General features: G+C 41.9%; 2 protein-coding genes across 9 annotated transcripts; one reads left to right on the top strand and one right to left on the bottom strand.

Annotated features, from left to right (window-relative positions):
* Window positions 1–37,100: 37,100 nt before the first annotated feature.
* Window positions 37,101–70,495, bottom strand: TMEM68 (transmembrane protein 68). 8 transcript variants are annotated; one of them, XM_029223122.1, is made up of 9 exons: window positions 70,378–70,492; window positions 63,668–63,712; window positions 62,656–62,858; window positions 62,465–62,564; window positions 54,235–54,402; window positions 51,361–51,554; window positions 46,248–46,308; window positions 43,583–43,722; window positions 37,101–37,927 (listed from the first exon to the last, which is right to left on the bottom strand). In XM_029223122.1, exons 3-9 carry the CDS (start codon window positions 62,707–62,709, stop codon window positions 37,823–37,825), a joined length of 822 nt encoding a protein of 273 aa, XP_029078955.1. In that variant the 5' UTR covers window positions 62,710–62,858; window positions 63,668–63,712; window positions 70,378–70,492; the 3' UTR covers window positions 37,101–37,822. The 8 variants fall into 8 exon arrangements, 7 of the variants coding, with proteins under 7 accessions (XP_029078955.1, XP_029078950.1, XP_029078953.1 ...); XM_029223117.1 differs by having other exon boundaries at window positions 62,465–62,858; window positions 70,378–70,495; XM_029223120.1 differs by lacking the exon at window positions 70,378–70,492 and adding an exon at window positions 69,823–69,954 and having other exon boundaries at window positions 62,465–62,858.
* Window positions 70,496–70,618: 123 nt separating this feature from the next.
* Window positions 70,619–108,109, top strand: TGS1 (trimethylguanosine synthase 1). Its single transcript, XM_029223032.1, has 13 exons — window positions 70,619–70,866; window positions 75,546–75,610; window positions 77,352–77,524; window positions 77,874–78,684; window positions 80,825–80,942; window positions 81,718–81,804; window positions 83,001–83,175; window positions 84,918–85,224; window positions 87,301–87,456; window positions 89,074–89,217; window positions 92,853–93,069; window positions 93,963–94,041; window positions 105,664–108,109. Exons 1-13 carry the CDS (start codon window positions 70,763–70,765, stop codon window positions 105,784–105,786), a joined length of 2,559 nt encoding a protein of 852 aa, XP_029078865.1. The 5' UTR covers window positions 70,619–70,762; the 3' UTR covers window positions 105,787–108,109.
* The last annotated feature ends 36,070 nt before the right edge of the window (window positions 108,110–144,179 follow it).

Genomic DNA, 144,179 nt, shown 5'->3' with positions numbered 1-144,179 from the left:
GTATGTTGACGTGTATTACGACTTGTATGAAGTAGGATAGAATCGGTGGCTTTGGAAGGAAGCGAGCAGCCGCGAGGGCCGGAGGCTCGCGGGTGGAAGGGAAGCTGCGCTCCTGGCCTCGGCGCAGCCGTGGGCGCACCAGCAGCACTTTGGAGCTGGACCGTCTCGGAGGCTGCAGGCCACCACTGGCCACCACCCCTCAGCGTTGTCCCCGTTCCCAGTTGTCTTCCCGCTCACCGCTCTGTGCGGGGACGCCTGGTCTGGCCTCTCCCCGGAGAGACCCTGCCCGGGGCCGTGGTCCTCACCCCCCGATCAGCACGTGGGCTGCGCAGCCGGGCTCAGCCCAGGTCCCAGCCCCGCGCCCAGTGTCTTCACTCTTCAGGCCTCAGTTTCCTCACCTGCAAACGGGCCCAACAAGGACCTCACAAGGCCGGGCTGTGTCCCAATACCTTCTCCTCACACACTGTGTATTCAGTAAACAGTCACTGGTCTTATGAGAGCATTTAATCTTTAACAGGTTTGTTTTTCCAAAGAAGAGAGGGCCGCGAGGTTTTATTATGTATTTCAAAAAGTAAATAACTTCTTAAGGCTGGTATTATTTTTCTACCAGATGGAGCAGAGGAATGTCCACTCCATATTAACTGGAGCTTTCCACTTTTCAGGAGGCACCCATCACTTAGCCTTCACGCTGCAGCCTGCAGCAGGGACCAGGGCTCTCACCCCAGTTCCGTTCTAGCTGACAGACCTTAACTGACTTATTAACTTCTCTGGGTCTCAGTTTACACCATCTTCTAAGGGAGGGATGTGAGCTAAAAACCGGCCTCTCCTGTCAGTGTAAGCACCTCTCTCTAAAGACTCGAAGGGGAAGATATGCGAGACCATCCAGCCCGGCATCCAATGGGGGCCCCAGAAATGCTGGCCAAATAAGCAAGCAATCTCAACGGCTAGGTTTAAAACCATGAGACACAGAGGCGGAATGTTTAGGCAAGATCAAGCACCGCTCCTATAGCAAGGCCAGGACTAAAATTCATGATCCAGTATTTAGTTTCATGTCTCACGCATTCTTTGCTCTCAAAGCAGCAGTCAGAAGAAACTGGAAACAGGACAATGCATCTTCTGTAGCACCAGTTGCTTAGTCATCTCTGAGCACATTTAGTTCTGTTTCCATAGCTCCTGGAGAACGTTGAGGCTGTGATCTGAAGTCCATCTTCATTCTCTCTGTCCTTTTTCTAAAACAAACGCAAAGTAACCATTTCATTGCTCTAGCACGGCTTTATCATCTGAAATAAGCCCTTGAAAACCACTTTGGTGAAGACGTGCTGCCTTTTACCTGTATTGTGTTCAGTGATTTGAAAACTCCTATGGAGACAGTTTTTGCAATATTCATGTTTTTCTTCTCTGAGCTCTAACTCATTCTCTTTCCACTCCTGGTGAATTTCCTCACTGTCTCAGGCCTACTTCTGCACGGTTCTTTTGCATTTTGTAAGCATCGCGTGTGTGTCCTAAGCTATTCTTCATGTCCCTTCTTGACCAGATGGGCTTCCATGGTTCCTTCACACCACGGCTGTAAACACTCCTAGTTTTGTTTCTGTAGTTGCGGTCTCTCTAACTCCTTTTTATGTTTAGGCAGATGTGGTTTCACTCTGTCTCCCTGAAATGGTGAATCGACTAGGATGCGATGATAGTTCCCTAAGAAGACAACTTATTTTTTCCCTGGATTAGTTTGGAAATCCGTGAACCATGTCCATGAAGCAATAAGAAGGAAATTGAATTAAACCAGTTCCACTATTAGGGCAATTTTTTCCCCTTCGTCCTGTTTATTCTCATCTCCAAAAAGCTAAAAATGAGCTATTTACCTGATAACGAAACTAAATGATTTTCCTGGTAATACTATATTCTTTTTCATTTAATCATTTTGTTTTGAATCTCAGGATCCCTCTTGAAATAAACAGGTAGCGAGGTTCAGGCTTGTACCTACTTGTCGCCACAACTGCATAACACAGTGGACGAGTGGCTCCACGCCCCACCTGCCACCTGGGCCCTCCCCCAAGACTGGATGCTATGAGTACGCCGTAGCCAGTTTTTGTGGAGCGCTGCTGGAGGCCAGCAACTTCTCTGGGAGACCATCTTGAGGGCAGTGGATGTGTCGAGTGATCCCTGGTTTTTTGAGATAAGGAAGAAACAAAAGGACTAGCCAGTTTTATTTGGGGCAAAGGCATGTAAATTGTTTGGCATATATTGAGACTGAGAGGCTGTGAGATCACCAGGCTTGGACATAAGATGTGAAGCTCAGGACAGAGAGATGGGTATATCAGATGCAGACATAGACATACCAATACATTCTTTTACAGAGTATAATGGAAACAAGAGGAGAGATGCTCAGAGAGAGGAGGGGCCTGTGAAAGCACTCTGAGGACTACTGACATTTCTTTAAGGAATGAATATTCCAGTGGAAATCAGAAAAGAACAGCATGACAGTAGAGGTAAAATCATAAGAATGCGTTATCACAGAAAAAAATGAAGAAAGTAAATCAAGACAGAGAACATTATTAAGAAGAAAATAATGCAGCAGAGAAGCACAGCAAGATAAGGACTGAAAAGTCTCCACTGGGTTTTTATTGAGATAGAATTCATATACCTTCAAATCAAAGTCTACAGTTCAGTGGTTTTGACCGTATGCAGCAGGCTGTGCAACCGTCAACACAGTCTAAGCCTAGAACATTTTCATCACCGTACCTGTTAGCAGCCAGTTCTCATTCCCTGGCAACCACTTTCTGGCTCAATGGATTTGCTTATTCTAAAGCTTTTGCATAAAGGGAATCATACAATGTGTGGCCTTGCTTGTCTGGCTCCCTTCATTTCTCATACTTTCTAGCAGGATGCATCCATCTAGCATCCATCCTTCCTTCATTCCTGTTTGTGGCTGAATCGTTGTACACCAACTGGTTTTCACAGCAACTTCGCTCCTTTGCTCTCAAAAGGGCTTGAAAACCCTTCGGCGGGGTAGAAAAAAGAGAAGTAAAGAAGTTTCTCCTCTTCCCTGGATTCTATCTCAGCAGGCTGCCATGGGAAGCTCTGCCCTCCACTGCCTTGTAAGGTGAGGCCCACAAAGCAGTGTTTATATCACCCCCCACATCGCAAGTGAGCAGACATGGAAGGCTATAAGGGAATTCAGGGACTTCTGAGGGCAGATATAATATGTACCCTTTTACTGTTTACCTTTTTTTAATATATTGTTTAGACATTATCCTGTTGATAGATTTTTAGGTTGCTTCCAATTCAGGGTTATGATGAATAAAACTGCTATTAAAATTCAGATACAAGTTTCTTCGTGGACATATGTTTTCATTTCCCTTGATAAATACCCAGCAGTAGGATTGTTGGGTCATAAATAGGAGCACATTTAATTTTGTAAGAAATTGGCACAAGGTTTCCCAAAGTAGCTGCATGACTGTATCCTCCCACAGCAAAGGTGGGGAAGTTCTAGTGGCTCCACATCTTTATCAACACTTGGTGGTGTCGTATTTTTCATTCTAGTGAAGTGGTGTCTTGTTTTGGTTTTAATTTGCATTTCTCTGATAACTAGTGATGTTGATCATCTTTTTGTATGCTTATTGGACATTTGTGGTCCTCTTCTTCTCCTTCTTCTTTTTTTTTTTTGGATCTGTTCAAGCCTTTTACCCATTTTTAAAAAGAATTGTTTATCTTCTTACTGAGTTCTGGATACAAGATATTTGTCAGATATATGTATTGTGAATATTTTCTCCCAGTCAGTGACTTGCCTTTTCGTTGTCTTCATGGTGGCCTTGAAGAGCAGAAAGTTTTAGTTTCAATAGACTCCAATTTGAACTTTTTCTTTAATGCTAGTGTTTTGTGTCTAAGAAATATTTGTCTACTCCAAGGTCATGAAGGTTTTCTCCTACTTTTTCTGCTTTTTACCTTCTACATTTAGGGTACATGTCAAATTAATTTTTTCATTTTTTTATTGAAGTGTAGCTGATTTACAATGTTGTGTTAGTTTCTGCTGTACAGCAAAGTGATTCAGATATACATATATTATTATTCTTCATATTCTATTCCATTATGGTCTACTACAGGACATTGAAAGTAGTTCCCTGTGCTATACAGCAGGACCTTGTTGTTTATCCATTCTGTATATAATAGTTTGCATCTGCTAACCCCAAACTCCCAACCCATCCCTCCCCCAGCCCCCTCCCCCTTGGCAACAAATTAATTTTTATATATAGTATGAGGTATAGGTTGCAGTGCATTTTTTTATCTAGTGAAACCGGCTCAAATTGTTGAGGAGATTATCTTTTTCCCCCACTGAATCACTCAAGCACCATTGTTGAAACTCAGCGTGAATCTGTTTCTGTACACTCTTCTACACATGTATCCAACACTTCACTGTCTTGAAGTTAAGTCTTGAAACCAGGTGGCTTAGGTCCTTCAGCTTTTTTCTCCTTTTTCAAAACTATTTTGCATTTCCATGTAGATTTTAGAATCAAACTGTGGATTTCTACCCAACCCACCCCTCCAAAGAAAGACTGCTGGATTTTTTTTTAATTGGAATTGTGTGGAATCCATGAATTGATTTGGGGAGATTCGAAGTCTTATCGATATTGAGTTTTCCAAAATATGAACATGGTATATCTCTCCACTTATGGCAACAGCCTGTTTAAATTACTCTCAGCAGTGTTTTATAATTTCAGTGTAGAGGTCTTGCACATATAATGTACATTTATTTTGAAAATGTTCACTTTTATTATAAATGATGAAAATGTAGTTTCTAAAACATTGGCAAAAACTTTTAAAGTGTTTTAAGTACAGATAACTTAGTAAGCAAAATCTTTTTAAGAATAAACAATGCCCAAATGTTAAAATGTCTAAAATGTGTTAAGTAAAGATGAGTTACAAAGTAGAGCGTGTGTGTGCTAAACATAGGTGAAAGGGGTGGAAGGAGCCAAAAATACCTAATATTCATGCAGCACCTGGATACTAAATATTCATGACACACCAAGTACCCTGGAGGTGCTAAATATTCAGGATATATTAAACATTTAAGAGGTGTATACAGAACTAAATACAAGAAGCTCAAAATATTCAGGTTACAGTACATATTCATGGGCACTCAATATTCAAGAGGCCTTAATTCACCATCCTTGGTGACATTCATTCTGGCCTCAAGAGAGACAAAACCCAAGCCTGTTCAACAAGCGAATAGCAAGCAACAGCTGTGGCCAGGTTTTACTGCACCTACATCACTCCAGTAGAGCAAGGGTGTGTCACTGGCCCAAGACATCTTCTGTCTGTGAGGCCCCCTGCTCAAACCTCAATTCTTGTCCTTGTAACCACATTGTCAGTGGGGAAGGCAGATGAGGCAGAGGGAGAGACAGGACAGGTGAACCTAACAGAGCCCAGGGTTCAGATAAGGTAGCACTTCCATCTGCCTGCACTCTCTCCAAAATGTGCTGAATACCCCATGTCTCTTTTCTTGCTTTCTTTGCCTTGTGTTTGTTAATTGATTAAGTAAACCATGTGATTTTTCTTCTTTTTTTAAGGCAGTTCTCTTAGAGCAGTTTTAGGTTCTCAGCAAAACTGAGGCAGAGGTACGGATTTCCCATATACCTGCTCCCTCCACACATGCATAGCTTCCTGCCTCCCCCCAGCCCCCCCATCAACACCTCCATCAGATGGTACGTTTGTTACAATCGATGAACAGTTGACTGACACATAATTATCACCAAGAGTCCATAGTTTACATGAGGGTTCACTCTTGGTGTTGTATATTCCATGGGTTTGGACAAATGGACAATGATATGTATTCATCATTAGGGTACCATACAGAATATTTTCACCACCCTAGAAATCTTCCGTGTACCACCAATTCATCCCTCCTCCTGCACCCACCCCTGCCTGGCAACCACTGATCTTTTTACTGTCTCTGTGGTTTTGCCTTTGCCAGAAGTGGGGCTCATACAGAATATGGCCTTTTCAGATTGGCTTCTTTCACTTAGCCTTTTATTTAATCGACTTGTCTTTATAGTTCAAGTCCATCTCTTATGGACATCATATAATTGGGTTTTTGTCATAGGTTACATTCTCCAAAAGCAGGTGCTGAACTGGAGTTTGCTGTGCAGAGTATTTACTGGAGTCAGCAACTGTGGAAGCGGGGGCGGGGAGTAAGCAGGATGGGGCCGAAGGAGAAGTCAAGCTGCACTGAAGTCTTTGCAGAGAGACTCAGCTGACCCGAGAGGGAGCTCTGGTGCAGGCGGGGCTTGTCGGAGTTGTCCCACCTTGGGCTGAAATGGTCAGGTCTTTGTGTTCTTGCCTCAGTCAGTAATTGGATGTGGACCACACTGGGAAGGGCATGGGCAACACGTCCTTCCTTGAAGAGGGTCTGGTAGAGCAGCTTTATGTCCACCATAATCTTGACTCCCATCCAGTCTGTCTTTAAGTGGAATGTTCGGTTCCTTTACATTCAATGTAATTATTAATATGGTTGGGCTTTCATCTACCATATCTTTGTTTTCTATTTTCTCATGTTTTTTATGCCTGTTTCTCTCCTCCTGCTTCCATCTCGGGTAATCAAATAACTTTAATATTCTTTAATACTTAATATTTCTTGTATTGGCTTTTTAGCTATGTTTCTTATTATTACTTTTTTAGTAGGTGCCTCTTTAACTTATTACAGACCACTGGCAGTCCTCTCCTTCCGGCCACAATGGAGTAACCTGGACTGGATTTATCATTTCGCCTGAAGCAATTAAAGACCAAGCACAGTACGTGAAATAACTTTTCGGGCATTGACACCAGCACCTGAAAAGACTTGCCTCCTATGTTGCAACCAGTTTTAGACATTTTAGTGGGAGGGAAAGTCTCTTGATTGTTAAATTTTGTCATTAATAACAACCTGTATTGACCGAGCGCTTTCACATTGTTTTTCATTACTCAATATTTATTGATTGTGCTGAGTAACTTGACTTGCGTCATTTGATCTCAGTCTCATATAAGGAAAAGCGTTTCTTCAAGCAGCGAACCAGGGGAGCACCTGGTATATTCTGGGTGTTTTACTTGGAATATCTCCATCTGATTCCTTCTAACGATCCTGTGAGGACTATATTGTTATCCACATCCACTGAATGAGGAAATGGGACTCAGAGAAGGTGGACAGCTGGACCAGTGTGACTCCGTCACTGAGAAGTGAAGCTTGGTGATCAGACTCCAGGCCCGCATCCCCCAGTAACGGCCTTCCTCTGCAGCCTTCTCCTCCCAACAGCAGGTTCCAAGGTTTAGGAGGGTTAATAACCCAACCAAAGTACCCTGGCAGCAGGTCTTTGATCCAGGTCCTTTTGTCTTCAGATGTAGATGATATACAAAGGAATGATCGTCAAATGAAACCCATTTCCATTACATACTCTCTAGTCAAAACAATTATTTTGTTATACTTAAATTCATAAAACCGTGTCCACGTCTGGGACTTGACTGAGATTTCAGAAATTCTTTCAGCTATTGCCACTGATACGTTATTAAGGCAAAATGTGTTCCAGAAGTGTTTTGTTAAACCACATTGTTAATATTGTAGATGGATTAAATGGATTCCATTTTTTTGCCTTGATTATTTGTGATCATCCTGACGGTTTAGTAATAGAGAGTCTAGTCTAGACAGCAGCTGCAAAACGCACACACACACACTCACACACACACACACGCGCGCGCGCGCACGCGGCCTGATTGAGGAAGTAGTCAGTGCTCATCAGCGTTCATCACCCACTTAGCACTGTGACGTATCCCAGGAAGGCAGGAATTATATATCCTGCTCTCTCCATATCCATTTTCCCAGAGACTTCTTACTAAACACACCAACTGAAGAAATATGACAGTAGTGTGGAAGGTCATGCTCTGTCCACTCATAGCATCAGGCTAGAAAATTCCCTGATGGCGGTAAAAGAAAAATAACTAAAGATGAGAGGTTCGTGAATTGTCTCTCTTCTGGAACATGAGTGCAGCTGTCACTTGGTGAGGAATTTGACTTCTCTGCTGCTGGGATGCTCCAAACAAAGAATGATTACTGGGTGTCACTTGGCACTAAGTTTAAAGCAGACAGTAAACCTTGATTAACCAGAGACATAAACCCATCCGAATTTTTTATAGCTTATGACTTTGGAAAGAAAAGTGTGGGTCATAAGGAAACCAGATTACTTTCAGATTTATTCAAAAATTTACTGTTCCAGTCATGCCCTGGGGTCAGTGAAGACTTGGCTATATTTCCTATGCATATTCCAGAAGAAACCATGGCAGGGGTCTGGATGTCACGATAGCCTTAGGGCATTACAATAGCTTCAACCTTCAAAGAAAGATTCCATTTTGTTCAGACGATTGCACTTATTAAGACAGAGGCTGAAACACATTTTGGCAGACATTACAACCACAAAAATAGGGTGCAGGCTAACCCATTAAGTAATGAGATGATTTCATCAAAACATCTCAGGTCCTCCACCTTCTGCCCACGATTTTCCAGTGCAGAGGAAAATAAAATGTCTACCTGGATGAAAGATTAACAGTCCTAGGTGGGTGATGGTCCTTATTTCTTGAAGACGGGGCTTCTGCTGAGGAAGGCATCCCTGTCTTCCTCCAAGTTACCACAGTGCGTGGGGCTCTGCTACTGGTTTGCAGCCAGTATTGCCGATATCGCTTCGGTAGAGCTGTATGGATTACACATCATGCCTTTACTTCTTCGTTTACAGCAAACAATGTTTGAGCAGGCTTTCTGGAGATATAGCTAAATGAGCAAAATGCAGACAAGCTCAGTCCAAATAGGGATCTAGGTTTACAGCCAGACACACTCTAATTCACTGCGATGGACAAGTACAAAGATCCATGGGTGCAGAGAGACTGTGTAGACTAATGGTGCCCTCTGGGCTGGGAAGAGGTGTGATCAGGCAAAGTTTCAGAGAGTCGTCTGGGCTGGGTCTTGAACAATGGCGAGAATTCTTTAGGCTTCTGGGAGAGCACGACCAGCCCTTACTGCGGCCCCTCCCACCAGGCAAAGCTGCCCCATCTTTGTGTTCTTCTGTTTCTTAATCCCAGGAAGATGGCAACAGGTCGTCCAGAGGCACTGTCACCCTTGATGTTCATTTTCCCGCTTCTCAGTGGAAGTGCCCTCTTGGAGCAGGAAGAAGCATGGATGTGACGACTGCAGCTGACGTCACTGAAAGATGCTGAGGGTGCCCACAGCCCCAGGAGTGCCCGCCGGCCACAGGCGAGAGCACAGCCGTTGGTGCCGGGGTCTGCCTGGTTCGGACCCCTGTACCTAAAGAGAATCCGAGAGGCTAGCAACCTTTCAGAGACCAAACAGGCCAAATAGCAACTCCTCATTTTTGCACAGGACTTGCGGTTAAGTAGACCTCACAGAATGTTAGAACGGGACCCGCCGTACAGGTCTGTAAATTTCCCAGGGTCTACTGATAAAACACACAGCCACCCCCCACAAAACTATCTTCTAGAAAACTCTGCATTTTAAGTCTTCGTGGATTTAAATATTAGTCCTTGTAATTTATTAAGACCCCTACCTTCTGGGTAGTAGGTACGGCTGGCTTTTGGGGGTCCCTAGACCCTTTGGGCCCATGCAGAGGGTTTACCTGATGGAATCTTTGGTCAATTGACATGTATGAAACAAAGTACGGGGGAACTGATGGGAGGCAGGGGAGAGGGCGGGGGTGGGACGGGGACTCGGGGACTCAGTCCTCAGGGTTCTGCACTTACTGTTCCCCCGACCTGTGATGCTCTTCCCCCAGGTCTCTTCAAGGCTGGCTCCTTCCCATCGTTGTCCTCATCTTAAACGCACCTCCTCACAAGAGCCTTCCCTGACCACCAGCACTCTCCTTATATCCAGAAGGTATGCTTTTCCCATCACCCTATTTCAACCATATTATGATTTTATTCTGATCTTGATGTTTCCGGGTTCTGTTACTTTCGGTCTGTGTCTCCCATTAGACTATGGACTCCTCGGGGCAGGCAGATTGCGTCTTCACTCCTGGACACACAGTGTCTGGCCCACAGTCGGGACCCAGTGGATGCTTGAGTCATGGCATCACTTCAAGGAAACAGGCAGAGGGCCTGGGGAGGAGGAGATTCAGGCCCCCACCAGGCCCACGGAGCTCGCCTTGAAGGTAAGGACGTTCCCCATAAATGAATTTCTACCCCAGAGCTAACTCAGTCACTCACTGCTCCTTGCTCTGAAGAAAGATTCCGTAACTAGTAACCAAGAGCAGCAAAGTGAGGCTCTGTTCTGACGGTCGGACTTTGTGAAGCGGAAGTGAAGCTGTCTTAGCTCCCATTTCACCTCTGCAGGCTGGCTGCTGCTTTGGAGGCCGAGAGTTGTATTTTTGCAGAACATTGGAAGATAACTTGAATTTGCACAGTGCAGTGTAAATATGAAATTGCTCTATACCAAATCCAAGGGATGGGAGGATTATTATAATTTAAGAACCACGATAAAGTAAAATGAACATGGCCTTCAAGGGCTGTGACAGAAGTTATTTTAGAGAGAACACCACCGGGACTGACGAAGGTTAGACATTAATTCTGTGAGAAGCACAATTTTTGAAACCCCGAAGCCAATACTTATCTATTAACACACACGTTGCCAAAGGGAATGAAATCGGAGTTAAAGGGGTTTCCCTTTAAGAAAATGCAAGTCTCATTTTACTCTGGAACATGAGAGCTTCCACAAAGTTTCTTTTTATCACTCTCCTCTTTGGTGTGAGCGCTCAGCTCCTATTCAGATAAATGAGAGTAATATACATCCGTCCAAAGGATGTATGTATCTCTGCGCATCACCATTCCAGACAACCCACTTCTAAATGGCCTCTTTTGAATGTTCACTTATGGATGAAATTTGGCATGTGCGGGAGAGGGGAGTACTGTAATATATTCAGCTGATTCTTCAGCTTGGCAGTGATGAAGTGAACTGAAACTAATTCAGGGCTCTACTTTACATTTTTGGCAAATGAGCAAATATGCAGATTCTTCCCAAACAGATGTGTCTGCCAGTTACCCCCGGCGCAGCTCCAGAAGCTGAGGTTCACTGAGCTGGTGCTCCAATTAGCGAGAACATCATAACTAGTACATAATTATTCTGGAACCTGTTGAGTTTTCATCTGCTATCGATTTCCTTTCATGTAAGCCCAGTCCAGGCTGAACTTGCCGTGAACTCTATGGTTTAAAATGGAGATCTCAGGTTGTCACAACTTTTGTGTTTGCCACGTGCTTTTGAGGTAGTGGTCAGGAAATTGTCTTTGAAATTGTCACGCTCTGTATTCCAATGGTCTCTCTGATTGATTATAAAGCTTTATTGGCAACGCAATCATGATTATTTACAGTCCTCTCCAGTAATGCCGTAGTAAATTGCTTCCAATGAAAAATGTGAATCCTGAAAGAGAAGTGATGGTAGCTTGCAGTATCCTCAGTCTATCCAGGCAGCTAGCCCGTCATTTACAGTGCATTAGGCACCAGGCTGGGGGTACAGAGGTGTTAAGATGTGGTTTCTGTGATTGTGGAACTCAGATTGGGAGAGGAAGTTGAGTAATGCAAACAAACTCATAGCCCAGTGACCCGCTATAGGCATTGGAGTGGAAGGATGGACTGGTTGTTATGAGATCACTGAAGGTTTAGCAACCGATTTTGCCTGGAGAAGTCCAGGAAGGCTTCCCAGAGGAAGGGGTATTTGAGCGGAGTCTTGAAAGGTGAAAAAAAGTTTTCCAGGAAAAAGAAGAATGGAGAGAAAGGGGAAACTCCAAGTTAAAGAGACACATGGACTCATGAAAGGGAGGGATATGTCTTAGAAATAATGAGAATTCAACGTAGTGAGGATCAGAAATTAAGGGGAAAAAGGACTAGAGCAAAGATTCCTAAACGTATTGTTTTATTGCAACCTTCGTTTCTCAGTAATTTCTTTTTGGCACACCTGAAACCAAAAGAAATTTTTAAACATTTCATTTATTAAGTAGTTGGGTTCAAATAACACTTAACATGCAACAAAGGAAACGCATACTTTTATTTCATTCTTTAATAATTGCAGTTACATATTTGAGGGATGTGCACATCAGTTGGCCACTCCCTAACTTCTCAAATCTTGGAATCAGATTGAACACAGCCCCCCCAGCTCCCTGTTTCACAATGATTTTCACGCAGTGCTTTCCTTTTCTCAGAGCTACCGCCAAAATCCCAGCTCCACAGAGATATTACTCCAATAGAATGTGTCACTGTCTAATGTTGAAACTGTAACCTATCTTTAACTAGTAGTACCTAGTTTTGAGTACCCTAAACGTGAAAATTTCAGAAATTCCTGCAACGCCTCGCCAATTTTCTTGTGGTACCCAAAGGCACCTCAGCACTCAGTTTGGGAACCACTAGGCTGGTGAAAAGGTTGAAGTCAAACCATGAAAGACCTTATATAACAGGAAACCTTTCTGAAGTACAAATGTGACACAACCATGAAAATGAAGATGTAATCAACCAACACCTTTGAACTAAATTTCTAAAGGAGATTTGAAAATAGGTAGGTGAGGCAGGCAAATAACATTTTCTATTCACATTCCTGATGCATAATGAAGTAAATAGAGATGCTTTAATTTCTCTCAATTTGAAACAGAGCAGGGCCCTATGGTCCTTCCCCTCCACCCCCCATGTCCTCAGTCTGCCTTTGTCTGTGGAAAAACCTTATATCCACACAGTGGAATATTATTCAGCCATTAAAAGGAGTGAAGGATTGGGACTTCCCTGGTGGCGCAGTGGTTAAGAATCCTCCTGCCAGTGCAGGGGGCACGGGTTCAATCCCTGGTCCGGGAAGATCCCACCTGCCGCAGAGCAACTAAGCCCATGTGCTGCAACTACTGAGCCTGCACTCTAGAGCCCGCAAGCCACAACTACTGAGCCTGCGAGCCACAACTACTGAAGCCCGCAAGCCCTAGAGCCCGTGCTCTGCAACAAGAGAAGCCACTGCAATGAGAAGCCCACGCACTGCAATGAAGAGTAGCCCCCGCCCGCCACAACTAGAGAAAGCCCGGACCCAGCAATGAAGACCCAGCGCAGGCAAAAAATAAAAAATAAAATAAAATAAAAATAAAAGGAATGAAGGATTGAGACATGGAAGAACCTTGAGAACACTGTTGCTGACTGAAAGAAGCCAAACACGAAAGCTCACATGTTGCGTGATTCTACTTTTTTTAAAATGCCCATAAGAGACACATCACACGAGTCCATAGAGACAGAAGTGGTTGCCAGGGGCCAAAGGGAGGGAGGAGTGGGGTGAGGACCAATGGGCATGGGGTTTCTTTCTAAGGTGATGAAAGTATTCCAGGATCAGATACAGTAGTGGTGATGGTTGCACAACTCTGAGAATATACTAAAAACCACTGAACTGTATACTTTTAAAAGAGTGAATTTTATGGTATGTGAATTATATCTCAAGGGGAAAAAGTCAGAGAAGGCATCACTTGTGGAGATCCATCCCTATTCCAGCCCTTCAAAATCAGGATTCCCTCCTGTCTCCACAGGGCCACGTGGGTGTGATGTTAACTATCCCTCTTGGACAGGACAGCGGCTGCCCCCAAGTTTCCTGGGGCTCGTCTCCTGGGGGCCATCAGGAGGGGCATTTTCTGAATCAGCAAACTGTGTCCCCACTACAGCGCCCTCCCCCTCCTGCCGTGTCCCGCTGCGCCTTCCTGCATCTCCTCCTGCGTGTCGTCACACTCAGCTCACCTGAGCTCCACGAGGTGAAGGAGTAGCCATACAGCCATGGAGAATCTCCTCTGTTATTTAGCCGGCAGAGTCCTGACTTTGACATTGCTCTGCAGTTATGTGCGATGTCACCCTTGCAGGAACTGGATGAAGGCGCGGGAGACCCGGCAAGGGCAAACCTGATCGGGCCAGTTTCAAAAGGCAATTCCAGGAAATGTCAAAAGAAGGAGCTTGGTATCCAGCAGAGTTTTAACAAGTCACGCTAAACCACGAGGATGGCGAAAATCCTCCAGCCATGTGCCTCCACTCCCACCTGCAGTCACTATTTACTGTCCAATAACCCGAGAATGAGGACTCTTCCTCTTACTTCCACTTACTTGTAATATTTCAGGAAAGTTCCATGATATGTTTAGGTCTTTACTGCACCATCTGGGGAGAAGAGATAACAAGGTTTTTATTGGGTAGTCTTTGTAAAGCATTTTGTTTTTTCAGCGTAGAGTAAGTATATTGAAGAAAGAAAAACTGAGTAATAACTACAAGGTCAGGGCACATGGAACCCCTCCCGCCGGTGGCGGTGACTCGTGCAGAAGCAGAATCACGAACAATCTTCACCAGCCCGCTTCCTCTCGCGCATACGCAGAAGCGCCCACGCGCTAGATTCCGGGAGGACCCTTGCACGTGGTTTGGGTACCTTTGTACTATGTCCTGTGCAAGATGATCTCCTGGGTTACTGGGGAAAAAAACACTACAACTTCATTTATTTCTTTTTATGCTTCTGTTTATTTTATTTTTTGTTAATGTTTGTTTTACCCTTAAACTTGGGTTTCCATTCCATTTCTGCCATAGAATTTTATTCAAATTTAATATATTTTTATGTTTGAAAGACTTTTTATTGATTACCCTCAAGGAATCAAAGTTACAATTTGGAGTTGGTTGTTTATTTCCTATGAATCTAAAGTTCGAAATGTTTTAAAATGTGTGGATTGAATTATCAGTCAAATGATCAGTATGACGCCCCTGAGTAGATACAGCATATGGTCAAATATATTACATGAAAAGTAAAAGAAAAATTGGAAATGTTCATCCGAACAGATTTTGCACATTTTTTTTTTCTGATGCATTCTTTTATCCTTAGGTGATGACAACGTGTTGCTAAAATGACACAGGTCACAGCATTAATTCTACCCTGACTTTTCTTTTTTATTGATGAAAATGCTGAAAATTCCTTACTCACCTAAATAAGTAGATGAGAATGAAGACATTTGGGGATACAATGTCACTCAACTGCTGAATTCTCCCCGAGTTCTATTCCCCCAAATTAGCATAGTTATGTATCCTCAAAATGTATTTTTAAATGATCTGTCAGCTGACAGCCAAGTTCTCCTTCAATTTTGTTGGAAGCCAAGAATTGGAAACCACCTGACTTAAAAAGGAATAGCTACCCACTTGCTAGAGTTGATCAGTTTCTTAGACCCACATCAATATTTCAAAGGATCCCTTTGCATGAAGGTGTTACCACTCCAGAGCAATATGCTTTAAGGGAATTTGCTGGCGGTCCAGTGGTTAGGACTCTGCGCTTTCTTGCTGAGGGCCCAGGTTCAATCCCTGGTCGGGGAACTAAGATCCCAAGAGCTGCATGGTTTGGCCAAATAAAAGAAAATGGCTCAGAGCAATATGCTGTATTAAGATTTGGGATGGGCGCGAGGTACCCCTTCCTTCTGTTAAGCAGGAAAGGGGTCAGTATGAAAGGGGTGGTGGGAAAGAAGAAGCAGAAAAACACCTGGACCACAGGGGGCTTCTCAGGCACATCAATTGTCCTGCATGTTGACACTCTTAAAGTGGATTACCTTAAAGCTCTCCATGCTCGAATAACACGGATGCCTTTTGTACTCCCTTATCTCCAATGCCCATTTCCGGGTTGTGCAGCCACTGGGTGGGGAGAAGGGAGAGGTGCTGAGCCACGAGCCTGGCACCTGATGGGAAAAGTGGCCACCAAGCAATGTCCTAAGCAAGGCAACCCAAGGACATGTAGGGCCTGGAGCGCCCAATGACCAGCGCTAAGTGGTTTGAGATTCTGCCCGTAAATAATCTGTCTCCCCACACCTTCCTAAAATCTGCCACACACAAGTGCATCACAAGAGAGGGCTTGTGGAAATCAGCCAAAGCCATAGACTTCCACTTTGGGTCAGCACAGCACAGAGAGAAGTGAGAATAGTCCAAAAGGAGAGACGGTAGAAGTTCCAGAACCACAAAGTAGGAACTTTGGGCCAGAAGAGAGCATGGGAACAAAAGTCTCCAGGAATCCAAGGAGAACTCAGGGAAGACATTGGGTTTTATCCAGGATGTGAGACAAGAGTTTGTATTCATCTTGTTTGAGCTCAGAAAACAGGACCACCTCAGCTGAAAGCTGAGTTAGGCTGAGCAAATTAACACCTGGAGCAAAGTGGCGAGAAGCCAGCCAAAGTCCTGTATCCTCTGGGTTCTCACCGGTACCTGAACCAAGCGTTTGACTGTAAGATGTGCTCAACTTCCTGCTCTGCCACTTACCCTCTGGTGACCTGGGGATGTCATCACCCTCTCTGTGGCTCTCTGTCTTTATCTGTAATAGTTATAGCGTGCTCATTCATTCCTTGTGAAGATTAAGTGACGTCGCGTCTATAGCGTATAGCTCGCAATCGCTGTTTTTATTACTATTATTACTGACCATTGGTTCTATTCCTGTATCCTCTGCTAAAATAGCTTATGTCCAAATTTTCTTTACAGACCTTCCAGAATTCACCACTCATTCAGCAAATTTTTATGAAGTATCTTTTATGTGCAGAGCACAATTGAAAACAAAAATTCAATTTGTTTATTATTGAATTTATATCTTCATTCCTAAAGAATTTAAAGAATCAAAAAATACATTGCACAATTAAAAGATTTTGCCCCAAAGATTAAAAAATCTTGGTGAAGCAAGAATTGGTGTCACATAATGAGATTAAAAACAAGAAAAGTTAACAATTGTATGTGTCATAATGGCCTGCAATTAGTTATTAAAAGTGGGCCACACACTTAATGCTGAATTGCCTAGTTACCAAAGCAAAGCCAAAAACATAAGCAGTTAGGGAATTCCCTGGTGGTCCAGTGGTTAGGACTCTGTGCTTTCACTGCGAGGGCCCGGGTTCAATCCCTGGTCGGGGAACCAAAATCCCACAAGCTGCATGGCTTGGCCAAAAAAAAAAAAAAAGAGAGCAGCTACAGCACTGACATTGCCCGTGAAATGGACTGAATGTTATGTACGTGAGAGGCTACAGCTGTCAGTAGCAGCAAGACCTAAGGAAAATGACCCCGGGTGACACTGAGCGACCTCCTATGCATTGAGGACACAGAAGACACATCCGCGACATCCTGAGGAACATTCCTACAAAAGCCACAGCAATATTGCATTTCTATCTAATGATTAAAATAAAAAAGAAGCTGAGACTTCTGAGACCCAATGGCATATAAGAGGTGGGTGAATGCTGACCAAAGAGGGGAATTACAAGTTCCAGTGGCTCCCTCTCCAGTCAGGGGCCCGTCCACACAGACGGCAGAGACCAGAGAGGGGCCGCTATACAGCCATGGTTTCTCAGAAAATTGGATTCTTTCTCTACATGACTGCTTCTTCCAAGGTCTCTGAGGGCCTAACACCACAGCACCATGTCGTATAAAGATTCTGTGGTCTGGCTTGGTCTGGGTAGATTAGAACGTGGAGAGGATGGGTCCACCCAGAGCGTAGCCCTGCTCAGTTCATTGCAGGGGTCTTTGTCGCAGGCCAGAGGTTCAGATTGCAGAAGAGCCTGGGGGCCAGGCCTCAGTGATTCTGTGCTGCTGGCCCATGGACCAGACTTTGAGAAACACAAATCTAGGTGGCATGGATGAACTATACATCCTTCAGAGATTCCCTCTTTCTGCCCGAAACGAAGCTACAAAGAGAAGTAGGTTGTGATCAAGGGTATATTTGCTAACAAGAGCTCAGGGCGCACATTCTTGCTGCAAGATTGTAAAAGAGCTATATCTTTTTAATACACTTGAATCATCTTATAAAAATTAAGAACGTAATCAGACTTATGTCAGACTAGAAGATGGGCAAGGAGGAATATTCCCCAGTTAGGGCCAACATTTCTTCAAAACAGAATTCTGTGTCTGCTTCCAGGCTGGGTGCCAAAATTCCACACTGGAGGACGTTATTAATGTCATTTTGGTCTGGAAAAAATATAAGGCACTTATAAACGTCTCACCTTTGCCATTTACATTAAAAAAAAAAACCCTCAATGAGGCACCTGTGAAATAATTAATTTTAAACAGTGTCTTAGAAAACCTCCAGGGCAGAATTGGTTGGAAAACGTACTCCTGAGCATCTAAGTGAGTCGATCCAGCTACACAGAATTGTTGACAATTAAATTTTGAGGGCATTTCCCATAAATGTTGATCTAAAAGATTTTAGAGTAGTTGGTTTTAAACCATTCTTCCTCACTACTTATAGAGCAAAACCACTCCTGAGACTACTTCTACTTGTGACTATAAACCCGTATCTTCAGCAAATAGGACCAGAGGGCTACAATCCTAATGCATCTGAAAGCAGCTCAAATCGTGAATGTACATTTTTTTATAAGGGGTGTAAAAGGAAAGCAAAATATATCCCTCTTTTAAACTATTTATACTCATCTAACTTCTCAGCAGACTGTCTTTGCTGCTGATTTTGAATCTCACAATAGTATTAATTACAAGTTATGTGTACGCGTCAGTGACCAAGATACATGGTCAGTTCACATGACTTATTCTGACTAGTTCCTGTCCAAAGTCAAAGGTAGCAGAGATTGTGAACCATCTAGTCCCTCACCTATTTCTCCATAACAGCAATCAACAGTGAAATAAGGGCTTCCCTGGTGGCGCAGTGGTTGGGAGTCCGCCTGCCGATGCAGGGGACACGGGTTCGTGCCCCGGTCCGGGAAGGTCCCGCATGCCGCGGAGCGGCTGGGCCCGTGAGCCATGGCCACTGAGCCTGCGCGTCCGGAGCCTGTGCTCCGCAACGGGAGAGGCCACAGCAGTGAGAGGCCCGCGTACCGCAAAAAAAAACAACAAAAAAAAACCCCAGTGAAATAAGTTCTCAAAGGCCACTTACTAGCCTGAGAAAAGAAACTAGCCATTGTCAGGAACCGCTGCTATCAGTAGATGGAATGTTCCAAGTGGGTCAGTAATTTGGAGGAGTAAAGACTTTTCCTGCTTAAACACGGGACAGACCAGTGCATTCTTAAGTGGAATCACCTGAAAGAGAAGGGCCAGAAAGTTGGGGTCCTGGATCCTCTCCACTGCTCCAGCCACAATAGCTCTTTTTGTTCTTGCTTTCTTTGGCTAGTCTCCCACAGATTTGTCTAGGGAAAGAAGTTGTAAAAGTTTTAAAGAAAACATAGAAGAATTCTCCTGAGTCCAACCAGAGAGGAAATTCCAACAGAGTTATTATGAATAAACAAAATAACCAGCAATTATAACAGACCTTGAGGAATTCAGGTGGCAGGAAGTATTCATCAGGTGTTTAATTAACTTTGGTGTCTAATTAACTATACAAATGAGGAAGCCTTACCAGACCAAATAAAGGAGGCGTAGGCAAAGTTCAGCGCACTTTGTGCTGTGGGTTATAGAACGAGAACAAGGAAGGCTCGCTAAGTGTCAATAAAAGTCACTCACAAAATTTATAACCAGTTATCGTTGTCCATCATTTTGCCATCAATCCGTTTCAGATGCCCAAACATAGAGCCTCTCACATGGAAATGATTATACATTGCTTGGGAGAAGTGACAGATTTAAAAAGAATCCGTGATTGGCCTCTTCCAAATTCTATTTATTAGGACAACTCAAAACCTGGTCAGTTTGGGGCTTTGATGTGTTTGTATATTTTCCAGTTAACAGAGTCCTTGTCAATCCAAAAGTGTGGAGGGGGGAGATTTACAGTTTCCCCCACCATTAAATTGATAAAGCCAATTTAATTTGTCCACAATTTGTTTAAAAGAAAGAAGAGAAACTTAGAGTAGCAGAGGCTTTGATTCAAGATCTTCAAACAGGAAGAACTCAGCAATAAAATTGGAAAGTCTTATTTCACCTCCCTCTCCTCAAGCCCTAATCTCACTGCTTACATTTACGGAACAGAGAGCTAGCTGATGGGACAAAATCGACCACTGAGGCCAAGCCAGAGGTCCCAGAGCTGGGAATAAGTAGGAAGAGGCTGACCATTCCATCTTCGACACTAGTTTCAGGGTGGAAATCAGATTTACCCTGTGCAATCATGCAGATTCACATTCCTTTTTCCAAAGAAATATTGAAGAAAAATAATCTAGTCACTTGAAATAGTTTTATATTTTTATAATAAAAGGAATCATGATAGACTAATAAAACCCTATAAGGTGTATACTATCTTACCGGTGAAAAAACTTAGGCCCCAAAAAGGATTAAAAATTGGCTTTGGGGCTTCCCTGGTGGCACAATGGTTGGGAGTCCGCCTGCCGATGCAGGGGACACGGGTTCGTGCCCCGGTCCGGGAAGATCCCACATGCCACGGAGCGGCTGGGCCCGTGAGCCATGGCCACTGAGCCTGCACGTCCGGAGCCTGTGCTCCGCAACGGGAGAGGCCACAATGGTGAGAGACCCGCGTACCGCAAAAAAAAAAAAAAAAAAAAATTGGCTTTGAATTTTAGAGTGAGGAAGTATCTTTGAAATGAGTCCGTCTTCTTAATTCAGAAATTTCATGTACAACATCACCAACAGATGATCATTTATTCTGTCTGAATACTTTCTGTGATTCAGGAAAATTCACTCCACTTTTGAAAACTGCTCATTATTAAAAAGAGCTTCCTCGTATAAAGGTAAAATCCACTTCTCCAAGAATTTCTCAGCGGATGTTAGTTCTGTGCCTTGTGTCTGCACAGAATAAATTCAGCTCTTTTGCTACAGAACCCTGAACATTTTGCAGGGGTTGGTTTCAGTTGAGGGCTTCTACCCCATTCTAATTCTGGTCGTCCTTTTACAGATATATTCCAATGCATAAGGAGCTCTCTCAAAAAGTAATGACGCCGATGGACATGTAAGTGTACGGTGATACAAAAGTGTACAGTGTGGAACTATCACATCCTTTGACTTGGACACTAACACTGATTGTCCTGAACCCTATATTTATGTTGTACCATGTTACATCCTACAATCTCTTTTTTATATGAACCATATTAGAGCTACCAACATGCAATTTATTTCTAATAGAGTTCATTACATTTATTCGATTCAACTTTCTCTTGTTTGTATTAGTGTAAATGTTAAGTGTCAAGATATTTTTAAAACATAATATTACCATCTAACACATAAGCGTGTCCTAACTACGCCATGCCTGCGGCCGTCATTTCGCCATCAATCTGAGATTTTCCTCCTTGTCAAAAATGCAGATTTCTAAGTAAGACACACTGTAGATCTTCTGAGGCTCAGAACCTACAGGGAAGCAGGGAGGGAAGAGTGCAGGACCCAGCCATGGGCAATAAAGGATGGAGCTCAAACTGTCTCCTTTTCCAGCTCTTCTGAGTAACTTCCCTAAAATCTGGAAAAGTAGAAAACGATAGCCGGAATAACCACCGTGATCATCCTCACTTTAGACCCCACCCCTTATGTTACTGGGCATCGTCAGAGAGAAACGTAGGGCTGGATCACATGCTCATTGAAAGAGCATGACGTCCGGGGCAGCCTCTGGTATTTCTTGTCTGACTCCATCACCTCCCAACTAAAATCCTGGAGGCATTGAGACTCCAGTGAATATGCTGTCAGTATTTATTTTTCTTCCTAAACTGATAAACCTAGAGAACTGGGGTGAGGGATGCTCATTGGAAAGTCCTCACAAGTTTTCCCTTCCCTCCCTGCTATTTCAAGTCCACGAGACTGAACTGGTAGCAGGATGATTCAAATTGTAAAAGTTATTGAAATGCTCTCCCACAATTTTGAGAAGGGGTGGGGCAGAGAAGATAAAAGGTGTAAATGTATTTTTTTCTCTTTCTTTTTAAATTGAAGTATAGTTGATTTACAAGATTGTGTACGTTTCAGGTGTACAGCAAAGTGATTCAGTTTTATATGCATATATAAAATATAAATGTATATTTATATACATATATATTCATATTATTTTCCATTAGAGGTTATTACAAGATATTGACGTAAATGCATTTTTACTAAGTCAACTTCTTTGCTTTTTCAGAGCCAAGGTAGGTGTCACACCAGGAAACGATGTTGCATCTTTGCACAGCAGCTAAGCATACAGCTTTGCACTCACACAGGTTGGATTCCGATTCCACCCTATCCGCTAGTTGTGCAACCTCGGGGCAAGTTACTCGTCTCTTGGCATCTCCATTTCCATATCTGAGGAGCTGGAACAACTATTATACCCACCTCAGAGAGCAATGTGAGGGCTCCATGAACTCAGGTGTCTTAAAGCACTTAGCAAAGTGTCCGGCATACAAAGTGTCCCCGCACCTTGGAAGGGGTGAAGAAGACCTCCACGGCCTGCCCTGGGGGCGCCGAGGGCACAGAATGCTCTCTGTTCAGGTGCATGGGGGCCAGGAAGCCACAACGATATGGCCCTCTGCCACCTCTCTTTCATGGCCCGATCCCCAAAAACTTCTTGTGAGAATAATGGCGACCTTGAGATCTGCAGTAAAAGAAATTCGAGAGGTTCGTGAGCTCTGTCAGCTGTGCTCCACAACACACGTGATCCACACTGCAGCCCGGTGTTTAGTGTAGCAGACACTCAAAATGTCACTAGCAAGGGGGCATAACTTCATGCTGGTCTATTAACCATGTCTTTTGTTTTCTGCATTCTGATGCTTTGGGGCCTTGCCTACCTGGACAGATGACCTCTCCCAGGGTAGCCAGTTCCTAGAGTTAACAAACCACTTGCCTGTCAGTGTGCTTGAGAAAGAGAATTTGCAGGTCTTTATCCAGCACCATGTAGCACAGACACAGGATCTGTGGACACAAATCTCTCTGTCACACGAGAGCTCTGCTGTCAAGCCAGAAAAGAGGCTTGAATGCTGCCAGGGATTTTGACCTTCAAAAAGATGTTTCAATTCTCTGACTTTCAGCTCCTTCAGCTGCAAAATAGGAATGATAATGTCTTCTCTGCAAGATTGTTGTGAAAATTAACAAAAAGGAATATAAAACACTTGGCAATACAGGTGTTTTATTGTTATTTTTATCCTAATTGTTGTTCATCTCTCTTTGCCCCATTTCCGTATCAGGAAACAACACGTGGATTATTAATTTAGCACCGATAGATACAGTGGTTAGAGCGCCCCGCACATCAGACACGGACACTCTGGTCTCTCTTGCAGATTAGCATATCGGCCTGCACACCGGACTTGCGAGTTTGGTTAGTTAAGTCAGTCTCATCTGTTCTGAAACACTAGTAAAACTGAGCTTTACATATACGTAAAATTGAGGATCGGGTGCTGGGACACCATCCTATGGTACTGCCTCTGGGGACGCATTTCCTAAGTGGTGGCCACTAGGCCACCCATCACACTGCCCTATCCTAGTCCTCCAAGTGCGGCCAAGGGTTTGAGCTAAAGCCATGTGTTCTCATCCCCCCCGAATCCTCAGAATATTGGTGATACCAGTGAAGGAAGTTAGTATAATTGCTTTTATTTTAAAATGCTTTTAAGTGTAGCATATCATTTAATTTTAATGTCAACTTTGTGGATGTAGAGAGGAGAGTGAATCAGTCTTTCTCTTATAAAAAGAAAAAACAACTTTGAAAAATTAAAAGTCTTCCCCAAATTCTGTAATTGTGATCAGGTGGGATCAGAATCTGTGTAGATCATTCCCGCCCATAACCTCTTGCAAAATACTATAGAATTACATTTATACAAGATTTAGCCAACTTTTTTAGTACTCCCTTTTTAGAGGAAACCCTCCCTTGCAATCATTTCTGATAATGCAATAAAACGATTTTACGTCACTGAGACTTCATATTGTAAAAAGAAGTGAGAACAACATATATAGTGGTAAACTGGAAAAATTTGGCTTAACCGTTGACCTTAAAAAGATGCTCTGGCAATGGCCAGGTAGTTCCTGTTGGACCAATCTTTCCACAAATAATAACTATAAACTCTGGATAAAATATAAAAACAACCAGCTGAAGACACTAGAGAACAGACAAGAGCAGGAAGATATCAGAAGGAGATTAGTGCAAGGAAGAAGGGAAAGAACAGGGTGAATTTTCTATTTTTATGGTTTTTAACCTGAGGGTATGTCCCAGTCTGTACCATGTGCCTCCACTTGAGATTTAAAAAAGTTTTTTTAAAGTCTTATTTACTTGAAGAATAAGAGAACTGAGATTGGATAGAATTAGCAGCTGGGAAATGAGGAGGAAAATCCTCAGAAACAAGAGAGCCAGAGAACTAAATTCTGTGTGTCAACAAGGCCCAGACCCTTGCCAACCTCTAAATCACACTTGCACAGCCCAACTCCAGATGGAATGAAACAGGGAAGACAGAGCTTGTGGTTTGAGTTCAGCAAGTTACCCATCTGCCTAAACAAAACACTAATGCTCTTTGCAGTAACATAGCAGAATCAAGATCTATATGGTAGATCACTCACAACATTCATGACACATTCCAAAATTATATGACATACAAAGAAACAGGAAAACGTGACCCGTACTTAAAAGAAAAGACAATCAGTAGATACTAACTCTGAGATGATCCAGAGATTGGAATGGCTTTAAAGCAGCTGTTAAGACTATGCTCTAGGATACAAAACAAAATATGCTCATAATTAATGCAAAGAGAAAAAAATCTCAGCAGAAAAATAGAAACCATAAAAAGAACCCAATTAAAATTCTATGACTGAAAAGTTTAATATTTGAAATTAAAAATTCATTGGATGAGCTTAAGAGCAGACTGGGAATGTCAGAATTTTTAAAAAAGATAAAAATAGAAATTTTCCAGTATGAAAAACAGAGGGAAAAAATGTATATTTTAAAAAGTGAACAGAACCTCAGGGAACTATGAGATCCCCAGGTGAAAGCAGGTCATCAATACTAATTATCCAACTGTCCCAAAGATTAAATTATCCCTCATTCACTTATATACAAAAACTCTGAATAACTTTATTAAATATAACACATACAACCCACAAATTTCCAATAAGACTAAGAAATTGGGTCATAATGGCAAAATGAGCTTGATAATGCAGAAGACCATGTGGAAGTTAAAGAATATATCATTTCCTGGAAATATGTGAGGCTTCGAGAACTAAAACCTCCTAAAAGCCATGGACTTAAAATTCCCCTTGATGTAAAAGAAAAATTGAATTATAAAAACAGACTTGGCCTTTTTATAGAGGCTCACATTTAAAAGTCTTGGACACCACAGTGGATTCTGGGTCCTGACCAAGGATCAGTTGCTTGAGAACCAAATCCTGCAGCCTCAGCTAGTCTGAGGAGCTAGTCTTTTCCTCTTAGGGCTCGTAAATCTCTCTACAACTCTAGGAAGGCAACTCCAGAAAAACATGCGAAATCAATCAATCAGTCCATGACATCACCACATTTGCAACTGGTATTAGCAAGTATCATCAGTTTGGTAATTATCACTATACTTCTGTGCATGTTTTTTTTCTGCTTCTTGAGGTATTTGAAGCATTGGATGGGTGAAATCCATGATTTTATTGAATGTTTAGAAGAGTATGATTAAACGTTTGCAATCAGTGCTTAAGCGTTTGGATAATTTAATTTGTTAAATGTGTAAGTTTTGATTTATTCATCGTAAGCAGCATGTAAATACTTAGAAGAATATCAATCATTTACGTTTAATGTTTGAAGGACGCTTAAATAAATCATAATATTGATAAAATGGACATTAAATAAAATATAAATAGGTGTTAGTGTTATTTACTGTTTGAAGTGCTTTTCATTCATTGAGAAGAATCCAGCCAACAATTTTTTATCAAGTTCTGTAGCAAATGTGAATAAAACCTAGAAGGAAATAGATATTTTATGCATATTTCCATAGTATTGTATTGCATACTACTCAAATTCCAACTTAAGAGATTTCTAGCTTTAGTATCGTAAGTTCCAGTTTCAACAGATCAGTTTCAATCCCGTTCTGACAAAAGAATAATACGCTGTTATCTCAACAGCAAGAAGAACAGCTCAAGGAAGAAGGTCATTTCTGCATTCCTGGCTGAGATTCATGCCCCACAAGAAACACGTGTGACGCTCTATCGCTTTACTTTTGAGTGCCGGTGTCTAAGCGTCCCTGCCAGGCCGGCAAGGGGCTCCCACACAAGGGAATGGGGAGCGACTGCTTCAAGGGGCACAGGGTTTCCCTTTGGGGTAATGAAATGTTCTCGGAACTAGATAGAGGTGATGGCTGCACAGCACTGTGAACGTACCAAAGGCCGTTTAATTGGACACTTTAAAAGAGCTTAATAGTTACATTTGTGTTATGAGAACATTCAATTAAGACAAAAGAACAGTGGAATGGGGGGAAAGGAATAAGTCACTGTTGGATGAGAAAGAGAGGTTTTGAGAGGACAAAAAGAAAAGTGATGTGGTTACAGGGATAAACTGAAGGGTCAGACCTGCTGCATGCTGTCTCACACTGAGCTGAGGGGATGTAAGAGTAACATATAACTTCAAGATCCTCCCAAATGCTTCTCAATTTAATTTTGGACACTTGGACACCACTGTGGTGTCCAAGACTTTTAAATGTGAGCCTCTATCAAAAGGCCAAGTCTGTTCTTATAATTCAATTTTTCCTTTACATCAAGGGGATTTTAAGTCCATGTCTTTTAGGAGGTTTTAGTTCTTAAAGCTTCACGTATTTCCAAGAAATGATATATTCTTCAACTTTCCCATGGTCTGCATTATCAAGCTCATTTTGCCATTATGACCCACTTTCTTAGTATTATTGGAAACTTATGGGTTGTATGCATTATATTTTAAAAAGTTATTCAGAAAATCAAAGCAGCCAGTAACTTAACGTGTATCAACCTCAAGGGTAGACTGTTAAAAAAATGTAGTCAGCAGGATGTCACCTTAGCCTTTATCAGAGGCAGGTCACTGGTTACTTCCTCAACATGGGACCGAAACCTAGTGGCATCCAAGGCTAAAGTGAAATTTTCTAGCTCAGAATTTGATCAGTGCTTCCCCTATAGAGTAATCAAAGTGACTAAACAAGAAGTATAATTTTTACCTAACAGATTGGCAAAATTTTAAGATTACTAAGAGCTGGTATTGGTAACGTGTGGAGGAACATATTCTCACGCCAAGGTCCCAGGAGTGTAAATGAGATCAGCTTCCCTAGGGGGTAATTTGGCAATATGTAATCAGATTTTTAATATGCATACCCTTTACCCAGGCATCTTACCTCTGTAAATTTATCCTAAGGAAAGAGCTAGAAAGGCATACAAAGTTATATGCAGAAATATGTTCATCATGGTGTTATTCGTAAGAGTGAAACAATGAAAAGCATGCTTTCTCAATTCTCAATAGGGAACTTGTTAAATAAATTATGGTATAGCCACTCAATGGCTGTTGCCATGGCAGATTTTAAAATAATCTTGAGGATCAATATTCTTTATGAAGGAAAATATGATATGTTACGCTTAATAAGAAAGATTACAAAACATTGTAATATAATCACATTTTTTATATGCATAGAAAAAATATGGAAAGGCACACATCAAAATGTTAATAAGATTTCTCTCTGGGTGGTGGTAATTGTCATTTTTACTTTACACCTTTTTGTATTTTCTGGATTTATTTCTGTTAATGTGCTATTTTCATTATAAGAAAAAATAAAGTTATGTTTATTTTGAGCAGCAGTCTAGTAAAGGAAAAATAAAAGTGAAAAATTTTAGAAACAAACAAGAAAAATCTCCAGGGCAAAGATACCGATTGGCTCAGCTAACATTGGAGTCCAAGCTTAACCAATGCGCTTAGGCTGCTGGGTTCCCACCCGTGAATCAGGACTCTTCTTGATTCATCCTGAGCCAGCCAGCCACCCAGTTCTTGTATAATTATGCAACTTCAGTGAGTTTATCAACACCCTGAAGGCAATTCTTAGGCCTCTAGGTTTAGACCAGGAGTTCTAATCGTGGCTACACACCGGAAACACTTAGATTAACAGGGTGGGTCTGTTGGGTGATGCACAACATCTCAGACCTTGGAATCAAACTGGACACTGCTGTCCTCATTTCCTGTTCGCAGGAAAACCACTGGGTCTTGTGTGGTATTTGCTTTCTATTTCAACCACTCTGGAAAACACCTTTGCAAAGGTATAATGCCATGGAAGGTAAGTGGTGTGATCCAATGTTGAAATTGTGAACCATTTTAAGCTAGTGATTCATGCAGTGTCTGAAAGATGTCCAGTGTCTCTGTGCCTTGAGCGTGGTACCCGTGCGTCTGCTGTAGCATCTCGGCACGTGGAGCAGTTGGCGGAGGGTGTCTGAGCTGAGGCGACTTCTTTAACTTCACCTCCACCCTCAGCCGACTCTTCCCATGACCACACTTGTCCTTGTCATAGCCTGGAATATCTTTACCTTTTACCCTCACGTTCCACTCTTTCATACCCTGATCTGCTTTTATCCATCATACACTCTGTCTCCTAATCCCTACTTTTATCCATCATACACTCTGTCTCCTAATCCCTACTTTTACTTCATGAAGCTCTCAGAGTTCTTCACTTTTCTATTTTCTACGTGTCTATCAACCTCTTTCTGCTTAAGCATTTCCCTGTTTAGCCAATCATTCCACTTCTCTGCTTAAGACCCCACCCTGCCGAACATGAAAAGCTCCATGTAACACACACTACTAGATATAAGACAGATAACAAAAAGAGGACCTGCCGTACAGCACAGAGAACTCTACTCAATATTCTGTGATAACCTCTATGAGAAAAAGAATCTGAAAAAGAATGAATATATGCATATTTATAACTGAATCACTTGGCTGTACACCTGAAACTTACACAACCTTGTAAATCAACTAGACTCCAATAAAATTAAAAAAAAAAAAAGCTCCATGTAAATTGGGATCTGTGGTCTCCAACATCATCGAGATTCTAAACCTGAAGACCCTTTACATAATCTTAGTGGCTATCCCAAAATGCTTCCAAACTTAACCCTCATTTTTGGAAAGTCCCACTACGTTGCCTTCTGTCTTGTAATTAGCAGCTTCATGAACCTTACCAAGAAAATAAGAATCATAACCCTCATGCTAGAACTCACCCAGCTTCCTACCACACTCCCACAAACATCTCCCCGTCGACCCAGGCATCTCCTCTCATGGTTAGGAGCTTCCCTTCCTCCTGTCAAGGCGAATCCCCCCATCTCTGCCCAGGTCCTCCTCCGTTTGTCCCTGCGGATACGCTCTCCCCTCTTCCCCAGCTGCACTCCGCTACTGGGGGGCGGTGGGGGGAACCACTCCCCTGCCCTCCGGCTTCTGCTGGAGTTTTAGCCAACAGGCCTGTGCAGAAGGCTGGAGACGGAGAGGAGGGGAAGGTCGGCTGATACAGCCCCCTGGGCCCCTCCAGGCTGAGCCCTGAGTTGACAGTGGCCGTCTGTGTCTCTGTCAAGCCACAGCTGTTCCTGGGCGGCCCTGGCTTAGAGCTGGGACAGGTGGTCTCTAGCCACAGGTGGTCTGTAGCCCAGGAGTGCTCTCCTGGTCTCCCTTACCCCTCCCCCTACCATGGTAACTAGGCCCGTCATTCGTCTCACTTCCATCACCACTTTTGACTGTGTCATCTGTCTCCTGTTGGGTCCCTGGTGGGATACAGATGCAACTTTTATACGTCTTTATGGCAAATCTTTCTAGAAAATGTCATTCTCTGGCTAGTGATAATGCTGATAACAAACTAAATAATAATACAGCAACAACTATGGCTTACTGAGCAGTTGTGACGCTCTCGACACCACGGCAACAGTGAGACACACGTGATCTTATTCAATCCTCACATTGAAACTGCAGCCGTCTGTTCCCAATCCCCTTTCACGGTGTAGAGAGCTGAGGTTTACAGGGGATAAGCAACCCTCCCACGGTCACACAGGGAAGGGGCAGGCCGGAACTGAGCCCAGGGCCATGAGGGACTCACCTGCACACATTCCTCACCATCAGTCCACACGGGCTGGACTTGACCTCCCCCAAGCTGGAAGAGACCAGGAGAAGGTCCCCTGTGGTTTGTGGTGTCGCGCTGATTTTCAGGTTTTAAATTTGCTTCTTGAATCCCTTGGTTTAAGAGGAATGCAAGCCAGCCGGCTCTGGAGTCGCAGCTTGCTCCTGCAGAGCTGGAGGGCAGTGGGGACGAAAGCTCTGTGGCTGTGAGCAGGGATGAGCCGAAGGACGAAGCCCATGAAATAAGTGTGCACACACTCCTCTCGCTTCTCGTTCCATCCGGAGAAGGACATTTGCACGCCACTGACGACTTACTTTTATTTTAAGCCCTGCTCTGCCCCAGCATGCAAAAAACTCACGGCACTTTCTGTGAGGTGCTTCCCTAATGAAGGGACTGAGTTCATCTCAGTTGGCAGCAGTGTCCACTTTGATTCCAAGGTTTGAGATGTTGTGCATCACCCAACAGACCCAGAAACTCCACGAGTAAGTAATTGTGTTATTTAAGAATACATTAAAATAGTTTTTTCTTTCTTTCAAATTTATGTGTAGTACCTTTTTCAAATGGCTAAATTGTTCAGGTTTGAATATATATGAAGTTGTTTAGATCTAACAATTTAGTGAGTGGAATTGTTAGGTACTACTCTTGGCCTGGGTGCCCCATACGAGATTTACTGGGACGCTAAGGATTCTGTGACCTGAGAAAGTTTGCAAACCTCAATGCTAATATGTCTTCAGCTACATCTAAAAGAAAATCCTTTTCTTTTCCAAACTCCACGTGAAAAGAATAAAGTTGGACCTGCATCTTACACCATGTGCAAAAATGGATGAACTCAAGTTGGATTAAAGACCTAAAGGTAAGAACTAAAACTATAAAACCTTTAGAAGAAAACATAGGAGAAAACTTCATTTGGACATGGATTTGGCAATGATTTCTTGGATATGACACCAAAAGTACAGGCAACAAAAGAAAAAAAGTAAATTGAACTTTTTCAAAATTAAAACTTTTGTCCATTAAAGGCCACTATCAAAAGAGTGAAAAGGCAGCCCACAGAAAGGAGAAAATATTTGCAAATCATACATCTGATAAAGGATTCATATCTAGAATGTATAAAGAACTCCTAAACCTGAACAACAAAAAAATTCAATTCAAAAATGAGCAAAGGGGCTTCCCTGGTGGCACAATGGTTGAGAGTCCGCCTGCCGATGCAGGGGACACGGGTTCGTGCCCCGGTCCGGGAAGATCCCACATGCCGCGGAGCGGCTGGGCCCGTGAGACATGGCCACTGAGCCTGCGCGTCCGGAGCCTGTGCTCCTCAACGGGAGAGGCCACAACAGTGAGAGGCCCGCGTACCGCAAAAAAAAAAAAAAAAAAAAATGAGCAAAGGACTTGGCAGATGTTTCTCCAAAGAAGACAGGCAAGAGGCCAATAAGCACATGACAAGATGCTCAGCATCACTAACCATTCAGGAAATGAAAATCAAAACCACAACGGGACACCACTTCACACCCATTAAATGCCTACTATCAAAAAACCAGACATAATTATTGGCAAGGATTTGGAAACATTGGAGCCCTTGGGCACAGCTAGTGAGAATGTAAAATGGTGCGACTGCTATGGGAAACAGTATAGCAGCTCCTCAAAAAATTAAGCCCAAAGTGGGTCACATACCAACCCCTGAACAAATTCCTGGCAAAGGGAAGGGGCTTCCCTAGACCGATCAGCAACTTTTAGGTGTCTTGTGGGGAAGGTGGTCGCCCAAACCGAAGTGTGGCCCTTTAGCAAGGAAGAAGCAGGAATGCTGTTTCAGGATGGACAGTGGACCTCCAGCGTCAAAGCCAGTGCAACGTAGAATGCTGAATGATCCATTCAAACAGGTGTCGCGGGGGATCCAGGGGCACAGTGGGGTAGTGTGGGGAGATGGTTGATTACATCAGGAGGTTAGTAGGTGGCAGCAGCAGAGACACATGAATGATGCCGAAGCAGAAGATTATGAAAAGATGCTTCTGTTTTTGTTTATGTTTGGTTAAAATGGGCAAATAGTGGCCTCCAAGTGGTAACAGGCATGACAATGCAAAGTGCATAAAGAATCTTGTCACCCACCTTTTTCATAAAAACTAACATCACCCATGTTAGTAAGAAAGAAAGATGAGAGAATGAATGCATGCTCAAACGTGACCCGAGTGGAGGAGGGAAAGGAAAGTTCTTTCAGGAGAAAATGGATGGAATGTGTCTTTTATGTAGTATTATCTTAAAAAAAAAAAATCTCTCTGGGCTTCACAACCTCCCTGTCCAGCCTATTACAGTACCTCATCACCTTGAGGCTCAAGAAACTTAATCAATACCACACTTGCCTAAATGTAACGCCAATTATTCTTTTTCAGTCTTTAACGCACACAAAATACACTGTTCTTTTCCAAAAGTTATCCCACACAGGTCTCACAAAATCCATTTAATTGTATCCTGGAACACTTAAAAGAAACCTCTTTGTAGCATTTCATGATGGTAGTACCAATCGATGAAAATGAACAATTCCTAGATTCGATCTGCAGGAAACTCAATGCGATACATTTCACAGAGAGGATTTGTTTGCTGTCTCCACTCCAGGGTTAGTGCAGTCCTGAACATTGATCTTTAGGGTATCAAGTTCTTTTGATTAATCAATAGAGCAAACTATTTTTGAACTGATTCTAATTTTCTAGCTAGTAGAACTTGGGATTTCAATAAAATGGTGAGTTTTTACAAATCGATTTTTTATATGAAGTCAGTCACATGATTTCTTTTATCCCAAGAAAATATTTTAGCCTTCTCACACACTTTGTTCATGTATTCAGCAACTGTTTACAGTGTGGTAAGTATTCTTCAAGGAACCAAGGGCACAGCTGTCAGTGCTATGACTCCGAATTTGCTGACTCTTAATATTAACAATATATGACTCCTGGTCGGGGGTGGGGCGCCGGGGGTGGCTAAAGAGCTTCAGGGTGGGAGCTGGTTACCAGAAAAACTAACTGTGTGATTAGAGGGTTAAAACTTTCAGCCCCAACCTCAACGTCCAGGGAGCAGAGACGGGTTAGAGATGTAGTTCAGCCACCACTGGTGATCACTGTGAGGTTTGCAAAGGCTTCTGGGTTGGTGAACGCTTGGACACGCTGGGCAGGCAGTGCACCCGGAGGGGGCGTGGAAGCTCTGCGCCCCGCCCCCTGTAGCTTGCCCTCTTCCATTTGGCTGTTCCTGGGTTGAATCTTTGATAATAAAATTTTTAGTACAGCATTTTCCTGAGTTCTGAGTTGTTCTATGGAATTATGCCACCTGAGGGGATGTCATGGGAACCTCCAACTCTGTAGTAGGCCAGGCGGAAGTGGGAGTGGCCTGGGGGCCCCATTGGCAGCTGGCATCTGAAGTAGGGGCAGTCTTGTGGGACCGAGCCCTTAGCCTACAGGGTCTGTGTTGACTCCAGTACTGTCAGACTTGAATGGAATTGGAGGACACCCAGCTGACGTCAGAGAACTGGCGTTGGAACTATGTCGTTTGGTGTCAGGAGAGAGCTCAGGTATTTATGTTAAGTGAAATAAGCCAGACACGAAAACACAGATATTGTGATTCCATTTATATAAGGTACTTAGAGTGGGCAAATTCATAGAAACAGGAAGTCGAATAGAGTTTCCCAGGAAATGAGGGAGAGGTGAATGGACAGTTATTGTTTAATGGGTAACAGAGTTTCTGTTTGGGATGGTGAAGAAGTTCTGGAAATGGATAGTGGTGATGGCGCCACCATACTGTGAATGTACTTAATGCCAGTGAATTGTACACTTAAAAGGGGTTAAGATTGTAAATCTTGGTATGTATATCTGCCCAATAAAAAAGTAACAAAAATATATTTTAAAAATAGTAATCATATACATAAATACAAAAACACACGCAAGTTAACCCTGTAAATGTCTATTATTTCAATGGTTCATAAAATGTCATAAACTTCAAAGGGTCTCATATTTAAATCACTTAAGAGTATGTATGCATTATCCTTTAAACAAAATATGAACCTCAGATGATAGGTTGAGTGTTTGGTGTGTGTGGGGGGGTGGAAATTGGGAAGTTTCTTCTTACAGTAGGATGCCAACTCATAAACGTAGAATAATAGAATAATAATAATAGCGTTTCACACGTTGAAACCCTCAGAGTAAGAATTTATCCCGGCAATACTCAGTTCAAAGATGCTAAAACTAGTGGGTGTAAGTTTGATGAGCAACATATATTTACATATTCTCTCCATAAACGTATTCATTACAAAGGAAATAATAACTTTACGGGGAAGAAACCTGGTGGGCGCCACTTTAACCAAGTGATCAAGTTACTATGATTACTAATGACACAAACCAACATTCTATGCCTCCTGATATGACCCACTGGAAAGAGCACAGCATCATTTATGTAGCATTTCTGGAATAATGCATAACCTGAATCAAATCATGACGGAACATCAGGGAAAAACAGATTGAAGAGGTGGCTACAGAACAGGTAGTCTGTCTTCTCCAAAAATGTCAGTATCATTAAAGACAAAGTAGGGCTGGGGAATCATCCCAGATGAAAGGTGATTAAACACGTAGGAAAACTAAATGCAGTGTGTGGTCCTGCTATGAACCGTGCATCAGGAGGAGAAATTGATGCAAAGGATATTATTGAGACAACTGGTGAAATTTGAATCCGGTCATTAGATCAGATAATACTATTATCTCAATGACAAATTTCCTGATTTTGATCATTGCTCAGTGGTTCCGTAAATGGACGGCCACGTAGGAAGGGGCATGGTATCTGCATTTACCATCAGACAATTCAGGAGAAAACTTTATAGATATATATGTGGGAAGGGAGGAAAGAGAGGACAGAGAGAAAGAGAGAGAGAGAGAGAGAGAGAGAACGTATGAAGATAATAAAACAAACGTGCCATAACAGTTGGGGAATCTGTGTGAAAGTATATGGAGTACTGTGCACAATAATTGCAACTTTTTGGTAGATTTGTAATTGTTTCAAAATGAAAGTTTTTTTGAAAGGGTATGAAAGATTTCCCATAAAAGTGGGCCAAGTCCATGCTTCTGGAGGGAGTCCCTGGCTTTCATCAGGTTCTGACTTGAGGACTCATGTTTCAAAAAGCGTGAAAAACACCCCCTCCTTGAAAACCACAATTTGAAAAGATATGCACTTCCCAGTGTTCACTATTTACAATAAGAAATGGAAGCGACCTAGGTGTCCATCAGCAGATGAATGGATAAAGAAGATGTGGTACATATACACAATGGAATATTACTCAGCCATAAAAATGGATGAAATAATGCCATTTGTGCAACATGGATGGACCTAGAGGTTACCATACTAAGTGAAGTAAGTCAGACAGAGAAAGGCAAATATCATATAATACCACTTATATGTGGAATCTAAAAAACGGATACAAATGAATTTATTTACAAAACAGAAACAGACTCACAGACGTAGAAAACAAATGTTACCAAAGGGGAAAGGTTGGGGGGGGAGGGATAAATTAGGAGGTTGGGATTAAAATATGCACACTACAATATGTAAAATAGATAATCAACAAGGACCTACTGTATAGCACAGGGAACTCTACTCAGTACTCTGTAATGACCTATATGGGAAAGGCATCTAAAAAGGAGTGGATACAGTATATGTATAACTGATTCACTTTGCTGTGCACAGAAACTAACACAACATTGTAAATCAACTATACTCCAATATAAAACAAAAAGTTTTTAAGTGTAAGACAAAGTGGTAAACTAAAAACAAAACAAAACAAAAACAAAAAAATCCCCAACACCTCCTCCTTTCTATTATTACTTATGTCTCTATATTTAGTCACATTCCCTCATTCTTCTAAATGGCATTTAAATTCAAATAGCAAAGATAGAGATCTTGCATCAAACAAGACAGAGAGCCTTCCTGTTAATCTGAGTATCAAAGAAGAAAAAAAGGTTTTAAGTAATGCAGTAAAACTTAAATACTGTAAAAAATAATGGCTTTTGCTACATTAGCAATGAATGTTTCTTTCTACAGTTTTTAAAACCCAATAGTTGCCAAAAAATATTATTCTCGTTCATAGTATGATCATTTATTTCTTCATTCCGGAAATATTTATCAATTTTAAACAAACACTGCTCACTGCTAGAGAGGGAAAAAAAATCTGCAAAATATCATTAGTTGACTCTTTTCGTTGAAGCTGGAATTAAAAGATATTTATTACATTGGAAAGTCAGGTTTATTCTTTGTGGCTGAGACTGATCAATATGACTGTAGGTGAGAAATACATAAAGAGTAAAACAAAAAAATCCGTTTAAACTAAGAAAATGTCACATATGTAATCTCACAAGAATATGAACTTCAGTTCAGCTTTTATTTTTATGCTGCTTAATTTTATATACATTACATGTATCATACATACATACTTGTTATACAAAAATTTATACAAAAATCCAAGTAATTTAATATCTTAAAAAGGGAGAGGGACATACTGCATTTGATTTCTGGTACTATCGTGTTTAAATACTTTTAAACTCAGATTTCAAGGAGACAACAAATCGAAAGCCATTAATTTTTCAGAAAGACATGTTCACATAAATTCATTATTCAAGTATATTTTTATTGAAACAATAAACCATCTGACTGGTTGCAAAGACAAGCTGAATAAGCCATGATGTTGAGCAAAAGCAGAGCTTTCTCTCTGTGCTTTCATCAGCCTAGAATCAGCTTCTAACATATGAGATGCAGGGCACAACCGTGATTTCTATCCTGACAGTATTAAATGCCATATCATAGGGCTGACAATGCACACCCTGTACGGCTTGTCTACAGAGTCTCATTAAAAATATAATACTAGAGGGGGCTTCCCTGGTGGCGCAGTGGCTGAGAGTCTGCCTGCCCATGCAGGGGACACAGGTTCGTGCCCCGATCCGGGAGGATCCCACATGCCGCGGAGTGGCTGGGCCCGTGAGCCATGGCCGCTGAGCCTGCGCGTCCGGAGCCTGTGCTCCGCAACTGGAGAGGCCACAGCGGTGAGAGGCCCGCATACCGCAAAAAAAAAGGGAAACAAAAAAAAAAAAAAAAAAAATATATATATATATATATATATATATATATAAAAATAATACTAGAAAGAATAATAACAATAATTAGAAATTTTACTTTCCCTAATTTCTTTTTTACTCAACTTGAAAAACAGTACATCATTTTCATTGTCCTTGGCAACTTGACATCATACCTGAAGGAGTAATTTAAACATCCTATGGACAAAATACATAAGCTTCTAAAAGATGTTGGTATTGTTTAATTAATTCAGTTATAATTTCGTTCTACAGTTATCAATCACAGCAAATATAAAGAATTTAAAACAATATTCCTCACCAAAGTATTAACATGTTTTTAAAAATTGAACTGTTGAGGCATAAAAACATTATGCGATTTGCCCAAGGTCATGAAAGGAATGAGGGGCAGAGGAAAGAGCATTTTTTTTTCCTAACTGAAGTGTCTGTACTAAACTCTAGGTTATGCCACCTTGCAAAACTAGCTCAGTGCAAGATATACAGAAACTAGATGCATTATTTAGGAATGTTTGTTTAACCTCCATTGCTGTTATTAATAAACTTAACTTTAAGAAGCTATGTTTATGATACATTATTAGGAAATTATAAAAAGAACCATGATCATTTTCTGAATAATTAGGCATGTAACAAGTTATTGTTTAAATCTGACACAATGGATTGCAGAAACAAAATTGACAATACAGTGTTAAACGAGTTCAGTGAAAGATGCTTATTAACATGGTGTTTTAAAAAATACTAACTATAGAACCCACAAAATTTTGAAGACAGTCCTACAGACATAAACATATTAATATAAATGTATTAAAGAGTCTTCTAGTTGATCTTTTGTTTGTTATGAAAACGTTCTAGCAAAGCACTCATAATGTTTCCGGGTATTCTTTGGTGCTTATCAATCAAAGCTTGAACAGCATCCTTCGTCTATCAAGAAAACAAAAGAAAGGCCGTTATTCTTTTAGTTCTCAATGTAGATATGTAGTTAGTAAGGATTTTAATATACTATTACTTATGAGAAGTCTTCCCTAACTTAGCACCCATCGCTACTCAGAATAAATGATCTCCTTCTCAGCATGCCCATAGCATATTTCTTTTTTTTTTTAATGTAATACTGTTTATTTAACTTCAAAACCCTTTCAGCATTCTAAACATACAAAAAAGTAACAGAACGTTGCAAACTGTGTTTAGTACAGAAGGTTCTTGAACTTTCATTGATGCAGTGGTTCTTCCCTGTGCATAGCATATTTCTTATACTTACTTTATTACACTTGAATTACAGATACTGTCTGCATGGCAACTTTCTACACCAGGTTGTAAGCTCCTTAAAATACATCTTAGCATTTCTCCAGCACTGAGCACAGCAATGCCTTGCACATAATAAACACTAAAAAGAACTGAAGGGAAAAAAATCAGAAGAAAAATGTAGTAGGAAATTTTCTGGTAGGCAAATGGAATTTTTCACTCCTTTTCACCCATTAATAAATTTTTATGTATTTGTCTTTCATGACCATACACACCAATCACATCAGGCAATGCGACAGGAAAAAGTGAGGAAAACTACGAACGAGCAGATATGCTTTAGTTCTTTACCCCAATTTCTACATAATTTAATAGGAATTTAAATTAAGTCATAGCAATGGAAAAGTCAATTAGGATATATCAAGAAATCTTCTAAAACTATTTGTTCCCATTAAATTCATGACAAATTTCAACAATTTTTAATTTATTGTTTTTAATTTATTTTATTGAAGTATAGTTGATTTACAATAACAATTTTTACTTTAAATCAGTTTGTGGCTCTCTAAAAAAGCTTTTTCTGCGTGCACATAGTACAGGTAGGCACACCCGTACACACTTCTTTTCAGATGCTAACCTTTAGTAAGCCTTCTTTTTACAAATCTTGGACCTTCATTTATTTTTAAATATAATTAAGAAACCCTAGCCCAAAGATGTATTTTAAAAATATGCCTCTCTAATGCACAAGTTTTCACATCTGTGAGATGAGAACAATTTCATACACTTACGATAAGGATTACGTGAAACTGAAGCCATGTCTTCAGGCACTGAGCACAGCGACTGACACACAGGTTGTGCTCTGTGCCATATATTTTTAAAATTTTATTCACTCACTCAGAAAATACTAGATGCTTCGGAAGCTATAACGTTAGTGAAACAAGTCTCTAATCTCAAGGAGCTCATAATAAGCATAATCAAGGACAAAGTAGTTAGAATGTAGGCTCATTTGTGAACTGTATCATCTGAGATGTGAAAAGAACACATCTGAAGTTCATCGGTGGCCGGTGACCAGGGAAGTTTCCGTGGACGGGGTACTGTTTGGTCTGGGTCTCCCCCGGCCTGTGAGATTTCAATAGCAGTGAAGAAAGCAGCAAGAGCGAAAAGACCACAAGAAAACAGTTAAGCGACGGAGAGCTGGCATTTCAGGTATGTGTTCATTTGCTGGGCAGTATAAGGCTTTACAGGTAGGTTTCAATTAAATCACGAAGGGAGTTAAATACCAAGTGAAAAAGTAGAGACTTTGTTTGGTATGAATTGATGTATCAAGGAAGAACTTCTGGGTGGAGAAATATGAGGTCTGTGCATTAAGAAAATACAGCTCTCGCAAAGATCACTAATGACCCCCTTGTGTCACTAAATCCTACGGACATTCTTTTCATCTGACGTGACCATTGATCCTGCTTCTGGAACTCACACCCCTGGAGGAAAAGCTAGGTTTTCAGGACGCTCCCTTTCAACCGCCTTTTGCAGATTTACACTCCCCAAATCAAGCACTGACTATTCCTCCAAGGCTCAGTAAGCTTTCCACAGCGTAAATTACCATCCATTTGCTGCCGACTCCCAGATTTGTATCTCCAGCCGCCCAGCCTCGGATAGGAATGTTCAATATGACTTCCCTTGAATGTTTTAAAGGCACCTCAAACTCAACATGCTTCAGCAAATGGCCATGAATCCAGCCCAGTAACCCAAACCTGGGAATCATCCTTAACAATTCCTGCTTCTCATTCATCGAGAATAAGAATCCATAGGTGGCATCCGTTAGCTCACCTCCCAGTACCACTCAAATCTACCCACTTCTCCCCACCTTCCTTCCACCTTAATAGGACATGTATATTATATATACCTGTACATATAAATAAATCTGTACTTAACGTATGTGTGGATGTGTGTATGCAGAATGCAGAGAGAGAGGCAAAGAGACAGATGGAAACAGAACAGATCTCTTTGAGACTGAGAGAACTTTAAGGCCGTATCCCAAGTGCCCACTTCAGCATGAGTACAGTGTATCTTAATTTAGATTTAGCGTCTACAAAATGAATCTTCTCCACAATCGAATGTCTGAACAGTCTAGCTCCCATTTCTTAAATGAGGTTTCATTTCTACATTAATCTAGATGTTAGTAATTTTGAATTTGCGATAATCCAGGGATCATTATGCTACAGTTTATGCTTATACTGTAAACAATGGAGATTGGAAATTCATGCAATGTATCCACAAAAGGAAAATTTCAAGTATTCTTTATTTCAAGTTTACTTTAGTTCAGCAATGACAACTTACCATCAGAAATATGGATATGGCAACTATATATTTAAGGAAATTCCCTCAAGAAATTTTACTAAACTATGCTTTCGTAGACAACTTCTGTTACTTTAAATACTGATAATAAAGTACATAAAGTAACTGGAGACAGTAACTGAGGTATTTCAATGATTCAGGAAGGCCTCTTCTTTTTACCAGTTTGAATTGGTAAATATATAAATATATATTTTAACATCTAAAATATCTAACTCTACCAGTGCCATGAATATATTTCTCACTCATGAAAAATCAAGTCCCGGGAATATATATATATTCTCCTTAACTGAGAAAAATAAGGGAACAGGATTCACTTAATTTTAGACCTGGACGAAACCTCTGAGATATCTATTTTAATCTCCCCATTCTACAGTTGAGGACTCTGAGACTCAGGGAGGAACATACCATTTACCCAACCTGACTCTGCTGCCTGGTGGGAGAGTTAGGGTTAGGACTCAGATCCCTAAACTTCCAGGCCAGTTTCTCTTCCCTCTCTCTCCACTACCTTGTATCTTAACCATAAAAATGGACGGTATTTGTAAAAAAGTGTTCCTAACTTGCTCTGACCCAATTAAATCCTAATAGTTAGGTGGGAAAAACCTTTTTAAAGAACAAAACAGAGTTCAGCTCTGCTAAAGGAGAATGCATTTGTCAGGGAGCTGCGGAGATGTGGTACAGGAACAATAAAGTGTGTGGGCAGGAGCAACATGACAGGCTGAGGGCTGAGCCCTGGTGTCATCTAAAGTCACCACCGTGAGGCATCGCCTGGGGATGGGAGAAGTGCTGTGCACAGAGCCTGCCCGGACCGGGAAACCAGTGTTGGAGGGGTTTCCTTTCAGGAAAAGGATTGCTACACGCTCTGAGTGAACTCACTTAACCAGTTAGTAGAATACCTAGCAGGAGGTACATTTCCTCAGAATGAAGCTCACAGACAAGGAACATAATGTATCATTAATGTTACCTTTGTCAAGCTCATCTGATGTGACATTCTAGCTGCCTCAGCTGGGCATCCTTTCCTAAGTGCCAGACCTTGCTGAGCCCTGGGCATTACGGTTGCTCGTCTGCTCGGCCTCTTCTGGGCCATCCCTGTGGAAAGGATCCAGTCCTGCCCCGTTAACGCCCAGTGTGGCTGTGTGCCTGCCTCGGCCAGTGTCACTGCGGGTGAACGGCTACTTCCAATGGCCTCTCCTAAACAAAATCTGCTATTCACGGGCCGAAAAATAGAGTTCCCACTTACTTTTCCAGTTTCATCTCAACCAAATGCTCGCTACCCACTCAGCTAGTGAGTCCCCCAGTTTATTCCAGAGCTGTTATTAGCTGCTATTCCAGGAAAAACCAGGAGCTGGCTTTGGTCAGATGAGACTGGGCAAAGCTCTCTGAAACAAAGTTAAATAGACCTCTTTATTGCGGGGCTTCTTAGAACCTTCACGATGTTCACATGCTTTGCGAAATTCCTGAAGGCGAATTTATTAGGCACCCTTCCCAACCTCACTCTCCTAGTCCTATCAGGCTGCTCTACACTGTTGGTGTGTGCAGTCAACTTTCCTACCACTGTTCCTCTGTTGGAACTCTTCCCTCCTGCCCCAAGTCCGCATGTCCAAGTTCCGTCCGTCTTTCAAGACCTACCACAAATGCCCTCAATTCTAGGAAGCGTATCCTATTTTTTCCCTCACAAAGCAGTCTCCTTCCCTTTTGAGCTTCTCCTGGTCTCACTCAAACTCGGCCTCCCTACTGCTTCTAGTGATCTTTCTAAAAGCAAACCTACTACATCAGTCATCTGCTTTCAGTAGCTACCCCTGGCTTTCAAGAAACAAAATCAAGGATGTGCCTTCGTGGTCCAGACACTCCTATGTTTCCAGCCTCATTGTCTATACTCTCTATCCCTTTAGCTACCCCAGACCACCCTCAACTCCTTGAAGACTTTACGCCAGTTCGTGCTGCCATCCTTTCATACGCTGTTTCCTCTACCTCTCTACTCTTCACCCAGCGAATCCCTTTTCGCCTTTCAAAACTGAATTCAAGCATCACTTCCTTCAAGGAGGCATCCCTGGTTTAATTTAGATGTCTTTCCTTTGTGTTTCCATAATACCCTAAAACAGCAGGTCTCAACCAGGGGAGATTTTGTCTCCCAGGGGATAATGGCAACGTCTAGAGATGTTTTTTTATTGTCACAGTGAGTGAGGGATAGCGATGAGATGCTGCCAGCATCTGGTGAGTAAACACCCTATGGTGCACAGAACAACCGCACAACAAAATACCAATAGTGCCCAGGTTGAGAAATCGCGCCGCAAGCACACCATCGTGCGAACGCATCACCTTAAAAGCATCGATTTAGTTATTTACCTGCCACACTGGGTCACAAGTTCCTAGAGTAACAGCAGTAGCCAGCAGTCATGGAACACCTACTAGATGGCAGACACTGCTCTCAATGACGGATGTCCTCAATCGCATGTGACCCCCCAGGGGTAACTCTGTGAGTGGGCTCCGTTCTCTCCCCTGCTCCCCTGCCCGAGCAAACAAACAGCGGCACTAGAACAATCTGACTTCACAACCCACACTCTTAAACATGATTCCATTTTCCTCCCAAGGTATTTCTACCAGACAAAAGCAATTTCTTTTCATGGAGGTCAAAGCTTTCTTCTTCTGAATATCACTTAATGAAACCTTTTAATTAACGGTGCCAAGAACTTTAAGCTCAACACGATTGGCATTTTAGAAAGAACGGCTCTTTGTTGGGGGCGGGGCGGCTGTCCTGTGCACTATAGAATGTGTGCCAGCATCCCCGGCCTCTACCCACTGGACACCAACAGCACGACCTCCTCCCGAGTCTCATCCGTGGTGACAATAAAGTGTCTCCAGACATTGCCAGATGTCCCCTGGGGGACAAATCACCACTGATCCAGAACATGCTTGTAGAATTATTAAGTTTTAAAAGAAAACCTGCAATTACAAATATGTCCTAAAACTAAGAAAGAAAGAATAATTTACCTTTTCAGCTAGTTCTTCTGCCGTGATCTTTGGATCGTATGGAATGGGGTCACCTAAATAGGTGCGTAACTTCACTGGAAAACCTCCATACATTGGGGCAAACGGATAGCGGAACTTCTCATACAGCCACCTAAATAACCCTGTTTTAAAGAAAACAAAATCATTTTAATTGGCTAAATATTCTGAGCATGTAACTGTAAACTTTCAAATTAATTATGTAAGACTTAGAGGATGGAGGCAAACAGGATCACCTCCTGGCAATTAATACAATACTTTTTTAAAAGATGAGCTTTTCATTGATCGTAGCAAATGTACCACACTAATGCAAGATGTGAATAACAGAAGAGACTGGGGAGTGGCGAGGTTTGTGGGTACTCTCTATGCCCTCTGCTCAATTTCTCTGTAAACATAAAAATGCTCAAAAAAATAAGGTCTATTAATTAGGGGGGAAAGATGAGATTTTAAAAATGTAAGAATTTAAAAAGGTAAACTAATTACTATTATTGAAAAACACAGCATAAAGATTGCAACAAAAAGCTAGAAGCTAAAAAGTCTAGAGACTCACAAATACCTGAGTTACACAAACAAAAGAAAAAATGAAAGCATAAAATAAATTCAAGTAAACATGAGACTAAAATGCACCAATAAACTAAGTAAAGACTAAAAACATTACTGTAAACTAGGAAAAAGAATTGTTAATGCTAATGACCAACCATGAAATTTAGCAAGATTAAAAGTGGTAATAATGTAACATAAACTGACAGACTAAGACTAAGTTTAAAAAAAAAGGATCCAAAACATGACAAGCAACATGGAATACATAATTAAGAACTGCTGTGAGGGCTTCCCTGGCGGCGCAGTGGTTGAGAGTCCGCCTGCCGATGCAGGGGACGTGGGTTCGTGTCCCGGTCCGGGAAGATCCCACATGCCGCAGAGCGGCTGGGCCCGTAAGCCATGGCCGCTGAGCCTGCGCGTCCGGAGTCTGTGCTCCGCAGTGGGAGAGGAAACAACGGTGAGAGGCCCCCGAACAAAAAAAAAAAAAAAAAAAAAAAAAAAAGAATTGTACTGAAAGTTTAAAACACTTTATATATGGAAACACAGAATATACCATAAGACCCAAAGTAATACTCAAAAAAATATACCACTACACACCAACTTTTGAGATATCCAACTTTTAAAGTAAAAAAAGCAGTCAAAAAGAACTTTTTTTTTTTTTTTTTTTGCGGTACGCGGGTCTCTCACTGCTGTGGCCTCCCCTGTTGCAGAGCACAGGCTCTGGACATGCAGGCCCAGCGGCCATGGCTCACGGGCCCAGCCGCTCCGCGGCATGTGGGATCCTCCCGGACCGGGGCACGAACCCGCGTCCCCTGCATCAGCAGGTGGACTCTCAACTACTGTGCCACCACGGAAACCCAGTCAAAAAGAATTTTAAAACCACTTTACAATTAAAGAAACAAAATTAGGAATAATTTCTGGTATGCAACTTAAATTCTAAAGAAATGATCTGAGAGAAAATTAGAAGGATTAATTACACAACAAAAGTTAAACATCACATCAATCTGCCTTTCCATTCCAAATTTGAAGAAAAAGAACTAAAAAAAACATAATGGAATATCAACAATATACCAACACAGACATAAAAGGAACAACAGAAGTTTAAGGTTTTCAGGATGGGATTTGTATGTGGGTGGGAACACTAACAATATAGCACTAGGGATAAAACATAATCAATCAAACATAATATATAAACCATAGGGTACAAAGCAAACTATAAAACTAAAAAAAAAAAAAAGAGACTTTGCAAAGAGAAAGCACATTGAATTGTTATCACTCTTATAGCTAGGTTCAAAGCTTACTTTGTTATCAATAAAGTAAAGGTAGGCAAAGAGAACTTTTCAATGTAAACCTATCATGGTTCAAAAAAAAAAAAAACAAGAGGTAACCGAAATAAATTAAAGCAAAAGATATCTCCTTAGGTTGTTAATCTTAATTCAATATTTTCTTGTCTAAGAACCTACAGTATAGCACAGGGAACTCTACTCAACACTCTGTAATGACCTATGTGGGAAAAGAATCTAAAAAAGAGTGGCTATGTGTATATGTATAACTGATTCACTTTGCTGTACACCTGAAACTAACACAACATTGTAAAATCAACTATACTCCAATAGAAATTAATTTCTTAAAATTTAAAAGAGATTTATGCAAACATATATATATATATACTTTTTTCAGGATAAATAGACTTTCAAATTCTGCCCCCCCCAATTTTTTTTACTGCCATCCATTTTTACAGCTGTCACTTCCTCAGGAATGAGTTAGGAAGACAGTCTTTATTTACAAATAAGTACATTTGTTTTAAACCTCAGCAACATGGTTTAACACAGTAAATTAGAAAATTCACTCCGTAATTTTAAAAAGCCCATGATAAATAAGCCTCAGTATATACGTGAGACTCTTAACAAAAATCTAACATCTAGAACCGCCATTACTTAGAACCAGTTATCATTTAGAGTTTAAAGAGAAAAACATCTAAATAGTATATGCGTTTTCTAAAGTAATAATTCAAAAAGTTTTCCTGTAGTGTTCAAAAGCCCAAATATTTAAAATATTACATTCTAAATATTACATTATAATTAGAAAAACCATATGAATCAGAACTTACTTGTTCCTCCGAGGGATCTAAATCCTTCTCGAATATTTTGTGTAAACATAGGAATAATGGGCTAAAGAGAGAATTTGAATTAAAAAGTAAATACGTCAATCCATTTGATGTCTCTAATGCAAACTTTTGAGGGCCTGTTTAAGTTACAAAACCAAGGCATTTTAAAAATAAAGGTATACTGTTATCACCAGTGTGATTTATCAGACTCAAATTAACATGATCATTTAAAGAAAAATATAAATTGGAAACACTACCTTCTAGTGGTAATACATAATATTTCATTTACCGACTTTCCTATCATTCCACATGAACTCTTGAAACTCAAAATTAAGATTAAAGTGATCATTAATGTCATTAAGTAAAATGAATGTGATAATTAAACTGGTTTCAGTGGGCTACTGAAGAAAAAGTTTCAAAACAGAAATTCTCTCTATGGAGAAACTTACATATGTTCAAATGACAAGTTTTAGCAAGATGCTGTCATGGAATTAGTGAAACACCATTTTTTTGTGAGCTTATTAAATCTAATAATGTTCAACATCAATGAAAAGTAAGTATAATACTCAACACCAAAAAAAAGAAAAAAAAAGGAAAAACATATACATAAAAGAACTCTTTCTATCATTATTTTGGAGGATGTCTGCTCAAAAGTTCATGGTTTTTATTTTTCCATGAATATTATTGGTTAAATATGATTTTTTTTAAATGGAGACCTTATCTAAATGTCATGAAACAATGGATCAAGTAGCAAAGGATCATGTAAGGAAGTTACATCACGGCGGAACTGAAGTAGATAAAAAATTGAATAAAACACTTTAAAAGGTACACAAAATATACTGAATTAAATGATGTTTTAGAATAGATAAAACTGGAAGGGGGGGCGAGGATCATTTTACTTACAGTCTACTATCAGCATTTGTTAATACAGAATTACTTGCCTGAGTGAGCAGGGTTTGAAACATTTAAATAAGCTGACATTTAAAAAGCCATTCCTTTTCAGCTTTGGAAAGCAGTCAAATCTGGTGGACTAAAGGAAAGAGTCTACAGGCACAGCTTTCTTCATAAAACATACTCCCTTTCAATCACCTAACTGATCATTTATTTATTATCTCTCTCCCCTCACGAGAAGCAAGACCCCCCATAGCAGAGACTTGGTTTCGTTCACTGCTGGAAACACCTAGAACAGTGCCTGGAATAAAGCAGGTACTGAAAGACAGTGTGACAGGTGAACTAAAGAAGGAATGAATCAACAGGACAGAGAGAAAATGCTTCTAAGGAATTAGCTTGTATTCTCTGAATACAAAGGGTAGGAAACAGGCAGCAGCAATTTTAAAACCAGAAAAGCCGGGTAAGGAAGAAGCAGTCCAATGAATAATTTAAAATCTGATGGAGTTAATTCACAAAGCTAACACCTAAGACAAAGTAGACTGACTCTTTTGTAAAAAAATTCAGATTATGATTTTCCTAAAACCACCACTAGTTTTGTAGAATAAAGTGATGGTTGGAATCCTAATGTTTTAAATACTTCTACAATGTCTTTAGAGTTGAGAACTTAAGATGCCCAGGAAGGAACAGAAAGCTTTCAGCTCATATATACACAACTTTGCCTTCTCTGATCAGTGCTGCTAGGTTTTTGTCTACTGACTGGCATGAACCCCGAAGTTAGTATTGAAGGATGCACTTTATAAAGACTCTTCAGGTATATATATATCATCCTTTAAATGGCTAACTCTCCAGAAGCTGGGCATTTCTAGAAGATACTAAACAGGAGAAGGCTTACCCTACAAACTCAGTATTCCAGGCTATACCCTGGTTTCTAAATTTACATTCAAGCTTGCAGCCTTACAGCTGCAAGCATTACCTTATTACAACTTCATACTGTAGCTGGTTCCTTTGTTTGCGCACACTTTGTATAACAAGGTAGTTGCATAAGTAACCTAGAATCAAATTGATTACATGTATACATGTATCTCTGTACATGTATGTACACGTGTGTGAAGAGGTAGAGAATGTGTATTTTGTTAAAACTATTCTTGGGGAATAGAGCGTGGCCTTGGAGTCTTAACTTTGCCACAAAAATTTAAGTGGGAACCATTGGACAGGTCACTAAACCTGTTTCTTCATGTATGAAATGACAATAATAATAATTATCCCATCTCAAGGTTTTTATAGATTGAGATAATACATATAAACAATTTTATTGAAACGAACGCTATTTTCTTTTACATCTGTTATTTGTTTTCCAATTAGAGTAAATGGGCTCATTTTTTCCCCAAATTATTTAGCTACGAAATTACCTAAAAATTCTTAGCAAAGTCAGAATTCTCAGGAATTCACAAAATAAGAGTGATTTAGATTATATCAAAAAGCCTGTAACTTGCAGATGAGCCTTAAATATTTTCTGCCAATATTTTGTGAATTTCTGTTGATGACCTAGATTTTCACTTGAATTTCCATTCCTCTGTTTCAATTTAAATGTGGTTAGTCTTGTAACAACAGTCGTAACTTTTTATTCAAAGTTTATGATAATTCTGTGAGACCTAAGAAGGGCTTTTTCAAATAAGCTGCTGGTGCCATTTACAACTGTATCCACATGTGACTGAAAGGCTTCCCTCGCGGATCTGCAAGGCCCTCTAATCTTGGGGTTGGCGGACTCACTGTGAAGTGTACCAGCTGCCTGCAGTCCTGAACTGTAAGCTCTGCTTCTGACTTGCTGTGTGACAGGGTCCCTCCATCCCTTCATCTCTGTGTGCCTGAGTCTCCTCATCTGTAACATTGGAATAATTACATATGTCACCTACTTACTGTACAGGGGTACCAACATAAAGCCTTTAAAAGTGCTAAGAAAGGTTAGGGTGGTACAAGATTTATCAGTGATGCAGTGCTATTTTGTAAATCAGCAACGTTAAAGATTTTTGTTTATTAACTTGTAAAAGGCTGTTTATTAAATTTTCTCAAGTTTTGTATAAAAAACCTTAAATTATCTAGGTTATCGGGTTTTTTTTTTTGGCTGTGTTGGGTCTTCGTTGCTGCGCATGGGCTTTCTCTAGTTGCAGCGAGCGGGGGCTACTCTTCGTTGTGGTGCGTGGGCTTCTCATTGCGGGGCTTCTCTTGTGGAGCACGGGCTCTAGGCACATGGGCTTCAGTAGTTGTGGCACGTGGGCCCAGCAGTTATGGCTCACGGGCTCTAGAGTGCAGGCTCAGTAGTTGTGGTGCACGGGCTTAGTTGTTCAGCAGCATGTGGGATCTTCCTGGACCAGGGCTAGAACCCGTGTCCCCTTTATTGGCAGGTGGATTCTTAACCACTGTGCTACCAGGGAAGCTCTATCTAGGTTATCTTAATTAATTATCTAGAAACTCAGGGATTGATAAAAGGGCTTCTTTCTCTATATAATTTTTTCTTTCAAGACTTCTTCCAGGCAATGGTCCTTAAAACTGTAACTTAAGGATGAGGAATTAGAATTCCATGATCAATCTATGTGATTCCAAATCTATTTTTGTCACTTTTACCTTAAACTTTGGAAGAAATAATTCTCTCAAAATACAAACCTGAAGATTGAACTATCTTTAAGTTTTTAGCTGTTATCATTGCTTTAATATACATTTACACTGATTATCCTTAATTTCGGAACAACTGTGCATGTATCATCTTATATTCTACATTATTCATAAAGTCTAAGGTTTTGTTTTCTACCTTAGTACATAAGACTTTTTGGAAAATAAAATGGGCTATAAATTAATTTTCTGTATCATTAATACTATTAACATAGACTTAAATTCAAAAGACTCCTTTCTTGTAGTATTTAAAAAATCAATTCAACAAATGCAGAGAGCCTACTAAGTGCTAGTCATTGTACTAGGAATTCAGAATATAAAAGGTGGCTTTGTCCTAAGGGAGTTTATAATCTACTATAGGACAGTAGTGTTTAAATTTTTATGTTGTCCATTATTAAACACTTGGACAAGTACATTAACTTATACCAAGATCACATTGTTAAAGCACTATAGCAATAACTTACTTCTAGGAATTACATATACAAATATGTACAGAGAATAGAGCTCAATGTATTTTATTTTATTGTAACTCTGCAATTAAAAAATAAACGGAAAATGTCCATTCTTCTTCAAATGTTGCTTTTGGGTTAGAAGGAGTCATCCATAATCCTTTCCTTTTTAATCAAAAGTCTGTATCTGCAAGATGAACAGGCAAGCTAAGGGTGCAGACTGGTGTCTATATGACAGCAGTGGAAACACACACACAAAAAACAGAAATGTGAAAACATTAGCAGCAGTCCCTAACTAATTGGCCTGGAAAAAGAAAACCACCTTGTCAAGTGCTATGATTTCTTTTTCTGATAGACAATCTATAATGAAAACAAACAGAAAACAAAGAAGCAACATTCCATAAGTAATAAATGTTTCATAGGATAAAGTACAATACAGAGACCAAAAAGCTTAGATATACTTTCCAAAGCAAAAAAAACAAGATGGCATTCAGATTTTCCAGTTTACTAAGTAGAATAATTACAGCGAATCCCAGAAGAACACTTAATTTTATTGACAAATTCGTTCTTTTAAAAAGATCTAAATTCCACCAATATCTCTTTCTCATCTTTCTTCATACTATTAGAGAGCTGATCACATTTGCTGATGAAAAATGGTAGAAACCATATATTATTTGAGCTCTATTGTTATATAAATTGGTCACAAATGCAAGAGTTACAATGAAACCAACCAATAGCCATCACTGAAACATGCCAACTCAGTTGAACCAAAGGATTAAAATACACAGAGTTGGATTGATTATACTTATGAAAAAAAGTATAAGTGAAGGAATACAAAAAATTTCATAAATCTGATTAAAAGAAGCTGGATTTTGAAGCATAAAATAAAGCCTTGCTAGATATTTGCAAATTTCCAGGTTGAATTTTTTTATAAAGATGGCTTCCCACGCACAAGGAATATTTCTCTATTGTTATCTTAGAGTTACAGACACTAATTTTTAAAGTAGTGCAATGACAGTATCTAAATTCTGATATACTCTTAAGCTATTTAAGCATTTATTTTAAAGTAGACACAGCTTTCCTTTAATAATCAGTTTTATACAACTCACCACTTTTGCATCAATTGCAACCTGAGCGAAGCCTTTACGATTACCCCACACGATGTTGTAGGTCTCATCGCTAATCAGGGCTTCTCGAACACCACCTGGTGAGATAGCTAACAAGTGACCACTCCGCAGAATTTCAACACATTTTTCTCTTGGTCCATGTATAGCACAAAATACATCAAGTAATAAACTAAACCCTGTAAGAAACATTAGCATGAAGATATATCTTAAGTACTTCTTGTCCAATTCTTCAAGAGCAAAAATCTTCACAACCTACATAATGTACTATCTATACTTAAATCAGTAAATTCTTTTTTTTACTTTTTTTAAACCAACAACAACTCTTAAGGTTAACATAAGATTAATACTGCTGGTAAATTAATAGCTATGTCTCGCTGATTACTTTCTCAGTGATCACCTACTATTCTGGCTACATATTCAAATTCTTAATTAAAACTCATGGGACTTCCCTGGTGGTCCAGTGGTTAAGACTCCATGCTTCCACTGCAGGGGGCACAGGTTCGATTCCTTGTTGGGGAACTAAGATCCCACATGCCGTGCTGTGTGGCGGCCAAAAAAAAAAACACCTGGGAAAATAGGGATTCTTATTCCCATTTTACAGACGAGGAAAGTTGACTCAGAGAGTTAAGAAGCTTGCTCCAAGTCACACACCTAGCAAAGGGCAGGGCAGAGATTCCGGTCCAGGTATGTCTAGTCCAAAGCTCCTTCCACTGCATCTCATGGCCAAACACTGTCTACAGCATTTATTAGAGCAATCAGAAAGGACATCCCATCATCAATCACACATCTAATCTTCCATTAACCCTATAAGAAAGAGAATCACTCAAGAGAATGTGAGTCTGACTGCTCTAGCTCTACCAAAATTGGCAAGCCACAGTTAAATCTATTGAAATTAAAAGTTAGATACTGCTAATTCCACAATAAAAATTTTTTAAATCAACAATAATAGCAATATCATTAAGAGTTTTTAATAAAGTGAGTGATTGGCTCAGGAACAATTAATTCCAGTCTTAATATTATACAGTTTTTCAAATTATAGCTATTTATGGATGAAAGAAATAATCCTATCAGTAATTAAATATTTTAACCAAATCCTAAGCTGGAAATTTAGAGGACTGGTGTTTGTATACATTATCCCTTGAGACTGGGAAATATGGGGATGGAGAGTGAAAACTGTGCAGAATAACCCAACTTCTCATAGGTTTAAGGATATGAAGCAAGATTATCAATATTATTGAGAAGAAATAATTCTCATCCTATACTATGTTAAAAGTTCACTGATTTCACTAGATGTATTCTCATAATAAACGAATAAACAGGGGAGGTTTAATAAATTACAAGATCATAAAGATCATAAAGGGGGAAATTTTTAAGTCAAATGCTAAATAAAAAGATTCACATTTATTATTTATAAAAAGAAAGAAAAGTAAGCAACCTAATGTTCCATAAGAGAAAACTAGTTAAGTAAATATTTTAGTCATATATTTAAATTGTTATTTATAAAACATGGGAAAATGTTAATGCTACATTAAGTTTTTTAAAAAAGAACAAAACAGTTTGCATAACCTGAAGATGTGCAAATTAAAAATGAAGCAAAATAGGGCTTCCCTGGTGGCGCAGTGGTTGAGAATCTGCCTGCCAATGCAGGGGACACGTGTTCGAGCCCCAGTCCGGGAAGATCCCACATGCCGTGGAGCAACTAGGCCCGTGAGCCACAACTACTGAGCCTGCGCGTCTGGAGCTTGTGCTCCGCAACAAGAGAGGCCGCGATAGTGAGAGGCCCGCGCACCGCGATGAAGAGTGGCCCCGGCTTGCCGCAACTAGAGAAAGCCCTCGCACAGAGACGAAGACACAACACAGCCAAAACTAAATAAATTAATTAATTTTTTAAAAAATGAAGCAAAATAAATCAAAATGATAACTGGATATATGTTAGGGGGTAGGACCATATAATGATGTTTTTCTTTCCTCTAGTTTCCAAGCTTATTATAAAGTGATCATATTACTGTCTAAAGAAATACCTTTTATAGGCAATTTAGTTTATACACAAAGTACAAATGGCTTTTTAGTGACACAAGGATGCTGGAAACATTAACCATGTCTATGAAAGGCACTAAGAGAACTGTTATTTCATTCACTGTCTCGTGTTTATCTGGTTGATGGGTGGCTTTTGCTTTTACAATTCCAGAGAACATACCATAAACTTTCTTGGCTTGTTTCTGGTGACTTCCTGACAGAAGAAACTAAGATTTAATCTTAATGAGTTTACTTTAGAATGATTTTTTTAAAAACTCTTATCATGTTTGAAACCATTCAGTTTATTAATCTTTTTAAAAAGGTACAAAGCCTTTAATGAATATGAATATTTAAAAAAATGTAGTCCTCAGTCTTAAGAGTTATAATTCTACCAAGCAAGTCAAGTATGATAAAAGACATAATAGGCTCTTTAGGTTAGGATTTCTGAGGCAATATTATATGATTATATAAAGACAAAATATATCCTGGCTAACTTTTTTTAACTTTGATTTGCTATCAAACTGACAGTAATCAAACACTAATTACTATAAAATTAAACTCCCAGATCAATATCTCATAGAAAAATTCACCATATGAAAAATCAACTACCTCCTATACCAAAATACAAATTAATTGTTTGGCAAAAGTTACAATTAACTTCAAAAAATAATGACTACCTGTTAATAGAGAAAGAAATTAGATAACATTTTTGGCCACAATGTTTTTATATTTAGGTATATTACCTAAAACAGATACTAAACTCAAAGACATACAGACTGTCACATAATTTGATCATGTTAATTAAACATTTTTATATCACCAGCTACAGTGAAAGTTTACCTGGAATTTTAAAAACAAAGTGATCAGCTACTACCCGGCAAGTTCTGCCTTTATGGATAAAAATTTTAGCCATGAAGTAGTAAAAATCGATGGGAATAGCTCCATGATAAAAAATGATCAGTGCTGGCCCTTCTTCTGGTATTTTTTCCATCCCATGAACTTCATAACCTGTTAGAAAGACAAAATACAGATACTTAAAATGTATTTAATATTAGTTTATTTATACTAAAGGATGGTTACTAACACAGACACTCAGTCTTTCTTTCGGGAGCACAAGCCCCCCTGTGTCCATCCACTTTCCCCTTCCCTCCCTCCCTGAACATATTGGTCCTACAGCGGTTGGGTGGGCCGGCGTGCAGTAGGTGCCTGGGTGAAGGGTGGCCTGTGGTGGGTGCTGGAGCCCAGGCAGGGCAAGGAGGGCATCCATACAGGGTGGCCCGGGATGGCGAGTCAAAACCCAAACGGTCACGAGAGCCCACACACAGGAGAGGAGCCTAGAAAGGGTGCTGGGGCCCGGGCGGGCAAAGGAGGGGAGCCACGTGGCATGAGGATGGGGGTCAGAACCCGAGTGGAGCAGGGTGGTGTCCCTGAGTGGCAGGGGACGGTGGCAGTGATGGGAGACTGATCAAATCAGTTTACATATTAAGGATAATGTCAGCCTGGTTTCTCACTGTTGGAGAAGGTTAACAGTCGCAAATACAGAAAAGGAGAAAACTAAAATCAACTCTGCAGCCGTAAGAGAACCTCACTCCCACCCTAAGAAGAAGCAGCAGCACGTTAGAAAGCTGAGGTCGCTCTCTCAGCCGCGTGGGAGGGAGGGCGGGCAGGTGCCACAAAAGTGGGAGAGAAGAAAACAACCAAAATGTTAACAAACACTTAAAGACCGAATGTGGGCGAGCGCTAGGTGTTGGATCCCCGGGAACCCAGAGACAAACAAGAGTCTGCACCCACTCCCCAGCCTCACGCAGGCCTCAGCGCGTATGCACGAGAAAACCAGGGGCAGGGCAGGCCAGAGACTCACGAGAGACCCTGCTAAAGATTCAGAGAACAAAATCCCCCTCGCTTCCCGGAAGCTTCTCTTGTAAAAGCAAAACCTGGCCCAGGGAGAAGCGCAGGAAAGCCTTCCACCGCTTCTAAGAACCGGTACTTGCCAAAGGTATCTGACGCGGGCAGGGACAGAGTTCCACTCCCCACCCTCCTCTACCACTGAAGGAATAAACTACTTGGTAATATTTCAAATGGGCTCAAGAGAATGTTTTTAAAAACTAAATTTAATGATATTTCAAGATTCTGTATGTGTCTATACTTTTAACATTTCTTCCCAATTACCGAATTCTAATTCAAATAATTCAATTTACTTAGAACAGTCACTGAAGTTGTCTGACGTTATCCAAAGGATCGATTGTCCCATCAGATAAATTTTTCAAGAAATAAAGAATACTTCTTTCAGGGATTCTATACAGCATATTCCTGAGGTTCTCTCTTGTTTTCCAGAATACTTTTTTTTTTAAAAAAAAGAATTGAGAAACAATTCTTACTTAATACCAGGTCACCTGATTGAAAGTAGAAAAATTCAATGAATCAATTCATTATTGACAAAAACTAGAGTTTACCATCGTGCCACTAAACATTAAGCCCCAATATTCAACTGTGTCACTCGTAAAGCGTGGATGTGGTCATACCGCCCCTCGCTATAAAAGCACCAGCAGATAATCACTCTGGTCAACGTCAAGGCCTTTTAGGTCCCAATTACCGATCAAGTGATGTCAGATTCTTTCGGTGTCACGTGGACTCAGGGCGCCTCCCTCCTCTGTGCTGCTCACGTGACCGTCTCTAAAGGAGCACTTCCTGTCCCATGTTTCCCTGTCGAGCAAAAGCAGAAATCCTGGGGCACGTTACCTGCTCCTCGCTCAGACTCTGTATTCCCCTGGTCACCAGCTTCTGTGCGTTTTACCTCCAAAAACTCTTAAATCTATCACTCCCTCTTCCCAGTGTTGGTTTTGAAGTGTGGCAGCTATCGCCACCATCCGTCCATCCGCTGTCCAGGGACGGGGAGCCTCCGTATGCACATTTTATGCACATTTCGAGTGGTCTGGGCCCCTTCAATGAAAACAGCCCTACTCTTGTGACGATTGCGGTTCTCTTATTTGATGCCAAGAGATGCGCATTTATTTACCTCCCCTGCTCTGTCCCCTGAGCCTAAGCACTCTCCAGATTCTTTGGCGAGGATCTGAAGGTCACGGGGAGCTCAGGTAGCCTCATCTATCTCCATAGCAATTATTTATTATGTAAATGAGTTACTGCCTACTGGCTTTAGACATCAGCATCATGAATCCAGATAAGGATGATCTTCTCCTAAGAGATAGATCCTTTCTAAATTTGTCACCAAAAATCCATTTTCAAGGCTATACGCCTACACAGTATGGTAAAATAACAATACCATCCTTTTGAGTCTTCCTCCGGAAAGCACACAGAGGCAAACTACCTATAAAATAAAGTCAAACTCCTGAGCATAGCATTCAAGAGCCTTTAAAGCCTAATTTGTCTACTTCTCCAGGTTCATCCTTCCGCATACATCTCACCCATGAATGATTCATCTTCTGGTCCTGAATATACCCTGCATTTTATTCAGTACTGAGGTGTGCGCATGTTTTAACCTAGGTAGCTTCCTATTAGGACTACAGTAATGAATCTCAGTTTTTCCATTCAACAACGTATCTTGGACATCTATTTGATATACACATGTAGCGATTTTTTAAATGATTTTTTTAATGGCTGTAAAGTATTCCATAATGAATTCCTATCACAGTTCATTTAGCCATTTTCCTATTTAGGGACCACTGGATTGTTTCCAATTTTTCAAATATTGGTTGCAATGAACCTTCATTTATATGCATCCTTGTGCACTGAATGTGTGAATTTATCACTAGACTGGATGCTAAGAGAGGTAACTGTTGATCATGTGGTACACGCCCATTTTAAATTATAACAGAAACTACCAAATCATCCTCCTGACTGGCTACACTGCGGTACTTTCTCACAGGTACTGAGTGAGAGTTCCCATCTCCACATTCTCATCCTTTAAGGTCAACAAACTTTAATTATTTGCCAATCCTCTGAGTAAAAACGCTATCTCAGTGCAGTTTTAATGTGCACTTTCCTAATTACTAGTGGGCTTATGAATCTGTTATAATTATTGGCATTTATATTTAGGCCATTTTTAGACCACATGCTTAGACCACTTTTAAGTTGGATTTCTTTTCTTACTAATTTATTATTTTCTAAGCCGTGTTGTAAATGACTTGTGGTGATCTGCCCCATATTTTCATGTGTCTTTTAGTTCTGTCTTTTTTGAACAGTTTTTGTTTTTTTGCATCTTCTTTAAGACCTTCCGTAGTTGGAGATCATCAAATATTTTCCTATATCTTTTCCTGCTGATCTGGAATACCACTTTTATCATTTACTAAATTCACATTTCTGACTTTTTAATCTGTTTGATCTGTTTGTGATGATCCTTTCCCTGTACCAACGCCGTAATTTTAATCATTATAAATGCTAATGGTTTTGATACGATAGGGGAAAACTTCCTCTTTTGTTTTTTCAAATTTGTCTTGGTTATTCTTGTTTGCCCTTTCATATGAATTTTAGACGTTTGATGAAAACGTGTTAGAAGTCTACTGAATTGGTAAAGGAACTGGGAGTGTGGGCTGTAGAGCAACATCTCTACTACGCTGAGACTCTCTATCCACTTCACCTTTTCTGAATTCCATTTGTAAAGTATACAGTTTCTCCATAAAACTTTTACGTGTTTTTTGGTTAGATCTAGTCTCAAGTAGCATTTTTCCTTTCCATTTTAAAAATGATTATTGGTGGTATATGAGTAGTTACTAATTTTGTGTTTATCATATGCCCATTTCCCTTGCTAACTAATCTTATTAGTACTGATAGGTGGATTCACTTGGCTTTCAGGCATCTCTTCTTTTCTCGTCTCTGTACTTATTTCTAGGAGCTCCAGGACAATGTTAAATAGTAGTGGCGAGAGCCTCCTTGTTCTGGTCCCTACTTATGGGGCTCGCTTTAATACTTCTCCACTTCTCCAATGTGGATCATCTTTGTTGAAGATTCCTGGTACATTCCCTTTATTGAAGTAGTACCTTTTAGTCTTTGCTTCCTAAGATTTTTTTTTATTATAACTATTGAATTTTATAAAACTACATTCTATGAGACTGACCTGCAAATCTCCTTTTTGTGTTCCCCTTAGTTTCAATAGCAAAGTTCTGCTAGCTTTGTAAAATAAACTGTGTAGCTCCACATTTTTTCCTACACTCTCAAACACAGATGGGCATTATCTGTTCCTTAAAAGTTTAGTGTAACTTGTGGGCTCTCGGCCCTTTGTGAAGGCAGGAGGACAGACTTTGACCACTGTTCCAATTTATTTCATGATTACTGGTCTGTTCTGTTTCTCTCTCCTTCTTGAACCAATTTGGATCATTTCTCTTTTCCTGCAAAACTGTCTATTTAATTTTTAAACAAAATGGTGTGAAATAGTTACTCAATTTCTTTCCCACTCATTCTTCAAAGCCTTGTTCAAAAGTTACTTTCTCCATGAATAGTGCTTTTACTTTTGTCCCATAGAAACAAAAATGAACATTTATGGAGCATTCACCTGACAGGCACTGTATTGGATCCATAATAACTATCTCATTTGGTCCTCACAGAATCCCTGCACTGATGAGAAAACCCAAGTAAGAAAAGCCCATGTAACTTACTCAAGGTCACACAGTGGTACGGCCAGGACGCAAGCCCACATGTGTCTGACTCCACGGCCTGTGCCCTTCCCCACACCACACCTCCTACTAGAGGTGTGCCCGTGCTAATCTGCACCTGTGATTTTCAAATGCTGGTTGCCATCCCCCATTGAGTTATGCAATCACTTTAGTCAGTTATAGTCAGCATTTTTCTTTTTAAATAAGAGAGAGTAGAATAGAAAATAGAGCAGATCGCATGAAGACAGTATATACACTTTTGATGAAATAGTATATACCTGTATGTATATACTGGGTGGCAAAATGCATTTCTTGCTAGCAATAAGAATCAAAACTTTGATAGCCTAAAAATATACCTTGAAAATACTAGGAACCTTGAACATAGTAGGTGTGTGAAGTTGAACTTAATAGTGACCAAGAAACAAGTGATGTATTTTAGTGCTTTCCAAATTATTGGAGAAAGATGCTCTGTAATGGTGAGAGCTAACATTTGTTGAACTTTTATTATGTAATAAAAATTATTCTAAGTACTTTACATCAAGGCCCAGTGAATCCTTCCAACAACCCATTTTACAGAAGAGGGAAATGAAGTCCAGAAAAGTTAAGTATCTTGTTTGAAGAGAAGGGTTATTTACATAGTCTTAAAGGAGTTCTCCCAAGACATCTATCAATTACAAAGTAAAAAATAGCAACTTTGTGGTGGAGAAACCTAACAGACACCTCCTTAACCACGTGATCAAAGTCACCATCACCAATAATAAAACATGTCAACATCATGAACCTCGGATACAATGTGCTGAGAAGGACCCACCATCAGAGGGATTCTTATCAAAAATGCACAACTTCAATCAATTTATGGAAAACATCAGATCTAAATTAAGAGACAGTCTACAAAATCACTGAGCAGTACTCTTCAGAAGTCTGAAGGTCATAAAAGACTAAAAAACCCTCAGAGATTGGAGGAGACGTGACAACCAAATGCAGGATGGGATCCTGGTAAAAGGACACTGGCAGGGAAACTGGTAAGATGTGAATAAAATCTGTAGTTTGGTTGATAGTATTATACCACTGTTAATCTGATAACTATACAAACGGTTATGTAAGATGTTAACATTAGGGGAAGCTGAGTGAAAAATAGGAACTCTGCACTATTTTTGCAACTTTTCTGTAATTCTAAATTTTTTTAAATGAAGTTTAAAAAAATCCTAATTGTTGCAAAAGGAAGGGAGGAGGAGGAAGAGGGAGAAGGGAGGGGAGAAGAAATCAGGTAACCTGTCCAAGGTCCCCCCGCGGTGACTGGCAGGGCCTCCTTCGAACTCAGGAGTCGGACCCAGGAGTCCTTCCCTGGGGGAAAGACAGAGGAGGGGAAAGGAAACTCTTACCCAACTGAAGGACAGCGGGAATGTTCTCCTGAAATCCCAATTTAATTTTCCCATAAAAAACTCTACTACATATGGTTTAATTTATAGAACGCTTTTACTGAATAAAATATGTCCATTTCTTTAAAAATTAATAGTAAAATGTGAAGTAAAAAAGTCAAAATTTTTATAGTTTAAAGGCTGTAAGCAACTTGAGGGTAGGGGCTTCACTGACAGACTACCTAGAAATGCAGGTATCTAAGAAATACCAAATTCATGTTTCTTGATGTAGTAGAATCAGATTCTTTTGAAAAATGATAAAGCACTTACTTAATATACATTAGAGGGTAAAATTTAACTTCAAAACAGGAAACACTGGATAGATTCTTATACAAAGATACTTATAGTAAACCAGATATAAACAAACAACAGCTCAATAGGTAAGTAAATTAGTTATAGGATTTACAGAGTCCATACAGTCATTATAAGTCATGTAAGGAGGCTTAGGGACATGAAAATACTAGTCTGCCACACAAATAAAAAACAATAAACACACAGAATTCAACTGCATGGTAAATTTTAGGTGACTATTATTTTCTTCTTTATTTTTACTCGCCACATTTTCTAAAATGAACATTTTTATTTGTTAAAAAATTCCTCTGAAGATTCTTTACAAAGCATAAATTAAAACTGATTTGACATCAAGACAAAATCCAAATATGCACACAAATGCCTTTTGTGTGTGTCACTAAAGAACAGAGTAAAGAAAATCATTTTAAAAAGCATCACTTATCTTACTAAAATATGTTATTATAAATAAAACATTAAAACATGGTAAGAACTATATATTTTACTTCCTCTGAGCCAAAGGTGCATATTTTTAAATACCTCAGAAAAATAAATACCTCAAAATTATATATGCTGCTACAAAATAAGTTTAACACTTGAATTTATCCACATTAAATCATGTCTCCCGAAACAGAAAAAAATTCAAATTCCTTACAATATATATTACCCTGAAGTATAGGGGGTTATAAGTGGGAGGGGGACATCGTTTCCCGAGTACTGTAAACGAGGCCACTGAATTTCTGTCTCACTGCCTTAAAGACAATGAACGAGAGCAGTCCACATAGGCACGGTCTCTGGTCACGGAATGCTGAAACAGCATCCCACCTCCGGTGAACAACCACGAGCAGGTGTGAGAGTTGTACGGACGGGCAACGGCCTTCGTATTCATGGGTAAATACTATGAATTCAACACATCGAAGGCATGTGGTTCCTGTTTGCAAAGCTGCTGTCTGTCGACCACTACACTCTGACCCTGAGCCCAACCAGGGACAAGCCTGCGACGCAGCACAGATCAGAGGAGCCCAGGCCTGGAACCAGGAATCAGAGGCTGCATCCTGGCCCTTCTCCCTGGTGTCCTGGCGTGCCTCGGGCACATAACAACCTCGCTGTTCTTCAGTTTCCTTATGGGAAAACTGTAAAATGGAGATAACACGTGGACTCTCTCTACAGCATTATAAGAGCTGATGCATGATAAGCATTGACTGTAGGGCACAGTCAAGTGCTCAAAAACGATTTGCAGGCCTATGTAGGATTAAAATGACAACACGTCAGCTGAATAAGTCACACAGCAAACGGAAAACGGGTACATTTTGGTATATATATTCTATCTAATTTAATGTTATTACTATTTAATATTATTTTTCATTTTTAAAAAATCTCTACACTGGGAAAGTCAAACTTATTTTGAACAAAATGGAAGTAAACGCAAAATAAAGCAATTTCAAAACAGTTTTCTATACTGTTTTAATTCATCTCTTACTCTCTTAGATTCTTAACTCTTAATTTTTTATTTGAGCTTAGAGTAATAGTCTACATTAATACGTGGTTCTTTGTTTAACAGAAACTAGTGTGCTCAGAAAAAATCATTTTAAGAAAGACATATATATGCACAATGCATGCAAACAGGTAACAGGAAATAGTAACTATCCCTTCCATTATATTTTTCAATATTTCGTCAATCAACAAAATGGAAGGGTAACACGGTTTCAGCGCCACCCACACGAAAAGGAGCCCAAAACTCAAAGTAATCTCGCTTACCGTGCCAGACGGCCGCGTGTCCATCCCACAGCGTTGCCACCGTCTTCCTGGCACCGTCCCATAAATTATGAGAGTAAGCTTCTTTTAATACATTCTTCCTCTTATAAATGTGTAAGAAAATAATAGTAAGGTAGAGAAGAAAGATAGTAAAGTAAGGAAGTATTAAAAGTATGAGTGGTGTAAAAACCCACAAGAGATAGTTTGCAAAATTCCAGTAGTCCTCCAGTTGCTCCACACCAAACCATTCTTCAAGTACGTGGATCAGACAAGTCATGGAGGGCATGGAATCCTGTCCTGTCCCACAGGTTTGATTTTTGTCTATCATTTTTCTTTAGGTGAAAATGACAAATTCAGTCTCTTTCTTCGACGTCATGGCAGGTCTTTAATTTAGCCACTAAAAGGGAAAAAATAATCCCAAGTTATTCTCTTCACAGCTGAAATGTTAAATGTTTTAGCCTACATGAATACTGTGTAGTCATTTCTTAATACCAAAAATGAGTAGATTGTTAACAAGTTAACTTTGTTGCAGATTTAAATGTGAAAATGGGTTTCATTTGTGAAGAGTGTTGGGTTTAGCTTCTGAAATAACTCACAAGCTACAATTACAAGAGGAAAATAAAGCTGATGGATGAAATTTCAGATTGATCTTAATAATTTGACTTATATCTTAATGGATCACACTGAACGTTTGTATCTTAAACGAGGTTATGTTGAGATAACTGTTCTTCATAGAAGAAAGCATCAATATCTGATTCAATAGAAGTAAAACCCAATTCTTAGGAAACGATGACATACATTTTTAGATATTACCTTTTACAAGCAAGTTTACAGAAAAGCTCTCTGTTCCTCTGACATTATACAATAATACAAATTTGTCAGTGTCATTTTTATCTTATAGTCACTAAAATTTCTCTTGTATCTTAAATGATTGAAAGAATACAGCATGGGGCTTCCCTGGTGGCGCAGTGGTTGAGAGTCCGCCTGCCGATGCAGGGGACGTGGGTTCGTGCCCCGGTTCGGGAAGATCCCACATGCCGCGGAGCGGCTGGGCCCGTGAGCCATGGCCGCTTAGCCTGCGCATCCGGAGCCTGTGCTCCGCAACGGGAGAGGCCACAGCGGTGAGAGGCCCGCGTACCGCAAAAAAAAAAAAAATACAGCATGCAATTATTCTATGTCATTCTCTAAACCATTCACTTAACTTACCAGAAATGAGATAAATATCTTGTCCCAAGCTTCAATGTCTGTATTCTGAAAAACACAGTATATAAAAGGAAGAAAAATGATTTCAAAAAAGATAATCATTAATACCCAGAGATAGAATTTCCGTAAAATAAATGGCAAGACACATTCAGCAATGTGTGACAATTATGCTTACAGCCCTATACTAGTATATCACAATTAAAAATTATACTCACACTACTCTCTATACACTGTTTTAGTTCCACACTATGAAGCCCCACCTAAGACATTTTTTAAATTCACAGCTATAGAAACTGCGCTTCTTCAGAGAAAAAGTATGAAGTTAAGATGTGTAACAGACTCTGTCTCTTTTTAGTCATTGCCAGATAACGAGCTGATGGTCAGACATGATATTCGATGGTGCAGTCACATCAGCCTCATGGTCATGTTCTCCTACAGAAGATTTCCTTCTTCCATCACTGTTTTCTCTGCTTCTGATTCCACCCTTAGAGATATTTTATCATTATTCCATACCATATAAACTTAATGAACATCATCTCAAGTCCTCTGAGGATGAGGCAGGAAATGAAAAAATGAAAGAAAGGGATGGAGGGAGAGGGAGAGACAGATGTACAAGAGCAACTACATGTTGTCTTGAAGCCAAGATTATCTTGCTGATAACTAGCATGTTAGCAGGGCACAGAACTGACTTGTTCTTCCAGCGTTAGAGGATTTAGTCCAGTTTCCTTGTAACCAATAGCATTTATCTGTGAGAAACCTGGGCCTGTTACGGTAACAGAAGGTGGACACAGCACACATTAAGCCCACAACCTGTGTTTTATTTACATCACATTTTAATCAATCCATCTAAAGAGGCAAACTGCTAAAATTTACCAGTGTTTGATCATTTAGCGTGCAACTGAGCAAAACTTACTACTTTTTAAAATGAGAGCTTTCCTCACTAGGATGGCTATATTCAAAAAAAAAAAAAAAAAGGAAAATAACAAGTGTTGTTGATCATATGGAGAAATTAGAACCTTCATACATTGCTGGTGGGAATACAAAATGGTGCGGTCACCATGGAAATCAGTCCTCAAAAAGCTAAACATAGAGTTACCATTTGACCCAGTAATTCTAGTCCTAGGTATACACCCAAGAGAACTGAAAACATATATTCACACAGATATCTGCATACAAGTGTTGACAGCAGCATTGTTCATAATAGCCAAGAAATGGACAACCCAAATGCCCATCCACGGATGGATAAAAATATGCTATGCCCAGAAAACAGAATATTATTCAGGCACAAAAAGAAATGAAGTACTAGTTCATACTACAATATGCGTGAACCCTGAAAACATCATACTAAGTAAAAAAAAGTCAGATACTGAAGGCCACACCTTGTATGATTCCATTCACATGAAATACCCAGCACAGGCTAATCCACACAGACAGAAAGGTTAGTGGCTGCCAGAGGCTGGGGGAGGGGGCAATGAGAAGTGACTCCCAATGGAAACAGAGGTGCCTTTTGGGGATAATGAAAATGTTCCGGAACTGGATGGTGGTGATGGTTGTACGACCTTGTGACTATACTAAAAACCACTGAGTTGCACATTTTTAAATGGTGAATATTACAATGAATTGCATATCAACAGAAAGAGCTTCCAAATAGTAATACATTAAAGCTTATGACAGCCTCTCAAATATGTTAGAAGAAGCTCTTCCCAGGCCTGAAAACCAATCATTTTGGTGATCTGACCCGTACTGCTTAATACAATTGTCCCAATAATCTAGTCTCAGGACTTGCCTGGCGCTCCAGTGGTTAAGACTTCACCTGCTAAAGCAGGGGGCGCAGGTTCAATCCCTGGTCAGGGAGCTAAGATCCCACATGCCTGGCAGCCAAAACACCAAAACATAAAACAGAAGCGATATTGTTACAAATTCAATAAAGACTTTAAAAATGGTCCACATCAAAAAAATCTTTAAAAAAGATCTAGTTTCATTTCCAATTTTTAATAGGATTGTAAAATCTTGTGATTTTAAAACCCTCTTTAGTACCTCGTGCCACCCAAATTGGTAAAAGAACTATACCTCTTGTCCATAGTTATGTTCTGATTTATTACACACACTTAACACACACAGTAGAGGGGAGAGGGACAGTGCAAAGGCAGACACCCAGGGACAGAGGCTATGCGGACCCCTCACAAGATCCTGCCGTCTGCTAACAGCGTCCAAGTGCTGCACGCAAGGACCTGCTCCAAAAATGATCAACCCAGATTTTGATTTAAAACCTTCCAGAACAGAAAACTCAAAAGGTGCCCTTTCCACCATCAGAACCGTTCATTGAAATGCTAAAAAGACCTTCCTTACACTTACTTCCCTGGAATTTTCCCCATAGACCTAGTTCTGTACCATTGAAACTCTCCCATTAGACAACCTCTTAAGTTTTAGGACAGCTATCACAAAGCTACAAAAGCCTCTTTTCTAGTCAGAATCCTTATTAATCCTTTCATCCACTCCTGAGACCTGGTTCCGTAACCTTTCACCACTCAGGTCACGCCCTGTGACTGACTCTGCTTATCCAATATGGAGCGGAGCAGGTAGAGTAACCCACCTGGGCCTGGGTTTGCTAAGATCTATAAAACTGGGATAACAGTAGAACTTAGATATACTACATTAGATGATGGAGGTGCCATGGAGACAACATCCCGCAGGCAAGGGGGTAAGGAGAAGGCTGCTACGTTATACAGCGTGGTCTGGGAAGGCTTCTCTAAAAGGATGTTTGAGCAAAGACCTGAGGACGTGAGGAAGCAAACCGTGCGGGCATTTGGAAGAGAATTCCAGCTGAAAGAACGGTGAGTACAAAGGATGTGCACTTGGAGGGGTCAGCAAAGCAGTCGGGTTGAGGAAGAGGGACGGGGCGGGGGGGGGCGCAGTCAGAAGTGAGGAGCACTGCAGAACTCTGTGGGCCAGCTTTCACCTAAGTGAGATGGAAAAGGCACCAGAAGGGTGGGTTCTAAATGACTGCTGTGTTGAGAATACACTGCACAGGGAGCAAACAGGAAGTTATTGCAGTCACTGAGATGCGTGATGAACAGGTGTGCCAGCGTGCGGGCTGTAAGACATGATCAGCTTCTGGATGTATTTTGAGGATAAAGCCAACAGGATATGCTGGTGAATCCATGTAGAACGTGAGCGAGAGAAGTCCGATATGGCCTCACGGTGTCCAGGCAACATGGGTTTGTATCCTGGGAAGCTCTGCCACTGACTGTGTGACCCAGACAAGTTACTTAACATCAGTTTCTCCATCTATAAAATGAGAACAACAGTACCTTCCTAATGAGACTGTCGTGAAGAAAGCTCAGAAGCGTGCCTTCCACCATAAAGGCAGTAAGCAAGCGTTACTCTCATCATTGTTAGCTTGCTTGTGAGGATGGACTTGCCAGAGACAGGTTTACACACCCCAGGAATTCCTGGCCATCAGGGATTCAGGTCTGAACACGTTAAGATTCTACTGGACATCCACGTGGAGATGGTCAGAAGGCAGCTGGACACAAGCAGAGTTTAGCGGGAAGGTCAGGGCTAAAGAAATATACCCGAGATTCGGTGACATAGAGACCAGTATTGAAAACCGTACAACTAAAGAAGGTCCCTTTAGGGAGTGAATATAAAATAAAAAAGTTTCCAAGACTGAGCCTTGGGGCATTCAACATTTTAGAAGCTGGGAAGCCAATGAGGAACCAGCATTCTCCTTCCAGGCGTGGTATGTTGGATGTCAAAGTAAGAAAGTGTTTGAGGAAAGGAGTCCTCAGCTGTTTCATATGACACTCGGAGGTCTAGTAAGATAAAGATCATTGATCCTTGGATTTTACAACACAGAGGCACTGACAAGCCCTGATAAGACCGGTTTTGATAGAGTGGGGATAAAAGTCAGGTGGAGAAAGTTCAAGAAAGAATGGGAGGGAATGAATTGGAAATAGCAAATACGGACAACTCCTCAGAGAATTACTGTTGCAAAAAGGAACAGAAAAACAGGTGGGTATCCAGAAAGGAATGTGGATCAAGTTTGTTGTCTTACGATGAAGAAAAATACAACAGCTTTTAATACCAGTGATGATGTATCAATGAGAGAACAAGAAATGGATGATGCAAGGGAGATTACTGTTGAGGCCTCGGCCAGAGGGGATAGAATACAGTGTATAAAAAAGAAGATGCCCCAAAAAGACTTACATCCCTCGGTTTTTAATTCATTTACTCAACAAATATTTATCAAACAAGTATGTAGTTTGTGCTCGGCACTATTCTAAACACAGGGGAATATGTCACTAAATAGATGGTTATGAGAAAACATATGTAAAAGCACTTAGAATAATATGCCTAGCACATACTAGGCACCTAACCAAAGCTGGCTAACTAAACACGGATGTAAACTCTTTTCATCCAAATTTTTGACAAAAATGTGGACCAAGACAGTGTCCTAAAATCTGTCACTAGAGAACTATCAAAGGAATTTAAATAACAAGCTTTTGAATTGATAAAATACTTACTTATGATAAAATGGAAAAATGTCCTTAGAACTCAATGAATACAACCTCTTAATTTTGTGGAAAAGTTAAAAATAGAAAGCCAAGTTGACTTACCCAGTTACTAAATTAATTCAGTGAAAAACCAAGAGCCAAAATTAAAACCCAGTCCTCCTACTTCCTACTCTGATTTTCATTATACTTCAAGTCTCTCTCTCTCTCTCTCTCTAACAGAAAGGCTGAAAATATTAAGATTGCAATTTCCATCTTCCCTCTACTTCTGCCTGGCTCTTCTTCCCCTCCAATTTACCATAGGCTGTACGTGACTCTCTACCACTTTATTTTAATCCAATAAAAACTATAATTCTTAAAAGATGTTTTGGGGGAGATGTAATATTTTAGTTACCAAAATTCTAGGTTATTTCCTAACCCCTCCCCCCCAAAAAATCTCCAGTGAAACAGTCCTATGCATCACATATTTTCCCATCTGGAATTCACGTAACTTGTAAGAAAAAGTTGACAAGTTGAAATATCAGCATGTTGATATTGATGGCAAGGAACATTTACAATAATTAACTTTATAGATGTTTAAAATCAGAATATTTCAAAAACTAATAAAACGGGATTTTTTTGTTTTGTTTTCTACAAAAACTTAAGGAAATAAATCTATTCCTTTTTTTTTTTTTTAACCATTACTGGTACTTTTAGCACCATGTATGGTAGCAGATTCATTTCTTACTTTTAGTATGTGAGCCACATTGAGGATGTGCTGAAAATGCCAATTACAAGAAATACTCACTGAAATCCAAATTAATTTTCCCTTTTCCTTTTTGCAGATTTAATAATGGTTCAACAGGGCTTTTGTACTCAGTTTTAGTGAGTACACTCTACTTCAAACCATCAATAAAAATGAAGTTTAATATTTCAGTTATGATATCTGGCAAACTCAACCATTTTATCTCTAAAGCAGTATCTTTTGGATTTCAACCTTCGAACTCTAGGTTCTGAGATGAATTACCTTTCAAGGTGGTTTTTTATGTTATTGGTTTTTTTTTTTTTTCAATCCTAGAATGTCCTTCGACTCCTAGCTAGAATCTTCCACTCTGTTTCATAATTATTGTTCCACCCTTATTTTCTTAACTATCCTCATCCCCAAATGTTAACACAACCATACTGGTGTAACCGTGCAGCAGTCTTATCTTTTTGAGTCACTAACATGAGTAAGGCAGCAGCAAGGATGCGGGAATAAACATTTCATTTGAACATTAACCTTCTACTTCCACTCACCAGTAAATGCGGCCAAAATATTAGGGGCCATTCTAAACGTCTGGATTTTATCTTAGCTCTTACATATTCTAAAGGAATACCAAACCAACTTCAGCATCCATCGCACAAGCCAAGTCCTAAGTGCCCCGACAACCTTCAAGTTTGAACATGCTTCAAGAGGAAGCTGCCTGGGCGATCTCAACCAATGCCACGCACCAAACACTGATTGCTTTTTTCAAATCCAGCAGCGCTGCTCCAGTTTTCGACATCCTGGTTTGTGCACATGTATCCCTCGTATATCATCAGCAGCTGGAGGGCTGAGCCCTGTTTCACAGGCTGCAGACTCCGGAGACCGAAACAGTGCCAGGCGCCTCCAGAGTATGGACCTACCCGGACTATTACCAGCACAGGTGAGAGGTTGGATACCCACTTCGGTCCTTCCAGCAGTCCGAGGAAGCAGGTCCTACGAATCATCCCTATTTACAGATGCTCACAGCGAGGCCCAGGAGGGTTCCGTGGCCCGCCCGGTCACACAGGTGGTATAAAGGGGCATCGACCAGGACCCCCGCTGGGACTGAAGTGTGTGGACGCGACCCCCTCCCCACGACCACCTTCGGCTTCACACAGTGGGCTCCATTCGCCTCCCTATCAGAGCGGCCCCGGGAAGCCCAGGGACCTGCAGGGACGGGGGAAGGCACCTCGCCCCGAGCCAGGTGGAGGCCGCACCCGCCGAACTGCAGTGTTTGGGGCTCGAGGGGAGATGCGGGCCGAGGTGAATGGGCTCGCTGTGACCCAGGCAGGGCCTTCCCTCCCGGCCACTCTGGGGCCCCAGCCGAAGCCCGAGTCCTGCGGGAGGCCGGGGACTCCGCGCGGCCGCGGCGCCCCGGCCCCCGAGGCTGGCAGGGCGCCGAGGAGCGCGGGGAGGCCCAGGCGGGGACGACGCACCTCGGGCAGCAAGCAGAGGGGGCTCGGCTCGCCCTCACCCTGCAGCAGCGGCGGGAGCTCCTCGGTGGCTCACTCGGGGAAGCAGAGGCACTCGAACAGCCGTTCTCCCCGAGAGACCCGGAAGGAAAAAGCCAAGCGCCGGCTGCAGCCCGAGCAGCGTTGAGTATGACACCGCCCGTCGCCCCGCCCCTTCCTGTGTCCCCACCCCCGGAACCACTTCCGTCTGCGGCTTCTCTCGTGCTCCGGGGTGGAGTGCTCGTGGGCCCGTCCCTCCTCCGCAGCCGGGCGCGCCTCCAGTCCTGCCCTCGGTCCCCAGCAGCCGAACAGCGGCCGGGAGGCCTTCCCGCGCACTCTGCCGCGTGGCCGCCTCCTCTGAGGCGCTACGATGTACAGCGAGAAGTGGAGCTCCGTGGCGGAGATGTGTCTCTTCCTTGAAGACCTGCGGGAGGACTCCTGCATCCTCTGCCTCTGCTCCAGGGCGTTTGTGGAGTAAGTCGCACGCGGGCTTCTCGGTTTCCTGACCTGTAGGGGTTGGGGTGGCGATGGATCCCCGGGATCGGGGCCAGAGTGTCCGACCGTCGGGTACAGTGGTGCCTGAGAGAAAGGAAGAACCGTCCTCGGGCTTTACGGCGTGCTCGCCCACGGCCCTGAAGTGATGGAGCAAGTCTGCTCTGCGGGCTGTTAGGAGAGAATGTGGTGGCCCGTGTTTGTCATTTTACACTCGTCAACTGAGGGGACGGTCACAAGCTGCGGGGAGGTGAAATGAAAGCGATCTGGGATGTGATAGCACAGGGCGGAGGTTTGAAGATGAGTAACGTTTCTGGTTAACATCTTTTTTTTAAACCTTAAAGTTTATTAAAGCGCAAATGCACGTAAATAGAACTTCTCATTACCCGGGAGAAAAGATTTAACTATAATCACATCAGTTTTTGAGCCGTGCTTATTTTTGGAAAATACTTGTTTCGGCCACAAATTGCGCTGCGTGGCAGAGTTAGTGGGTAGGAAAGCACTGACTCAAGAATTGGATTTTAGGGATTTTTAAAAATATATATATATACATATATTAGGTGTGTGAGTTCCGCCACTTAATCCTTTTTTTTTTTAATCTCTGAAACGGGTATATCTACCCTAATCCTCTCACTGGCTTATTGTTAGATCCAACTTGTGGAACTGAATTTTATGTGGTACTTTTAATATAGTTTATTTAGAATTATAGAATTAAGACAATTTAAGTTGGAAGGAATTCTTACTATTCGCCATGTGTTTTTGTGGAGTAATCGGCAAATTAATCCGGAAAAAAAATTAAGCGCTGTATTATATTTAATGAAAAAATATTGTCGTCTGGGGACTTCCCTGGCCGTCCAGGAGTTAGGACTCTGCGCTTCCACTGCAGGGGGTTCGATCCCCAGTCAGGGAACTAAGATCTCGCAAGACACAGGGCTCAGCCAAAAAAAAAAAAGCAACATACTGTCGTCTCTGTATTCATGCAGGCGTGTGTTCATTCAGCGAATTTTCTTTGTGCTCCGTCATGGCAGGTACTGGTTAGCACTGGGGTATCTGGCACAGCCCATCCCTACATCCTTAGTTTACTTTCTAGCAAAGGTGATCAGTATTAAGACAGCAGGTACGTAATTATTTGGTTAATTATAGTTGTAAGTACAAGATGGGAGAGAAGTGCCAGGTGCTCTTATAGGAAAAACCCAACCTTTTGCCATGGATCACAGAGATTTCTTAGAGAAAGTAGCATGTGAAAAGTGGCCCAAAAGGTGAGTGGAAATAAACCGGGATATGTTTGAGTGGGCGGAAGCATTCCCATCCAGGCAGAACTCTGTAAAAAGCCTCCAGGGAGCAAAAGAAAGCCTGTGAAAGGGAAACAAAATGACTGGGAAAGAAAAATAGAAGATAGGGTTGGTGAGATACACAGGGTCTAGACATGCAGGACTTTGTAGAGGACAAGTTCAGATTTGCATCTCTGAAGATGCCTCTAGTAGCAGTGATGTGCGGGCCTAGAACGAATCTTGTGTACATACCAGCCAAGGCACATCCTTAGTTCTTAGCCTGCAGCCCATTTGAGTCTTGGTGCTGTCTTCATGAAGTCTCCTTCCCAAAAAAGAAAAGGGGAGGGAATATAAGTTATAAAAAGTTGAGAAAAATACCTTACCTGTAGAAAACAATATGCAACTGGATTTCAATTAAAGCCGCTTTATTTAAAACACAATTGGGAGTTCCCTGACAGTCCAGTGGTTAGGACTCAGCACTTTCACTGCCGGCGCTGGGTTCAATCCCTGGTCGGGGAACTAAGGTCGCGCAGCCAAAAACAACAACAACAAAAATAATTCAATTACCATATAAATCACCAGTTACGTTGCATTTAGTCTTTTTGAGCTAAAATGTGCATTCTTTTCATCACAGATAATTTCATACCTTTCTTAAAACTTGGAAGCTTTACTTCACTTTTTAAAACTACCTTCTAAGTTCAAAATAGGTAAAGAGAAAAGAATGGCTTGGTCTTTTCCTTTAGATCAGTTACTGCTCAAATTATAACCCTTTAGAACAAAAAGATCTTGGAGATACAGTCGTAGAATTGTCACCAGTAGTCACTGAAAAGTCCTCGGGAGTGGGAGACATGCTGGAAGCTCAGAGGCTCGTGAGTATAACCCTGATTTTCTAGGTAGGGAAAAAGTCTGTTTCCAAACTCTAAGAACAATACATTTGATTGTTGGCCAACTTCAAATAGATTATTAAACTGAAAGGTCAGTCCCATGTAGCAGAAAACAGAAAGTGAGCTTTAGCATAGGTGCCAAATAACTGCTCAGTAATTAAGAGATTATTTTCACACCTCCCCTCAAAGGCAGGAAATAGAACATAATATTGTAACTAATTTTTATTTTCTGAGGACATTACATTAACATACTGTCTTATGAGTTCAATAATTGGAGTAATAATTCTGTCTCATCTACACACTTAATTTTCTATACACTGTCTATATGAAGTGGACATATAATTACAGTGTTATAGGGCTGTTAAAAATAACCATTACAGGGCTTCCCTGGTGGTACAGTGGTTGGGAGTCCACCTGCCGATGCAGGGGACACAGGTTCGTGCCCTGGTCTGGGAAGATCCCACATGCCGCAGAGCGGCTGGGCCTGTGAGCCATGGCTGCTGAGCCTGTGCGTCCGGAGCCTGTGCTCCGCAACGGGAGAGGCCACAACAGTGAGAGGCCCGCGTACTGCAAAAAAAAAAAAATAATAATAACCATTACAGGACTTCCCTGGGGGCGCAGTGGTTAAGAATCCGCCTGCCAATGCAGGGGACACGGGTTCGAACCCTGGTCCGGGAAGATCCCACATGCCGCGGAGCAGCTAAGCCCGTGTGCCACAACTACTGAGCCTGCGCTCTAGAGCCCGTGAGCCACAACTTATGAGCCTGCGCGCTTAGAGCCCGTGCTCCGCAACAAGAGAAGCCACCGCAATGAGAAGGCCACGCACTGCAACAAAGAGTAGCCCGGTTCCTGTCTGAGCCAGCTACGTCGGAGGTTCCCAAAGAGCAGTTCAGTGTGTCCGTCACTCCTACGTTTGTCAGTTAGCGTTCTTTGTGGAGCACTTTCCCTTCTCTCCCCATTGTTTGTTCACTCCCTTATTTCTATTAACATGGACTCTGGACTGTTAATTTTTTAATGGATATACTGTTACTATCATCATTTATTTTGGTGTTCCTTTCATCTCAGATGGCTGGTGGGAGCCCCTTGAACTGGCTCCTGAATCCTTTTGATGGGTCCCTGGCGTTCTGTGAGCCCTTCCTAAACTTCCAGCACAATAATATAATTTTACAGTCTACGCTCCAACATGGAAGTGCCATTTCTCCAAGGTGCCCTGGTTCCTTTTAGTGGAGAGCAGTGTTTAGAAACTAAGACTTGGGTTCTCGTTGTGCTCATTGCTGCTGGGTGTTCAGTGCTTCTCCACCCTGGGCGGACACAGTTAGGCAGGCTACAAGCGCATTTCACGTACATACACAAATGTGTGTGTTGAAGAATCTTGGCTGTCGTTATCCTCAGTGCATTTACTTATTTGCTCGGTGTAATCAATCTTGCAACCATATTGACCCTCTTCTCCATCTGACACCTTCATGCCCATACCCTTGGGCACTAGCGGGTACACCGTCGATGCCCTCCTGTGGCTGCCCCCGCGCCCCAGGCTTCAAGTTGCTGGCGGTCCATGGGCATGCTGCCAGAGCACATCTGCCCTTCATCCCCTCCCCCGTTCACTGTCCTGCTGAGTCACCACCTATGTTACGTTTTATCAAGTGTCAAAAGATAAATAAATGGGGGATATGAGATATATCAAGTACACAAGAACTTTGTTTTGTTGAATTTGTTGTTGCTCCCATTAGAAGAGCGGTATTAGCTATTACTCACAGATGGCCTTGTTATGGCAGTTATGCTGGAGTTTATTACAGCTTAATTTACCGGTAGGAAGATAATAGCAAAATTCCCCCCTTTCCTTTATTTTAAGTGTTCTGTTAGGGTTATTTTGCTTATGAAATTCCTATCTTAGTAAAGAAAAAATTTAGAAGTAGATACGTAAAGAAAAGTTCAACTATTCACTTTTTAAAACTCTGAGACTGAATTGTTTTATTTCGATTTATGTTTCAGTTTAATAAAATAAGAACTTAATTTTATGTTAGTCCCCAAAACAACCTTAGCTCAGACCATGAATATCTTATCTACTAGGCAGTGGATAATTTGGCCTATTTGCAAATGGACTAGGGTCTGCGTGTGGGTTTATAGAGGTGTAAGATAAATCTTTTCACGTTTATGCTCACTTTCTACAGCAGATTTAGAGAATATTTCACTGTTTGTACATCACAAGGAGGATCAGATTCTTTCCCCAGTATCCAGAACTGCCACTTAATTTTAATAAATTAGTAGTTATCATTATAGCGTGCTTTGCATGTGATATATACCAAATGCTTTATGTGTGCAATCAGTCCTTATTAGAACCCTGTGAGGTATGTATTATTACCTCTGTATTACAGATGAGAAGAATGTATTAGCAGATAGCTTTTCTGTTTTTTAACCTTTTTATTGGTCTATGCCGCCTTAAGCTTGTTTTTTCACTAAATTTATAGTTTAATTTTTTTCAATACTGACTGTTTAATTTGCTTCACAGAGATCGGAAATTGTGCAATTTGGGATTAAAAGGCTACTACGTTAAAGACGATGGCAACAGTTCAGGTAATACAGTATGAAGCTACATAGCCCTTTTTTTGCTAAAACTAACCATGGTACTATACAGAGGAGAGGTGGGAGCAAAGCAAGGAAATCACTTGCCTGGCCGTGGTTTGTGCAGCTGCCTTACTTGGGAGAGCTTTCTGGGCTGCTCGTGTGTGGCGGTTAAGCCCCGTTTCCTCAGGTCGGAGTTCCCTGGCCCTGGCTTAGGTTTTGGCTTGTTTGGGGAAGCCACTGAGGTATCAGAGCCACCCCGCGCTAACGACCTCCTCTCTTAAATACTTCAACAGTTTTATATATAAACCATTCAGGATAAACTCCAAGTGAACAGCCACAGCCTTTTGGCTGCAGTAAAGAGGCCACAATCTGGATTAACTTTCCCAAATAACAAATAGAATTTGTTCTACGCTTTGAGCCTCACCTAGTTACCTGAAAACCATCTTGGTCTCTGTCAGACTTCCCTCTCCGGGCCCCATTTGTCCTTTCCACACAGATCTTTCATGTTTCTCCGGACACGGGGAAAACTGCGGCCCAAGGTGTAGGCTAAAATCAGCACAAGTACCGTGTCATGTTACCCCTGAAGACCCCCGCCTCTCACAATGGTGGAGCAAATCACTGTGTCTTCACTTACACACTGGATGAAACGTTTGGTTGCATTTCAGTGTTACATTGTACAAATAAGATTTCTCTAGACCCTAGGGCCCCACCTAACATAGGAACACATGCACACCACGAGAGGAGCACCAAGGTGAGCCGATTCATATTCCCTGCTTTGCTCTCTGCTGAGCTTTCCCAAGTTCATTCAGTGGAACCGCCTTCATTATTTAGATAGGTGTCTTTTTCCCCTCTTTCTTTTAATAGAATTTGTGCACTTAAGATCTCTTTTTCTCAGTCTCCATCTTTGCAGTGGGAAGATTCCCTGTTCTGTTGCCTAAGGTCATGTAGCTGGAGTGTAGCTCAGCCCTAGTTTAGTATGCTAATATATAAAGTGTTCATCTCCCATTTTAAAATAGAGCATTTGGATGGCATTTGGCCAATTAGTGGTATGATCTACTTTTAGATACCACATTAGGATAAAGTAAAACTTGTTTTGTTATGATAAAGCAGGTTTTCTCCAAGACCTACAATCAGAGAGCTTGAAAGGATCTTCCAGTTCAGTGGATCTCAGACTTTTAGCAGCAGAACGTTTTCATTAAATGAACTTCCCCACAGAGTCCCAGGGTGTAAATCCAGTCGTGACTGAAGTACCTGTGGAGGGCCTGAAGACCTACCTCTCATCTCCCGTGTTAATAGCTCCTAAAATAACTCCACGAGTCATCATTTTAAACCCACTGATCGAGTGCAGCAGTGCTGCAGATGGGGAATGCAGAAATGTAGACATTTTCCCCGGGGCTGCCCTGCTGTGTTCCCTCGTGCGTCCTCAGTACTGTGCCCAGTACCCAGCGAGAGGAGGTGCTCCGCGGACGGAGCTGAGGGAGCAGCTGGGTGGACAGCGGCCAGCAGAGCCAGACTAGGGCTTGTTCTTGGTTCTTAGTTGGCTGTTCTCTCACAAGTCCATATTCCCATCAGTTCCTTTTTTTTTCCTTTTATTTTTCTTCCCCTTAAAAACTCACATTGACACGCCTTTACTTCGTGCAAGTCATGTAATAACTTTGGGTCTCAGGTTCCTTTTCTTTAAGATGAGGGTGATGAAACCTGCATCTAAATTTTCTCTGAAACTAAGCTAAAGTAACAGTGCTGTGTGCAGGAGAGCAAGCTGCAGAAGAGGAAGAGGGCGGTCGTTCCCAGGGCGCTGCAGAGTCACGTGACAGCAAAGACGCAGGCCCAGATGAAAGTGAACTTGATTCTGAGGCTGAACTCATGAGAAGCATGGGACTGCCACTTCAGTTTGGTAGTGTGTCTGCACATAAGAATTTTGAGGTAAGTATTAGTTTACTTTGCTTGTTTCTGTTTCTTAGTTTGCTTCATAAAATATCACGTGGAATCTTTTTATCCCAAATCTAATGCATTCATGAATCAGGGCACTTCACCTCTTCTTAAATGTACGTACATATTTATAAGTTAACGAAAACCGCAAGTTGTGATATGTCCCATGTGTGGTTGTTCCTCCTCTTGGAAACGTAGATAGTAAGATTCACTTGTTGGTGTAACTGAAACCCAGGTTGGGGGGTTGAGGGTGTTTTGTTTAATTTAATGTCAAAATAGATTTAGATTCTACCTCTTACAGTTTCTGAAGTGTAATTTATATTCAAGTTATTGACCTTTGTAGGTATCTATGAATACTAGAAACAAAGTTAAAAGAAAAAAGAAAAAGAAAAAGCATCAAAAGAAGTACTTGGATGAAATTAAGAGAGAATCTCGGAGACAAGAATGTGAGGAAGGTGACATTTTGGCCTCAGATGATCCATCGTCCTCCGAGAATGAGAGCGCCAGAAGGTGTGAACTTCAAACCGAAAAAGACATTGACGGTGAGGATCTTCCTGCCGAAAATACATTACCTCCAAAGCTGGCAATTACAGAGCTCTGGGAGAAGTACTGGAAGGAATACGGGGGGGAACTGCTGTGGCAAAGCTGGCAAGAAAAGCATGCAGGTCAGACGCCGTGCTCAGAGCCCTGGAACGTCCCTAATACAAAGGCGGAATGGGAGCAGCACTATAGCCAGCTGTACTGGTATTATCTGGAACAGTTTCGGTATTGGGAAGCTCAGGGTTGGACTTTTGATGCTACACAAAGCTGTGATGCAGATACTTGTGGGTCTAAAACAGAAGTTGACACCAAGAAAGACGAAAATCGCACGGAAGCAGATGAACTTTCTTCCACATCTTCATCAGTGGGTAGCGAAAGCTCTAGTTCAGGTGATAAAGATCATAATGAAATTCTTGATGGACTTAGTAATATAAGCCTGAATTCAGAGGAAGTAGAACAGAGCCGATCAGATCCCTCTGTGAGTTGTGACGGACATCAGTGTGAAATGAACAGCAAAAGAGAATGCCCTGCTTCGGGCCAAAGTGAACCAGGTAATGGAGGAACCAAGGAAAGCAGCTTGTCTGGGAACAGAAGCACAAGCCAACCAGCTCAGGGTAAGATTGGCCAAGATTTATCCTGCTGAGTAATGGTTACCAAAATTAGTCTATTTAGCAAAATAGCTAACACTAATCCTTTATGGTAGAGTTAAATAATGCCAGCTGCATTTTATGGTGTAATAGTGAAATGATCTAATCCATCTTACTTTTATGTCACAAGTTATTATCCTTTTATGTAAATAAAAAGAATATTTGCATAGGGTTCTCAAAAGTATCACTCGTTCCTCTTGCACCTTGGTGGCCAGTGAATTACAACTTGGAAATCCATTGAGAAATCTAGTTTTAGAGTGAGCTTGGAATGTCCAAGTTTCTCTGGAGCAACTAAGTTTATAGGAGACGTGCTAAAGGGTAGCCGTGAGCGTACATTTGCCGTTAGGCAAATCTGAATGGGGGTTGTGTCTGGAATTCGTTCGGGACAAGTGAAGTCTTGCTCTGTAGAGAGTCTCAACAGGGCATAAGATGATTTTGTAACTGAACGGATTGATTTCAGGATTCTCATAAAATATCCAGGATAAGGAACTTGGTTGACTCCTGCCTGAGTGATTAAGAAATAATTGTTGAGCAGACTGGTGCCACTGTCGGGACTAAAGAAAGCCAGTGAGAGGTGTGCTAGGAGAAGCTAGAGTAGGCAGATAAGAAGGCTTTTGTGAGGAGAAGGGGACCATCAACTGGTGCAGCAGAAAAGTGGGAGAGGAGGACGTTTTTATAACCTGAACTCCTCCTGAAGCCCACTGACTTGTTGTCTTGGCATCCTTGATGTTTGGTGCTGCAAAAGTCTGGTTCATAGCAACTTTCTTCTCAGCCTCATTCATATATATAAAGCAAAAGGTTTTGGCTTTTTACTTAACAAGTGGGTTTGCTTTGCTCCTCTCAGGTCACTGATCTTACTTCATCCTACAGTTGGAGAGTTACTAATGAGCTTCTCTGTCCTCTTACAATGGAGCTTACTTCAGTATGGTGTTCTCATTCCTTTCTATTTTGCTGTTATTTTCATCCTTTTTTAACGTGGGTATTTTATGTTAGTCTTTTGATAAGTCCTGTTCTTATTTTGACCAGAAACCTTGGAGTGTGTATGTTGGTCAGTAAGTGCTTCCCGTCCCTCCTGTTGATCACGTCCCTTAGCTTACTTTGTTAGACACAGTAAACCTCACAGTCTCTGCCTTCGTGTTGCCTGTTTTCTCAGGCGTGTGTATAGACTGCTTCCGTTGCGTGTTCCCGTAGTGAGGTGTGTAATTAGACACTTCTGCAGTTGGCTCCACTGTGACCGCCCTCGGGATCAATTTGAGAATTCCAGGCTTTCATTTGTTTTGGATCCTCCTTGAGACCAAAACGTAAGGCATACACTGCATCTCCCCATACGTACGCGTTCTACTGTTTGCGGCTGGGGTCTCCTGAAATAGCCTGTCCTCGCACACTAGAGCTCCCGCTGTCTCCAGGGTAGACCCCTCTCCACTTCTGGTCCCACCCAGCCACCTTGCTCCAGTCCGAAGGAATACAGAACACAGACACGTGCCTCAGCGGAGCCACCGCAGGTTATAATCACTCTTTTTAAATGGTGGTGTTTGTCTTTCTGTTACTTCCATTATTTCTTTAAGAGCTATATTAGAGGCAGTTAGATGTATTTGCTTCTTAATAAAGAGAAGTTATTTTTAATCAGATGTGATCATGCCATTTTTAGAGTCATTTAGATTAGAATCCCATCAAAATGTGGTAGCTAACAGCTATCACAGAGGTAACTTTGTGGATTAATTTGTATAGATTTAGACAGCTGTGAGGAAAAAGTAGTTTTATAGTTCACTTTTTTTTTTTTGCCGCACCTCAATGCTTGAGGGATCTTAATTCCCCAACCAGGGATCGAACCCGGACCACAGCAGTGAAGGCATGAAAGCACCGAGTCTTAACCACTAGACCACCAGGGAATTCCCTGTAGTCCACTTTCTGAGTAGTTAGGTCATGGAAACTTTTAGACCTGAATAGACCGAGCTGCACTCTGCACGTAGATGCGTGGAACAGATAGATGTGGCCTAGCATACGGTTCATTGCAGGAGAGGCCCCAGCATACTTTGACTGCCTTTGCAAATGACAAGCGTTGTCAAACCAAGGGCGGAAATCACCTGCAGTACCTCTACCTCTTTAGATTCACAAGAGTCATCAGAAGCAAACACAGTCAAAGACAGACCACGCCTCACCGGCACTGATGGAGATGAGAGTGGCGAAGATCCGCCTGAACAGAAGCCAAGCAAACTCAAGCGGAGGCAAGTCTCACACCGCGTCTCTGTGCAGAACATGTCAGCAAGCTTTAGAGGCTCAGTAGCTTAGTACATAAAAGCGGGCCTCTGCCGTGTGCCTTCCGAACGGTATATGTTGCTTGTTATCTCCTCTGGTTCCTACTAGTCCCTAGAGGCAGAGACTCTGTGTGCACTGATATTCTTGGGCCCTTGTACGTTCTTGTGGGTCCTCCATAAACGTTCAGTGAGCTTAACGTAACTTGCAAGAGTTATTTCTCATCGTTTGCATTTGTTGCTGTCGCCCAGGTAGTAGGGATCACTAGAAGGTATCCCCCAAAGATGGGGATTACTGAGTTACTTATATCACAACCTTCTTAACAACATTTTCTCTTTTGTAATTTTCTTGGTTGGGTTGATACTTCTCAAATGTTTCCTTGTTTGTTTTTAAGGAAAACCTCTAGAGATATCACCTAGGAGATTAGTTAAGGCTGCAGGTTAACTGGTGTTTTCCCGAAAGAAAATGGGGAAATTTATATTTGTTCAGGAATAGAGATCCTACTTGACGTGGTTTAAGATTTGAGTGCTTATTACTGTGTCCCGGACACTGCTAGGGAATTTATCTCATTTGCAAAATCCTGATTCAGGTACTCTTCTTCCTGTCTTCCTGGGTTTGTGAACTGTGGTTGATTGTTGCGTTGGGAAAGTTGGCGTGGGTTGACTGTATGTACCTTTTAATACTTGCCTGAACTGGTGGGCTCTGGAGATAATGACTTATCACTGTTGGCTTTGTTTATTTGTTTAGCCATGAACTGGACATCGATGAAAACCCAGATTCAGACTTGGATGTCGACGGTTCCCTTCTAGGATTCAAGCATGGCTCAGGACAAAAGTAATTTTCCATAAATGCCGTTGTCTTCCAGAAATCTTAACCCCTTCAGCTATCCTAAAGCTCTCTGATATTCAGATAGCGAATAATGGTGATGTATTTCATAACGTTTGAGGTGTTACAATTAAAACACTAACCTCTCTTGCTAGTAAGAATTGTAGAGCTATCACTGTACATTTGATATATTCACATGTATTAGCTCAGTTGCACTTCATAGCAATCCAATGTTTTTATTCTACAAAATTGTAATCATTTCTGTGTACTTCAGCCATATAGTCATTTAAGGCTAGAGTTCATACAAGTTAATAATATAAAGGGTTTTCCTGATAACTGCCACATTTAAATCCCTGGCAGAATTTATTTCTACCCACATGTAATTTTATTGAGAAATTACTTAAGTAGCTCTTGCTGGTATATACTCATAGAGGTTTATTCTGTTGCCTGGGATTTAACTATTCTTCTATTTTAGAGCACCCAATTTCACTTAAAAGAGAAGGATAAGATACACTTTTTATAAAGAAGTTTATAGTATAGGTAGAAGATAACAACTGACATTTAAAACCAAACTGTTCAGAGTTTGTTTATAAGTGCTAAATTATATATTACACTGTTGGTCCCTAATAGTCCATAAGAGAGGCAATTAATGAGGCTTAATAGAGTCAGCGAAGGCTTCATAGCAGACATCTATCTTTTAGGAGTGGAAAAATTCAGATGGTTAGATCAGCAGGTTCTCTAATTAGGTTTGCTTCTTAGGTTAGTTCATATTGATTTAAGAATCTAGTGGCCACTTTTAAGACAATTTGAACATATCCAGATACGTGTTAAAAGAGCTTTGGCATCACCTCACTGTGAGAAAAAATTATATTTCCCCAACATGCATTGGGGTTATAGTTTCCTGCTGGGTTTTTTTAATTACATTTTACAATGTAATTTCTCCTTTCTGTTATCTGTAAGATATGTTGATATTCCCACCTTTGGTGTTTCACATTTACTTGGGAATTAACATACAAGCTAGACCTTAAAAAGTCCTCTGCATTTTTCACTTTATTTCATAATTTCCATAATTAAAAAAAATGAAATTAAAATAGTGGCTGCTGATAGGAAAATAGTGAAAACTGTTAGTTTTCTTCTCTTTTCATATAAGGAAGCAGATTCATAGACCCTAAGGTTTGAGTCCACTTCTTTTGCTTTGGTCACAGATATGGTGGAATTTCAAATTTCAGTCACCGGAGAGTCAGGTATCTGCACAAGGATGTGAAGTACAAGTCAAAGTACTTGGACATGAGAAGACAAATCGATATGAAGCACAAACACATCTTCTTCACTGAGGAGCCAGGAAAAACTCTTCTCAAGAAAAGCAAAACTTTGAGTAAGGTATGTATAAGCTTTGCTTTATATTTACAAATCGAGTCTCATTTTTGTGACCTTTGACTCCTTAAAGTTTCTGTTTGCAAACAGGAACCCTGTTTCTACCCAGATATAAAGGCACCTAAAATTCTTTTCCATTTGCTTCCTAAAGGCTTATACTGTGTGAACTAAATTCGAAGAAAGGGTAATTGGGGCTGATATGAGGGGGGGATGTTTTGAAAGCTACATAGGAGTAGTGTATGGAACAATAAATAGGTAGAATCACCTTGTGTGTAGTAACAGCTCGTCTGTTTCAGGCTAAGGAGGATCCTGGAAGTCCAATTTCTGATGCAGCGTTTATTGAAAGGCTTAATCTTGAGGTCATCTAGAGTTGATCGATCAGACTTTGCACTAACAAGTTCATCCAAATGGCATGAGCCTCAAGGCTAATTTAGTGATTCACATTGTTAACTGGAGTATTTATATCCCCTTTTTTAGACTTTGTTGTACCTGCCTTCTGTGTACCTGGAAAACAAAATAATTAGAATTGCTTTTGTTCGGTTTGATGAGTGATCCTTCTTCATTATAGGAAAAAAGCCCCATCCAGTGAGCAGAATTTTCTATCTGTCACCTCTCCAGCAGCTCTATAGAGCAATGGAACAAAATCTCAGGTCCCGTGATGACTTTGTTTTACCCTTAGGGTACGTTATCCTTCCTTAACGTCACCGTTTTTCCAAAACATGCTACAAATTTATAGCTGGTTTTATTTTTATTATATTTCAGATTGGTTGGTTACTGGTCATATTTTAATATTTTAGTGGACCTGGTTATATCTGGAACAAATTTCCCAGTATCAGTTCAGTCAGTCCGACGGGCCTTTTTATAACGTGTTGGATGTGATAATTCCCATACATTCATCTGTAGCTGAAGAGCAGAAACATAACTGCCACGTAATTGCCGAGGAAGAAAGTTAATGTGACTGTTGTGTTCTTAGGCGTCCCATTGACATACAGGCACAGTCCCCTCAAAGGAAGATTCTGAGCCGTGGTCCATGTCCATCTTCTGTTACTCTTGTTCTCACTTCCTGACTCTTAGGAAGGTCGTGAAGATCTATTATGAAGCATATTCTTGTTACAGAAGATTGCAAGGAAGTATGTATCATCTGACCTTGAGCCTTGTTAACATTTCCTAAGAAACTTAGTTCTTAGGAGTCATTTTACTGGCTTTACTGCTTCATTAGAAGGCAGCTCGCATTATTTCCAAGATAGCACTGCTTTTACAGATTGGCACTAAATCTTTGTAGAGTTCATCTTTGATGCTGAGTACCATTCAACATAGATTGTATAGCTGGGGCCATTACAGAAAATTCTATATAATTTGAAAAGCTAAAAGCAATGGCTCAACAACAGGTAAGTACATTTGTAATGGTAATATATATTACGGTTATATTGTTAGAAGACTTAATGGAAAGTTACTGGCACAGGAGAGCTTTATCCTCTTAGTGTTAATTGCTAACGGGAAGGTCATAGTCTTGTGTTTAAGCCGATGTTTTTTTTCCTTTTAAAGAGCTCTTTAATAAGGTCATGGTACATCCAGACAACGAAGTGTAATTAGGTTGGGATTACTTATTCACATTAGCTTGTGTGATACAGTATACTTATCAGAGCTAGTACTGTGACACAGCTTGTCAAGTCACAAACGGTAAAGCAGGTGGAAATATTCTGCGTAATTGCGAATTAATTCATGCTTGTAACATCTTAAAATTTCAGGTAGAAAAATTCCTAAAATGGGTTAATGAACCAATGGATGACGAAGCATCGCAGGAGTCAGTTTCTCATAACAATGTGCAAGATACTTGCACAAGCAGTGGTTCAGAGGAACAAGAAGTGTCTGTTGAAAAAGGGGATGGCCCACCGGAGACGAGTGAGCCGGAACCTGGAAAGCGTCGTGCCATGTCTCCAGCTGGGGAAGTGGGAACAGAGGAAACTGACAGGGACAGCACAGAAGCAGCAGTGCCAGATGAGGGGGACTGCCCCGCCCAGGCTGCACCAGACCGTCTTCAGGAAGAAGCCGAAGGTGAGGCTAAATGTGCTCCCGCTTGCTAACGGACTTCAATTCCTTGTTTTAAATATGTTTTTCCCTCGTTATCACTTACGAATCATCTATACCTAAGGATTCACTGCTGTTTATTTGTAAGTTGAAAGAAGGCATATTTAGTGTAAATGTGCTAATGGCCATGATTTCGCACCCAGAGCATCCTTGGCTGAACAAGCATGATAAAATAAAAGACTAAAGAGTAGGGGGAGCTGTTTGAGCACCTCCATCTGTGCCATTAAGACTGGTCTCTGCCGGCACCACTCTGTTCCGTGGGCTAAAGGCGCCAGTCCCTTTGACTCCTGTTGAAATCTAGTATTGCCCTGATTTCCTTTTGGATAATTGTTTTGTTCTTGTTGTTTTTTTGTGGTGATGGTGGTTGGTAGTGATGTTTGTTTTTTAGATGGTACATTGACATAAAAAAGTATTTACAGTGGTTGGCTATGATGAATGAAGAACAGTGTAGCATTTTCACTTTATGCCCTTTTGTAGTATTTGAATTTATTTTTTAATAGTTATACTCAGTGGAACGTTATGGCTTGTATAAGGCAGAAATTTTCATTTGACGTAGTATTCATTTTTACTGATGAATTATTTCAGACTTGCCCTAATGAAACAATTATACTTGTGATGCTTTCTTATTTAGTATTGAGCAAAATACCTTATTTGAATCTTGATTTTTCTTTCCCGTGTGTGTGTGTGTGTGTGTGTGTGTAAACCTGTGATCTTTGTATTATATATTTCTTTGCCTTTCTAAACAGCATACTTAAGGTAGTTTAATATTTTTATTGCCATTGTACAACTGATGTTCACGTGGCACTTGCAGAGTTCTGAAATGAGAATCCTTATTCTCCTTTAATCTGTAAAGTAGCCCATTGAGATAGGTGAAATTACCCCTGTTCTATAAATAAGTAAAGCTTAGAGAAAATAAGAAATTTGCCCGACATCACCCAGCCAGTAAGTGGCAAAGCTAGAACTTGCCACCAAGTTGTGTGATTTCTAAATCCCATTTTTCCACCCTACCCTAGCTCCCTAAGCACCACTTGTCACGAGGCTGGTGTTCTCACCTGGGGTGATACCACCATCTCGGGTATTTGGAAGATGGGTTAGGTTGATCTGGGGGATTCTGGCATTTCGTACTTTAGATTACTTAATGTTAAGTCCTGTACAGGATGGTCTTGCACAATGAGGCGTTTTTGCCTCAAAATCTTAGTGTCTCCTCTCTTGAGAAACTCACTGCACTTTGCTACTGATGGCGCCTTTTGCTATTTGCACTGATCAGATGACCGTATTAGGACACAGTCCTTTGTTTGAGGACCATTTCAGTGTTTAATGTTTATTATTTGTCAGCATCAATTCTTGTCATCATACTTAGGTATGACAGCACTCCTGTCTTTCTAAGTTGCTGCATCTAATCTGCTCAGAACTGAAACCAAATAACCAAACAAATAAAAATCATTTATCTAAGAAAAAGTCAATGTGAATGAATGAGATCCTTTTCCATTGAATGGAGCTAGTGACCCCTGTTTCAATTTCTCAGAGGCTGTAGGACTTGCAGGTCATGGCTGGGTTCAGAGGATTGATGTGCCTGAGAGTTAGAGCTTAATCAGTCCTTGGGAGCTTTTGTTTTAAAGAAGGGAAGGGAAATGCTTGAATTCCCATCATTCACCCACTAAAGCAACTTTATCTAAGAAACACTTATGTAATAGCTTTTATACCTATAATAGTACCTCTCCACATCTCCTAACAACCCTGTGAAGTGAGTAGCTAAAATGCTACCCGTTCATTCATTCTTTTTGAGGAATTAAAAATTGGAACTTAGAGAACCTGGGTTACTTTTCCAAGCTCAAGGAGCCAAGAAGTGGCAAAATGGAGGCTATAACCTGAAGCCAGTGCTGTTTCCAGGTGCCCTCCACCCTCCGGCGTGTGGCTGCATACATGTGCTGGAGCACAGTCCCAAACTGTAGTTATTTGCCGTGGCCACACTTTAGATAAATTCACCTGTGACTTCCTCTTTCTATAGTGAGCATCTGTATTATTTCTATTTTTTTATTGTAGCTGAAAATAAAAAGAAGAAGAAGAAGAAAAAAAGCAAGAACAGAAAGGGGATTGGTCTGCCTCCTGAGATCACTGCTGTGCCCGAGCTGGCAAAGTACTGGGCCCAGAGATACAGGCTCTTCTCTCGCTTCGACGATGGGATTAAATTAGACAGAGGTAAGGTGTATATGTAATTTTTAACTTCATTTTGAAATAATTTCAAACTTATAGAAAAGTTGCAAGAATAGGAAGAAATTTTCATATCCCCTTTATTCAGATTGAGCTGTTTTTAACATTTTGCCACATTTGCTTTGTCATTCTCTGTATGCATGTATGTAGGTATGTTTTCTGATCCAGTGGCCCCTACCCCTTAGTACTCTGGTGTGTATTTTCTAAGAACAGTGATATTTTTATGTGACAATGATAAAGTTACAAATTTCACATTGTTACAGTATCATAATCAACAAATCAGTACTCTAGTTTCATCAGTTATACTAATCACGTCCTTTATAGCATTCTTTTTCTTCCAGTATAGGGTCGGGTATCACATTTATTTTCATGTTCCTTTAGTTTCCCTTAATCTGGGATAGTTCCTGAGCTGCTTTGTCTTTCATGACTTTGACATTTTCCAGAGAGCAGCTGCCGGTTATTTTCTACAGTGTCTCTCAATTTGGGTACACATGTGTTTTTTAAACTTCAGACTCAGGTTTAATCTGTATTTTTTGCATCTTAGGATAGATAGCAAAAGCAATTGATAGATTATTAAACAGAACATCTGATGTGCAGAAAGATGTAAGTAAATGAATTAACACTGGAAAGTTTGAATTCTTTCTCAAGTTTTCCTACCATGACCTTGAAGAGCTAACTTAAACTCAGTTGTGCAAACTGAGGCTTGCTTTCATGCTGGGGCTATACCTAAACATTGGTCTTTATTAACTGTCCAAATCAGGAGGTATTGATCTGTGTGGAGTTTCAGGGCTTCTCTGAGCCTCTTAAAATTACTTGTAAAATGTTTTGTATCAGGGAGAGTACATAAGAGTTTGTTGGGGAAATAAGACTGGAGAAAAGCTTTTAATTCTATAAAAGGAGTTTATGTTTTTATTCTTCCAGCAATGAGGAGCCAATTTAAAGTTTTGATGAAGAAAGGGAACAGGAAAATCGGTGCATCATTTTGTTCAGTGGAATATCTTTCTGAAAAACGTAAATTCCTTCTATTGGGAAAGAAGGAGGGCAGTGTCATTTTTTCTGTGGAGTGGACATGGGACCTCAATTCTGAAAATGATGAAGGTCCTGCTGAGCCTACAGCTCTGCAGTCTTGCTGTCACTTCCTTGCTTTTCTGACCCTTTAGACACGTGCAGATTTTGCTAAGTGTCCCGTACAGATGCAGTTCACTGCTTCCCCTCCAGGAATTAAATAATTAGGAACCTCGGTGAAGTCTGGGGAGTTGGTCAATTAAAATAGCTAACTTTCCATTTTCCATGATAGGTAGTCAGTTGTTAATACTTCAGACAGAAAAATCAGAATTGCATTCAGTTGTTGGAGGGATATTGCAAAAGAATCAGGCAAGAATTGAGGTGGTTGTTTCTGTGGAAATGGGGTCTGGGAATGATACTGCCCCTTTTATAACAAGATCCTTAGACCTTTTCCTTCAAACTAGATAATATATAATTTTTTGAAAAGAGAAACTAAGTATTTTCTTTTAAGCATTTAGTATATAATAATGTTTGCTATGTTTGTGTTTGGCTTGGCTTCTTGCCACTGAATGTCATAACAGAAACCCTCTCCCTTCGCAGAGGGCTGGTTTTCAGTTACACCCGAGAAGATCGCTGAGCACATTGCCGGCAGGGTCAGCCAGTCCTTCCAGTGTGACACCGTAGTCGACGCATTTTGTGGAGTTGGAGGAAATACCATTCAGTTTGCCTTAACAGGAAAGAGAGGTAAGTGGTCATCAGCAGTTTATTCATTAATTAATTTCGCTTTATTCAGTAAAGGCTTCATTTTGCTTCAGCCTATCTCTACTGAGATTTAATAATTTAATGCCAAATATTTAACAATAATAGTTGACATATATTAAGCATACACTTTGTATACTGGTTTAAGTGCTTAATATGTATTTATTTAGTCAGCAATCTTGTGATATGTATCTTTTACTACTTTCTGTGTTTCACAAATAAACCAAGAAATAAAAGATGAAGTAACTTGCCCAAGATCACACAGACACAGCTTGGCGGAGCCAAGATTATAGCATTATGTAAAACTAAAAATGTGAAAATGGGAGACTGTTCTTTGGAAGAAGGGAAGAGTAGGCGGGGACTCCCAGCTCTGCCCCTCACCATCTGGCTGACCTTGGACATCCTTTAGCCTTAACTGAAAGGAGACAGTAAATTGAGAGAACCTCTGTGATACCTTTCAGCTCTGACATCCTAAGACGCTAAGAACCTTTTAACTATTGGACTGTCCTCATGGTTGTTTGACTTCAGAATCACAAGAAAGAAAACCTCTGTTAAACTACTGATATATCAGTATATATCTGCTAAGAGCTGTGTCAAGTAGGCAGAACATGTGCTGTTTCCCAGGGGAAAGAAGGCTTTATGGAACTGGACAGCCTGCCCAAATTGACTTAGCGGAGTCGGGAGGCCGGGGCTTTTACTTGGCTTTCTCTGTATCTGATATCCCCTTTCTTTCGCAGTTCTTTTTGAAATGTAGTATAATGTGATATTTTAGGGATAGCAACTGTTAAGTCATACTCTGAAGATGCTTTTTTTCACCAATGTCTTTATATATAAAGCTCCCATTTCAGTAGATTTCAGTTGTCTTATTGATTTATATAAAGTTCTTTATGTTAACTAGGAAAACATATGATTCTGGAAAGTGTAATATAGGAGCTAGGAAATGATGAAAGGCAGCCCAACATTGATTTTAAGACCAGTGCTGATGGACTGTGGCCCTCATGCAGTCACTCCGATGCTCCAGAGCATCATGACATTTGCTGTCTTTGTGTGGCCTCCTGAGGGACTGGATGAAAGCTGTTTTCATATTTACTGGAATAGTAGTTACTTTCTTGTTTTTCCTGAATTTACTACTTTCTCTTAAAGTTCTTCTCTGCCTTTGCCAGATAAGCCATTCCTGTGAGCTCAAATCAGTGTTTATTGCATGGAAATGACTTTTTCCTCAAAAGTTGTAAAATCTGTCTTCATTTGGCATTGTACTGTAACATGAATTAAAATATCTGCCCTCTGATAAAACAGCAGATAGATCTGGAAATTTTTTCAGAACATTACAGAAACAGTCCATATCGTAGTTTTGTATTTCTACGAATACAGGTCTGTTGCCAAGGCTCTCTGTAGCTTAGTGCACATTTGGTAAAGGAAAATGTCTAATGTGGGTCCCAAGCTAAAGAAGACTGCTTCTGCCCGACTCCATCACAGCCCCATCACTCACACCTACAGATCTCCAGCCCCTGGGAAGAAAGGGAGGCACATCCAGACTCCACCCCTGCCAGGTGCAGCCTGTGAGCCAGAAGCTCAGGAGTCCTCAGTGTGTTCATAGCGTGGTGTCCCGGGACCTCCTCCCCGAAGCAGTAGGAGCTCACGGATGCTCTGACAGTCGTGGTGGGTGCTGCCCTAGTGTGGGTGAGCTGACTCCACTGGGGCAGGGAGTTTGAAGTACAGTTGTGTGTGTGTGTGTTTGTGTGTGTGTGTGTGTGTGTGTACACACATATGCATGTAATCAGTTACTCTTTATACACACACACACACACACACACACACACACACACTTGACCCTTGAACAACACAGGGCTTAGGGGCACTGACGCTGCCCGCCCCCATGTCAGAGATCTGAGCGTAACATATGGTCCGCTCTCTGTACCGACGTTCTGCATCCGCAGATTCAACCCCCCGCAGATCACGTGGTCCTGTCCTACACGTCTAGTAAGAGCAACCCACCTATAAGTGGACCTGTGCAGTTGCAACTCGTGTTGTTCAAGGGTCAGCTGTACACATGCGCGCGTGTGTGCATACACATGAGAAAATGGCGTGTGCAGTCGGCACGATCCCTTTGTGTCAGACCGATTTCCACCCACATAGCTGCTGTCTCTGCAGGTTCTCAACTGAATGGTTAGAATTCCCAGAGTTTGCATTTTGCTATTAAAGTTTTTTTTCCCCCTTTATATGAATTCCAGTGGCTCTGTATCAGGTCTGCCCATTAGGACTTTCTGTAATGATGGAAATGTATCTGCACTGTCCAGCGTGGTAGCCACTAGCCACATGTGGCTATCGAGCATTTGAAATTTGGCAGCATGACTGAGGATCTAAATTCTTAATAGTATTTAATTGGCATCGATTTAAAGGTAATATCCACATGTGGCTAGTGGCTACCATTATTGGACAGCACAGTTCTACGTAGTATCTACCAACATTTGTCAGCACTTCCTTCACGTGCTAGATTGAGTTGCTTGCACTCTCTTAGGCCTGACAACAAAGCCGGCCTCCGAGGGGAGCGCAGATGAAAACTTCACAACTAACTGAATACATCTGGTGTTGAAAGTCATTTTTTTCTGTTGAGTTTTTGCTATTGTCAGTATATCTTTGCATCTGTCTCTATACTATAAATGTAGCAGATTAAGCAGCTAAAAAGGACATTTTTCTCTTTTATAAATATGAATTTTTTTTTTTAGAACAGAAAAAAGTGTTGCAGATGCATGATTTTGCAACATGACTGGTGCTTATATTCATTGTTCAAGTGATTTCTTTAGTGCATTATTTCTCAAAAGCATTAACAAATTTTGAAACCAGTATTTTCTGGAATGCAGTTGTTTCCTTGACAACCATGGTGCATGTATCAGGATTCCACTTAGCCCTTGCAGGTATAAAATATTGCCACTAACATCCTGGTGCACGTACAGGTGCACCTGAGTAATTTACTGCAAGACACGAGTGAGCCAGAATTAACTTAGGTTTGTGTTGCTAATTACGAAATTGCAGTAACTTAAATGAAAGCCCGTGTGGTGAAAACATAACATCTGTTCCCTCTACCTAAAATGTCTCATTAAACGTCACCAGCAGATGTTTCTACATCTCTTCTTCATAAGTTGGCTATATCGGTTTGTCAAAATGTGTTTTATTTTGCCTTTCAGTAGAAGTTGTCAAATTTGGCTTCCTTTGGAAGTTGCCTCATTTTGAGGAAATTGGTCTTATCTGAAATCTTTTATAGGCTTTCCATGCAGCCATCACCTTCCCAAGTGTTTGCCACTCGGCTGTCCACAGCACAGAGCACGGTGTTGACCACAGACCGGGTTCAGTGGGTGCTGGGTGGCCACCGTCACTACTTGCCTTGGCCCAGCAGGCTGACTGAGGCAGCTCTGAAGGCCACACCCTTCAGTCACATTTTCTGGGTACCACACAAGTGTTTAAAATGTTTAATTCTCTCTCTCATATATATGGCCTAATCTCCCTTTAAAAAGTCTTTTAAAAAGGGTCTTGCACAGAAAATAAACCGACTGCTCAGAAGATGAACTAGTCTATATAACTAATAATCATCATTTAACTCATCTTTCTTGTTCCCACTTTAGTGATCGCCGTTGATATCGACCCTGTTAAGATCGATCTCGCTCGCCATAATGCAGAAATTTACGGGGTAGCGGACAAGATTGAGTTCATCTGTGGAGACTTCCTGCAGCTGGCTTCCCATTTAAAGGCTGACGTCGTGTTTCTCAGCCCGCCTTGGGGAGGACCAGACTACGCCACCGCCGAGATCTTTGACATCAGCACCATGATGTCCCCTGATGGATATCCTTCGGAAGCCCTTAGAGTTTCCTCAAGCGGTGGTTGTGGAGAGGAAGGGTGTGTGTGTGTGTGTGTGTGTGTGTGTGTGTGTGTGTGTGTAAGACATTAGTGAAGAGGAGAGCTATCAGCTAATAGCACTTGATAGATTCCAGTTTGTTTTGCATAAAAATTAACTGGTGAGTGATCTCCAAAAGTTACGTTGTATTTATGTAACCGCGAGGTTATGTTTCCATCGGTTGCTCTCCAATTGTACCATTACAAAACAAGAACTAAAAGGCATTATTGCGTGGAATTATTGTCTGGAAATGGGGGTTTCCTTAAGACCTGTCCCTAGAGTCTGGGTGACTATCCCCTAACTTTTCTTCAGCTCACACTGACTTGAATCCTCTGTGTCTCCAAAGTTTCCCTGTTACTCTTCCAGGATGCTGAAGCAAACCCTTGTTTCATAAAGAATACCATTTCTTATTTGTCCCTTTCTCTATCTCTACTCCCCAGAGGAGTCACGTATGACTCTTAACAGGAATTGCGTTTTAAATTGCTAAGTAAAATTTAGAAAAATACAGTGGACAGAGTTACTTGTCTTTACTCTTTACTAGAAAGGGGGGTATTGTGCTTTCCTATTCTTCCTGTTGTCACAAAACCTAGGAAATGGCCGAAAGAAAGAATGTGTGTCTCCGGCTCTTGGTTTCCTACCACTAGGATAATTGAATAAATAGATTTAACCTCTAATCCCTGACCCATCAGGGACAGTATGCTACTTAATTCTCTTTTAGGTCCCATTAGAGGGTATTGTTACATATCGGAGTACATTTGGGTTATGATGTAGTAAGTGAAGAATATATCTCTGATCAGAAATTAACTACTGTTTTTGTTACTTTTCCTTAACTACTGTCCACCTTTGAAATTTTCAGACTTTCCCAGAAGATCACGAATAATATCATTTATTTTCTTCCAAGAAATGCTAATATCGACCAGGTAAGCCATTACTGAAGAACTTCTATGAGCCTCTTGTGTGACTGTTACAGAGATTGGACCGAAAAAGATACAGGGTCTTTCTTTACTTGAGAACATGTTTATGAGAAGTCCCTGGCTTTTTGACTATTATTAGAAAACTGGAAGTGCTTAGCAGTTAAATCCATGCCTGTTTCATCCTGTTCGTCTCCACGGCTCCTGGCCTGCATAAACATAAACAGAGCACTCTGGGCTTTTCATTCCGTGTCCTGAAAGGATGAATGTGTTGTGTTTCACATGTGCACACCTAGGCTAGCCGAGATCTCTTTACTGCAGCCTACCTTGAGAATAGGTTTTAGGTATTCCTCAAAATGGCAGCCTAGATAGAAATCCACAGACAAATAAAACCTCCATGTGTCCAGGAACAGTTTTAACCATAGGACACTTGATTAACATTCAGATGTCCTTGTTGCATTCTTATCATAAACATTTATTTTAAACATGTTGGGTTTTTTCCCTAGAATAATAACTGCCTCACAAAGATTTGATGATGTCTTTATTTCATGCTTTTGTTGGTGTTTTTTATAAGCGCTTATTACATGTCTGCTTTGTGCGAAGCATTCTACTGAAAATCTTTTGTCTTTGATATTTAAATTTTACTCCAGTGTCGCTGGGTGCCGGTTTTTCCTTTCTCTCCCATTTGGTACTTGAGAGCCAGCTCTGTCACTGAGCTTTGTTCATCATGCTTTATTCTGTAGACATTATCTCCATTATTTGTTCAACTATGTTCTCACCATCTTTTTTCCTTTTTCGGGACATCTGTTACGTGGATCTTAGTCTCCCATAACTGTATTTTCTGGTGTTTTGTCTCCTTTTTCCTTCTGGGAGATTACCTCAGTCTGGTCTTCATTCCTCACATATATAAATTCTCTCTATCCCATCTGTTGTGTTTTTTATATTCCTTACACCTAATGTTTCTGCATTGTGTTTTGTTTTCTTCATTTGCACTCGAATATTTTTATTATTGTAAGAAGTTTAAATCATGAATCTTTTTTATCCTTTCTGCGTTTGATATAATTTCTAGGCCTGTTTGCTTTTCTTCCATGAAGCACTCGTGGTCCTCAGATATCTTGTTTTAGTGCCTATTGGCTATTCTCGAGTAATGCAGAAGGAGAAAGGCCAGGCCAGAATCCAGTGAGTGTCAGACCTCGCTGCCCTTTAGAATCATTGGGCATTTGTAAAAAACTGACTCTCCGAGCCCCATCCCCGAAATCGATCTAACCAGTTTCCTAAGCTTCCTGGGTCATTCTGATGTGCATCCTGGGTTGCGAACCGCTATCTAAGGCTGTGTGGACCCCAGTGACCACCAGCAGGGGTGGCGGTGGGTGAGCTCTGGGGTTGCTAACCCGCCAGCTCAGGACTGCAGTTGGGGAGGGGGCTGGGCAAAAGCAGCGATTGAAGGCTGTACTCCTTCACCACAGAGTGTCCGGCATCAGCCCGAGGATGTCTGGAGAGCAGGGTGGGAGAGGGCAGCTGCCAGGGCCGGGTCCCCACCTGCTTCTCTCAGCTTCTCACGTCAGAGCTTCTCTTCAGCCGCCCTCGCTTTCCAGCTATAGCTCTACAGGCGCGGCACAGACGCTGTTGAGCGAGGCCACGGCGATGGGTGGGGAAGAGCGAGAGCAGAATTTCACGTTCCTTGTGTTCCTTCCTCCTGTTTTCAATTCCCACAGCCACTGCCTCCTGCCCCCGTCCAGAGGCACTGCCCTCCCCTACACAAGTTCTCTCTCTCTCTCTCTCTCTCTCTCTCTCTCTCTCTCTCTCTCTCTCTCTCTCTCTCCACCCCAGGTCTCTCCATAGGTTTCTTTTGTTTTCCCTCTGTTGCGTCTCCAGACCTGTCTTACAGGAGCCAGCAGGCGCGCTAGCATCTTCGGATTACAAGCTAGTGATAGCGCAGCCTTCTCCTAAGCAAGGCAGAGATTAAAGCCCTGGCTTTCTGCCGGATGACTTCAGGAAAGGCCCAGGATGATACATACAGCAGATAAACCAGACTTTAAGCTAAAGCAGACTTGGCTGGAGGAGTCGAGGAGAAGGTGGCCAGAACATCAGTGACACGGAAGTGGGAGTATGTGGCTAATGTTCCGGTAATGGGCTGGAAAAAGAGACGCTGAGAGTCAGACCCGAGTTTCGTCTCAGCCCTGCCACTTGTTAGTGGTGGTTTTGAAGAACAAATGAAATAAGGGATAAAGCATTTTTCACAGTGCGTCTAGCCCATAAACCCTCAAAAAGTCGTGTGTCTGTTACTTAGAAGATCTTGTCATAAAGTCATCGTGGAAAGAATGCAAACATTACTAAGATTCTGAAGAGGACCAATAGGTAAAGATGTCATGCTTTCTCTAGAGGAGAGAATAGACAGCTTTGATATTTGTAAAATGGGGGCTTCCCTGGCGGTCCGCTGGTTAGGGCTCTGTGCTTCCAATGCAGGGGGCGCGGGTTCGATCCCTGGTCGGGGAGCTAAGATCCCGCAAGCCGTGCTGCACGGCCCCCCCCCCAAAAAAAGGTGTTTTTTTTTTGTAAAATGACAGGATTTAATTTATAAACACACATCCCAGATTATAGATTTTTTTTCTCTTCCTCCTCTCAGAGAGCAGTAATACTTACTTGTATTGGACGTACTCTTATTCTAACGTGTTACACTTTCCCGTCTTTGGTTCATCTGCTTAATCTTTGGAACACTGGGTCTCTCTCAGATCTGGCTGCAAATTAAATCACCTGAGTGGCCTTTTTGTTTTTTTAATTGTGGTAAAATATACATGACAAAATTTACCGTAAGTCATTTTTAAGCACACAGTCCATGGTGTTAAATACATTCATGTTGTTGTACAGCCATCACCACCGTCCGTCTCAGGACCTTTTCACCTGCTGAAACTGCGACTCTGCACCCATTATACACTAACTGCCCATCCCTCCACTACCTGCCCCTGACACCCACCATTCTACTCTGAGTCTGTAAATTTGACTACTCATGCATACCTCATACTTACATAGCTCATGTGTGTGGAATCGTACAATATCTGTCCTTTTGTGTCTGGCTTACTTCACTCAGTGTAATGTCCTTAAGGTTCATCCATGTTATAACACGTGTCAGAATTTCCTTTATTTGTAAGGCTAAGTAGCATTCTGTTGTCAGCGTACACTGCATTTCGTTTAGCCATTCATCCGTCCACGGACGTTTAGGGTCCATGGTCCACCTTTTGACTGTGGATAAGGCTGCTGTGAACATGGGTGTACAGATACCTAGTCAAGTCCCTGCTCTCAGTTCGCTTGGTTATAGATTCAGAAGTGGAATTGCTGGATCACATGGTAATTCTAGTTTTAGGTTTTTGAGGAATCACCTTACTGTTCCCCACAGCAGCTAAAGGATTTTACATTCCCGCCAGCAGTTCCCAAGGGTTCTGATTTCTCCACAATCTCAGTAACATTTGTTACTTTCTGTTTGTTGTTGTTGTTCGGTAATAGCCATCCTAATGGGTGTGAAGTGGTATCTCATTGTGCTTTTGACTTGCATTTTCCTAACGACAAGTGATGTTGACCATCTTTTCATGCGTGTATCTTCTGAGTATGAATCCATTATCGGCTATATGCTTCACCAGTATTTTCTCTCATCCCGTGGGTTGCCTCTTTACTTTTTTTTTGGCCACGCCGAGCAGCTTATGGGATCTTAGTTCCCCGACCAGGGATCGAACCCCGACCCTCGGCAGTGAAAGTGCAGAGTCCTAACCACTGGACCGCCAGGGAAGTCCCTCTTTACTCCCTTAATAGTGCTCTCTACTGCACAAAAGTTTTTAATTTTGATGAAGTTCAGCTTATCTGATTTTTGTGTGCGTTGCCTGTGCTTTTGATGTCATATCCAAGAAATTATTGCCGAATGCAATGTCTTGAAGATTTTCCCCTGTGTTTTCTTCTAAGAGTTTTACAGTAACAGCTGAGTAGCTTTTTTAAACTACTGAGACTCAGGTGTACTGAGAAAGGTTGTCTCTAATTTATTTTCTGGGATGAGACCCAAGCATAATTTTTTAAAACCCCCCACGTGATTGTCATGTGCTGCCAGAGTTGAGATTCTCTGGGTTAAAAGAAAAGGAAATAGAATTAACAAGTCTGAGCCCCTACTCTGTGAGTTAGAAGGGGCTGCTCTTAGATCTTGCTGCCTGTTGTCTACCCGTGAGCCATTGTACCTAAACATTAGGTCTCTCAAATACTTTGTGCTGTTACAAGACAAAAGAAAGAGCACTAGCCCCTTGCTTTTTGCATTTTTATATCAAATTGAATATTAAACCTAATACCTGCTACTCATGTGACTCAGATCTGCATTCTAGAGTCCCAGATAAGGCTGAGCCTATTCCATAATTCTCTTTTTCTCGTATGTAAATATTATGCATCAAGAAAAGAAAAAAAAATTAAAAAAGAAAAAAGATAACGTGCATCATAACTAGTCTCATGAGAGGCTAGATGATCCTTATATTAAACATTAGACGGGCATATTTGGGTACTTGAATGACAATAGGAAATTCACTATTTTTTGCGAAAGTTCAAGTGAGCACATTTTTTTCTAGTTAAATTAACACTCGCCCAAGGAGAAAGTGAACTTTTTTTCCTTCGTTTTGGTTTACTTCACACCCCTGCCAGAATTCTGGTTTGTAGTGCATTCACATTTTCTACCTCTAGAGGGAGTAATGACACTAGAGAATAATAAAAGTCAAAAAGAAAACTTAAGATTTCAAGCACATTATATTGGTATTGAATTTAGATCAAATTACAGTGGGAGATCACTTTTTCTTTTTATAATAAAATGAAGACAACCTATCCATATGTAGGATTTTTTAAATGAGAGAAGAGACGGTGCTCCAAGATTTAGAAAGAGCAGAGGAGCAGAGGAGCGTTTAGAAGATCACAGCCACCTGAACTGACAAATGGGTTGTTGGGTTCTAAAAGTTTACGAATCTCCGCTGTTTGAGACTCAGCCTACATTCTTCTCATAGAAATGCCTATAGAGAACAGTTAAGTTCCCATCCAGGGAGATCTGTACTCTGGATAACATTTATGTTTAGGGTAGTTAAGCTGACTGTGGACTCAATACAAATATAAGTTATCTTATAATCTTTCCATATAAGTAACAAGTCTCATTGTTTTCAGGATCTAGTAAAATATTTTTCCAGGTCGCCTTTTTCCTCAGTCTCTTATTCCCTTCCTCTGTTTGGGGTTCACTCCAGGACATGTGTCCCTTGTTATGCAGACTCTCACTGTCAAACTCAGGCTCTTTGGAGGCAAGGTATATCTCACTCATTGAAATCACTGTAGTTGGAGTGCGGGATTATTGTATATTTTCTGCTTGACGCCTGTATCTTGCTGTGTTTTCCTTCATTTCTTTCCTTTGACAGCCATAGATTTGCAGCCGGTACTAGCTTTGGGTTTACCGTGCTTCCCAAACATGAGAACTTTCTCTTTTAAGTGGTAAATGTGCACAATGTGGATAGAGGTTTGTGGATAGAGTAGAATGCTTAGTCTCCCCAAAGAAGCCACACGGCAACGATTGTCAGACACCGTGTTTGTATGAAAGCCCTGCGGGTGGAACGTCTAACAGGAGGTGTCCTGTCTCCCAGACAGACCTGGGAACAGAGAGAGGAGCGGCTCCTGGTCACTTTGATATAGTGCCTCCTTATCCTTGTTTTTTTTTTGTTTGTTTTTTTCATCCTTATCTTTGTTTGATTTCGTAACTCTTAAAATGTGATGACTCAGAAAAGTGAGAGCCTTTGTACTTTTCAAGTCAAGTTAATTTAAGTTACTTTTCCTTATAACTTGTTCATACCAGTACAGAGGGCAGGGCCACACTCACCGTCATCCCTAAGGGCTGTGTTGAGAAAATTAACCAGGGCCTTCCTGGCACCTGTCTAGTAGGCATGCTCCACCCTTCCATGACTTCCCCGATACGCTTCATGATAACAGGCCAGATCGCACCTATTTTATTGCCTGATAGAGCAGGAAAATATTTACAAATTAACCCAACACTGTAGGTAAAACTTATCCTGCGATTATTTAAGTTGTATCTTTAAGTATAGAAATTGACATTAGATTTAATCCAGAGACATTTCTAGTCAGCAGAATTCTTGAGGCTCCCATCAGAGCCAATACATAGTGTCTAGGAAGTGTCACAGTCATCTCACTTCTAACGGTTTATTTTGTGAGATAGGGAGGGAGGACTTATTTATAGGGAACATTTCTAAAACTTACCATATAAAAGAATACAATTATATGCATTTGAATAGTTAAAACTATTTATAGATATGGAAACTATTAGGTAATTTTGTTATTTGGGGAAACACTTTAAATATAACAAAATTCGGCTCATTAGCATTTTTAGTGTTTGATTTTTGGCTGAATACAATAAAAGTTTACCACTAATTTCTTTGCAAATATTAGTTCTAAGCTATTATAGCAATCTGCTTATTCAATAAAAGGAAAATTGGGGCCTTACTAGTTTCTAAATATTAAGCTTGATAAGAAATTGGGTCAAATTGCTCTAAATGAAATTTCCATAGTAGAAATCTGGTCTGATGGCGGCACGTTCATGTAGCCAAAACTATACCCATGTGGTAAATGTGACAAAATCACCCCAACAGTTGGAGGTCCCTTAAACTCCAGGTGTGGACCCCAGAAGCAGGAGACAACAGAAAGAGGGCTGAGAGCTGGACTGGGCTTCCGGTACATGTGGGAGTAGTAACTCTGAAACTGCTTTCCCTGAAAATGCCCAGCCTTTAAAACTCAGGGCACTCATCCTACAGAATTACACTCATCCTGCAAAGGACTGTCGCCTGCATTTAGATACAACATAGGAGCCTTGTCATAGTGGCATGCGTACTTAGAGTTTGCAGCGTGCCCTGCGCGTTCCACTGGATCCTCATGACAGCTCTGCAGCGAGCAAGCCAGGTCATCGGCCTGCCCGCACTGACGCGTGAACGAGGCACGTGAGGCATTTGCTGGTCCTTCTCGTGGCGCAGTTAGTGCCTTCGTGTCTCCTGCTGACCAGGTCCTCGTTACCAGTCACAGAGTTGGCCACCATGAGAGCGGGAGCCGTGGACAGAAGTTGAGGTGACAAGAGAAGCGAAGGGAATTAGAATTTTTGCTGAATCGGTTGTTTCACTCCTGACTGGTGAGACGGACAACAGGGGGCTAACACTTCACCTCAGAATGACAGCTTGCTGCTGACCTTTATCTGCCACGGGGATCCTCTTCTCTCTTCCAGCCACCAGCACCCAGGTTTCTAGACCAGCTCTGTTCTTAGTGAAATTCACTGCTGAATCCTATGTTGCAATTCAGGATACAGCTGATCAGCTTGTAACGTTTATCAGCCAGCCTTTCCCTTGGAAAGTTTGCCGCTGGACAGTCAGAGCAGTATTATCCATTATCGTACGGCATGTACATTCGGTTTCTTGGGGGGGGGCCTGTGAAGCTGGCCTCCTAAGGCTAATTGAGAAGGTTCAAATGCTTCTGAACCTAAGCTTATATTTCCTTCCCTCCTCCGGATAAGTTTTTCAATAAAGGATGCCACACACAGAGCTGTATACAAGTCCTGTGCCGTTAACCAGGGGCTTCCTTGTTCTCTAGTCTGTTGTGCTTTAGAGAACTTGTTGAATTTAAGAACAGTCTTCCTGTTTCCAGTACCTGTTCTGGTAACGGGTGAGGGACGAAGCTTAGTGAACTCTGGTTATTATAGCCTTCTCCTGAGAGATGGATGTAGGTGAGCTTTTGATGCCCAGGAGAATCTTTTTGACATGCCACCAGTGTGCTCCTGCTGACAGTGATGGCTTTTCAAAATCTTATTTGTCTTAATCAACAAATAAATATTTGAAGGAAGAGAGAAACAGAGAGGAAATAATGTCTGTGAGAGCCTGAGGTAGGATTCGAGTTATATGAAAAACAGCAAAAAATAAAAAATAAGATTTATTCACTTAAGCATAGAAATCTCACTTCTATTTGCCATGTGCAGAGATATGGAACTAATTTCAATAAATAGGCATAAGTTTGAGTATTGCCTGGTTTTCCATTGATAAAAAATACTTTATTTCCCAGAGAACTGTTCATCAGAAATATTTTAGCCCAACCTCTATTTTTGTGAAGTTATTAGTTGGATGTAACACAAGAAACTTAAGGACAAAAGGGAATTGTGGGTGAGACACTTGTCTGTTGGACATTAGGTTTCTTTTTTTTTTAATTAATTTTTATTGGAGTATAGTTGATTTACAATGTTGTGTTAGTTTCAGGTGTACAGCAAAGTGAATCATATACTTATATCCAGGCTTTTTTAGATTCTTTTCCCATACAGGTGATTACAGAGCGAGTACTGAGTAGAGTTCCCTGTACTATACAGTAGTCATTAGGTTTCTAGTCAGAGCCAATATTTCAGATGCTTTTTGCTTATGTCACTGTAATTGACAGAGATCTATAGGCCCCATAAAAAGTACTCTTCCTATTCACTTGGTGTAATTTGCTTCTAAGCAAGATTTTGCATGTTGCAGAAATAATCACTTCTCCAGTGTAGTAATAGGACATTTTTTTCAGTGTTCTAATTGTTCTATATCTTTCTTATAATAAGGTATTTATTATATATTTTTCCATGAGGATCCAGTTTAGAAATTATTTTCTCTCATTCAGTTACCATATATTTTTACTTTAAGTCAGTTTGCTTTTTTAAAAAAGTGCAATTTTGAATCTTCATTTAACTCTTAAATCTTCTAACGGTACCTTTTATTTCACTAAAGTTATCACCTGTATTGTGATCTCTACCCATGTCTCTTTTCCCCGTCCCCAAAGAACAGCCTTATTGCCTGACATGAAATCTAGTTGATGAGAGTTCATTTCTTAGTTCTAGTTCCAGCCCAAACAAATTGTGATTTCTTTTGGTAAATCTAGTATATTTAAGTACAATAGCAAAAATGTAGCGTGTCGTCCGGAGCTGCTGACTTCCCTCCCTCCTTCCTTTTCCTTTTCCTTTTCCTCTTCCTCTCCTTCTCCTTTCCCCTTTCCTCTCTCTTTCTCTCTCAATTTATTAAACTTTAAGAAAGGGGAAGAAACCAGATGACATTTTGTCAGTTAAACCTGCTAGTGAAAAATAAAGAGAGCTGGAAATTGATGGCATTAAGTTTGCTTGAAACAAAATATTATTTAATGGCTTGAACTACATAATTTTTAATCTTCCAACTCTAGAATTCTAACCTTAAAACATATGTACTTGTGAAAATATTAGAAAAACTCAAAAAGGCTAAGGTTAGAAATTATTTTTAATTAGAACACTTAAAGTAACATATTAAGTTTGTTGTTTTTTAAAAATTTCTTTCTAAACACTAGATAGGCATTTTCAATACTTGTTTTAATTGTCCATCATCTGAGCTAGATGATTGTCCATCATCTGGGCTAGAATGTAAGATCCAGGAAGGCAACATTCTTTGGGTTTTTCTGTTGTTTCGTTTTGTTTTGCTACACTCCACTGCCTAGAACCAAAACCTTTAAGCTATTTATTCAGTAGTTGTTGAATAAGATATTTTATTTTATATAATAATTTATAAATAACTATTTTATAATAGACCTCAAAAACTCCCACGTAAGAGGTCTTCATTCCTTTTTCTATCCAAAGCACCCAAGTCCAGGCAACCCTACCTTCTCAGAGATTTGTTTTACTGTAATTCTATTTATGGCTTACAGGGTGCTCTTTTTAGAGAGATGGGTAGTATTCCTGTTTTTTAGGTTTAGGAAGCCAAACCTTGTCTTAACGGCTTTCTATACTGATGAGCAAATTATTGGTAGAACTGGTATGTAACTTTGCCTCTGATTGCTTTTCTCTGCCCTCCCTGTCCTGGCAGATTTTCGCTGCTGCTTCAGCTCTGCTTTGCTTCTCTTCACCCCACCTCTTCTCTCCTCCTTTCCTTCCTCTTCCTCTCTCCTTCCCTAACCCCACCCCCAGAGAAAACTTCTGCTTGCCAGTCTCACTTTCTTTAAATAAATCACTATTTAAAGGAATGGGAGAAATACTGCACTTAAGTTGTATCTTAACTCATAGAAAAATTACTGTGAAACAATTATATTTTAAATATACTAGGCAAAATGCCTTTTATTGGTTAAAGACAAATTCTTCATTTTGCCCTTCCTTGTGAAAAATCAGACTGACATAAAGATAGCAAAATAGAAAATAAAACACTTCTTCCTAAGAATTGCTGCTCTAGTTCTACTTGAATAATTATATGCCTCATTAGTAAACAGTGGGATGTATGTGAGCTTCTCATCCTTGTAACAGATACTGTGTTTCACTTCTGCTGTCATCTGTTCCTATTGGTGAAAACACAGCTGTCTCTTATGCCTCTCTTTGTGGGCCGGGTTGAAATTGACATTGTTACTGCCTTAGTGGGACAGCCTCTTTTTTTTTTGTCTTTTAGTGTGTACTATAGAATGAGCTTTGCTTCTTCCCTATTTCTGTATCTGTGATGTTTTTCTAAGAGGAAGTTGAAATGCTTTAAAATACATACTCATTGGTGATGTACAATAAATCTTACCTTCCACTCAATGCTGGTGGAGCATGTGTAATACCACCGAGATTCGATCTCTCACCTCCAAACCAAACTAGACCGACAACACCTCTCTTTGCAAAACACGCAGATACGGTTTTGCCCATTACAGTGACATAATTACAGAGGTGGTGTCTCTGTCGTTCATGCCGGTCCCTGGTACCTGGGGAGCCCTGTCTCCAGCACCCCGTGTCTTCAGTTCTCTGAGTCCCCGGGCTTCCATGCGTTCCCTTCCCCTTCATCCTCTCTGCTGCCCTGGCAAACTGGTCTCTGGTGATGCAGTCATGGGCAAGGAGGGAGTATATTTGCTAGTAACAGACCTGAGAGGTTGGATGAAGAAATGTTGGACCAGAACAAAACTTTCCTGTCTAAGAACTTCGGGCAAAGCATTGCTAATTTGAAGCATCCTTTTGAGGTTAAGTCTGTGGGGGTGGAGAGGGATGGTGCTTTCAGCTTCCAAATAACCGTGTTAGTCGCCATCTACGGTAGACCTCTAAAAGAGTGATGTATTTAACCACAATAAAAACGGGGGAGTGGGAGACTTAGAACTACACGCACACAAAAGAGCAACAGGCGGAGGAGGTGATACAAGCTGGGAGAACAGCACCAGAACCCACCTAGAGAAGTAAAAGGTGGAGGTGGTAGAGGCTGGAGCTCCCATGAAAGTCGGGCAGGGTCTGTCTTGCTCTCTGATGTATTCCATCTTAATAAATAAACCTGGTATTTGGGAACGATATGTTGATTTTCTGTTCCTCTAAGTTCTGTCACTTCTGGCATTGGAGAGATTAGGTCTTATACAATGACATAGCACTGAGGTCATACCCGTAATGTCAGAAGTTCCTGAAACAAGTATTTCTGCCACCACATACTGCATTAATACCCACCTGGAAAGTAATAGTGAACGTTTGGGATGCCTCCTTATTTGAAAGACTTAAATAAAGAGCCAGAGCTGTATTATTTGATAAAGCATCTGAATGAAAGATTTCTTTTGAAACCATGCTTATGTATGTGTGACTTTCTTCTGTTCCCTTTTTAGGTGGCGTCCTTGGCTGGGCCTGGAGGGCAAGTGGAAATAGAACAAAACTTTCTTAATAATAGATTGAAGACAATCACTGCTTATTTTGGGAAACTGATCCGCAGATCAACCTCTGAATCATAAGTGAGGTGACCAAAAGATCACAGTGGTCAGAACACTATTCACTTGGAATTTCTTCTCTGTATTCACTGATACTTTGTACCCATAGTCAAGTGGGTATTTGTACCCCAATGCACTTTTTCCCCACGTTGATGCAGTGCCGTCCGGAATTTGCTTTTAAACATCCATTTATTTTATAAAGTTAGTGTTTCTTAAGTTTCTATTGAAAAAAATGTGAAATATATTTTGTAATATAGAAGTTTATATTCCTCTTCTATTAAAATGGCAGTGAAAGGAAGAAGAATATGTGTTGTGTAACTCTTCATCCAAAAGGTGTGTTCAGTCATTTTTAAAGTAGGTCAAAATTCAGGGACAGGGGACTCTTTCGCCACAGGGGATCTGGGATCTTTATCTCGTAATAATATGGGCATATTAAGCATGGTTTTGGCTGGGATAGAGCTGGGGGATTGAAATAAACTGGAAAATTTCCAGTAAGTATTAGAAAAAAATAACTGTTAAATAAAAAACAACTTTGTTGGAGAATGGAGCAGTGCTAACTTTAGTCTCTTGAAACTTTACCAAGTTTGCCTGATTGCCCTGCAATACCGCAGCAGTTGAACTGATCATTAAGGATGAAATTAATTTCTTATTATTTAATTTGCAACATCAAAATCTGTCGATGTTCTAGGTTTTTATACTTTTTCATCAGGTAGGATTAGTGTCTAAACCGTAAACTTGTCACCACTTTTTAAATAATGGCAGTGTTGGTCATAAACAGCTCTATACGTGGCCCTCAGCACTAGAATATGCCTACTTAGCCACTTGGGGTGGGAGATGGAAGGGTAAAAGCAGATTTCCAAAATCACCAGTTATTTTTTAGTTTTTGTCATTTAACCTTTCATGCATATGCTTTTTTCCACAATACATTTTCTTGTATATTGTTAACATTAAAACTAATTTGTCTTCCTGAACACATGTGACCGTGTATAAGTAGAACAGGAAGCCTAACCAAGGTTAAAATATTCCTGCCCTCTAATGGCACAGATATAGCTGACTTATAAAATGACTCATTTACAGATTAGTAGTGCTCAAAAGAACTTTATCTACTAAGCAACCCCCGTGTCCAAATAAAATCTTCCCGAGAAGCCAAATCATGTTCTAGTCCAACTCGGTTTTATTTTCTTGTTGAATTATAAAACTTTTTAAAGACACTTTTATAAAAGTGAATGTGTATTCCAACAGTTTAAATACAAAGTGAACACAGAACCCTCACCTTACCATCTGCCCCTGCCTTGAGCCCTTCCTCTCCATCCCCATCTCCCACACTTCCACTCCTTTTCCCAAAGGCAACCGCTACTGACACTTTGGTGTATATCCTTTAAGACACTTCTCTGCAGTACAAGCTTGTGCATACACAGTGGGATGGGGTGGGGTTGGATTATATTATTTTGGCATTTGAGTTTTGTTTTTAATTTAATGTCTTACAGATTTTTCCACATCAATACGTATACATCTTCTAACAATCACATAATATAAATCTATGAGAATTTCTTTAACCGTTACCCAACTCTGAACACTTACATTGTTCCCAGTTTTTGCAATTGCAGGTAGTACTATGGTGTATATTTTTAAGTAGAGTAGATTCCTAGAAGTGGAGTTTTTAAGTCAAAGTTCATGCTTATTTTTTTCTTTAATGTATCATGTCAGGTTGCCCTCCAAAAATGTATATTCTCACTAGCTGTGCATGAAAGGGGCCGGTTTTCCCCGCAGCCTCAAAAACATAGCATATTTTTTCACTTCTTACTGTTACCAATCTGAACAAACAATAAACTTATTTTAATTTGCATGTCCTTATTCCTAGTAAGGTGTGAACAATTTTTCATATATTACCCAAATTGCACGTGTTAGGCATCTAATGTTGTCACCAAATGAATAGCTAACTGCTACATCATTTTCTATCAAGTGAACTAACACTTCTCCATTAATTTGTTTTATGTCTTTCAATAAAACTTCATCATTTTAATTGTATAAATCTGACATTTTTTTGCCAAGTTTGTTGCTTGATATTTCACACCTTTTGTTTGATTTTGAATGGGGTCTTTTTTGTTGTTACATTTTCTAACAGGTGTGCTGTATGTATGTAACAGTGCTTTTAATTTCTTCCTTACATCCAGTCACCTTACAGAACTCTTTTTAATAGTTCTAATAGCTTTTCAGTTACTTCACTTTGATTTTCTAAATAGGCAGTCGTGACATCTGCGTGAGTCGTTCTCTTTGCCAATGTGTATACCTCTTAATTCTTATTCTTTTCCTATTGCATTGGTTAGGACGCCAGGAATGTTATGATAATGGCATTTTTTTACTTGCTTTTTATCTTACAATGAAAGATTAGAAGCATTTCTTTTGAATGTTATTGCAGCTTGCATTAAAATTAAAGATACTGCTTTTCTTTCCTAGAGTTTTTTGTTCATATTTAATCTAATAAAGTACTAAATTACTTTTGAAATTTCCAGTTATTCAACCATATCTGCATTTTATCTTTAAATCCTGCTCTATCATAATGTATTATTTTAGTTCACTACTGGATTTCACTTGAAGAGTTTACTTTGTTTTGTCTTGTTTGTTTGTTTTTTGTGTACCTTGCTTGGTTTTGGTGTCAGAGTTAGACTATTCAGGCAGAATGCTCTGGAAAGTGTTTTATTTTTTGTGTGTGCTAAATAACATTAATCTTTTCATTCGGGTTTTTAAAAAATGTCTTGATAAGTTTTTTTTTTTAACTTATAATTCCCTGGAAAACATCCATTTGCTTAGATGTTGGTTTATGGTTTATTGATATAAAGTTAGTACATTTTCTCATATTTGCTTTCATTCCTTTTTTTTTTTTAATGTTTATTTGGTTGCATCAGGTCTCAGTTGTGGCAGGCGGGCTCCTTAGTTGCGTTGCTTTCATTCTTTAACTTTTCATTTTTTAGTAATTACTGTCATAAAAAGGTTGAAAAACTAGCCCAAAAAATTTTCATATACTGTTTACTCTTCTTCCCAAATGTGAATATCTTATCTCAGACTCTTCATAAATGGACCCAGACAATTCTGGAGGAAATAGCAGAGGAATCTAAGGCAACATGAAATGCTCCCGTAGCCCTAGGGGTTAGGTCACATCCTAACCAGCCAGAGGCAAGACTTTAGCCCGGCCAATGCTTCCCAACCTGCAGACAGTTGTCTGCTACCATGATGATGCTGCCACATCTGTGTCAGTATGTGCTGTTAGTTCTTTATTAACTCAGCTAATTTTTTAAAACAAAATTTATTTGAAAAAGAATTTCAAATACCACCATAAATGAAAGATCACCATGCCTTTATGTATTAATATTTTCAAAGTTCATCCACTTACTTTCTAAATGCTACGTACCTGAGAAGCAGTGGAATGGATCGTGAGCGTGAAGACGATGAAGAGCCATTCTGTCCCTCAGGGAGCTGGCAAGTGTGACGTGGCCTGCTTGCTGTGCTGTGAAAGGCCGCCCTCTGGACAGCAGGGGGACACACAGGAGTTTTCCAGGTTAACCAGTTGGGACAAGACATTCCAAGAAAGGAAACAGCATCTAGAAGGCGCGAAGGCAAAAGAATGACGAGTATGTTTAGGCTTCGGCGAATGTCAGACTCCTGGAGAAGCTGCTGAAGAGTGAGCCAGCGTCCTGTGCCGAGCGAGGGAGCACCGGCTGCTCTCCGAAAACAGCGCGGGCCTCGATTCTTGACATGCTGGGTACCAGCGACCGCAGCTTCCGAGCAGTGATGCATGTAAACGGCCTCTCAAGAAGCGGCAGCAACTGGAATGGTGCATGAAAACAACTAAGTTTCTATAGGTGGCAGAGCACAGGCACTGCCAGAAGCGTGCTCTTGTGCGATGTTTGCCGTGCGCGTTCGCAGGCCGCCTGAGTGCGCTCCGTGGTCCCGGGGAGGAGGCTTCTCCCACAGTCAGTGATGTGCACCCGGGCCGTGAGTGAGGGCCGCGGGGAGAGGCAGACCTGAGAGGTGTAGGAAGCAGAGCCCGCAGGGCGTCACCGCTCACTCGCTCCTCCCGATGGGCGCTCAGCTCCCAGAGTCCCTGTAAGACAACCGTCTTTTTTCTGCACCAGAGAAGTGGGTTAATTCCCCAGCTTTGAATGGGGAAGGCGTTCTGTGACCGAGCAAGGTGCCTAGTGGAAATGCTGGAGAATATCGGTGGGAATCATCTGGAGCCACACCGTGGATAGATACATGCTCAGTAGAAATATATGAGCCATAAGTGTAACTGTAAAATTTCTAGCAGCCACGTTTAGAAGAAGAAACAAAAGGGGGGTGGAGTGGATTGGGAGATTGGGGTTGACATACACGCACCACTACGTGTAAAATAGATAACTAATGAGAACCTGCTGTAGAGCACAGGGAGCTTTACGCAGTGTCTGTGGTGACCTCAATGGGAAGGAAACCCAGAGAAGAGGGGATATATGTATACATATAGCTGATTCACTTTGCTGCACAGTAGGAACTGACACAACATTATAAAGCGATTATACTCCAGGGCTTCCCCGGTGGCGCGGTGGTTAAGAATCCGCCTGCCAGTGCAGGGGATGCGGGTTCGAGCCCTGGTCCGGGAAGATCCCACATGCCGTGGAGCAACTAAGCCCGTGCGCCACAACTACTGAGCCCGTGCGCCACAACTACTGAGCCCACGTGCCACAACTACTGAAGCCCGCACGCCTAGAGCCCGTGCTCCGCAACAAGAGAAGCCACCGCAACGAGAAGCCCACACACCGCAACCAAGAGTAGTCCCCGCTCGCCGCAACTAAAGCCCGCGCGCAGCAACGAAGACCCAACACAGCCAAAAATAAATTAATTTTTTCAAAAGCAATTATACTCCAAAAAAACCTAGATTACAAATTCCTCAAAAAACATAAATAAATAAAAGGTAGAAACAAACAGGTGAAGTTAACTTTAATAGTATGTTTAACTATATTGAAAATATTATTTGAACTTGTAAATGATATAAAAAATTAATGAGACAGTTTACCTTTCTTCTTACTAAGTTTTCAACATCCAGTGTGTATTTAAACTTACAGTACATCTCAGTCTCTACCAGCTACACTTCAAGCATTCAGTAGCCACATGTGGCTGGTTGCTAGTGGCGCCTGTCTCAACAGTGCAGATCTAGATTTCTGGAGAACAAAAAGAACACTTCTTTTCCATTGTGAGGCTTCTGGCCCCTTATAATTCATTCTAAAATGCTTAGGAATTTATAGATTTCATCCTTAGGTGACAGAGAGCCATAGGACTTTAAGCTGGAAAGTGAAATGACTAGACTTGCATTTGTCAGCACAGGACATGACACTGTGAAAGTCTTCCTCCTTCCAACTAGAAACACAAAGATCAGTCTTTTACAGTATTTCAGATAAGCAAGTACTCAGCAAGTCCTAAATTAACGTTGTTCTTGTTTGATTGGCCCAACTGAAGTATATTCAAGATTTTGTTAATCCTTTAGATAATTAAGAATTATATAACTGAGATTAAAAATAGTAAATGTATGCACTGAAGGTTTTTGTTGTACTGTTTCAGCCACTTGTTCCTGAGCCTAGACTGCCTGTGGATCTTGGATGAATTTGAATTCTTTCATGCCTGATAGCCTCTCCCTGGGAGGTAATGATTCCACGAGACGTGGACCTGCATTCTGGGAAACCCCTTCTAAGGGACAGGAGAACCATTAACTCTGTTTTAAGACATACGCTTTCTTCATTCAAGTTCATTTCTTTAAATGATTTTTCTAATAAATAAATAGAAAAAAAGCATCTGCCCGTTAATTTACATGAGGAAATGCAAACACAAAAAACAGATTTATTCCCTAATTATCATTTATTAACCAAATAAGAGTGCCAGGGACTGCTAGACTTTGGGGCTTCATAGCACCAATCAGTGCAGGCTTAAGATGACAGTTTACAGCTCATCAGTTAGCAGTTTAAAAATAGTAACAGCCAATGCTAGGCTGTTAGGATAAAATAGTTCCCTCATTCACTGGCTGTTCAACTTTAGCGCCTTCTGTAGAAGCAGTGGAATGGAATCTGAGGAACTCCAATCTGGGTCTTTTAAACCCAGAACCAACACTCAGTTCCTGAAGTGGAGTCAAGGGTCTCAAGTCAGCACTTGAATTAAAAATCCCTACACAAGTCAGTCCATGATAAGGGCAAGGTGGACTTGGAGTGTTTTATTTAAGCTCTGCCTTGAAATTCCCTAAATTGCTCTGTGAAGTACAGTGTCCATGGCTTTGTGTCAATAACCCATGCGCTATCACAGAGGATATTATTAGTGGCTACCAACCTACCGGTCATTCCTAAAGGGTCCTGAATTTCCCTGCCATGGTTTGTGTTGATGGCCCCTCGGCCCTGTTCTCAGGGTGGGCCCTGCGTAGCCAGAGCTAATCAGTATAGTCCCATCTGCCCCGTCACAGCAACTGGATCAGAAGTGTACACACAGTCTAAGTCACTTCAATCAGCAGGAACGTAGGGCTTGCTGTATATCAGTGAGAAGATGTCAATAAATAAGAAGCTCTAGCCCTCGGGGTAGAGCAACCATCTCACTAAACCAGGGCTAAACCACGGCCAAGCATCTCTGGGCCCAGAGGCACCTGAAAGCACATGGCCGATGAGCTCTACATTAGTACTGAGTTCCACTGCATCAGCTTTGTTTCCTTGCAACTGAAAGCACCCTAACACAGAGTGGCCGTCGAGACTTGATCCATAAGGCTGTGCCTGTCGGCAGCGAAGACCAAGAAACAACTAGCTGGGGCGGCTTTAACTGCTTCTGCCGTCAGCTGGAAGGAGTCCAGAAAAACATGATTAAAAAAATAAATGAGGGCTTCCCTCATGGCGCAGTGGTTGAGAGCCCGCCTGCCGATGCAGGGGACCCGGGTTCGTGCCCCGGTCCGGGAGGATCCCACGTGCCGCGGAGCGGCTGGGCCCGTGAGCCATGGCCGCTGAGCCTGCGCGTCCGGAGCCTGTGCTTCGCAACGGGAGAGGCCACAGCAGTGAGAGGCCCGCGAACCGCAAACAAACAAACAAAACAAAATAAAAAACAATAAATAAATAAATGAGAAAATGGAGGGGCCCACCAAAGGGGAAGGGGCTTCTGCCTTCTCCTGACTACTCTTTCTTTAGAGGGGTGACTGCTATGCTGTAATGACCTCCCATTCTCCCTCTCTTAGGACACTCATCCCTCTCCTTTGCCGCTGTTTCCCTGTCCCAGAGTACCCTACCCTACTCCCCACGTGAAAAAACAAAGATGGTGTATTTTTTAAATGAAAAGGAAGAAAAGGGAGAAAGGAAGAAGAGGTAGTGGAGCATGTGGGCACTCCTCACTCACGTGCAGAGTTCCTGGTGCCCCAGCTGCATTTCTAAATGTAAAACTGTGTATGATTTCACCTATGAGAGGTCCCTACAGTGGGCAGATTCATAGAGACAGAGTAGAAGGGTGGGTGCCAGGGGCTGGGAGGGGGCAGGAATGGAGAGTTATCGTTCAGTGGGAATGGAGTTTGTGTCGGGGATAATGAGAAAGTTCTAGAGAAGGAGAGTGGCGTTGACTGCACAGCCTGTGAATACACTTAATGCCACTGAACTATACATTTTTTAAAACGGGAAACTGTGTGTATCTTTTAGCACAATACAAAATGCAGAAGTATATATAAATATACATTGTCACAGGTATGTAGTATTTATTACATAATTATACAGCTATAATTTTTTTTTTTTCTTTGCAGTACGCGGGCCTCTCACTGTCGTGGCCTCTCCCGTTGCGGAGCACAGGCTCCGGACGCGTAGGCTCAGCGGCCATGGCTCACGGGCCCAGCCGCTCCGCGGCATGTGGGATCCTCCCGGACCGGGGCACGAACCTGTGTCCCCTGCATCAGCAGGCGGGCTCTCAACCACTGCGCCACCAGGGAAGCCCCTACAGCTATAATTTTTAATGTGGCCTTACCTGTGTCACTTCCTCATCAAGCCATTTGCCAGCCCAGCCCTGGATTATCACGGGAACAGACTAGAGAAAGTGCCTGCCATCAGCATGAGGCATCCTCGGGGCGGGGACACATCCCCACAGGATTCACTCCAACTGTGGTAAAACAAAGTAATGCAGGGCTCACAGTGGGCGGAAACGGTTCCAAATGCTCTGTGTGGATGAACTCATCTAACACAACAGCTCTGTGATTTTTGCAAAGCAAGAGAGCGAATTACTGGAAGACTGCAATTCACCAGTTTGAATCAGGTCAGAGGGCTTGGGGCCAGGGCCAGCCCTGGCTGTCTGGTACTTGGCCCTGGTGATCAGGGCAGGTGGCGAGGGGCCCTGACTGTGAGCGGTGGGGTGTAGACTCTGGGTTGGTTGGTCTGCATTGAAAAGCCCCTCCTCGCATGGTGTTATCTCTCGGAACTGGCTATCTGGGCGGGGCAGACGCTCCAGGGTCAGCAAGGCCCCGGATGTCCAAGCACCCAAATACAGAAATAAATAAAAGATAGGGTTATTACAGATGGGACAACAGGTCAGCAACTTGGCTTAAACCGATTGAAGGAAAAAAGTCTTTTTATAGTACCTGCAACTCTTCTGTAACTTTATTTTGAAATTTAAACAAAACAAGAGAGAATGATTTACAGGTGCGCCCACTTTCATTGCACTGGACTTCTGGGGGGCCAGGGGTGTCTTACACTGCATCCCCCAAGGTGTCCAGAACATTCTAGCCTCTGGCATGTGTTGAACAAAAGAGTGTATGTAGTAATGAGCACACAGAAAGGTCTTGCTGGTTGCCTTTGGCAGGTGACCTCATCTGATGTTTCTGATGAGGGTTTCAGCAGGGGGTGCTCTGGCATGTTCCACGGCCGGGCTCGAGTTCCGCCTAATTTGATGTGTTCTCCACGTGTGACCGACCGAAGCCCCTCCCAGACCCTTAGCAGATGGTTTGCTCTGTGCTGTGTTCCGGAAATGACACTTTTGACCACTTGGAAAAGAGATGGTCCGTTATCAGGAGCCACATCTGTATTAGGGTGTTGCTGCCTATTTCCTTGTGACTCTAGGATCAGGAACTGCCCCCAGACTGCACTGCACCATCCGTAGCTGGTGTAAATCTAGTAACCCACAGCCTTTCCCGATACCTACACGCCACTTTCATAAATCTAGAGCTGTCTTTATGCCAGACCCAAGCATTTGAATGAAGAGTTAAAACATTTCATCTGTTCTTCAGATTTTTTTTTTTTCTTGGTGTAAATGAAATTGACCATTTGGATGTCCCCAGGATCCAGCTGTTGAGTATCATGCAGGCCGATCTTATGATCTTGGTATTCCTCTCTCATCACTTACCAGGATTCTAACCCCTAAAAGGAGGGAAAATCTTATCCCTCGGGCAAGTCATAGCACAAGCATTATCTTTATAGGCACTGGAAGAATGTGAAGTTAATTTTCCTCCTTTATAGGCACCAAAAGAATGTGAATTCGATAGAAATCTAGATGAGATTAGGCCCAGATGCCTGGCTCCTGGATCAGCGTTGCTTTCTCTGAGCTCTGCGGCAATGGGGAAGCTACAGCCTCCGTCTGTTAGTGAGACAGCTGTCCCATGTGACCTGCGATGCTGTCATGTAGACACGGCCAAATGCTTAGCCTGTGTCGGTAGGATGGGACCCTTAACTGCTCGGCCCCGTATGCCACATTTTCCTTGGGGAAGACCTGCGATGGATGTGTGGTTATGGTGGGGCATATATTAGAGTTCTCGTAATAGGGCCTGGGGACGCTGAATGGTCGAGTCGGCCTGGAAGTGACAAAGCCATTCCTCCCGTGTGTCAAGATGGTCTCCTGTCTAAGGGGTCCCATCGTGATGGTCCGTTTGGTTACCTGTGCATGAGGTGACGTCTCCGACTGAAGATGAGAATTGAGCAGGAAGGCAGTGGGAGGCAGGGGACACAGTTAGAGAACTTTTGTCCCTGACGGTTGCAGAGGAGTAGGCCCGTCTCCTGGAGGGGCTCCTGGCGGCTGGCGATAAGGCCACTGTTCGGCCGGGGCGCTGAATGGAAATCTAATGCCAGCCACATATATCACAACGTTCTAACGTTCAATTAGGTGAAAAGAAGGTGAAATTCAGCCTAACCGTATATTTATTTACCCCCCAGTATCCAAAATATTATCATTAAACACGTAATCGATACAAAAATTATTAAATATATTTTGTACCTCTTTTTTGGTACTAAGGCTTTGAAACCACATGTGTGCGTTGCACAGAGAGCACATCTCAATTCGGACCGGCCCGCGTTTCTAGTTCTCTGTAGCCACGCCTCCGGGCTGCCCACTGGACAGCGACGCCCTGCAGACTCGCAGGGAGCCGAGTGGGTGGTCCCGGACCCCAGCTCGTCCTCTGCAAGCCGAGGTCCCTCAGCAGCGCTGTCAGAAACCTGTTTCTATCTGATTGCAGATACTCTCTAAGTAGTTCCTTCTTTGGTCGCTCATCCCTTTGATTTATAAACGCCAGGCTGCTGTGTCACGTAGGCTAACTAAATCCTGGGGGTTCGCTTGTTTGAACCCCTCATCCATCGGTATACTTAGAATAATGTAAAGAGAAGTGGCCTTGAGCTGAGGACAGAACGGTGGGTGACAGGGAATCACAGAGAGATGCTGGAGGAGGAGGCTGCCCGGAGGGTCCCGGCTGCCCAGCCCACTCCGTGCCCTGCCTTCCAGCACTCTCTGTGCTGTGGCCAGGACAGCAGCAGAGCCAGGGCCCTAACAGGGGCTTGTATATGTGCGGCCTGCAGATCGATGGGAATGGAGGGAAGAGGGAATGAAATAAAAGGTGATAGACAGAAGGTATAGATTAGAAACGCCAAGCTGCTGTTTGTAACTCAGCGCCTACAGAAGCCACTGGCCGCGATTGCCCTCCACGTGGTCCAAACGATAGAGTGTGTTGAAAACCTTTGGAAAGAAAAGAGACGAGTAGATCAATAATTGCTATAGAAGACACACACACACACACACACACACACACACACACACACACACACCCGGCCGCGCAGGCCCACGCGGTGGGTGGCGGGATCCGGTGGCCTCTCAATGGAAACACCCAGGATTATTATCATCGCCAGTAATAAAGGAAATAATTACACCCATCCGTTGGTTTGGGCAAAACTTTTGACACCCCTCTGGGAATCAAAAATAGTGTCATAGGTAACTGCACGTGTAAAAACAGAACATTGACAAAATATAATCCTGTTGAAAAAGAAAAGCCTTTAGTCCACACTTGGCTGCAGATCAGGCACTTGACAGGGCGTCTTACTGCGTAAACGGTATGTAAAGGGCCCTGGGGAGCAGGTGTTGGGATTAGAGCGTTTCCCAGAGCACCTGCCGCGCAGAGCCAGCTCCTGGGCGGCCGCCTGCGCCCCACCGGCCGGGGGCTCCCTGGGAGGAAGTTTCTCCAGCCTTGGGTTCCAGGGAACCCTCCGCCATTTCCCTTCCGCCAGGAGCAGCAGGGCCTTCGCCCAGCGGGTCACAGTGGTGAGCTGGTAGGGGCGACAGGGAGACCCTGATGGGGGTTCCCTTGGGAGTCGTCCTGGGGCCTGAGGCCGATGGCTGCAAGCAGGGGGTGTGGCGCAAGGGCACCCGGAGCCCGGCCTGTCCGGCTGCACGCCGGCCCTGGAGCCGCCGAGGCTCGGGGAGAGGAACCCGTGGGGGGCAGCTGGAGCCGCTACCTCACCCTCTCTACCTCTCCAGCCCTGCCCTGGATTCCTCCCCACTCGGCCCGAGGCTGCTCCACGAGGGACCCTTCCTGAAGGTGCATTTCTGCCCAGTTCAGATGGGCGTGCCCCTCCAGATTGACGAACTAGCTTCCACCTCTCTCGGTGTAGAGCAGTCGGCACCCAGCGGGCATCAGCCCTCCCAGCCCGGCAGCTACCCCTCCCACGGACCACCTGCTCCGGGGGCTCTGTTCACCCCCGGACGTTGGGGTCCCAAAGACCATGCACCCTTCCCCACCTAGCTCGGCGTTGAAGGAACCAGCTCTTCATCAAAATAAGGTCTCCACGAGTTACAGGGCTCAATGTGCCCAGAAAGTAAAAAAATCGGGTTGGAGAGCCAGCCGCGTGGCACATTCCCGTGTGCAGCGTAGTTTTGGTGAGTGCCGCCTTAGGACGATCAGGTTCGAACTCTGATTAGGGAATATGGTGGACGCTTTCAGTGAGATGCTGGAGAGCAGTTGGGGAGTTTTGTTTTTTGTGTTTTATTTTTTGCGGTACGCGGGCCTCTCACTGTTGTGGCCTCTCCCGTTGCGCAGCACAGGTCCCGTACGCGCAGGCTCAGCGGCCATGGCTCACGGGCCCAGCCGCTCCGCGGCATGTGGGATCCTCCCAGACCGGGGCACGAACCCGTGTCCCCTGCATCGGCAGGCGGACTCTCAACCACTGCGCCACCAGGGAAGCCCGGGAGTTTTGTTTTTAAGAAAGTTGCAAGTTCCTTCATATCGGGTCCTAGAGGTTGAAGCTTGGAATCTAGAAGGTAATTTAATGATAACCTAAATGGCTTTGTTCAGATTAGGAAGCAAACCCAGCCATACTGGGGGAGGGGCAACCACCTTGCTATTCCCTGCTCGCAGGGAAGCGGGAGCAGCCCGGTGCTGGCTCCTCCAGCACTGCTTTCACTTTGCATCACCCCCGACCTGACCCCAGCAGGGAGGCGGTGTGGCACTAGGTCGTCCCTGTGCCCTGGGGGGTCCTGTGCTCTCGTTCCAGGACCTGCCCCAAGGATGTCATTTTCATTCATTTTCCCAGACAGTTAACTAATTTATTGGAGAGTAGAAAAATCCCTTCCTTTAGCATATGAATCCTTCCTTGCTCTAGGTGTTTAGCAGCTCATGTGTTTAGCAGCTATTACTGAATTTACCGAGGTTTTTTTTAAACATCTTTATTGGAGTATAATTGCTTTACAATGGTGTGTTAGTTTCTGCTGTATAACAAAGTGAATCAGCTATACATATACATACATCCCCATATCTCCTCCCTCTTGCGTCTCCCTCCCACCCTCCCTATCCCACCCCTCTAGGTGGTCACAAAGCACCGAGCTGATCTCCCTGTGCTGTGCGGCTGCTTCCCACTAGCTATCTATTTTACGTTTGGTAGTGTATATATATCCATGCCACTCTCTCACTTTGTCACAGCTTACCCTTCCCCTTCCCCATGTCCTCAAGTCCGTGCTCTAGTAGGTCTATGTCTTTATTCCCGTCTACCACACGACCCAGCAATCCCACTACTGGGCTTATACCCTGAGAAAACCATAATTCAAAAAGAGTCATGTACCAAAATGTTCATTGCAGCTCTATTTACAATAGCCAGGACATGGAAGCAACCTAAGTGTCCATCAACAGATGAATGGATAAAGAAGATGTGGCACATATACACAATGGAATATTACTCAGCCATAAAAAGAAATGAAATTGAGTTATTTGTAGTGAGGTGGATGGACCTAGAGTCTGTCATACAGAGTGAAGTAAGTCAGAAAGAGAAAAACAAATACCGTATGCTAACACATATATATGGAATCTAAGGAAAAAAAAAAAAGGACATGAAGAACCTAGGGGTAAGGCGGGAATATTTACCAAGTTTTTGAGGAGGGGGAAGAGGGCTTTGCAGCCTCAAATAAAGACTGGCCGGACCCGGGAGAGCCGGCCTGGGTGCCCTCCGGCCTCCCCATAGATGGAGCAGAGTTAAATCGGGAAACAGCCCTCCTGGCCGGGGTGCCTTATCAGGTCTACAAAGAAGGGCCAGCTGCTAGCCAGCTGGTCAGCCAGGAGGAAGACCAGGGAATGGAGAAGTGAGACCGTTTCAGCATCGTAGCTAAGTGCACAGCCTCCCTGACCCTGGCCGGAAAACCGCAAATGGAAAAAAAAAAAAAACTGCTCAGAGAAACCTTTGAGAGCTTGCAGTAAGTGCACTGTATCAGCACCACGTCTGGGTTCCCTCGCCCGAATTCAAACAAACAAACAAAAACACTTTTCCTTTTCATTGCACAGCCCCTCTCCCGGGCTGGTCCAACGTTCTGTATCTCGCAAAGGGCTGAGCTGAAAAAATCAAGAGTTGCAGATCTTCTTGGTTTCCAAAGAGGGTGAGTTTGGTGAATGCAGCCTAGCCAAGCAGGGGACTGGGACCCCTCAGTCCATCAGCCTGGGCCCTGGAGCCGGACTGCTGCTCTGGTTCTGTGGGACCCAAGATGCGTGCTGGCTCTGAGCACCATGTTCTCGTCTGCATGAGCAGCCAATAGTGGCATTTCTCTCCCAGTCGTCATGAAGAGCAAATGAGATTAGGTCCAAGAAAATCACTTGGTAAAGCCTTCAAGCACTAGTTCAATCTTTGCTTAATTATTAACTAAAAGAATCACTCACATAGAAATGTCATATCTCCCCTGTACTAACTTTACCCCTCTATTTTCTCACTTCTTCTTTTTTCATAGAATCAAGTTACACATTTTGTTATTAGGTTAAGTCAATAAACATCTGGTGAGTTCTACAAGGACACTGAACTAAATAGGTTTGGGCTGAAGTGCCCTCAAGAACCATCTAGATGGGGAAAAAAAACAAAAAACATAAACACAAGCTTTTCAATGGTACTCATGTCAAATTACAAAAGAACTTGGAGGAGATCTCTCTCTCTAGTGCATGATTAATTACTGTGTTAGTTTGCTAAGGCTGTCATAAAGTACCACAGACTAGGGGCCTTAAACAGCAGAAATTCATTTTCTCACCTTTCCGGAGGCTGAAGGTCCAAGATCAAGGTGTTGGCCGTTTCTCCTGAGACCTCTCTCCTTGGCGAGTAGGTGGCTGTTTTCTCTCTGTGTCCTCACATGGTCTTTCCTCCATGTGTGTCTGTGTCCTAATCTCTTCTCATAAAGACACTAGTCCCTTTGGATTCAGACCCACTCTCATAATCTCATTTTACCGTAATCACCTCTTTAAGGACCCTGTCTCCAAATATAGTCATATTCTGAGGTTCTGAGAACTAGGGCTTCAACATATGAATTTTGGGGAACACAATTCAGCCCATAACGATGACCAAATAAAAGGCATACAATTACTAAATAAACAGCAAAGACTAGGGGTTCAAACGCTGTAGGGGATGAGCCACAAAGGGACTTCTTACAAAATCTCAGACAGATCCCAACATGCAGATCTTTCTTTGGTTCTTTTGATGATGAGCTGCCTGAAGATGTGTGTTATTTAAATCATTTATTATCTTCCAGTTAAATAAGTTCAGTAATTCCTCGTTTATTTTTCTGTCTACAGGATATTGTATCAAACATTCAAATCAAATTCAAAAGTTCAAATAATCATTTGAATAAATGACTACCTGTGAAAAACAGTAAATAAGTTTATTGCAATTTAATTATTTTTATCTCTCCCCTCTCTCCCTTCCTTATTCCTTTGGAATGGGGAGGATCCAGCCTGTGGAGACTTTTGAAAGTCAGGAGGCCAAGGTAACACGGAGGTGGATGGTCAATGCTGAGCCCAGGGGCAGGAGACATGGACAGAGACTTGGGGACATGAAGTCTCTTTATAGAAGGGATGGCCCTTAAACTGGGGCCCTGTGTGGATCAGTAGATCAATAGTTCCAGGTCTACCTGGCTGTTGTAACAGCCCTTCTCCACTGAGCTTCACATAGCGTGTCTACACTACTTCTACAGAGTTTTTTGTAGTATTTCTCTAAGTGTATGTACCACAGTTGGTTTAACGATTCACTGTTTTTGGATATCTAGGCCATTTTTCAGTTGTTACTCAAAAGAGCTCTGCCGTGAATGTTTACACCGTGAGTTGTATTTTGCCTTTAAATTCTTTCTCTCCTGAAGCCTGGCTTTTTTTAGTGTTACACGATCCGGACCTGAGATGGCATTGCTGCTTGCTTCTGGTGTTTAGTCTTCAGAGCTGGATGGTTCGTAACAGTCTCTCTTTCTCTCCCAAGTCACACACACCAATGACTCGTTTCCTCCTAGGGGGATGCAAGGCAGAAGGAAGGAGCGATAAAGCTAACGCGTCGCTGGAACCTGGAGCAGTTCAGGAAGCATCCAGAGACTTGTGAAGAAAAGCCTTTGAGAGTCCAGGCAGGATTTAATCTTGTCACCGTGATCTCACCTGCTTTGCCACCAAAGTAAAACAGAGAATTGTGAGGAATTATTTCAACAACTCCTGCTACAATCTTGAATAATTTAGCTGGAGGCTTTAATTCCATTTTTCTAGTATCAATTTCAGCTTAGGGCTTATCCTAGAACAATTGTTTCTTCCCTTTTTGAATAAATATTTCAGAGACAGTTATGGGTTAGGGAGTGCCCATGAGGCACTTGGTTTACAGAAGAAAGATTATTTTTGTCATGGTTTTTCCCCTTTGTTTGTGTCAGTTCCTAAATATTTAAATTCCGACTTATGGCACCGCTGGAAGATCAGAATTTGTCATATCAAAATGAAAGGATCTCTTGTTTTGTTTATTCATTTATGTTTGCTAAACTGAATGGAAGGGGAACCTCCCACTAAGAGTGAAGCTCTACCTCCCAGCCCCAAAGCGGCCAGAGGAAGTGTGTCAATGCACCGTGTTCTAATAGAACTTTATTTATAGACACAAGAACTTGAATTTCATTTTCATGTGTTATAAAATAAAATGCTTTTCTTCTTTTTAAAAACTATATTAAAATGTAATTTATAAACGTAAAAACCATTCTCATCTGACAGGCCTTCCAGAAAAGATGTTGAGCCCTATTTGGGCTTGTGGACCATAGTTTGCTGGCCTCCAACCCAGAATAACTGAGAAATTTCCAACAGTCACCACGCCCTTTGGTTAGTCATGGGGAATTGAAGGCCAGTTGGTGCCAGGTAAGTAAGATAAGGTATAGGGCCAGGGAGTGGAGCTTTCTCACTTTAAATATTTCTCGAGACTGGTCTGGGCATCTGGAGATTTTCTGGATCAGCCACTCCCCAGCCCCACACCGAGTCCCTCCTACCCACCTCCCTGACCCCCGACCCCACTGCACTGGCTGCTTGCTGCAGGATGGCTTTCACCAAGGGCCACAACATGTTTTGAATGAAAAAACACCTGCTTACGATGCAAACCAGACTCAAAGGCAGAAAGCATAGCAAATGAAATCTTTCCATCCAAGCAAGCTTTTCCGGTAGTGAAACTAAAAAAGCAGCAGCACGTACCGACGAATCTGTTTTCACCCTTGTACTTGAGGGCACGACGTGGTGAGCACACCTGGGAACCCCTCCACTGCGAGATGCTTGCTGCACAGGAGAAACCGGCAGACAGGTAGCTGTCCCGTGGATGTCTCACCAGTGCCCCCAGAAGTGCCTTTAATGTCGAAACTTAGGATTGTAAATCCTTTTCTAAAGAGTTGTTCAGGAAGGAGCAGCAACCATAGCCTGAATTTTCTTAGCACTTTCATAGCACTACAGCATCCTCATACTAGTTCTCATGTGTGGAGGCGACGCAGTGTCTGGAACAGTGCCAGGTGCTCTCAGCCCTGTAACAACCCTCAGATGTGCTCACATCCATTTTACAGTCAAAGCAAAGGAGGTTCAGCAAGACACTGGGCTATAAACACAGGTGTGAGTGACCTTATCTAAGACCTTATATATTAACCACTATACTCCACTGTCTCTTAATTTATCCTCCCGATTATTTTGTGAAGCCAGAATTGTTATTTCTATTTTAATGAGCACAGAGTCAGAGACACTGAATGATTTGCCCAAACCTCATTAAGTTACCATCTTATGACCTCAAGCCCAATATCAACACTTCTATGTGGTTAAAGCAAAGTGATCGGGAAGGTGAGGATTTTAGGTTTAAAAACGAGAAGACAAAAACTCTAATATTCACGCCTCTAAATTTACTCATTTGCAAAATAAAAAAAAACAAACCCCACAAAATTCTTAAGAAGGCAGTTTTAAAGCCTAAAATAAAAGGCTTCTCATTAACACCCTGACAACCACCTTTTTTTAAAAAGTTGATTAACTGAAATCTAACATTGTATTAGTTTTAGGTGTACAACATGATGGTCTGCTACATGTATATATTGTGAAATGATTACTGCGCTAAGTTCCATCACCTCACAGAGATACAAACTTTTTTTCCTTGTGATGAGAACTTTTAAGATCTTCTCTCTTAGCAACTTTCAAACATGCAATACAGGATTATTACTGTAGTCACCATGCTGTACATTATATCCCCAGGACTTATTTATCTCATAATTGGAAGGTTGTACCTTTTCACCATCTTCACCCATTTCACCTACCTTCACTAATTTTTTTAATTGGATTGTTTTTGTTTTCTATTGAGTTGTATGCGTTCTTTAAATATATGGATATTAACTCCTTATCAGATATATTATTTGCAAATATTTTCTCCCATTCTATAGATTTTCTTTTCATTTTGTTGGTGATTTCCTTTGCTGTACAGAAGCTTATTAGTTTGATATAGTCCCACTTGTTTATTTTTGCTTTTGGTGTCAAATCCAAAGAAATCATTGCTAAGGTCAATATCAAGGAGCTTACCCTGTGTTTTCTCCTAAGAGTTTTATGGTTTCAGGTCTTATGTTTAAGTCTTTAATCCACTTTAGGTAACTTTTGTGTATGCTGTAAGATAGTGGTCCAGTTTTATTCAATGCACATGTGCAAAAATGTGGTTGCCCAGTTTTCCCAACACCATTTATTGAAGAGACTGTCCTTTTCACACTGTATATTCTTGACTCCTTTGTCATAAATTAGTTGACTATATATGTGTGGTTTTATTCCTGGGTTCTTATTCTGTTCCATTGATCTGTGTGTCTGTGTTTATGCCAGTACCATACTGTTTTAATTACTGTAGCTCTGTAAACTGTTTGAAATCAGGAAGTGTGATACCTCCAGCTTTGTTTTTCTTTCTCAAGAAAGAAATCCCTTTGTTTACTTGGGGTCTTTTGTGGTTCCATACAAATTTTAGGATTGCTTGTTCTATTTCTGTGAAAAATGGCACTGGAATTTTGTTAGGGACTGCACTGAATCTTTAGATTGCTTTGGGTAGTATGGACATTTTAACAATGCCATTTCTTCCAATCATTAGCACAGAATATCTTTCCATTTATTTGTTTCTTCTTCAATTTCTTTTATCCATGTTTTATAGTTTTCAGTATACAGGTTTTTCACCTCCTTGGTTAAAGTTATTTCTAGGCATTTCATTCTTTTTGATGCAATTGTGAATGGGGTTGTTTCCTTGATTTCTCTTTCTGATAGGTGTTATTCATGTATAGAGATGCAACAGATTTTTGCGTATTGATTTTGTATCCTGTAACTTTACTGAATTCACTTATTAGTTCTAACACTTTTCTTGGTGGAGTCTTCAGGGTTTTCTATATATAATACCATGACATCTACAAATAGAGACAGTTTCACTTCTTCCTTCCTGATTTTATTTCTTCTTCTTGCCTAGTTTCTCTGGCTAATACTTCCAGTACTATGTCGAATACAAGTGGAGAGAGTGGGCACCCTTGTCTTGTTCTTGATCTTAGAGGAAAGGCTTTCAGCTTTTCATTGTTGCGTACTACGTTAGCTGTGGTCTTGTCATTTATGGACTTTATTATGTTGAGGTACATTTCTTCTATGCCCAGTTTGTTGACAGTTTTTATTGTGACAACCATCTTTGATTCCTCATTTTTCCTTAAGAATAATGATGACTAATACTAGCTAGTCCTTGCCACATACCAGACGGGGTACCTTACAAACATTAACTCATGTCACCCTGGTGACCACCCTATAAGACAGATGTCATTATTGTCTCTGTTTTTCAGGTGGAGAAACCAAGGCATAGAGAGGGAGGCTCCATTTCTAGGCCCACCTGTATCCTCATTGGTCTAGGGCATAGGGGTCCCCAGTTTGTTGAGTCTTATTTGGGCAGAAGAGTGCAGTAGTTTCTGAGCCAGAACACCTGGGCTAATCCTGGCCACCTCACTTAGTAGCTCTTTGAACTTGGATAAATTCCTTAGTCTTCCAGTACCTCAGTTTCAGCAAGACATGCTCTACCTCACAGAGTTGTTACGCGTGTTGAATGAGTTCATACACACAGAGCATTTAGAGCCGTCTACTGAGCCCGATAACCCTGCCTTACCTGTTCCTCAAATGGAAGCCACGGGGAAGGCTCTTGCCCAATTATCCCTCTCCCTCCCTCTGCCCCCCTCATTAACCCTGGTGTTTCCCATGTGGACCTGCACGCTGTGCCCCCTCCTCTTGGGAACTGTGAGTAACAAACTATGTTTCCTTTTTTATTATTTTATTTTATTTATTTATTTTTGGCTGCGTTGGGTCTTCGTTGCTGTGCACAGGTTTCCTCTAGTTGCGGAGAGCGGGGGCTACTCTTCATTGTGGTGCCCGGGCTTCTCGTTGCGGTGGCTTCCCTTGTTGCGGAGCACGGGCTCTAGAGCACAGGCTCAGTAGTTGTGGTGCACGGGCTTAGTTGCTCCGCGGCATGTGGGATCTTCCTGGACCAGGACTCGAACCCATGTCCCTTGCATTGGCACGTGGATTCTTAACCACTGCACCACCAGGGAAGCCCACAAACTATGTTTTCAATGGCATGGTTTTTCATCTCCTGATCTGTTAGTCTTTCCATACCTAAATAAGAATAAAACCGCTATTAAACCACAATCACCCCCCAATACTTCATGTATAATTCCTATAGAACCACAAACCACTGTTAAAATTTGGAAATTAACGTTAATGCATTACTACCACCTCATCTTCAGGCCCTATTTGAGTTTTGCCACTTGTCCCAATAATGTCCTTTAGGGCAAAAGGACCCAGACCAGAATCACGTGTCGCATGTACTTATCATGTCTCTTTAGTATCATTTAGACCAGAGCAGTTCCTTGGTCTTTCTTTAACTTTCATGACCTTGACCCTTCTGTAGATTACAGGCCAGTTATTTGTAGAAAGTCTCTCAATTTGGACCTTTCTGCTCTTCCATCTCATGATTGTGCTCAGGTTCTGCGTTTCGGTGGAATGTCACAGAAGCAATGCTGTGTCTTTCTCAGTGTATTCTAGCAGGTCATGATGATGTCAATTCACCTCGTTACTCTGGTCACTTGATGAAATTGGTGTCTGCCAGGCTTTCCTACCGAACAGTTACTCTGTATCGCTTTATAATTAATAAGTATTTTGTGGGGAGAACTTTGAAACTATGTAAATACCGTGTTCCTCATCAAAATCCAATGTACATGCCAGCATAAACTCATCCTTTCTATTTTATTCAATAGGTTAGAATCTGTTACCTAAAATTCATTGTAATTTGTTACACTCACTATTTATTTTACACTCAAACTGACCCAGATTTGCAAGTGGCTGCAGTGTCATTTTGACGTTTCCACCATTTTTTGAGTACTTGCCTGCTTTCTGTCTCAACAAGATGTTCCAGCATCATCTTGTACTTTCCTTGCCCCAGCCTGAAACTGGCCATTTCTCCAAGGAGTCCTGTATCTTCTTAGAGGAGAATGGTATTTAGAAGTCAAGATCTAGGCACTGGGTGTGTTCATTTTTATGGGGATGTTGCTGCCCCCAGGCCCCCTTGGTGAGCAGAACGAGAGAATATTAGGATGTACTCCCACACATGCATGCACTTGCACGCACGCACGCACACACACACACACACACACACACACTACAGACACACATGCATACACATTACGTTTATATTTATTTCTCTGTCCATATCTCCCTAACATGTGATTCTATCTTTGGAGCAGGAAGCAATGGGGGGTTGCTGACACTAGGTTTGGTATCCTGAGGATTTGGTTCTTTCCCGGCTTTTGTTTGTTTATTGGTTGGTTGGTGTATGAGTCTGCCAGCGCTACCATAACAAAATACTCCAGACTGGGTGGCTTAAACAACAAAATTTATTTTCTCACAATTGTGGAGGCCACAAGTCAGAGAGCATGGTGTCCAGTGGGTTGGTTTCTCCTAAGCCCTCTTTCCTTTGCCTGTGTCCTCACATGGTCTTCCCTTGGTCTGTGTGTTATGTTCTAGACTCCTCTTCTTATAAGGACACCAGTCCTATCTGATTGGGCCCACCTGTATAAGCTCATTTTAATTTAAATATCTCTTGAAAGGCCCTGTCTTCAAATACAGTCACATTCTGAGGTACTAAGGGTTAGGGCTTCAATATATGATTGCAGGAAGGGGGGCAGAATACAATTTAGCCCGTAACAATTAATTTATCAGAAAAATCAGTATGCAGTTTGGCAGAGGTCTATATGTTCTAAATCAAGAGAAGTCAAGCTTTAACAGGACAAACAGTAATCAAGATTTTAAGAAACAAACAAGATCATAATTCCTCCTCTTTGGTGGCGAAGACATTCCCAGGCTTCGGGGGCTTTGTTCTCCATATTGTCTGTAACATAGTTATATTCAATTTATAATTTTAATTTTACTTTTAATGTCCTGAAAAATGCCCTTTTAGAATTTGTTCATTATTTAGAATTCATTATTTAAGACTGACCCTCAAGCTAAGCAAAAACAATGTAAGAAATTTCTGTTTTTCAAATATTTCATTCTTTGTTTCACAGTATTATCAGTTCTATGTTTAAGCAGAAGTTTCACTGTTTTTCTTAACAACTAAATTGGATCAAAATAGAAACAAATTTCTCCTTCATTTATTTACACCTCACTGTTTTACAAATTTGGCACTCATTGGACCAAAACTTGCCACCAACCTCAAAATCAACCAGAAAGTTATTTTTAGGAAAAAAAAAAGTGATTTCATCTTATGAAGAATTGAAAACTTAGTTTTATGGTTAACCAAAGATTGTGGTCCTTTTCTTCTTCGTCTCTCTTTTCTCCTTCATGTGCCACAATCTTCGAAAAAGACCAGAGAATATTCCCTCGCACTTTGGTTTCAGGGTTCTAACAAGGCAGCTTTTGGGTAGAGAATGTTCTCCAAGGTAGCTGAGCAGGCATTTACACTGGAAAACACCTGTGTGTTATTTGGTCTTCATTGAACAAGCCGGGGGAGGGTGGCCCCGTCTGCTGAGCTGGGCTCTGTCTCCTTCCAGCTGGACTCTTTGGGGCAAGACTGCTGATCCAGCTGAGATTCTGTTTCCTCTGCTGTAAAATGGGGACCGTTGCCAGTATCGGGGCTCCCAACACATGGTAGATGTTCAGTAATAACTTAGTGTTGAATAAATGTAAAATTAAAAGGAGATAATTGTGCAAATACTTTAGCACACTACCGGAGGGATACAAAAACTTTTGCAAAAGTATTTAGTAGCTCAGGAGAAGAGTCAAGAAAAAGGCAGTAGGAAAAGAGAAATCGGTGGCAAGTTTTCTTCTTCCTATTTATAGATGGATAGGGAGAAGTTTTGATTGATTGGTGTAAGAGCCTGAGTTAAAAATGAGAGGAACTGCAACCCATCACCTGTGGACGGACCAGCCCACATCTTTATATCGATACATCAGTGTAGCAGATTGCACAAGCTGTTGTCCTTTCCTTGCACTGCATCTTGCGCCCTGGACTGGCAGGCAATCTTCAAACCCAGCTCTTCCTCCGGGAGACGCATTTGCAAGTCCCCCTAAATGTCGCGGGAATCACCCCTCCCTGCCTTGGCAGTAAGAAGCAGTCTGGGGGGTGGGGACGCCGTCCCGCACGGACAGAAGCGCCCTGTGTCCACTCCCAGGGCGGCTCCCGGCCCCTCCGCCGTCGGAGCTGCGCTGGAAGGTTCACTGCACGCAGCCTGGAGATGCTCAGACTTCCACGCTGCATTAGACGCCGTGGAAAGAGTTTGAAATGTTGAAAACACAATAGTTGCTCTTTGTCTACCAAATCCAAACGTTCCTTGCATTTCCAGGAGTTTCCTCGTTTCTCTTCTCCTTTAATAACATCTGCTGAGAATTTCCCAGGAGCCACGCCATGCCGAGTCCTTTACGAGCTGCGTCTCCTTGAATCCGAGTCCTATGAAGTCTTGTTCTTTCCGTTTAAAAACTCAGCACCCGAGGTCCAGTGAGGTCAGGAACGTTCCCAAGCTTGGATTCTGGCTGAGGGATAGCCCAGCCCCCGATCCCCAAGATGTGACCCCTCAGATGCTGAGGATCAGTGTCACCCTTCGTTCACCCCACACGACACGCCTCTCACCCTCCGATGCCAACCCCTCAGTCGCAAGAAGCAGCAGTTCCCTAGAGCAGGTCCAGTGTCACCGCCAAACCCCTGCTAACTGGACAGCGACTCCCCCAATGCAACTCCCGGAGTTGGAGCTGCACCCTCTGGCCTCAACACACCTGTCCTTTATTTTCTAGACTTCCAGCAACCCCTCCCCATGGCTGACCCATTTTTCAAAACTTCTTCCCCAGACATCACACTCCCTACACACACACACACACACACACACACACACACCTGCACTTACAGACATGTGTCTGCATGTACACAAATCTATACACATGCATATAATACACCACACGCATCCCTGCATACCCACGCTCCTGCATAAATGCACACAGATGTGCTTACACACAACACACTCCTGCACACACATCCTTATTCACAAACCCCTGAGCACACACACACATACCCCCATAAATGTCTTTACATATGCTCCCACCTTGCACACACACACATCTGTGTACATACACACCCCTATGCACACACACACACCCCTACACATGTACAAATACCATCTACACATGGCCCTAAATACATCCCCTACACGCACACACACACACCTGCATCGCATACACAGCCTACACACACATGCACACATGTCTGAACATGGATGAAAAGTGGACAAAACGAGGGCATTTTATCATTTACAATTCCAATGAGGGGACTGAGGGAAATTTTCTTTCTTTGTTAATTTTTAAATTTTATTTTATTGACATATAGTTGATTTACAAAGTTGTGTTAATTTCTGCTGTACAGCAAAGTGACTCAATTACACACACATATACATTCTTTTTTGTATTATTTTCCATTATGGTTTATCCCAGGATATTGAACACATAGTGAATATAGTTCCCTGTAGGACCTGCTTAACTTTTTTTTTTTTTATATCTTTATTGGAGTATAATTGCTTTACAATGGTGTGTTAGTTTCTGCTTTACAACAAAGTGAATCAGTTATACATATACATATGTTTCCATATCTCTTCCCTCTTGCGTCTCCCTCCCTCCCACCCTCCCTATCCCACCCCTCCAGCCGGTCACAAAGCACCGAACTTTTTTTAAAGAATATGATTTGGCAATAAATGTATACCGAGGAGAAAGTTCTGTTGAGGTAACATAATCAAGAAGTCTTTGGGAGATGCTGCTTTGGGAAAGATCCTTACTCGCTGAAGGTGATAATAAATAAAAAATCCATCTTCTCCTTACTTGCTGAAGGTAATACTAATCCTTCCTCCTCCTGACCTTTGGCTTGGTTGTGTCTTTTGGCTCGACACCCAACAAGAGGCGAGTGCAGTTTTTCGGGTAACACTTTTCATTGTATTTCTCCTTCTAATATTCTCTATAATTGATTTAGTTTTTTTACTGCTCATCTCCCACCCTCCACTCCATTGCAATACCAGTCCCAGAATGCAAAGCTTTTTATTGATCTCGTTCACCACTGTATTCCCAGTGCCTAATACAATGCCTAGCCCATAGCTGCCACTTGACAAATATTGGTTGAATACATGAATAAAAGCTTTTCTTCCTGGAAAGAAAGAATTCTAAAACATTTCTTACTAAGAAGATTTTGTGCAGGGGAGACATTTTAGGTAACTTACATAAGACGGTGTAAATAACTGCAAATGAAAAAGAGGAAGAAAAAGACACCTATATGTGTCTTCATTTTGTTTTTCTTTTTAAAGGATTGTGGAATTAAAAGCATGTAATTTGTTTTGCTTCATCACAATGAGTGTTGCCATCCCTTTTTATGTGAAGCTGTTATTATTACTATTAGATTACTGGTGAGTTTTTGCAATACATCACTTTTTGTTGTTAATTTTTTTTTCATTTTTCTTTTTGCAATACATCGCTTTTGTATGGTTCAAGGGCTAATGAAGATTTTTTCAGTTGAGCAAGTGCTATCCTAGCTTTGCAGAACGGTGGTAAAACATAGAGATTCAATCAAGAGATATCTTCTTCATGGCATTTATTATCAAGAACTTGAGAAGAGGGAAGTACCAAAGCTTTCAAGAATTCAGAGAGAAGAGACCAGACTTGATGCTGCCTGTCCGTTCTGGGTTATCATCATCTCTGTGTCTAAGGTTCTTTCAATTCAAAAAGAATTATAGCAGATACCTTTACATGAGGACACACATTGCTTGTTATCCTTGAATCTATGTGTTTCACTTTTATGAGGAGTAAAGTACCACACACAATAAAAGCATTTCCGATGTGTCAAGTTTTATAGTGACTCATGCGTCTGTCTAACCAGATAAATGTAACAGGACATCCTGTAGTCGCTGTGCAGTTTTTCCAATGCTTCTAATTTTTTCTTCTCTCCCTCTCTCTCCCTCTCTCCCCGCTCTGCATGACATGTAAAAGCACCATATATATTTTTTAAACATCTTTATTGGAGTATAACTGCTTTACAATGGTGTGTTAGTTTCTGCTGTATCACAAAGTGAATCAGCTATACGTATACGTATATCCCCATATCCCCTCCCTCTTGCATCTCCCTCCCACTTTCCTTATCCTACCCCACTAGATGGTCACAAAGCACCGAGCTGATCTCCCTGTGCGATGCAGCGGCTTCCCACTAGCTATCTATTTGATATTTGGTAGTGTATATATGTCAAAGCAACCACATTTTAATCCAATACCCAAATATCTTAAAATTGTAGTTGCAATTGCATGCAAAAAGACAGAAAATGTTAAAGATACTATTGGATGAGTACTGTACCTGATAGCATCCCTGCAACATGCATTTTCATTTGAAAGCACAAATTTCCTTTCTATTGATTTTCATTCCATCATTCTCTCCTCTCCCATCACTCCCACTCTTGTCATGTGCTTGGTTTGGGCTGTTATTTTTTGCTTTTACTGGGAATTAAGGAATGTCTCTGAAAGACTACAGGATGTATAATTTTGTTTCGGTGACATGCTACTTTATACAGAGTTCCCATACCTACTTTGAAATGATTTTGTATTTCTTCCAGTGGAAAGGAGAGACAATCACCAGATCAAGTAGACAGCAGCAGAGCAGGCCACGAGTTAAAATGGTTGGGGATTCGTAAGAATAGAACAAAAGTCAGCTCATATGTATAAAAAGGTTGAACAGTTAAGAAATTAGTCAATTATTATTTAGGTTTTACTTAAAGAATAAAATTTTTTCTTTCTTCAGCTAATAATGATAACAATGACCCTTAGTAAACATAAACAAATTAAGTTGTGTTTGGTTTTCACAAATGTCCTTAAATTTCTTAAGCATTGTGTTTCACCAAGAAATTTAGTCCAACTCAAGTTATAACAGAACACAAGTTACAACCCAAAGGGTAAACATGTAATAAGTTGAACTTGATCAAATGTTTAATTCTAGGTATTAATATATTTACACAAAGGTAATGTATGGCCTTGATAATTATTCTTCCCTGCCATTTACTGGCTGTGTGATATTGGGCAAGTTACTTAGCCTCTCTGAGCCTTGCTTTCCTCATCTGCAACCTAGGGATTAACAATACCAACAACAAGTCACTGTTGTGAGAAGTAAATAAAACAACTTAACGGCACTTGTTCTGCCTAGCACGGAAGGAAAATTAAGCAAATGTGAGGTGGTAGAGGGACCACAAGCACAGAACTTGAAAAGCCTGGGTTCCATCCTGGAAACATCGATTTACTAGTCTAGTATCAAACAAGGGTTTTCTCTTTTCTTCCCCTCCATATCCTTGCGGTGAAATGAAACAAAAACCAGCCTGTGAAGCCCCTTGGACCCTCCGGGTCATTGCCAGCAGCTACTAGATCCCCTTTCCTGATCTTTCCTGGCTCTCTGATCCTGTACTATGACATTAAAGTGAAAAAATAGCAGCAAAATGACTGATTTTTATTGGGAAGAGAAAATAAGTAGAGATATTACCATATAATAGATCAGTGGTCTCCAACCTTTTTGGCAGCAGGGACCGGTTTCATGGAAGACAATTTTTCCACGGACCGGGGTGGGGGGCGGGGGTGGTGCAGGCAGTGATGCAAGTGATGGGGGTGGCAGATGAAGCTTCACTCTCTTGCCTGCCGCTCACCTCCTGCTGTGCGGCCCAGCTCCTAACAGGCCATGGACGGGTACTGGTCTGCAGCCCAGGGGTTGGGGACCCCTGTAATAGGTGACTTCAACCTATAAGAATGGCAGTGTTTCACAGGCTAGACCATAGTTTTATACATATGAAGCGTATGTTAAAAATAGGTGACGTCTAAGAGGTTTTGTGAGGACCGTCACATATAGAAAGGGGTTGACAGCACTATAGCTGTCATTTCCATTTTATCATTAATCATACAGACAGTTTATTAACCAACTCAACATCATGTATGTTGGCTGGGCCACTGTTTCTTTTCTTTTTCTTTTTTTTTTTGATTTGAAATATATTATATTTTTTAAATTGTTTTTATACAGTAGGTTCTTATTAGTTATCTACTTTATACATATTAGTGTATATATGTCAATCCTAATCGCCCAATTCATCCCACCATCACCACCCACACCACTTTCACCCCCGCTTTCCCCCCTTGGTGTCCATACGTTTGTCCTCAACATCTATGTCGCTATTTCTGTCTTTGGGCCACTGTTTCTTGATCAGAGCAATGCAAGGTTTGCAAGATGGATAAATTGATGGAAAAGCTGGAAACAATCCAGTTTCAGAAAGTTCATCACATCTTTGAATTCCCCTACTTCTTGACAGAGGGGCTCTGTCACGACCATCTTGGACTTAAAAACCTGCTGTTTGTCAAATCCAGCTGAATCCTCCAGTTGCTCCCCACAGAGACTTCTGGGGGCGGGGGTGGCATTTCTTATTCCTGTTTCCAGGCTTATGTCACATGTATGTCATAATACGGCCGTACATACACTTGTACATATATATGTACAATTATGGCCTCTTTAACTTCACTTCATGATCTGTCCTAAAATTGGAATTTTTTCTCGATCTGTCTGTAGCCTAATGTGTTTGATTAATATAGCTTAATTAGTTCTCAATCATTTCCTGAGCTTTTTTTTTTTTTTTTTGAGCGCTTTTCTCTTAGGGTTGAAACCCAGATGCTGCCAAATAAGTAAAAATGGACGATGACCTCTCGTGACCATTGTCACTCTTCCAGAATTTGCCTTATCCAGCCGTGTACATCAGCTGTAGTCTAAACCTTCAGGTTCAGATCACAGAAGGTCCGTAGTAAAGGGACTTCAGAAGATTTAGTGTTGGTTTTCTAGTCATCGTAAAGTTTTCTTTCTTCCTGTTTAACAGAAGCATTTAGTTGGACGGGTTTATAAACGTTCATGATAGTTGGTGAGGTTTAACTTTCTTAATACTAACGATCTTCTTACCATTTCTTTTGTATATACACGCCCCTCAAATGATCTTCCTTATCGAAACAAAAAGATGCTTCTGATTGGCCTAAACAAAAAATACTGCTTCATACTGTTCAATTAATTGCTCCAGGTCACAATGAATTCTTTTCTTGGGTAAAATGCCCTGAACTGGCAATGAAAGTCCTCACAGGAAGTCACTGTCAGAAGCATAGACTCTGAAACCTGGAAGTTACTATAGATGCCATGCAGACCAACACCTAAGTTTAAAAATGAGGAAACCCAGGTTTCATAGCTCATAAATGGTGGAGCTGGGGCCAAAACTGAGATCTTATCATTTCTGGGTAACATTCTTTATATCGAAGAAAGGTTATCTTTTACTGCCAGCTGACAACGTAGGCTTTTTTGATGGATAAAAGCATAACATTTTTCTGTCTATAAAATCGATTTTTTAAAATTGATACAGCCACTATGGAGAACAGTATGGAGGGTCCTTAAAAAACTAAAAATAGAACTACCATATGACCCAGCAATCCCACTACTGGGCATATACCCTGAGAAAACCATAATTCAAAAAGAGTCATGTACCAAAATGTTCACTGCAGCACTATTTACAATAACCAGGACATGGAAGCAGCCTAAATGCCCATCGACAGACGAATGGATAAAGAAGATGTGGTACATATATACAATGGAATATCACTCAGCTATAAAAAGGAACGAAATTGGGTCATTTGTAGTGACGTGGATGGATCTAGAGGCTGTCGTGCAGAGTGAAGTAAGTCAGGAAGAGAAAAACAAATATCGTATATTAACGCATATATGTGGAACCTAGAAAAATGGTACAGATGAACAAGTTTGCAGGGCAGAAATTGAGACACAGATATAGAGAACAAACGTATGGACACCAAGGGGGGAAAGCGGTGGGGGGGGTTGGTGGGATGAATTGGGAGATTGGGATTGACATGTATACACTGATGTGTATTAAATGGATTACTAATAAGAACCTGCTGTATAAAAACATAAATAAAATAAAATTCAAAAAAATGTAATCAGGTTGGAAAATTTTTTTTAAATTTTATTGAAGTATAGTTGATTTCTAATGTTGTGTGAATTTCTGCTGTACAGCAAAGTGATTCATACACACACACACACACACACACACACACACACACATATATATATTTCTTTTTCACAGTCTTTTCCATTATGGTTTATCACGGCATATAGAATATAGTTCCCTGTGCTATAAAATTAATTTTTTTTTAATTAATTTTTAATCCACTGAGAAATCCATTCATCTAACAAACATTCACTGAGCGTCTTCACATCCCTGATGCTGTGCTAGTAAAGGTGAGTAGGACACCGTCCTCAACTTAAAGCAGCTCAGGACCCTCCTGGCCCTGCCTGGGGATGTGGCCACACGTCATCTGCATTCGAGGATGAGGTGGGTCTTCATTGAAGGATGGCAGGAGACCAGTAGGATGCAGCCCAGTTCTGGTTCAGAAGCCCTGAGTGGACCCCAGCTCCCCTCTCACCACTCATGTGACCATGAACAAGCCTCTTCATTTCTCTCCGTCACACTTTCCTCATTTGTAGAGTGAGGGTCTCGTTGACTGTAGGACACAGTAAGCAGCACGTGTGGCAAACATAACTGTGAGAATTACAGACATGGTGTATATAAGTGAGCGCCCAGCTCCTGAAACAGACTGCGGACTCAAGAACTAACTACGTTAGTTTACTAGGGCTGCAGTAACAGAGAACCACAAACTGGTGGCTTAAACAACAGAACTTGATTGTATCGTAGCTGTGGAGGCCAGACGTCAAGATCAGGGTCTGGTTGACAGGGCTGGTTCCTTCCAAGGCCATGAGGAAGAACCTGCCTCTCTCCTAGCTTCTGGGGGTTTCCTAGCAACACGAGGTGCTCCTTGGCTGGTAGCTGCATCACTCCAGCCTCTACCTTCATATTTACATGTCTTCTCCCTGAGTGTAGGCATGTCTACCTGTGTCCAGATTTTCCTCTTTTGTAGACAGTCATATGCATTTGGGGTCCACCCTAATGCCCTCTCTTGACTTGATAACCTGCAAAGACCCTGTTTCCATATAGGTCACATTCACAGCCCTGGAGATCAGGATTTCAGCATCTTTGGGTGGAGAGAATCCAACCCATAATGACTGATGCCGGGTCTTCCCCACAAACCAAGGCTGAACATCGCCTCCCTGGGCTCCCACATTGTGGCAGCAGCCTCGCACTTCATTTGGCAAACTCACTGCAGCTCCTGTGCACTGTGCTGGGAGCTTAGAGTAACAACAACCAACAAACACAGAGCAAGAGACATAGCCTGGATCCTCCTTCATTCCACCGTCTGGTGCAGGAGCGCCATGTATCAATAGATAAATAAAAGCATTAGAAAGGGTGGAAAGTGACAAGTGTCAACAAGAGGTAGGAGTCACTTTCTGTAGGATTTCAAGGGAGGAAGAGAAGCGATGAATCTAATGAAGGCTTCCTGGAGGAGGTGGCACTTGAACTGGTCCTTGAAGGATGGGTAAGAGTTTACCATGGGAAGGTGGAACGAAAGGGGATGTGTGAACACAAAAGACATAAAGGTACCTGTCGGTGCGGCCTAAGCCACATAGAAATACCTCCATCCCACGTCCTCAAAGCATTCGTTGGGTTTCTATTCCTCCTTCCACCTCTTCCCCTCCCCCACCCCCAGTGCCCCAGGCCACCACTACTTTATGCAGAGATTAGGAAAACTGGTCACTTCTCTGCCTTCACAGTGCTTGTGTGAGGCACATGCGACTTGCTTTATAGACAAGCAAAGAGTCAAATTAAGTACAGTTTACCCAGTAATCACAGAAGAACCTCTTCAGACCCTGGGGTCAGGTAAATGAGTAATTCAGGTTCCAAATCATACTCATTCTGTCAAAGCTCTCCCACTGGGTGGTGAGGTAAATATCATTTTAAATTCTAACTTTCCTAATGCGACAGTTTTCCTTTTGTAACTGTGAAACCTACCGACAATGAGATCTGAATAATCCCTGAGTAAGAACCAGATAGCTCACGGGACAGTTGCATATTTAGGGTAGCAGTGTTCTCGGAGCTTAACAATAACTAATCAATGTAAACAGGACTTCCAAGGAACAGACACACATAAACTATTTAGATCCGACAAAAAGACACACCCATAAACCCACCCTGGAATGAACCCACCCTTTAGAGGGTGGTTGAGATTTTACTGAGCGATCTGGAGGAATACTCTGCATTTCCTGGACTCTTCTGGAAGGGGGGTTAAGGAAAGGAAGATGATTTCCATGGAGCCGCAGAGCTCTCCCCTAACACCTGAGCTGAGTACAAGAGGCCCCTGGCTCGTCGGTCTGACGTGCTCCGTGGAGACAGGCCAGTGGGGCTCATATTAACACACACCAACCTCTCTTCACACAGAGTTAGAATCCAGAAAGTCCGATGGTGGCCAAAGGTGTACAAGCAAAGGTGGCCATGTGTGTACAAGAAGTGGTAATAAACAAACCGTGTTATCAGGCTGACTCTGCAGAGACCGGGGGGATTCAGTTGATGCCTCCCACCAGGGCAAACAACAGAAGCCGAATTCGTTTGAGGCTGAGATCCTTCAAAGGCAGCGCAGACAGAAACAACATCCAAGACTGTCGTCAAACTGAATACACACCTCTGTGCGCAAAAATGATACAACACTAAGAACCTACTGTGTAGCGCAGGGAGCTCTACTCAATATTCTGTAATACCTATATGGGAATAGAATCTAAAAAGAGTGGATGTATGTATATGTATAACTGACTCACTAACACAACATTGTAGAATCAACTATACTCCAATAAAAATTCATTAAAAAAAAAGAAAAAAAATGATACAACACTGGCCAATGCAGACAGAAAATATCAGAATACAAAAGTCATTAACTTTACACAAACAACCTCATGTGGTGTGTCTTCACCAGATACTATGTTTCTGGAATCGAGGTCATAGCGCCAGGTTGCTTCTGGTCCCCAGGAGGATGTGCAGGCTGACTGAAGGGGTCGGTGGGTGAATGAGGGCTGATGGCCTGAGCCAGACCCTGAAGGGCCCCTGACAGCTCACCAGGAAAGGTCACCATGAAAGGTCACGTGGACAATTCTGTTAGCACAGAGTGACGTAAAGCTCTGGGGAGGAGACCAGGTTTGTTTCATGCTGGGAAAGCAGCGCAGACACCCACGGGCAGCCCTTTCACGCTCACAATTTTAACTACTTTGTGGTCACGCCTATGACAGAGGCCAGGGCAGCAGCCCCATCTCAAGGCCTCAGATGTGACCCCTGCCAGCTCTGAGCAGCGGGGAGGGTCTCCACCGACAGGAGCATAACTCCACGCACTTATCACCTGGGTCCACGAGTTGGGACACACACCGGAGCCCCTGCCTGGAGCTCCCACATGGAGCCTCTGAGACTGGGTACAACTCAAGGTCCCCAAATCAACGTAACCAGGAATACTTCCCCACGGAATAGCTACTTATAGGAGAGCTTAAAAGAAGGTGGTGGCACAGTGGTTGAGAGTCCGCCTGCCGATGCAGGGGACACGGGTTCGTGCCCGGGTCCGGGAAGATCCCACATGCCGCGGAGCGGCTGGGCCCGTGAGCCATGGCCGCTGAGCCTGCGCGTCCGGAGCCTGTGCTCCGCAATGGGAGAGGCCGCAACAGTGAGAGGCCCGCGTACCGCAAAAAAAAAATAAAGAAGGTGGAGTAGAACATGTAACAGGAGAGCTTAGCAGCGCTGCAGCTGAGCTTTGGCTGGTCCACGTCTGGGCCTCGGCCCAGCCCAGCCAGCTGCAGCGGGACTTCTGCTCAGTTCTGACAGTGGAGTTGATGGCCTCTGCTCACCCTTGGAGACGGGCACATCATCCATGCCTCCCTCTGTTCATCGACTTGTTTGTTGCTGTGGCCATTACAGGTGATCATCGGAGCTGCATCTTCCAGAAGGAGTTAAGTTGCGCAGGCAGCTCTCAAGATCAAGGTCTGCACGATGCACCCCTGGACTCCCGGAGCAGGGCAGGTGTCTTTCTGCAGCCCTTTCCCACCCAGCACGTGCCTCAGGCCCCAGCCTTGCTTCCTGGACGGCACTGGCTTACTTCCCCCGAAGCCCAACTTCTTTCATGATGTCCTGGGCACCATGTGACCCCTTGCCCTTCATCTCCATCCAAACTGCCAGTCTTATTGCCAATCGACCTTAAGAAAGGTCTCTGAGGGGCTTCCCTGGTGGCGCAGTGGTTGAGAGTCTGCCTGCCGATGCAGGGGACGCGGGTTCGTGCCCCGGTCCGGGAAGATCCCACATGCCGGGGAGCAGCTGGGCCCGTGAGCCATGGCCACTGAGCCTGCGCGTCCGGAGCCTGTGCTCTGCAACGGGAGAGGCCACAACAGTGACAGGTCCATGTACCGCAAAAAAAAAAAAAAAAAAGGAAAGGTCCCTGATTAGACTACATCCTGAAGCTGCTCTGAGAATCAAGTCGTTTATGCCGTTCTGTTTGATCCTTGCCACCTGCTTTTCCAAATTCTTCCTACCTCCTTTGACTGACACATCCAGTTCCAGAAAGTTCATTTTGTTCAAAAGTCATAGGATACAGCATTTGGCAACCATCACAGTGACCATCGACTCAGGCAAGAATTGTCAATGGACGCTTAATGGGGAAAAGTCTGATGAAGACTAGAAACCTTACAGTAGACACAGAGCACAGATATGGTTCAACATGGACAGTCAGAGAATCTGGCTGAAGGCTATCTGGTGATTCTTTGTGTTATGTTTGGAATTTTGCTCTAAGTCTGAAATTATGAAAAGCTAAATGCATGAGTTCCTAGAAACCAGAGGGGCACCCAGAAAACAGGTTTGGCACCTCTAGACATGAGACCAGGGGACAGGGCAGATCCTCCGGTCCTGTGACCAGCTCGATTGGAGGGGCTGGGCATCCTCCCTGAGGGTCAGAAGGTAGGAAGCAGTGGGAGGTGGCCCTGGGGACCCCTCCTCAGAGAGAAAACAAGTGAAGCAATCCTCCCTCTTACCTTCTGGGCGTTCCCTGCTAGACCCTAGGAACCCCCAATCTGACTATAGGAGACAATTTCCTTTTTAAAAAAAAATTTATTTTATTGAAGCATGGTTGATTTACAGTGTTGTGTTAGTTTCTGGTGTACAGCAAAGGGATGCAGTTGTACATACATATACCAGTTTGCATCTGCCTATCCTAAACTCCCAATCCATCCCTCCCCCTCCCCTTGGCAACCACAAGTCTGTTCTCTGTGTCTGTGAGGCTGTTTCTGTTTTGTAGATAAGTTCATTTGTGTCATAGTTTAGATTCCACATATAAGGGATATCATATGATACTTGTCTTTCTCTGTCTGGCTTACTTCACTTAGTACGATACTCTCTAGGTCCATCCGTGTTGTATTTCATTCTTTCTTATGGCCGAGTAGTAGTCCAAGGACAGACCTTCTTATGCATAGCTGACTATCTTGGTCTCATTACCATGTAGAACAATCTTGCATATCACTGAGGAACAAATTAACTTTGTTGTGAATTTCATAAGATTCCGATCCCAGTTATTGGTGATACTACTTTTACTGTTTGTCTCAGTTTTAATAATTTCTTGTTCAGGTAGCTTGGGTCTTCCTTTATAAATGTAAAGGAATGGAGAAGACTCGGCCGCAATTTCTCCGTTTGCTTCTGGGCGCACTGTGCTCTGTCTCGGGTGTTTCAGCCTGAGAAGCCTGAACTTCGCAGGGAGACTTGGCATCTAAGGGTCCGAGCTGGGCTTTGATGTCAGTCAGACAGAATGGGGTTCAATTCCAGCTCCCGCCACCTCAGCAAGGTGAATTTGGAAATGCCCTGCTGTGAGATGAGAAACTGGGGGTGAATGATGTACGTTATTTATCTTATTTAATTTATTTTTTGACCGCATGGCTTGCAGGATCTTATTTCCCCGACCAGGGATCGAACCCATGCCCCCTGAAGTGGAAGCGCGGAGTCCTAACCAATGGACCGCAGGGGAATTCCCTGAATGATGTACTTTAGGTTGAGGTTCTAGTAAAATGTTTAAGGGACATTTACATCATTTTTATGATGTCCCCACTTCAAACAACTGTTTGATTCATCAGTGCCAAATGCGTCAGATGAAAGGCTCTCCAGCGTGTTTTACTAGGAACACTGGTGAGAAGTAGAAATCCATCTGTCTGGCAGATTTGTCCCATATTCTCCCAGGATGTCCGGCTGGGGGTCCTTTCCAGTGGCTCCCCATCTTGACTGCTCACTGGTACAATCTGGGGAGATTTGAAGTCTCTGAAAGTCTCTGATGATTGGGACCCTGAATCCCACCCCCAAGACTTTAGTTTAAAGACCTGGGAAGGGAATTCCCTGGCGGTCCAGTGGTTAGGGCTCTGCGCTTCCGCTGCAGGGGGCACAGGTTCGATCCCCGGTTGGGGAACTAAGATCCCACGTGCCGGGCACGGCAGCCAAAAGTAAATAAATAAATTTTTTAAAATATATAAAAACCCGGGAAGGGCCTGGGCTGGTGATTCTCAGGTGCCACCAGCTTGAGCACCACTGTTCTGCACCATACGCTCAGGCCACGTTTGTGGCCACGTCTGTGGCCGCGTTTGCAAGGGTCAGAGGGAGAGTCTCAGCCTCGCTCTGCCCCTCCCCACAAAACCAACCTGGGGGCTCCTGCAGACGAGCCGTAAGGGTCCCTGAGTTGCACTGAGGAGCCTGAACCCCTGGAGGGAAGCTCCAGAGGGGCACTGGGGACAGTCCACAACGTGGCAGCGGGTGGGCTGCAGGTCAGATGGCGAGGTAGGTGGGCTGACATGAAAGTGTGTGCAGAGATGACCAGTCTCGGCTGTAAGTGCCGTGACCGGGAGCGGGAGGTTGAAGGTCGTGATGCAGGAGAATCTCCGTGAAGTCAGGCCTTTCTTTTTCCTCCCACTGAACAATGGGCTGTTCCTACACACGGTAAGTTCTCATTATTCATGGGGGTCTTGGTCTCGACAGTCGCCACAAATAATGAGTTAGCGAATACTGAGCCACTGTTCCTAGGAGGAATACAGGGTTAAGTGGCTGGGAGCCTCTGGCTGCCACATTTCCATCAGTTGATTGATAGATAACCTTGTTTTATGTGTCTCTGTTTAAAGACACCTTATGTAACATATATTGTCGACTCAGTGACACTGAACTCACAGCCAACAGCACAGGTCATGTCCGAAGGCGGCTCACCTGCTACCTTGTTTCCTCCATGAAAGCACATTACAGCCTTCTTGTGCTCTGGGCACCAGACAGCACTTTAGCACTATGCTCAGGGCTATTTTAAATAGTGAACTCACCAACAAAAGGCACAAAAATGCAAAGAAGTTGCACTAAGCAGATCACATGAGGACTCATGCTTGTATAACAGAGCTAAAAGGAGAGGGCAGAGAAACACCTTGCTGACCTCAGCTGGGAACAGGTGAGTCGGGCGACTCAAAACTCTCTCCGCTGTGCTCATGTCCACCAACGACTCTGAAAGCGCTGCCTGTATACTGACTTTGGGGTTACAAGTGAATGCTAATGAGTAGGTGAGTTTGCAAACATGGGATCTGAAAAAAATGAGGATCGACTATACCTAGCTGACGCCATTTCCACTACTTCTCCTGTGTCTCCCCGCCACCCCCCAGTCACAGCCCTCATCTCCTTCAGAAGCCCACTTGCCCGTTAAGGGGTCTTTGCTGATTTGCAGCTGCCTCTGATCATTCCATTCTGTGATCAGTTTTCAACAGAGAATCTGTCGAGACAACTCTTCCCATCAACTCTTCCCATCAAGCAATGAACGGATCAGTAGTACTAATGATGTATTTCAAAGCACCTAACTGAACTTTTGAGAGTGA

Source organism: Monodon monoceros, unplaced genomic scaffold (genome assembly GCF_005190385.1).
Source record: "Monodon monoceros isolate NGI ecotype Baffin Bay Population unplaced genomic scaffold, NGI_Narwhal_1 Super_Scaffold_14, whole genome shotgun sequence".
Classification (NCBI taxonomy): Eukaryota; Metazoa; Chordata; class Mammalia; order Artiodactyla; family Monodontidae; genus Monodon; species Monodon monoceros.
The sequence above is the reverse complement of the archived record's forward strand: the minus strand, read 5'-3'. Positions and strand labels throughout refer to the sequence as shown.

Coding starts and splice junctions, on each gene's coding strand:
- TMEM68 (XM_029223117.1), bottom strand. CDS start 62,789: ATGATAGACAAAAATCAAACCTGTGGGACAGGACAGGATTCCATGCCC. Junction 54,403..62,464: donor ACACGCGGCCGTCTGGCACG/GTAAGCGAGATT, acceptor TCTTTCTAACAG/GTTATGAAGTTCATGGGATG. Junction 37,928..43,582: donor CAGAAGAACTAGCTGAAAAG/GTAAATTATTCT, acceptor TTTTCTTGATAG/ACGAAGGATGCTGTTCAAGC.
- TGS1 (XM_029223032.1), top strand. CDS start 70,763: ATGTACAGCGAGAAGTGGAGCTCCGTGGCGGAGATGTGTCTCTTCCTT. Junction 85,225..87,300: donor TCTTCAGGAAGAAGCCGAAG/GTGAGGCTAAAT, acceptor TTTTTATTGTAG/CTGAAAATAAAAAGAAGAAG. Junction 94,042..105,663: donor GAAATGCTAATATCGACCAG/GTAAGCCATTAC, acceptor TTCCCTTTTTAG/GTGGCGTCCTTGGCTGGGCC.